This window comes from Pinus tabuliformis, chromosome 2_2, assembly GCF_031772625.1.
Source record: "Pinus tabuliformis cultivar Carrire ecotype Pingquan chromosome 2_2, CPIR1, whole genome shotgun sequence".
Lineage (NCBI taxonomy): Eukaryota > Viridiplantae > Streptophyta > Pinopsida > Pinales > Pinaceae > Pinus > Pinus tabuliformis.
In genome coordinates, this window is record NC_142300.1 from 783,808,047 (window position 1) to 783,952,225 (window position 144,179).

Consider the following 144,179-nt stretch of genomic DNA (forward strand, 5'->3'; position numbering starts at 1 on the left):
CTATTAATAACATCTTTAGATTTTGAAGTTTTGTTATCCCAGCTTGCCGTATTTTAGAAACTGTTAAGAGCATAATTTCCTCTTGCGTGGGCTATAAAAATAGCTATACACTTGCAAAATATAAATCCCGCTTCTGGCTTCAATACACTAACTGGACCTCGTACACAGCTTAAAAACACAAGCACACATAAAAGCTACGCACTTTTCAGTCTCCAGAAAACAATATGCAAGAATAGAATGTACAAAAACCCAAGGTTGAGGCGTCGAAGTCCTTCCTAGTGCACTACATCCTGAACACCCTTCCGCACCAATATGGACCTTTCAAAATCTCATACAACACACATAAGGATAAATGGTCAATTAATGAACTCATGACCATGTGTGTTCAAGAGGAAGAGAGACTGGTGATGGAACTGGGAGAGAGTGCAATGCTGGCAACGCGTGGAAAGGGAAAATCTCAAGCCAATCGGAAAGGGAAAGGTAAAGCACCTCCCCAAGCCGATATCAAAAAGGTTTCCAAGTGTTTTTTCTGTAAGAAGAAGGGACACATAAAGAAGGAATGCGCCAAATATGAGAAATGGCTTGCAGACAAAGGTAATTTAATCTCGTTTGTTTGTTATGAAGCTAATATGATTAACGTTAATATTAACACATGGTGGATTGATTCTGGATCAACAATTCACACTTCGAATTCCTTGCAGGGTTTGCAGAACCTAAGGAAGCCAGTGGGAAGTGAGCAAAGCACCTTATCAGGAAACAAGATGGGCTCGCATGTGGAAGCTATAGGAACATGTTATTTAGCTTTAAGTAGTGGTTTTGTTTTGGAGTTAGAAAAGACTTTTTATGTTCCAAGTTTTTCTAGAAACTTGATTTCAGTTTCAAGGCTTGTACCTTTGGATATTCCTTAAACTTTTCAGAAAAAAATCTTTCAGTCTATTCTATAAATCTGATTATGTTGGGAATGGTATTTTGTCTAATGGTCTTTACTGCATTAATTTACAAAACAATGTCACATATGATTCGCCTATTATTCTGCGTTTTTCTCTTTGAAAAAATGAAACATTAATGCAACTGAAATATTTTAAGCATCAGCAATTTTGTTCAAGAAGATGCAGCGCAGCACTGAATAATTTTAATCAATGAAAAGCGCTGCAATTCTTTAAACACTGAAAAGTTTCTATCAAGAAAATCTGTGTGCTACAATTCCTTTAGCGCTCGATAATATCCATCTTCATCCCTAAGAAGGCTAAGGATCTCATATTGAATGGAGTGCACATCCCGCTGAGGGACCCATATCCACGCCGTAAGGCTAAGGAAATTAGGGACATAAGGCCATCTATGAAAGGAAAAAGGTATTGGATCATCGGTCGGATCAAAGCCTGGGAAAGGTAATAAATTATTGATTGGATCAAAACCGAGCAACGGATCGGCGACAGATCTCCTTACCCTATTGCATTTCCTGGATCTATCTCTTGCAGGATATCCCTATGGATAAGAGGCATATGACCGACGCAAATTTCATTTGCCGATTGGTAAAAGATCTCTTTACGCATTTGGCCAAACATGCATATGCACATAATACACAATGTAGTATTTTTTACAGTAAGCTTTATTTTCCTTGAGTGATCTAATGCATGCATATAAACATAGTCAAATGCGAATGTCAGAACTAAGGTGCTATGGCCAACTAATCACAGCAAGGCAGAGGCAAAAGGGCTCCGATACCAATTGTTAGAAATTCTACAGTTTCAACAACGATTCTTCATGCGGAATAAACTCAAAGAATCATTGAAACTTAATGCCCAGGGATACGAATTACCTCCAGCCATTGGTGATGTTCTGATGGAGGCCACAGTCCACAAGCTTCTTCTTCAGCACTCCAGCTTCAATCCAAGCAAAAAGGAAAAGAACACAAGAATTCTGAAGGCACTTCCAAGCTCTGCTATCTCAGCTAGATGGTGTAGAACTGAAGGGGATTGAGATGCAAGCTTGGGGACCAAACAGATGAATTTATAGCTAAGCTTCCATCAAGCTTCTGATAGCTATGTGTCAGATGTCCCACAGATCAAGGCAGAGAACTCCAGATGGGAGTAATGGACCACTTCAGTTGCTCCTAACAATAAATTTATTAGCTGTAGTTGATTTCCTTAACTTAAGGAAACCACTGCAGTTGGTTTCCATAAGTTAAGGAAAGACTGCAGTTTAAATTCCATAATTTTAAGCAGCAATTTTGCATAAACTAATGGAGCTTAACAATGTGTTGTCTAACGTCTAGGCTAAATGAGGAAGTTAGCCAGGTAGTAATTATAGAAAAGAGTATAGGATCTCTGATCTTGATACTCTAGGATCTCTGATCTTGATACTTTGAGGACCTTCCAGATCTATATATCTGGGTTAGATTCTGATATTATTATCTAGATATTTTTAATGCTGATTTTTTTGACCAAATACAAATATTTTTTTGGATCAATTACAGATGTAAACATTTATTTATGCCTTTTATATCTCATATAATATAATATATAGCTTTTTCGTCCTGAAGAAAAAGAAGAATAGGACAGGCGACACTGTAAGCAGTCGACCGTCGTGGGTGGAATTGGCGAAAAAGAAAGTCCAAAAGAAACAGATCATCGTCGTTTCGCGGAGAATTGGCTGAATCTGCTTGGTCAAATTTAGCAAAAGAACACGTTCCATGTAGTTATTCAAACATAGTTTTTTATTGAATAAACTAAAATTTTTATTTAATAAAAATACAAAAAAAATCCAAAATCTAACGATTCAAAATCTGCTTAGCCCAATTTTACAGAGAAACACCTTAACGTAATTATTCAAAAAACACAATTATTCAAATAAAATTTATTTATTGAATAAATTAAAAATTTTATTTAATAAAATAATAAAAAATTCAAAATTTGACGATACAAAATAACAGTAAATTTTACCAATAAATTAGAAAACAAATTTACCAATAAGAAAGAAAAATTCCAAATCATAAAATAGAACGATTCATAATGATAAAAAATAGCAAATGAAAAACCAACCCATTAAGAATCTTCCCGGCAGCGTCAAACTTGAAGAATATGAGTCAGAACAGCCGACTCTGCAAGCAGCCGACCGCCATGGCCATACTCATAATTCATGATAATAATAAAAAAGGGTCAAATTTGAACAATCTTGACTTCTATCCGCGTTTTTAGTATGTTGGGAAATTATATGATAATTTAGTTTATTAAAGTAGCAGTGGATTTCAAGATTCAAGCCATCAATTTGTTTTTTATTACTAATTAGTTGAGTTTTGATTAATATATTTTCTCATGTTTCATTTTATAAAATATATATTTATTTTTTAATATTATTAAAAAAATTAATCTATAATTTTTGTATTGGTTTATATTTTGAATATCTTATATCTACTTTTATGACCAATGCAATTGATCATAAATGAAATTATTGTTATTTTAGCGGAATTTCTATGCCATAGCCAAAATTTATGCAATTGCGTACAAACACTTCGATAACGTAACTATTTTTAAGTTCTTTTTTTACCAAATCCTGAACATTAATTGCCAGAAACATAACAAAACAATTATTTACTTGTTAATTCACCTGAAACAATAATATAATCATAGTGGATGTTGAGATTTCTTAAAAATATAGAGTTGTTAAGCTCCATTAATTTTGCACAATTGCTGCCTACAATTATGGAACTTAAATTGCAAGTCTTTCTTTAACTTATGGAAACCAACTGCATTAGTTTCCTTAAGTTAAGAAAATCAACTGCAATTACTAAATTTATAATTGGGAGCTACTAAGGTGGTCCATCACTTTGATTCGAGTTCTCTGCCTTGATTTGTGGGACATCTAACACATAGCTATTAGAAGCTTGATGGAAGCTTAGCTATATGTTCATCTGTTTGGTCCCCAAGCTCATATCTCAATTCCCTTCAGTTTTTACACCATCTAGCTGAGATAGCAGAGCTTAGAAGTGCCTTCAGAATTTTTGTATGTTTTTCTTTTGTTTGGATTGGAGCTGGAGTGCTGAAGAAGAAGCAAGTGGACTGTGGCCTGCATCAAAACATCACCAATGGCTGGAAGTAATTCGTATCCCTGGGCATTAAGTTTTAAAACGATTCTTTCAGTTATTCCGCATATAGAATCGCTGTTGAAATTGTAGAATTTCTAACATTGTCGTGCAGAATTCATACGGTCCGAGCGATCAAGCTGTGACATTGATGATGCTATCAAGACACACTATGTTCGATGAAAACCCGAGGCATTACTTTAGTAATTGTTTCACTGAAGGTGTTGCAGATTTCATTTGCGGTGATGGACAATCTGTTTTCGAGGTAAAGTATATTCAAAGAATGCACAAAATTTTGAATAGTGTTTTTTTGTTTTAGGGTTCCTAAAAACTGCCTAGGGTGTTTATTTGGAGAAATATCGGTTACATACATCTCTATTGTTAGTGTTAGTGTTTGCATCTTGCCATCAGTGATCAAAAACCTCTTTTCATATCATTTTAGGGATTCGATTCAGCGATTTTTTATCATTCCACTAGTCATGCAAAAAATTAGTCATTGATGGTAGTCCAAAAACATCACTCTTCCCTAAATGTGATTACTTGCTGGCATAGTTTCATATCTGGTTGACTGTACATCATCCATAAAGTTATTTTCATCATGCCATTTGTATCAGTTATAAGGTCATTATGTCATCTTGAAATTCAATGCTTCAAGGTCTCATTAGGTCTTTAGGGTTTTTCAAGGTTTCATTAGGTCATTAGGGTTGCCAAGGTTCCATTTCATTGCATAAGACCAACGAGTAAACGGTGATCAAATAACATTCCTTCACCATGTGAAGATGATTTGTAAAGAGAAATGCTTATTTCATTATGTAATTTTATGTCTTTCAAATGTAATAATTTCACCATCCCAAGCTGTTAACTCAGTGTTCCAAAGATGCCAGACCATCAAAAGATCAAATTTTTAAAGGAAATAGTCAAGTGAAAGGGTAAAGTTTCAAAGGGTTAAGTGCATGTCAAAGGGAGTTGTTTTTTCCTAAGGGTGTCCAAATCATCATTTTCCACAAGCATTAAACCCTAATTTCCTCACCCATTGAGCTAAGGTTGGCTATGGAATCAGAGACATCTGAATATATGAGGCATAAGGGAGGTCATTTCAGCGAGTATGGGGCCATTCCAATTCATACATATCATGTCTCCATCATTTTTCAATAAGTCATTCCAAGGGACAAATCATTTGCCACACACAGGGTTGGTTTTTCTTCAAACTATGTTCTAGACCAAACAGGGCAGAATTTGAAAAAAGTGAGAGTTTTTGTCCACAATAGGCCAAGAAAGAAAAACCTCCTTCACTTTTGACACAGGTGTCATGCTTTTAGAGAAATGCCAAAAATACAGTTGCCTCAGGAGAGTTGATTTACTTCTGGAGTGACCTTGGGAAAATCAATATTTCTCTTAGATGGAGTGACCAAATGACTTGGTTGATGAGTTAAATGATAACTAGACACAGAGAGATTTCCAATGAGCCATCCTGAACTCAATTTGGAGTTGAGGAAGACCTCCAAAAGTTGACTGAAACAACACTCTGCATTTTGGTAGCCTCATTTTGTACATTTTGACTAGTCTTGGGAAATTGAGCTTTTGACAAGGAAAATGATCTCCAAATTGAAAAATTCAAAATGTTCTGGAAAGTAGACTTGACAAGCTTTCCAATGAGCTATTCCACACCTAATTTGGACATTGAGAAGGCCTCCAAAAATGGCCTGCAAAAAGCGTTGTGCGTTTAGGAGGTGGTGCTGCGCATAGAGGCTGGCGCTGCGCGTTTGGAAAATTTTCACAGTGTATTTTTACACTGGTGCTGCGCGTAGAGCTAGGCGCTGCATGTCCAGGAAAAGGCACTGTGCATTGAGCAACAAGCCTCCAAACCCTCCATAACTTCAAAAAATCATCAAATTATCTTCTCTTTTGCTCTTTCCAAGTAAGTTACCCTCCTCTCCTTCAGTTTTTGCTTGCACGTGAAAGTCATAAGCCCCATTTTTCATGATTTAAATTAAACCCTAGTTTGCTCTATTTATTCTGAAAAACCCTAAACCCCTTTGTTTCTTCCCATCACTTATCATTAGAGCTAGAAACCCCTCTTTATATCATTACTGGTCCCCTCATCTATATTCCTTCATTATATCCCTCATTCTAAACCCCCCCCCCCACTCATTCTCATAATCTACCCTTCATTGTCTAATCTACCCTAATAAATCCCTTCATTCTTAGAAGACTCCAACTCATTCCATTTATCCCTTTCTAGGAGTGTGCCACCAAAAAACCTTGGAAACATGGATAAAGAAGACTATGACTATGAGGAGGAAAACACAGCTAGTGACAGATCAGCAGATAGAGCTAGGCAGCACAAAAAACCTCATAAGGGAGGCAGAATTACAAGAGAAGAGCCATCAAACCTTAGGGAATTGCAAGCTTCTTAGTTGGTTGTTTCATGTTTTAGATATCTTGGATGCTATGAGTTTTGTGAACAAGTGGAGAGAGTCCAATATCACCCAGAGCTCACTAGACTCTTTGCAGCTCATCCTCAAAACAACAAAGTGACTCTTGCTAGGGTAACTTTCACAGTTTCACCATCCATCATTTCACTAACCATCACAATTTCCTAACTACTTGGGATTTGATTTACTCTAGTATAGCTTTTCCAACCATGGTTTTTCATAACAATGAAAACAAATCGAATTATAAGCCAACAACAAACATGTATTTTATTTACATTCAATTCTATATCTCAGCCTTCATGGCTCTAGTCCAAACACATTATTCATGGCATAGAAAATAGTAATTAATGGTTTAAAAGTTACCCGGGCTCGTTACAACCAGTTTCATTAACGTGGAGAGTTGGATCACAAACTTGTAATTTCGCCACTGCAGAAAGCTATTGATATGGTTCAACGGATTGGCTGAAATATTATCCCATAATTCTATTTTTTTAATAACCCCTCGATCATTGCAAAGTGAGAAGATATTTTTATGTTTAGGTGCATCAATTGTTTTAAGCAATCAAATAAATCTATCCATCGACCAACAACTTTGACTAACAAGTTTCTCTGGGTCTGTCATAAGTTTGCTCTATCAAATGCTGGCATGGCACCAAAAATCTATTGGATTTCCTCCTTTTTACAGAAAATTATTTATTTCTGTATTTCCGTGGTGTATATATTCAATCATTGTTACCATTCATAATTTGTATGATATTGAAATATATTCATGTATATATAAAAATTCACTGTGAATAATGTCAAATTTCGAAGGATTCACTTTCATTCTCTTTCTTTGGGATTAGGACCAAATTTTAGAATCTTTGGTTTCTTGGAGATTAGGGCTAGAAGCAAACGGCCTCTCGGGTGGATTCGCAGTCCTGTGGGATCCGGACTGGATCATGGCAAAAACATACAGCTGTCTGGCGAGAATTTTGATATCGGCCCAAATAAGGGGTCATAAATTTCCCATTAATATCTTAAATGTTTATGCTCCTTACAGGAACAGATTGCCATTCTGGGAGAAACTTTTTGTTTCTGGAGTTTTTGACATTGAAAATTTACTGATTGCAAGGGATTTAAATATCACTCTAAATATGGATGAAATATGGGGCATTAACAGGAAAAAGGACCCGTTGGCCGAAAGAATAAAAAATGAGTTGCTGAGAAGGAATTTCGTGGACATCCTTCCAGCTCAGATGCATCCGACGTGGGAAAATGGAAGATCTGAAAAAGCATATGTCGCAAAGAGGCTTGATCGATTTATTCTTCATGCTAGCTTAATTGACAAGATGGGCATGCCTTTTTCATCGATTGAAAAGGTGTTTATTTCTGATCATAGACCGATTTTTTTGGGGTGGAAGGAAAAAGGATTCATAAAGGGATATTCCTTCAAATTCAATAGGACGTACCTCGAAGACCCAGCTTTTAATGAACTTATTAAAAAAGTCTGGTGTGAGTTGTTGCCTTCTAATTCTTGCTCGATCTTTATGACATTCAGAGATAAAATGGATTATTTAAGAAAGGAGGTAAAAGAGTGGCAATTTAAGAAAAGGCAATCCAACAGATTTGACCTTCGAAAAATTCAAAAGGATTTAGATTATGCATCGGAAGCTATGGCATCTAATCGCATGTCTTTTCAAATGAGGTGCTACATTAAGGAGTTACAAAGGAAGAAATCAAAAATTTTAGAACAGGAGGAATTATTCTGGAGGCTGAAGAGTAGGGCTTTGTGGCTAAGGGAAGGGGACAAGAACACAAAGTTCTTCCATAAGTTCACAAGCAAAAGAAGGGAAAAAAACTCAATCTGAAAAATAAGTGATGGAAGAGGGGGCTTTTTATATTCCCAAGAGGAAATCTCAAAAGAGGCAGTGAGATTCTTTGAAAGGCAGTACAAGAGATCGGAAAACAGGTCAATACAGGATATTCTGTGGGGCATTGAAGTGTTTCCTCAGATGTTTGATGAGGATATAAATAATCAAATGTTTCAACCAGTTACTGAGGAGGAATTGCTGAGAACTATAAAAGCTTTTAAAAGGGACAAATGCCCTGGCCCGGATGGGTGGTCAATAGAGTTTTATTGTCACTTTTTTGATATCATCAAAACTGACCTGCTAAAAATGGTGGAAGGGACCAGGATGTCAGGCAACATAAACCAGAAAACATCATCCACCAATATAGCACTCATCCCAAAAAAAGGAAATGCAATCTCTTTCATGGATTTCCGTCCGATCTCTCTGTGTAATATTTCTTACAAAATCATATCAAAAATTATCGCAGAAAGAATCAAAGGAACTTTGTCTACTTTCTTAACAAAGGATCAACATGCCTTTTTACAGGGGAGGAACATTTTGGACGCGGTTGCAACAACTCAAGAAGGTCTTTTTGCCATCCATGCTAAAAAAAGTGATGCAGTCATTCTAAAAATCGACCTCTGCAAAGCTTATGACTGCATGGATTGGGCATTCATCAGATGTTTGCTAGCAAAGGTTGGATTAAGAGCTAACATGATAAACTGGGTCATGGCATGCGTTGAAGAGGTAAACTATGCAGTCATTGTCAATGGGATGCCATCTGCTTTCTTCCTAGCGTCTAGAGGCCTTCGCCAAGGCTGCCCCCTGTCCCCGCTTTTATTTATTTTGGCTATGAATTCCCTCAGTCTTCATATCAACAAGGCTGTAGAAGAAAACAGGTGTCTCCCCATGAAAATATGCAGGAACAATTCAATCTCTCACAATCTTTTCGTCGATGATGTTATATTGTTCGACATTTTATGCAGATTAACATGGCTGTGTTATTATGAAATTCTTCAAAAATTCCAAAAGGCATCTGGTTTGCAGATAAACAGCTCGAAGTCTGTTATTTATCACAGTGATATAAACCAGGAAGAGCTGGCCTGGTTATCTGATCTTTTTGGTATTGAGGCACATTCCATCAGTAATGGAATCAAGTATCTGGGTTTTATGTTAAAAGAAAATAGATACTCAAAGATGGATTGGCAGTGGATACCTGAGAGATACTTCAAGAAGATATCAACTTGGGAGTATAGAAGCCTTTCTTTGGCGGGGAGAGTTGTATTGGCGCAATCGGTTCTAAATCAGTTGGCAGTTTACTGGGCACATCTGTTTTTCCTCCCCGCAAGCATAATTCAATCAATGAACAAGCTCACCGCAAACTTTATCTGGGGTGGTCAGGTGGGAAAAAGGAAATATCACCTCTCGAAGCTATCTTATATTTATTTTCCAAAAAGCATGGGTGGATGGGGTCTGTTAGACCTGAGGACTTTCGGGAAGGCCCTTCTATGCAAGACTTTGTGGAGGGGGATATATGAGAAAGGGATTTGGAGCAACACAATTCAGGAAAAGTATCTGGGCAGAAAAAACATATCCTTTTGGTTCAGAAAAGGAAGGATAGGATCCTCTCATGGATCTTCGATTTGGTTAAGCCTCCGTAAAATCGAAAGACTGTTCCTGAAGAATCTAATATGGTGCTTTCAATCTGGGAAAAAGATTCTTATAGGAAAAGACAATTTTTTGAGTGGCATAGAGGAGATCAGCATTCCTTAATCCTTATTGATTTTTCTTCACAGGAAAGGCATCTTCTTTTTGGACGGTCTGATCACAAGATGGCAAGGCCCAATCCCTATCTGGTGTGATGCCAAAAGTTTACAAATGCCGGCTGAAATCGCTATGATATGGGATCATATCCGGACAAGGCTCTGGAACTCTGGCATATTCCGCTCGTCCGAGCATGACTGTATTATTTGGAGAAACTCAAATGGCATGGGCTCCATCCGGGTAAAAGACATATATCTGAATTTGATTAGTGGTAAACAGTCTTCATGCAATATCTCCTTCCTGTGTATCTTCTGGAAATCAGGGTGTCCATCCAAAATGGTCTTTTTTGCATGGCTGTCCTTCCATAATAAGAATCTTTCATGGGAGAATCTAAATAAGTGTGGATGGCAGGGTCCGGGTATTTGCCCCATTTGCAGATCAGCAGAGGAAGATAACTTACACTTATTTCTAAATTGCAAGGGCTCTCGTCAATTATGGCTGCTCCTGGAGAAATGTTTTGGTATCCAGCACATGTCTCATGCTTCGATAAATGAAGCATTTCTATGGTGCAGCAAACAAAATGTCTCATGGAGATCAATTTTTATCATTAATTTCTGGTGCATTTGGAAGTGGTGGAACAACTATATCTTCAATGACAAAAGGGTCCCTTTTATGGAAATCTTCTTCATCATTAATCCTCACTATGAGGAAATTCCACATTCCTCTCCCAAGCAGAAGGAGCAGGTTGGTAAAAATCTCTCACATGTATCTTCTTCTTTGCCTAGGGCATTTTTCGATGGTGCTGAGCAGCATGGGTTATGTGGCTGTGGCTTTCTTATTTTAGCAAACGAAGACAATCTTTTCTCTAATCATTGGAATGGGAGGAGGGGTACAAATATGCTGGTTGAGGCGATGGCTCTCGCAGGTCTCTTGAGTTTCTGTCTCTTTTTAAATCTTCAAGATGTTTCTATTTTTGGAGACTCAAAAGTCTTGGTGGATTATGTCGCTGGGAAAAATTCCATCTCCAGGCCTCATCTCGTGGGGTGGCTAGATCGGATCAGTTTTTTTTGGAACTCCTTAAAAGGTGGCACAATAAATTACATCTGCAGGGATCAAAATCAAATGGCTGACTCCTTATCAAAAAAGGGTCTCCAAGCAGCTCCGGGGTTTTGGCATCTTCAGGTTTCCTCTGGTGGAAATACCTTTCCCATACAGGAATTTTTCCCTCCTGACTTCTAGTTTTTCTCTTTTGCAGATCGATGGTTTCTCTTGGGTCTTCTCTTCTGTTTCATAGTTCTCCTTGTCTTTTCTACTTTTGCTATATATGATGCTGGTTTCTATGTTTTCGTGTTTTGGCTGAACAGGCTTCATCTCAATCTCTCGGTGCATCTTGGATTGCATAAGTTTCTCATGTGAATGCAGGCTGCGGGCTATTATGTCCAGATCTTGGTTTTGTTTATCGTCTTCTATTGATATGGTCTCATTATGGCGCGGAGTTTTCCTTTTTGCTCTATCACCGTGGTTTTCATTGGCCTAATATCGCTACTTCAAGATATGGCTCTTCTGATTTGCAGTTTCAGATCTTTGGGACATATGCTATGTTCAAATGAATGTACATTTTGACTCTTTTATATTTCTTATATAAATACAATTATGCTTTTTCTGTCTTGAATATATATATATATATATATATATTTTCAAATTTGTCGAATCATTTGTCCTACTTACCAAAATTCAAAACTAATCATTTGGACTGTCCATGAATTTTGTGCGCATGGGAGTAGTTTTTACAGCTAAACAAATTGCATGTGTATATGTTTTTTAATGATATTATGCAGTGATGGTTGAGTATGACTAGAACTCTACAAGCATCAAAATTATTATGGCGAAAGGCTTATTTTAGAGTAGAATAAGATGCCAATGTATAATAGATTCTACATTGAATATAAATTTTCTATATATATAAACTATATAATAAAAAATACCATAATGAATAATATTCATTAGTTTTAATTTATATATATATATATATATATATATATATATATATATATATATATATATATATATATATATATATTTGAGATTAAAAATATTTAAATGTAGAAAGTTTAATTATTGGACTAATGCTATTATTTCTTAATTGAATTGCAAGATTTTGTTTTTAAGGAAAATATAATTGTCAAACTTTGTCATATTAATATAAATACAATTGTGCTTTGTAAAATAATTTCATAGAATAATCAGTTTATGCTCGCGGACATATATGAAAAATATATATTAATCTTCTTCATATTATATTAATATCAATTTAAATATTTCATAATATGCTTTACATGTATCATGCTAACAACTTCTAAATGCAAAATTTGTAGCAACATAATCCTTATTTTCAATGGCAAGGACTATTATGCACTACAACACTTGTTTATTAATGTAGGTTGACTTATCACTTTATTCAAATAAAACTACCCCATCTTGAATGATTTTGTTGGTGATCCATTAGGAATAGGCTTTCACTATTGTTAAATACCTTTGGACCAGAGCCATTAATGTGTTTCATTACATCCAAAAAAAACAAACTCTTAATTGAACAAAAACAATTTAAAGTTATATTCCAAAACCATAACATAAAATATTTAATTTAGTTATTAACATTTTAATTATTCATACTTTTTTAAATGTTAAAATAGAAAAATGATGAACTGATGAAAATTTAATATATAAAATTTTGTATGTTTGATTATTTTTAAATAGCTATTCTTTCTTAAAGTGTTTTTTTTTTTTTTTTAAAACATAAAAACATTGGCATGACATAGCTGGAACTCTTTAGATAATTAGGGAGACCACTGTTAACTTCCAAAGTAACTCGGTGATCCAAATTTTCAACTAAGCCCAATTTACAGAAAGATAAAAACATAATAGCACATCGCAACTGGTCATCCAAGCCTAACAACGAGATGGCCAATACAATATTACAAAACATATTAAAATATCATCCATAGCTAGCAAAGATAACCATGATTAATCAAAGGAAGAAATAGGTGCAAGATCCTTAGAACTTAATCCAGGAGGAGCATCATTGTATGAGTGGCACTGTAAGTGTCCTTCCACATGAGCCAGTCTGGAATCAAGTCCGTCCATAGTGAAGCGTTGGTTTCGTAACATCCTATTGATGTCCTCTAGTAAAACAAATTTAATGTAGCGTTCTACTTGTTTATCCTTCAAAACCAAGCCAAGTTTTCCTTAATTAGCTTAGGAATTTTGAGTTGGAGGTCTTTCTATAGTCATGTATATGTTCTTCCTAAATTTTAGGGGTCCAATATGAGTTTAAATTGAGTTCGAAATTAGATCACTCATTTTACCGAGTTAAGTTTAGTTAAATTAGTTCTAAATTGTTTTTGGAACTAATAGAGGATTAACAGTTAGTTGGTTCACTAATGCATCCACTAGTGCTACTCCAGTTAACTAAAGATTCCCTCATGAGAAAGTCATGCATGTCAGTTTAGAGAAAGACCCAGTTGAGACTAGAGTGCAGGGACAATGTACTATCAGTGGTATTATTTACTGGAGTGTAAATATCATGCATGCATCAGAGATTGATCCTATGTTTGGATTGCAAAATTTTAGAAGCATGAATTCCCTATGAATACGGGCTTTTCATCCTAGAAATTATGCAAGAGATTAGGGGCTTGGAGAGCTGCAGAATTGGCTAATTGTTGGCCAAGAGCTAGCTTGTGGGCTGAGAGAGTTGAGCATACTTGTGCGGAATTGTTCTAGTGAGAACAAGCTTTGTATCTTCACTCATATATTTGATATATGCAATATAGATAGCGATGTTTTGAGCAGTGGCTTTCCCCATATACATCTTGTGTTATGTGCCATTGATTTATCTTCTTCTTGTTCATATTGTTTTCATCGATCTATTGGCTTCCGTTGGTTGAAAGTAGAAGTAGATTCTTGTCTTATGATTTAGTAAATTGCATGAGCTTGTGAATCTACAAGATTTTCTACATGGTATCAGAGCTGAGAATAATATACTAGAGGAGATTTCGAAGTTTTGAATTTTGAGTTATAGGTGAAATTAAAATTTGCAATACATACTTCAAGATCGGTAGATGGTGTTCTACAGTTTTCAACTCGAGTATGCCTTGGAAGGCAGCTTGAATTTTATATCCTAGAGGGACAGAATGGAGGCTGTGCTAGAGGATAATGACTTGAAGGAATTCATTGATAAAGAAATTCCTAATCTAGCAACATCGGATGCACAAAATTTGGTTGAATGGAAGAAGTGTGTGGTGAAGGCGAGGTAGATAATCCTTGAGGGAGTTCGAGACCACATTGTCTCGAGCCTCCATGGCAAAGAAACTCTGTATGCTATGTGGAAAGAATTGACGAACTTGTATCAAAACAACAGTGACCAAAGGAAACTGGAACTGAAGGACAAACTTTGAAAAATCAAAATAGAGAAAGGCGAGATGATTCCAAAATACTTGACCAAGTTCACACAATGTCGTGATGAATGTGGAAGTGTTGGAATCATGGTTTCCGAGGATGATATGGTGAGTCATGCTCTTCTAGGACTCCCAAAGAGTTGGCATAGTTATCAGGACTTTGTTAATGGTCGGGAGAAGCTTCTAGATTGGGAATGATTGTGGTTAGGTTTGATGCAAAAGGAGATTGAGAGGAACACTAGGGATGGCTCTTCATCAAAGACCGATGATGAAGAGAATTGTGCCTTAGCGATTAAGGAAAAGAAGGGAAAAGGGAAAGATTCCCATTCCAAATCATATTCTTATCATGGAGGTAAGAAGAAAGACACGACGAAATTTAAGTGCTTTCACTGTCATGAGCTAGGTCATTTTGCTACAAATTGTCCACTCAAGAATTCCAAGAAGAAGTCCTTAGGAGGAGCTGTGGGTGAGGATTTGGCCTCTCAATTCAAATTGGACTTTTCCCTCATTGAATGCGGGGTGTCATCAATGATGGGAAGTGTATGGTACTTAGACAATGGATATTCATTCCAAATGACTGGTGACAAAGAGTTATTTAGTGACATGGGGGAGAAAGATATCTAGATGCATATTGAGATGGGTGACGACGAGAAGTATAGTGTTACTAGATTGGGCACGATAACTTTTTAGAGGGAGAATGACGATCCACTCACCTTGAAGAATGTTATGTATGTGTCTGGGTTGAAGAAGAACTTGGTATCCATTTCCATGCTTGAGGATAGAGGCTATGATGTGATCTTCTCGAAAGGAAAGGCGTTCCTTCGACACATAGCCATGGGTCAAGTAAAGAAGATAGGGATTCAGGTGAAGAATCTCTATAAGCTAGAGGTAGAGGAGTGTGTTGCTTTGAGCACAAAAGCAGAAAGGGTGTAGAGCTGAGACGTTGGTGAGTTGTGGCATAGGCGATTGGGCCACTTGCATCATGGGGCTTTGAAGATATTGCAACAGATCTCTACCGGTCTTTCCAAAGGTATGCTTGAGCAAGTTGATACATGCAAGGGGTGTACTTTGGGAGAATACACCAAGTCTTCTTTTCATGACAGAGATAGTCAAGTAGAGGCTATTCTAGAGTGAGTCCATTCAAATGTGTGTGGATCATTCTTGACAACATCCATGACCAAACACAAATATTATGTTATATTTGTTGATGACTATTCTCGTAAATGTTGGATATTTTTCATGCTGAAAAAGGATCAAACTTTCACAAAGTGTTGTGAGTTTAAAGCATTGGTGGAGAAAGAGTCGAACAAGAAGGTTAAAGCTCTATAAAGTGATAACATTGGTGAGTATGTCTCAAATGAGTTTAAGAAATTTTGTGCAGCGGAAGGGATTAAACAGGAGTTGACGAAACCCTCAACAGAATGGGCTGGCTGAGAGGAAGAACAGAAACATAGGTAGGGGTAGCGAGGGTGATGTTTCATAATCAGGGCCTACCACTACACTTGTGGGCTGAGGCATGCAACACAACAGTTTATGTTCAGAACCATAGCCCACATCGAATACTTGAGATGAAGACACTAGAGGAGGCTTATTCCGGTAAGAGGCTAGATGTTGGTCACTTTAGGAATTTTGGGTCATCATTATATTTCCATGTGACCAAAGATGCACAGAAGAAGCTTGTGTTGACAACAAAGTTGGGGATATTTGTGGGGTACACTGATACACCCAAGAACTATTGGATGTACTTGCCGACTAGCAGGATGACAGTGGTTCGCAGGAATGTCAGATTCGATGAGGAGAAGGCCATGTGAGTTTCCCTTAGGAGGAAGCTTGAGCTACATGTGGATGCAGAGCTTTTAGATCCTAAGGTTGAGGAGCCTTAGATTGATGTGGAGCAGCCGCATGCAGAGGATCCAGGAGTGGAGACATCCACTTAGGAAGAGTCTTCTAGAGAGGGAAGAAAACACACAAGAGAGGCTGACAGATTGTTGGATGATGCATGGGAGAATGTGGGAGCACCCAATTCTCAATGCTAGCAAAGGAGGTCACCTGAGAGGTACACTTGATACATGGCTGTTATGGACGAATGTGTTGTGATAGAGCCATCTTCCTTTAAGGAAGCAGTGCAACAACCGGTTTGGGTTGATGCCATGGTGGAGGAGTATTAATCCATAGTTCGTAATAGTGTTTGGGATGTGGTCCCGAGACTGAAGGACAAGTCAGTGGTGAGCTCCTGTTGGCTTTACAAGGTAAAGAAAGTTGCAGATGGTAGTGTGGAGAATCATAAGGCTAGATTTGTTTCCCCTGGCTTTTCACAGGTAGAGAGGATGGACTATGATGAGGCCTTTGCTCCTATTGCAAGGTATTCAACAATCAGATCTATATTGGCACTATCAGTACAAATGGGTTGGAAGACATATTAGATGGATATAAAGAAAACCTTCCTTAATTGCATGATTGAGGAAGAGGTGTACATAGATCAGCCTGAAGGTTTTGAAACCTTTGATTGTGATTCGCATGTGTGTCAGCTAAAGAAATCGTTGTATGGGCTGAAGCAAGCACCCCGTGCTTGGTCCACCAGGATAGATAGCGACTTCAGTGGGTTGGGCTTCATGAAGAGTGAAGGAGATGTGAACCTACACCACATGGTGGTGGAAGGTAAACTATTGATCATTTTACTTTATGTTGATGGTCTCATACTGACAGGTGATGATCAATTGATCAAGTCTTGTAAGGAGGACCTTGCAAGAGAGTTTGAGATGAAGGTCATGGGGCTTATGCATTACTTTCTTAGCATGGAGGTATGGCAGGGAGATGGGGAGTTGTTTGTGTCTTAGGGAAAGTATGCCAATGAGATACTTAGGAAATTACGTATAGAGAGAAACAAACCCATGGAGACTCCTTTAGCAAGTAACTGGAGGAAGAAGGATGCTACTTCAGGGGAAGTAGTGGAAGCTACTATTTATAGGCAGCTTGTGGGTTCACTCATGTACTTGATGAACACACGACCATATATGTGCTATGAAGTTAACCAGCTTAGTCAAGCAATGGTTAGGCCTACAAATCTGTATTGGAAGGTGACGAAGCATGTGTTGAGATACCTCAGGGGCATTTATTAGTATGGATTATGGTACAAATGAACAAAGGGAGTGATGCTTCAAGGCTTCACCGATGTAGATTGGGTAAGGAGTCCATCCAACCAGAAAATCACATCAGAAGGGATCTTTTGTATTGGGTCAGTAGCAGTTTCTTGGTACAACAGGAAACAAAGATCAGTTGCACTCAGTTCAGCAATGGCAGAGTACATGGCTGCGAGTCAGGCATCATCTGAGACCATATGTACGATGAAGATCCTGGTTTGTTTGTTTGGTTAGTAGATGTATACAACTATGATTTACTGCGATAATCAGAGTTGTATCAAACTCTCTGAAAATCCAGTTTTTCATGATCGGTCCAAGCATATTGATATCCGATATCATCATCTCAGAGATTGTGTATTAAGGCAGATTATGTTGTTAGAGTACATTCCCACAGAGGAGCAAGATGTTGATATTTTGACAAAGGAATTATCAAGATTTAAATTCGAGTTTCACAGAGACATGATTAGGGTAGTTGATAATCCCTTTCTTGTTGAGAGGGAGTGTTGAGAAATGGAAACAAGAAATTCCAGTTTAATTTGTCCTTGAATTAAACTGAGAATTAAAATCGAATCTTATTCTCATATCAACTTATAAATAGTTAATTAAGTTTAATTAACTTAATTAGCTTAGGAATTTCGAGTTGGAAGTATTTTTGTAGTCATGTATATGTTCTCCCTAAATTTTAGGGGTCTAGTATCAGTTTAAATTGAGTTGGAAATTAGATCACTCATTTTACTAAGTTAAGTTAAGTTAAATTAGTTCTAAGTTGTTTTTGGAACTAATAGAGGACTAATTGTCAGTTGGTGCACTAATGCATCCACTAGTGCTACTCCAGTCAACTGAAGATTCCCTCATGAGAAACTTATGCATGTCAGTTCATAGAAAGACCCAGTTGAGACTAGAGTGCAGGGACAGTGTACTATCAGTGGTATTATTTACTGGAGTGTAAAAATCATGCGTGCATCAGAGATTGATCTTATGTTTGGATTGCATAGTTTTGGAAACATGAATTCCCTATAAATACGGGCTATTCATCCTATGAATTATGCAAGAGATTAGGGGCTTGGAGAGCTACAGAATGGGCTAAGTGTTGTCCAAGAGCTAGCTTGTGAGTTGAGAGAGTTGAGAATACTTGTGTGGAATTTTTCTAGTGAGAAAAATATTTGTATATTCACTCATATATATGATATATGCAATACAAATAGTGGGGTTTTGAGCAGTGGATTTCCCTAGATACATCTTGTGTCATGTGCCATTGATTTATCTTCTTCTTGTTCATATTTTTTTCATTGATCTGTTGGCTTCTGTTGCTTTAAAGTAGAAGTATATACTTCTCCTATGCTTTAGTAAATTGCATGAGCTTGTGAATCTACAAGATTTCTATAGAAACCTCGTCCATGATCTCAGAATTAGATAAAGGTTGTCATTTTGCTTCTACTTGAGTTTCTCTCTATCTTTATAGGAACTACATTGAAATATGTGGCAATAGAGTCCTAAGCAAAGAATCGAGCCCCTTGTTGACTTGTCGGAACGCTATTGCCACCCCCACTTTTGCACCACATACTTTGTCTTGGTGGCATGGAAAATAGGAGTGGATAAAACTGAAAATAAAAAATAAATGACCACAACCAAGGAAGTGGCAATAGAAGAGCCCAGGTTGAACCCAATTAGGAACCAGGACTAGCCTGGCACCCATGTTGTCACTGGACTTATACCTTAAAGTACCAGACTTAGAAGCCTCATGTGCATGCATTCTAAGATTGGAACAACTCCTTGAGAGACCAACAATTTCCAAGGATAAAAGAAATGTAGTAAAACTCAAACCCCACAACATACCCAATAGAAGGTAATTCCACCAACTTGCGTGAGTTCTAGAGGGCGCAGGAATATTTAACTTGCCACAGACTCAATGTACGATTTCCTTTTCCCAAAATTAATATAAAATCAAGGTTCCCTCCCCAGACTAGACCAAACCCTAGACTCAACAAGAGTATATAGACCACAACAAAATTAAAATTGACACAACCTGAACCCACATTACTACACGAAATGAAGAGAATAATATTATGAAGGCGAAAAGACAATACTAGGTCGCTAGTGGTTGAGAGCTTAATTTTAGGCCAACACAGACATCCACAACCAAATTCAGGAGTCACCAACTGAGTCTTTTCTCCACAACTAAAATGCTTCCCTCTTCCCTACTTGCCCATCGGTCACTTCGAATTTATCTCCCACCACTTATCACCAGGATGTCGGGGTTGTAGGGCCCCAACCACACTATAACTCTGCCACCCAACAACCTTCAACACCCAGTTTCCTCTCTTTCCACTTGAAAGATCCACCCTCCACTGCCTCTCCAGTTTTAGGCAAGAACCACTCTTCACCAAGCACGCTCCAAGGATGAGACTATACATGGATTCCACAACACTATTATCATTTGAGGATGAAAGTAGTGGGGATGTCAACACCTTATCCTCACTCTTGTGGTAGCCCTTCAACCTCACCATTAAAACACAAAAAAAACCATATCCTTGCTCCTGTATTTAACTCGAACTAGGAGGCCATATGTGGCATTGTGCCCAGTACATGTCACACCATCCTCATTTACTTGTAGTCAGGAGGGCACATTCCCCCAGGCCCCTCCTTACATCTTGCACTCACTCTCGTCAGGTATATTTATTCTTTCTTAACGTTGTTCAATAAGAAAAAGGGGACTACAAGTTATAAGATTATGATTTTGTCTAGAATTTTATTATAAATTTTTTATTGGAATATTAATTTTCAATATCTTCATTTATAATATTAATATTTACTGTTTGTAATTTTAATTATTAAAAATATATTTTTTATAATAATAATTATTTTTTTCACTTCTTTTATATTTTTGGCTAACACTATTACATCAAATACAATACAACTTTTCATAAATGTCATTAAGGGCCAAATACAACATGTCTCCAGAGACTTGAACCCACAGAGATGAGGAAACCAATTGTTCACCAAATCACTCAAGCTAAAATCCTTTGACATTTATAATTATCAATATGAACTTCTTTTCCTTTTATTTTACATTACTAAAAGAACTAATTAATAAAACATTTAGATTTTCATATTAACTTTTAGATTTTCAATATTAACCTAAATTATGAATAAATGAACAATTATGGATATAAAATTGATATATTTATAACGAGTAGTTTTTAAGTACGACCTTTTGGAAAGTTTTATGGTTTATTTTCCAAACAATTTGTCTTATATCCAACAGGGATTCATTGAAATCAAAAGTTTGACAGATAAACTCTTCACAACAAAGTGCCCTAGGGTTTTTTAAGGGTGCAAAATCTATATATGCAGTCAAAAAACTAGTTTAAACAACACAAATGAAGATTTGACCACAAATGTTTTCACTAGATTCCGACCAAAAATCTACCGAAAACTCCAAAAAGTCACACTTAAAGCCCAATCCTATTTATAAGGTGTCTAGTCTAACTAATAGACAAAATGTTTTTTTTTTTCAAATCCTATCATACAATTTTTAGCGAGATTGTGATTTCTTGTTGCTTAAAATAAACTTTTGAGTGCATAAATGGATTCAACACCCTGAAAACCCTTGAGGCATTTGATTTTTGCAAATTAAATAACTTAAACTTATGGTTTTTAAAAATCTATACTAGATTTTGGACAATATTGGCCAGAAAAAATGTTTGGCCAAGGTGTTTAAACAAACACTCATTATAAAGTAAAGTTTTAGTGGAATGTCCAATTATTTTGATTTGTTTTGATTAATATTTTTAATTTAAATATTAAATAATAACTTTATTTTAAATGGATGAAATTATAAATATCAATGATTAATACTATAAAATTTAATTATAATAAAGATATTTAAGAGTGTTAATTTATTTTTACAATATTTTTTTTTCTTCTATTTCTATAATAAATTTTAATGGTTATAAAGATTAAAAAAATAAAATTATAAATTGTTTAATTTTTTCTAAAATAGATAAATGTTTTAGTATTACCTTTTTTTTACTTATGTATAAGATAAAACTAATGTATAAATTAAATGGCTGGTAAACACTTATAGATATAAAAAACACTTCATAATATATATCTCACATGATTAAACATAAAAAAAATAAAAAATAACTAAGTCATAATTATATTATTATTATTATTATTATTCAAATGTGGTTCACAGTCCTAGAGTGCTTGCTCGCTACATATGCAGGTAATAATAATCCGAGAAGATCCACCCAAAGGGATCTACCTGCCGACTTATTTGGTCGGGCCTAACCCTAAGGGTGTCAAGGAGATTTGACCATGTGACCTCCCAATGGGCAAAGTACTTAGCAAGGGGAACTCGACCAATTGAGCTATCCGTTGGGGCTATAATTATATTATTAATATTATTGATTATACAAAATTATAAAAAGAATTAATATATGAATTAAACACACACACGCACATATATAAAATAAGATTCTTAACCATGGAATTCACCCCCACTTTATAATGGAGATTCTTAACCTACAAATAGGTTATGTTACAATAAGATGGACCAATACAATGACTTCCTAATACCACATACCCAAAAAACCATAACTCATGTTCAAATGCCACTTTTTTAATTAACAAATTTAATTAAAATGACAAAAGGGGAATAACTACTTTCGAGATAAATCTCAACCTTTTATTTTTTACTACCACTAATAATATTCTAGAATATTTGGTGGGCCAAACATTTTAAGGTTGATAAAGTCGTCATTGATGAGTTAAGTGTTTTGAAGATTAATTAAGGGCATTGATTGAAGGCAACCTTGAAGATATTTCCAAGGCTAGTTGCCCAAGATTTTATAAGCCTTGAAGAAATGTTAAATCTATCTTGAAGAACTGAAGAAAATTGTAAGGGTTGGATCCCTAGAGGATTGGAGTCCTCACGAATACCAAGTTGGAGCCTAAGCTAGAGGAGAGGGTTGGAGCCTTTAACTATTATTGTACTTGATTCGTTGTAAAGAGGATTGGAGTCCTCACCAATCTTATTAATATATATATATATATATATATATATATATATATATATATCTTGTTATTGTTCATTTTTGTGTTCTATTTAAGTGATCTTAATTGGTAAAATAAAAATTTTAAAAGGAAATATTGATTCACCCCGTCTCAGTTATTCCAACAACTTTGGTGATAAAAGAACTACATATAAAGTCCTTTCTAGATATTATTGGCTTACCCTATTTTAGGCATGCCAAAAAATATGTCAGAAGATGTAATAGTTGTCAAATAATGGGTCGACTAGTTTAATCAAATGAGATGCCCCTACAACTTCGGGTACTCATAGAGCCATTTGAAAAATGGTCTATAGATTTTGTAGGACCAATAGCTCCATAATCTAAGCACAAAATGTATATTCTTTTTTGTATTGATTATGTTACAAAATGGGTAGAAGCTAAAACTTTAGTTTATGTCATTGAAAATGTCGTTAATTTCTTATTTGAGGACATATTCACTCATTTTGGTGTCCCAAAAGAAATTTTTAGAGATCAAGGTGCTTAGTTTACATCCAAGGTGTAGAAGATTGTGGAGAAACATAAGATCAAATATCGAAAGCCTTATCCATATCATCCACAAGGCAATGGGAAAGTGGAATCAACAAACACAATTATTGAAGCAATTCTAACCAAGACAATACAATTGCATCGCAAAAATTGGGTATAAAAGCTTCCAAACAAACTTTGGGCATAACGAATAACATGGAAGAATGTTACAAGATATACACCTTATGATATTGTATATGGAAAGCAAGTTTTTCTTCCCATAGAATTTCAAATCAAGACCTACTGAACAAAAGCAAGATTGGGATTAGGTCTCTTAGAGGCACAAAAGAAAAGGTTGGATTAACTTAATGAACTAGATAAAAAAAATTAAGATGCAATTCACAGAACTAATGTCATCCAACATCAAAGGAAAAAATGGCATAATAAATTCATCAAATTAAAAAAACTCAAACCAGGTGATTGGGATCTATTATTTGATTCTCAATTTAAAGATTTTAAAAGGAAGCTCCAAACACACTACTAAGGGCCATATGAAATTGATACAATTCATGACAATGGATCAATATGAGTCAAAATGATTCACGGGGAAGGTATCTATTTTCTTATTAAATAACACACATAGATTGAAACTATATCAAAATTATTCAATAAGAAAGGAATTTATTCAAAATTTGCTTCAACATCCAGGGATAGAGTTAGTAAATTATATATATATATATATATTGCAGCAGGATGTTTGTAAATAAAATAAAAATAAATAAAAAAATAATAATTCTATTTGAAACCCAATTTATTGGAAAATAGAAATAATTTTTTCTTTAAGCACGATTCCAAAGTTTTGTAGTTCAATCTTCAACATTTTCAGTATACAAAATTATTTTTAAAAGTAAATAATATTGCAACAGTCACAATAACATTCAATGAGTTCAAGGATCAAAGTTTTAGAGTTTCAAGTACTTTTCATATTAGCTTCAAAAGATTCAAATACCAAGAAGAAAGTTTTAATGGTTTTCAGACTTTTGATAGCTATGGATATTTTACGTAGCTACAAGCCCGAGCCTATTCAAATTAGCTTGGAAAATGGATTTCATGAATTTTATCATGAAGATCCACTGCCTTTTTATCAGAAGATTCATCAAAGACAACTTCAACATGATTTCTAGAAGGTATAAAGGATTAATATTAGTGTTTTCCACTTCATTAGCATTCAGGAGCCCTGCTCCAAGCATCAACAAATAATCAGAATCTAGTTAAAGGTAGCAACTTTTGAATTGTTTTTATTAAAGGAATTATAAAACTTAGAGAATATGGACACAATAGTTGATATATAACCAAAGTCCAAATAGGCATAAAATTCTTAGTAATATGATAACATGTTAGTTTATGATTGCCACAACACATGATCCGCTAATACATTAGAGAAATTTTGAAGTCTAAAATGGGCCTCCTAAGGAATATTATAAAATAATAGTCGAAATAATAAAATAATATTAGATTACCTTATCAAGTTTTGGAGGGAAACATTAGAAAAATTTTGAGGTCTAAAATGGGCCTCTAAAGGAATATTATAAAATAATAGTGGAAATAAAAGAATAAGATTAAATTACCTTTTCAAGTTTTGGAGGAAAAAAAAATTAAAAACCTACTTTTTCAACTCGTATTTTCAACCTATATCCCTATGATTTTACTCAAATATCAAACAGAAGCACTCGTTGGATGAAGAATTTAATTATGCATCCAAGAAATACCCACGTTGCATACTTTTAATGGACCCTACTACACGAAAAATGTGAAATACATGAAAAAGTGCAATTGCAATCATGTTTTTTCATGTATTTCACATTTTTGTGTAGTAGGTACCATCGAAAGGTCGTAGTCTAAACAAACTTTTTTTTTCCTAGAAAATTATAGAAATTCCGATAGGATTTTGGTAAAATCTGGTAGGGATTTTTGTAAATCTAGGTTACAACTGTCAAAATTCAAGGTTTTGTGTGCCCCAGAGGTTTTTGATGGTGCCAAATCCATTTCCACCATTGAAAACATGATTCAAACACGGCTACTACAAGATTGAAGATAAATGTCTTTCGGATTAATCACATTTTTTGGATTGGGTCGATGTTTCGAACCAACTAATGTGGTTCATCCTCGGGGCAAGGTGGAAAAAATCATACAATCTTCATGATGTCATGGAAAATGAGGCCATTGATTTCATAAGTCAGATCACTGACCGAAACATTGCCAAATTGGTTGGCCTCTGCCTCACCTTGACTTTTTTCAGTTTCCAGGGTGAATTCTATGAGCAAACCAGCGGGTTTGCGATGAGTTCACTTCTTTCCCCTATTTTCGCTAACTTATTTATGGAAGATTTTGAGACCAGGGCCGTAGCCTCATCTCAATTTCGCCCAAAGAAATGGAAGAGGTTTGTTGATGACACCTGCGTTGTCGGCCCCATGGCCGTGAGAAATTAGACGTGTTTCTGAACCACCTTAATTTCCAATCTGAATCTATCAAGTTCATGATGGAAGTTGAGGTGGATGGACGCCTTCCTTTCCTTGACATTCTCCTCTCTAAAATGGATGATGGTTTTGTTTCTCACCAAGTTTTTCGCAGAAAAACTCACACAGAACAATATCTTCATGCTAGTTCTCATCATTTTCCTGCTCAGAAATTTGGTGTTCTCAGCACCCTTGCTACCCGTGCTCTAAGAATCTTTGGTGAAAGTCACTTAGAGCAAGTGAATATCATCTCCTTGAAATTTTCAAAAATAATGGGTATAGTAGAACTTAGAGCCTCAAGGCATTTCAAAAACCCTGTAAAGGACCAAGAGTTAAAACTGCCCATTCTGATTCTATCGCTAAGGTTAATCTCTCATTTATTCAAGGGACCACTGATAGGATTACCCATATCCTTCGAAGGAATAATGTTTCTTCTTCGTTCGAACCTCTTAGGACCATTAGAAACTCTCTTGGTTCAGTTAAGGACCCTATAGACCCAAAGGACATGAAAGGTGTTTACCTGGTTCCATGTTCCTGCAGTATTCCATATATTGGAGAAACAGGTCGATCAATTAACCAGAGGATCCATGAGCACGCTGCAGACATAAGGCACAATCGTTCCCGCTCATCGGCCTTAGCTGAGCATGCAGAGAAATCCAAGCACCATGTCTGTATTGAGGATTCCAAAGTCATTGCTAGAGTTGATCATTTCCACCATAGGAAACTTAGGGAGGCTATCGAAATTGAGAGGCATGCCAGAAATCTCAACAAAGATGATGGTTGGAAGCTGAGCAGGAGCTGGATTCCGACCCTCTCCTTATTATCCTTGTCTCTTCCCCCCCTTCTTTTCATTTTTTCCTTCCTCTCCCCTTTTTTTATCTTACTATTGGTTATCTTTTTAATTAATTCTCTTGCTTCTTAATACTTTATATTTTTCTTACTTATATTGTGCTCCTTTTGTTTTCCTTAATATATATATACATATATATAAATGATATTATTTATAATACTCCTAACAAAGTTTTTATAACTTACTCTAAACCCTCTTAATAATTTATAACAAAAATTTATATTATTAAATAATATCAATCTACCTTAACCTCTTTATACCATTTTCGGTTTAATTATATAACTAGGTTATTAATTCTTTTTCCGAAGGTGGTAAAACCTATCAACTCAGGTGTCAAACCAACAGTGAGGACAGCCATTAACTAGGTTATTAATTCTTATAATTTATTATGATTTAATATTATATTCTAACAACTATTTTTATTTAAATCTTATTCTTATTCCCCTTATTAATTTTCCTAACTATAATATTAATATTGGTACTCCTAAAACCAATTTTATAACTATATCTATAATATTTTATAAAATAGAGTTTACAACTATTAAATATTAAATAATTCCTTTTTAGGATTTCTAGCTACCTAATCTCCAACGGCTAGTCCTCAATGGCTAGTTTTCAACGACTAGTTTTAACCCTGGACAATGATGCATCCCTACTATTTATTCATGAAGATTGTATGATTTTTTCCACCTTTTCCTGAGGATGAACCACATTAGTTGGTTCGAAACTTCGACCCAATCCAAAAAATGTGATTAATCCGAAAGACATTTGTCTTCATTATGGATCACAAAAGTCTCAGATCCAATACTACAAGATTATTTGAATTTTTTTTCCCATATTTCAGCGACTTTTGACTGTCTGGGAAATTCCTTCGCCTCAGTATCCTTTTCCATCAAAAGTATGAAACATGGGTATCCTTTGGATGAAAAATTAAATTATTCATCGTGCTTGCATTCAAAATTTGAGTAAAAACGTAGGGAGATAAGTTGAAAATACAAGTTGAAAAAATAGTTTTTTATTTTTATTTTTTATCTTCTTACCTTTTTACTCCAAAAATGGTGAATCATCCCCCATGGTTGTCATCATCATATTGAATCCTATTGGTTCTTATAAAAATAATTTTTTTGCACATTTTTTACCTCAAAATTTATATAATGAAAGAAAAAATTACTTTTTAATTTCGCATTTTCAACATATCTCCCTACGTTTTTACTGAAATTTCAAGTGAGAACACTTGTTAGATGCGGAATTCAATTTTGCATCCAAGGAGTTCCCATATTGCATACTTTCGATGGACCCTACCATATAAAAAGTGTGAAATATATGAAAAACATTATTTCAATCACATTTTTTTGTGTATTAGGGTCGACCAAAAGTATGCAACATGGGTATTCCTCGGATGAAAAATTAATTCCACATCCAACGAGTTCTCCAACTTGAAATTTGAGTAAAATCGTAGGGAGATAAGTTGAAAATATGTGTAAAAAGAGTAGTTTTTTGTTTTTTTTTTTTGTTTTTAACTCCAAAAATGGTGTATCATCCCCCATCGTTGACATCATCATGTTGAACCCTATTGGTTCTTATAAAGTTGATTTTTTTTTCTACATTTTTGTTTTGAGGCCCATTTTTGACCTCAAAATTTCTCGAATGATCCCCAATCCGATCCATCATATCATCATAACAAGAAGTGCCTAGAAATCCACCTTCTCGATCTCATCATCAACTAGCAAGATTGATGATTATATGTCATGGATGTAATTTTCCATCATTATTTCCACCTAAAGCATTGAAGTCCCAAACTCATTTCACTATTACAACACCTTTTCATTTCATTGTCAGTGATTCCTTCTTATCACTCCTCTTCCACATTACCTTGTAATTGGTGACAAAAGAGTATAATTTGAAGGAAAAAATTTCTTCAACGATGAGTGATGGAATCAGTAGTTATACAAGAGCTCATCGCAATTGAATTTATGAAGGATTATCCAAATTGTAGGAGGAGATTTGCAAAATTTGGGTGGTTGAAGTATTTACAGAAGTTTCAAGGATATGATATATAAGTAACTGTTGTAGCGGCTACAACAACCCTCCAAAATTTTGGCTCACATGCAAATTTCAGACCCTACATTGAATCCTGTGATCATTCATCCTTGGTCACTTGTTGGTAAGCTACTGATTTCAAGCTCCCCTCCTTGATCTTAAGAGTTGTTTGTGTTCTCATCTTTATGCAGCATGTGTCATCTTTAAGCATAGTGGTTGTTGTTTTCCATGCAAAAGGAATGTTGTTTTGCTTCAAAGGAAAGCATGCGCGCATGAGTGGTTGTCATTAGATAGACATGTTTCACTCTCACTTCATGCACTCTTGTCACGAAGGTTGTTGCATCAAGAAAAGTATGTATTATGCATTCTAGATGGTCTACTTTCTGTCACTATGTGTCCTTGTGTGATCATAGTCAATTCTTGTCAATGTTTACATATGTTTCACTGATCTCACACTTAGCCATTTTCCTGAGCAACCTAGCCTCGTCCAGCTTCCTGGAATTGTGCGCTTTGCTTTTGCAACCATCAAGCTTCCTCCCTTGCCTGTTGAAACCCCGCAGTGTGCAGAGACACCAATATCCCTTTCCTGATGAAAACCCGGAGCCTGCAGAGACACCAACCTCCCTTATTTGCTGAAACCCCGCAGCCTGCAGAGATCCCAACAAGCACAACTCTCCAAAAATGCACAGAACAGTTAGGCAACCATCACTACTCTCAAGAAATGCGTAGAGTAGTCTAGCTGCAATGCACCCAGAAATTGCACAGAGATGTCCTCCCAGGACCCCCATCCCGCAGCAGTGTCTTGTGCCTTAAAACTGCACAATGTTGTCGAAGCTGCCATGTTTGTCTTGCATGCAAAAACTGCGCAAACAGGCCTCCCAGGGCCTCATTCCAGCAACAATCACTATTTGCTGAAATTGAGCAAATCTATGTCTTAGTGACTACAGGAAAAGGTGACATGTTGAAATCGCTTCCAATGAGTTGAGGAGAAGGACCAAGGAACCAAGTAATGGAAAATATGAGGACCGCATGGAAAATCTGTTGGATGCATGATAATCTTGAGGGTAAATATGGAAAGTAAAGAACACCTTTTGAAGTACACCTTTTAGTTAAGTTTGCAGGACTTCTTGTCATTGTCATATCATCATGTCCTCAGTAACATGCATGTGCGCAAACATGAAAAGTCATTTTATGTGTTTCTTCTACATGTCTTGCTTCCTTTCACTTATTTGACCAACTGTCGTCTTCGGCATGTTTATTGCTATGTCATGCTTGCGACCTCGTTCTGGTGATGTTGAAGGTTGTGTTTGAGTTTTTCTCACTATGTAAACATTTATCACACTCACACACGATGTTGTAAGCATTGTCACGAAAGTGTCATCGTAGTCATTCAACGATCTATCACAAGTGTCGTGCTTTTCGCTTGCACCCGTCGGTCAGTCACACTGAGTGTATGTTGTCTTGATGGTTTGAGGTGTCTTGTTGTTTAGTCATGTTGAGTGTGTGTTCACAAGGTCATGCATGTACGAACTCACTCGCTCACACACTTAGTCATTTTGTTGAAGCTATGTCGGCCAGACCAACCCCAAGAACTGAATCTCCACCGAGCTGCACTGTGCAGTTTCAGCTCTCAGTGGACATGTATTTTTGCCCAAAATTGTGCAGAGCTTGAGGCTTTCTCCCAGGAAATCTGTGTTGTGGAATCTTGAGTAGATTCGAATGACTGTCACCTAGAACAACGCAAAAGTTTCTCAGAAATCCATCTAATATGTGTTACCTGCAAGCAAAACCACCAAGCCTCTAATTGGTCAACCAGAGAGTTTGACCAGGCAGTGACCCTGGGCTTCAATCCTCCAAAAAATTGCGCAGAAGCTACCAAGCAAGCCCACTTACGTTGACTAAATAAATTGTGCAGACATGTCGGAAAGACACCTATTGCCTATCACTGCACTGCCCTAAAAAACTACGCAGTTTTCTCAGACAGTCGCCCTACTGCTCCTCCTAAAAACTGTGCAGTTTTCATGAGCAATCTCCAAGCTGCCTAGCATCCCACTCAACCTAGAAACTGTGCAGGGATGTCCTACATGCCAAGCTCCCATCTCTGTGCAGTTTTTTCTAGCGACCTCCTGTAGCCCACTGCCAGCCTCCCCGGAGAAATTGTGCAGTTTTCACTGCCAGTCTCCCCCTGCTGCTTGCACTGTCTCCTTGAAAACATTGTGCAGATATGCCCTCCATCCGAGCCACATCCCGTAGAGTGTCACTGCTGATTCAGATTTCCCATCTCATCCTCCCAGTGACCTCCATGCAATTTTCATTGATAGTGCCCGGGGTCCGCATCTCGGCTTGAAATGTGCCTTGCTAGTTTCAGAGCCTTGTCCTTTCTCCTGGTCACCTGCATCTGAAAGAGGAAAATAATGCATCATGGTAGACTAGGATATTTCTAGATTTGATTTCATCCTGTTAAGAGTGATTATAGATATAGGTACATGGATGAGACATGGCCGGACGACAAATGGGATGAACAAGGAGTGCATGCAAGGAGACTTGTTCGTGAATAGACGAACACATGGAGCATGCCAAGTACAAGCGAAGGAGAGACGTGAATGTGCAACATCAAGCGAACACCAAGACCATCAAAGACTCCGCACACCTTTCCACGCGGAGGTGAACTATGATACACCAAGATCACATCCATCAATCAACATCACTACATTGTGACATGCACACCACCAACAGCATGAACATACCAGCTTTGTCATATCAAGTCATGTTAAGAGTCATCTTGGCCACATCACTATTACGGGCCACACTGTTGTAATCAATGTAATGTAACGTGGAAGTTCAAGAGTTTGACATGTAAATCTGAAGAGTCATGTAAAGTTGAAGAGTCATGTAAGTCAAATAGTCACAAGGGCCAGTTTTACCCTTGGCTATAAATACCCCTCATTTGTACATGCAAAGGACTTTTCACCTTGGCTCCTCCCACATAGCCTTGAGAGCCTGTAATATTTTCTTTGAGGAGCGAACAGTGGCTCCAATGCCCTGCTATCGAGGTTAGTGATGTAATGGTGTACAAACGTGTCTTGGAACTTTTTCTTAATTCAGAAGCCTGTCAATAGGCTAGCACATTTTCACACATGTATTGTATTCATTTTTAGGACTATTCTTTGGATGCTTGTAATGCATGTTTCTTTAACCTGTATTAATAAAAATGAACTATTTCAGTTGTTTTAGAACATATGCTATTGGAAATGTGTTGTATCAGTTGCTAATGCTGTCTCGCCCATGTGGGCTATCTCACTGGACACTCGACATATTCATTCTTGTAAATATGTTATAACGCCCATCGCACTTGTGTGGACTATTCCGTTGGGTGTTGTACGTTTTATCTGTTCACCTCGTGTTTGTGACTGTTGCATCTATGTGGACTACTCTGCCAGAAGTTGTGCATGTCCTGTTGTGTTGTGTGTCTCTAGAAGATTTGGGACTATTCCCTTTCAACCCTGAAACTCACTTCCACCCTCTACCTCTGTAGCGGAAGAACTTTGACACAAGCAGCACTGAGCACTCACCAGGCACATGAACCTCGTTGTTCGAAGAAAAAGAAAACCAATCTCAGGTGCTCACAAGAAATAGCTAAGACATATCTCTAAGATAATGCCAATCGGGCCATCGTACCGAATGGGAATCCTACACCAAACATTGCTATGAGGTCTAGTTGGGAATTCATATCGGGGAGATCCCCTAAATGTTGGCAGGTCCAACAATGTTGACATTTATGGTGCTATAAGGAGGGCCAGATGACAAGCTAAGTCCTCACAATCTGTTTTTAATCTCCGCATACTTATCATGACTAAACACAAAATTTATCTTCCGAAGTGTATGTCTTATGGAAACGACTTTGAGATCTTGGAAGAGCTCTGGAATAACTTGTCACGTAAAACATACGATGGTGGAGGCCAAGTAGGCTTGGTTAGACACACATTTGGCGTTGTAGGCTCCTGTGAAAGGCATGAAACATTTGAAGATTAAATGAGCTGTGCGTTGTTCACATACGCGCTTCAAGGGAATCCACTACATTGGTATGCCACATTGCTGAAAAATCTCTTCACTCTTTCCATCATTTTATCACATAGACAGATTGTGCTTTCACTCATTTTGACCATAAAGCGCTCAATAAAGAAATTATGAATTTATGGAAAGCATTTGATGAATCCAGTTAAAAATTTTACATGCGCTTTCATAATCTTACATATTGATTTCTTGAAGATGAAATTGATTGGGAATTCCTCAATGGAAGATTTGAGTATCTTCTTTACTTATCTGAAAATCCGCAACTCTTAGAATCATTGAAACCCCTTCCAACATACTTCGGTGATGGAGTTGCACAATCACAAGTGAACACAGTTTTTGTCACAAGTGACTGTCCACCTTCCCCTCATCAAACAACTCCAACCCCACAGAGTGATGTGGGAGAGCATGCACACACATCTATTGAATTGTCACATCCTCCTACCCCCCCTGCTCTTGATATTTCCATAGATTTGTCTTGAAATCCTGTTGTTTGTCATGTGGACTTGTTACCTCAACCTCCATGCCCATGTTCTATTGATCCTTCAGATTGTACTCTCTTGTGTTCTTCCGTTCAGGACTCCACACTTATTGTGAATGAGGATCAAGTTGTCGACGGAGTCGGTGTTGTGCGACCAACCTACGTTATCATTCACGATGAGTGTGTGCAAGAATCTAAAGAAGAACCCACGGTGAAGGATGACTCCCTTCCATTGGTGCCTCATCCGCTCTATCCTAACATCCCTTTTGATTCTTCCACTATTGATTTCCTTGGTGAAAACTCATTTCTAGATGTTTCTACTTCCGATCGTTCATAGGACACATCGAATGTCAATCTGTCATTACATTGCGGAGAGGACACATCTTCCTCTGAAAATCCATCCCATCTATCATCTATCATTTTTGAAAACACATACGGTGAACATCTTTTCTTCTCATCTACCCCTCTGCATGATTCATCAAACTATGAGAATGCCGATGAACATTCCGAATTTTCTGATCGTGGCTGTCGTGATCTCTATACTTCTTCATTTGGTCGCGATGTTGATTCACTCACTGTTAATTGGTCTAGGCCACTAGTCTTCGATGTTCTACCTATTGACGGAGTGGAAACCCCACAGGCTGTCGAGGCACTTCAGCCTAGGCTGATGGTTATGTCAGGCCCTCGTTGTCTTGAGGTTAGTTCCACTTCTGATTAGAAATTTTTTGAAACACCCAAGGCTCCTCATCACTCTCTGCTTCGCATTGAAGATCAACCAAACACCCATATTTCGCTTCCTCCACTCAAATCACATGATCCCATTGCTCAATACTTGGAGGAATCTTACACAATGAGCATGCTTGCAAAGCATAATTTGTTGGTATTTCTCATGTTTGCTTTTATGTCATAGTCCAAAGAGTGTGTATGTTTACCGTCTGCATGTAGTGCATCGCAACACCATGGTACGTCTGCAGAATGTTTGCTTTATGCGTTCCCTCTTTTCTATTATGTGGATGTTTTAGAGCTCAAAGCATGTTGGTCTTCGCTGATATCTCTTTCTTGTTCGCTAGTTTACATGCATATATTTCTTATTAACCATGCCTTCACCAACATGGGCCAACCAATGTGCTGGTGGATGGATTGGAAATATCACTTCATGTGAGTAGGCCCATGCACTATTTAGCATAGGAGTAGGAGTAGTATTTGCTTCTCGCTTTGCTTTGATTTATGGTTTGCGTGTTTTTTTTCTTTCTTACTTGGTTTGGTTTGCTCGCTTGATTGTACCTGTAGGTTAGCCTCTCATGAAACCATGTTTGGCTCTCGAGACAAGTTGGGGAAATCTAAGAGGACTTGTATAACTATAAACACTTGGTTATATGTTGTCCTCTCTCTTTATGAAGAACTTGTTGTCTTCATTCGATGATGTCTTGATGGAAAATACGTTATGTTTAGAGTGAGTCTTTGTGAAAACACAATGCTTGCACTGTTAACTGGCACCGCTTACTCTAATCGTTTCTTTTGGGTTAACCCTTATCTACTCAGTCAAGTAGAGTAGGGTGAGGGGGAAAACCTTAACAAGTATGTCATAGGTATACATAACATACTTCTTTGGAGGAAAAAACTCTTTTTCTCTCAATAATTTGGGATCCCTCTTCCACCTCTGAAATAAATAAGTTCCTACACAGTTTTTTGAAAGAAAAATAATAATAATGAAAAATGAATAAGGCGAAAGAAGAGAAAGGATTCCTGCACAGATAGGTGACGCAAGTAACTCCGCTAGGGTACTAACCAGGCTCACTGGTAGTGGAGCGATGCTTGTGTTCCTGCATGACTCTGTCGGGGTACTATCCAGCCTTGCTGGCAGTAGAGCAACACCAGAGATGAAACTTAAACTTTGACAGTTATATTACTTGTGCATCAATATACCTCTCATCCCCAATCGAAATAAATAAGTTGACTTGGCTTGGAATGTGTGCTGACCAATCAAGAGAATGGTAGGGAATACATCTTTCAACCCAGCTAGTGTGGAAACCATGATGATGAAAGACTCGAACAATACTGCCAGAAGGCTTAGAATTGATTTTCATGAAACAAGGTCCATACATAGAGTTGGAGTTCTACTAGTGCGTCACCAAGTGTTGTAGCGGCTACAACCACCCTCCAAAATTTTGGCTTGCATGCAAATTTCGGAGCCTAACTTGAATCCTGCGATCATTCGTCCTTGGTCACTTGCTGGTAACATGATGATTTCAAGCTCCCCTCCTTGATCTTAAGAGTTGTCCATGTTCTCATCTTTATGCAGCATGTGTCATCTTTGGGCATAGGGGTTTTTGTTTTCCATGCAAAGGGAATGTTGTTTTGCTTCAAGGGAAAGCATGTGCACATGAGTGGTTGTCATCACATAGACATGTTTCACTCTCACTTCATGCACTCTTATCACAAAGGTTGTTGTGTCAAGAAAAGCATGTATTATGGATTATGGATGGTCTACATTGTGCCACTAAGTGTCTTTGTGTGATCACAATCAAGTCCTATCAATGTTTACATATGTTTCATGGATCTAACACTTAGCCATTTTCCCAAGAAACCTAGCCTCGTCCAACTTCCCGGAACTGTGCGCTTTACTTTTGTAACCATCAAGCTTCCTCCCTTGCCTGTTGAAACTTCATAGTGTGTAGAGACACCAACCTCCCTTGCCTGTTGAGACCCCACAATGCGCAGATACACCAACCTCCTTTGCCTGCTGAAACCCTGTAGGCTAGAGAGACCCCAGCCAACACTGCTCTCAAAAAATGCGCAAAGCAGTCAGGCAACCATCACTGCTCTCCAGAAATGCGTAGAGTTGTCCAACTGCATGTCTAGTCAATTTAACGTCTTAAATTTCTCTACATAAATTATCAATCCGGGTATCGTAAATTGATGAAGTGTGGTACACCATATGTGCTTAGTTAACGTTTTTCTTACTTCGTTGTTTTATAGTTTTTGTTTTGTTTTGGGGTTTTGTTCTTGTTGATCTCCTAAAGTATCTAATGCAAATGGAAATCCTATTCTAAGGTCTTAAGAATACTTTTAAAGGTCAAGTATGGATGTAGATTTCAAGACAAGGTCTATGTCCCTAATGGTAACTTCCAAAACTTAGCACTTCAAAAGATCTTAAAACATGTTATTGATGGAATTAGTACTTAAACAAAAGTGTAAGTATGCAGCTACTTTAATCAAGCAAAAGATGAAATACTGATCATGAAATCACTGTCTCTGCTGCTTGTCTAAATACGGAAATAAAAGTTAAGCTATTGCACTCAAACAAATCAAAAACTGCAAACCAATAAAAAGTAAAATCAAATCACATCATTCATAGTCTGATTCCTCGCCAGGTAGTCTAAGCTATGGCTTTCGGAGATAATCATCAATAACATGAGCAATCTGATATCTAATTGCAGAAAAGTAAAACTAAAATCAAATCACATCAATTCATAGTCTGATCCCTCGCCAGGTAGTCTCGCTATGGCTTTCGGAGGTAATCATCAACAACTTGAGCAATCTGATATCTAATTGTAGAAAAGTAAACTTAAAATCAAATCACATCAATTCATAGTTTGACCCCTCGCCAGTTAGTCTCGCTATGGATTTCGAAGGTAATCATCAATAACTTGAGCAATCTGATATCTAAACTAACTAACAAAGCAAATGAATAAGACTGAAATCAAAGCATAACTGAAATTGAAAAGCTAAAAAAAACAAAGTCAGTAGAGAGGTAAATATCATGTCACTATTTGCTGCAAAAACATGTAAAGAAAAACTAATCTACAATCAACCGGTTGAACACACTTACATGAATTAAAATTGCATGAATGGAAAATCTAATCTATCAAACTTGAAAGCAATCAAATGACATAATGAAATCAAAGCAAAATTACAAAATGAAATCTACTCTACCTTACATTCTAATATGCTCCATGACATCTACTTCACATCTCCTTCCATGTTGAGAACATCAAAGCTTTATTAAAATTCTTCAAAATTATAAAGTACAACAAAGCTCTCCAAAGCTTTCCAAATCCATCTCACAAGCTAACAAGCTTAAGAACTAACAAGCTAAGACTCACAAATGAAGGAGAGAGATCTCCTATTTATACAAAAATATGAGAAGCCATCTCATTAATGAGAGTCCATGAATCTCTCCCTCTACCTCTAGAGTCCTAATCAAAATAGGAACTGATAAGACACAATGTCTTCTTAGAGTTACAATATAATTAGGAGATGTGACACATATCCTCATGATCCCATGATTCTTTCCACTCAAATTCGAATTTGGCCTTAGAGTGCCACATAAGGGTCTTCTAGAAGCCTCCTTTCAACCTACACATGTCAACAATCTCAACCCATTTGTTAGGTATAAGCATATGCACATTATTTTCTAAGTCTTAACCACAAATTCACTTAAAAGGCTTAGAATTAATAAAGATTGGAAAAACATAAATGTGGCCCAATGATAATGAGAGTGGGATGAATGTGGTGACATAGTAGTGAAATGGAGGTGATATAATGGACATAATAGTGAAAGTGTAATGGAAGTGAATGACATTTTCAAGACTCAACACTACACTGCACCCAGAAATTGCGTAGAGGTGTGCTCCCTGGACCCCCATCCTGCAGCAGTGTCCTGTGCCTCAAAACTGTGCAATGTTGTCCAGGCTGCCCTGTCCGTCATGCATGCAGAAATTGTGCAGACAGCCCTCCCAGGGCCTCATTCTAACAACAGTAACTGTTCACTGAAATTTCACATATCTACCTCTTAGTGACTACAGGAAAAGGTGACATGTTGAAATCGCTTCCAAGGAGTTGAGGAGAAGGACCAAGGAACCAAGTATTGGAAAATATCAGGATCGCATGCAAACTTCATTGGATGCATGATCATCTTGAGGGTAAGTATGGTAAGTAAAGAACACCTTTCGAAGTACACCTCTTAGTTGAGTTTGCAGGACTACTTTTCATTGTCATATCATCCTTTCCTTAGTAACATGCATGTGCGCAAACATGAAAAGTCATTTTATGTGTTTCTTTTGCATGTCTTTCTTCCTTTTCACTTGTTTGGCCAACTGTCATCTTCAGCATGTTGATTGCTATGTCATGCTTGTGACCTAATTCTGGTGATGTTTAAGGTTGTGTTTGAGTTGTGTTCATTATGTAAACATCTATTGCACTCACACACGATGTTGTAAGCATTGTCGCGCAAGTGTCGTCGCAATCGTTCAACGATCTATCACAAGTATCACGCTTGTTGCTCACACTCGTCGGTCAGTCACATTGAGTGTATGTTGTCTTGATGGTTCGAGGTGTCTTGTCCTCAAGTCATGTTGAGTGTGTGTTCTCAAGGTCATGCATGCACAAAGTCACTCGCTCACACAATCATTTTTCTGAAGCTATGTCTGTCAGACCAACCCTAACAGCTGAACCTTCATTGAGCTGCACTACATAGTTTCAACCCTCAGTGAACATGTACCGATGCCCAAAATTGCGCAGATCTTGAGGCTGCCTCCCAGGTAGTCTGCATTGTGTAATCTTGAGTCGACCTGACTGACTGTCACCCAAAACAACGAAGAAGTTTCTTAGCAAGCCATCTCAATCTGTGCTGTTTGCAAGCAAAACCAACATGCCTCCAGCTGGTCAACTGGAGAGTTTGACTGGGCAGTGACCCCGAGCCTCACTCCTCCAAAACATTGCGTAGAAGCTACTAAGCATGCCCGCTTCCACTGACTGAAGAAATTGTGCAGACATGTTGGATAGACACTCGCTGCCTGTCACTGCACTGCCCTAAAAATTAACCAGTTTTCTCAACTAGTCACCCTGTCAGCCGACTTGTTTCTCCTTCTGAAAACTGCGTAATTTTCATGAGTAGTCTCTTAGCTGCCCAACATCCCACTCAGCCTAGAAACTATTTAGGGATGTCCTAAAGGCCAACCTCCTAGCTCTGAGCAATTTTTGCCAGCAGCCTCTTGCAGCCCGCTGCTAGCCCATAGAAATTGTGTAGTTTTCACTGCGAGTCTTCCCCTACTGCCTGCACTGTCTCCCTAGAAAAATTGTGCAGATCTGCCCTCCAGTTGAGCCAGATCCCACAGACAGTCACTGCCAATCCGGACCATCTCAGCCTCCCAGTGACCTCCGTGTGATTTTCATGGACAGTGCCTGGAGCCCGCATCCTGCCTTGAAATGTGCCTTGTGCAATTTTAGAGCCTTATCCTCTCTCCTGGTCACCTGCATCCAAAAGCGAAAAACAATGCATCATGGTAGACTAGGAGATTTCTTGATTTGATGTCTTCTCATCATGAGTGATTGCAGATACAAGTACATGGATGAGACATGGCGTGACGACGAACGAGATAGATAAGAAGTGCATGCAAGGAGACTTGTTAGCAAATAGACGAACACATGGAGAATGCCAAGTACAAGCGAAGGAGAGACGTGCACCTACAAAATCAAGTGAAAAATAGGACCATCGAAGACTCCGCACACCTTGCCATGCGAAGTTGAAGCTCTGATACACCAAGAGAACATCCATCACTCAACAACACTGCAGCTCGACATGCACACCACTAGCAGCATGAACATACCATCTCTGTCGTGTCGAGTCATATCATGAGTCATCTCGGCCACATCACTATTGTAATCAATGTAATGTAACATGAAAGTCCAAGAGACCCACATGTAAATATGAAGAGTCATGTAAAGTTGAAGAGTCCTATAAGTCAAATAGTCATGAGGGAAGTCGAACAATCACAAGGGCCAGTTTCACCCTTGGCTATAAATACCCCTCATTTGCACATGCAAAGGACTTTTCACCTTGGCTCCTCCCACATAGCCTTGTTAGTCTATAATATTTTCTTTGAAGAGTCAGCAGTGGCTCGACGCCCCACTATCGGGGCTAGTGATGTAATGGTGTGAGGATGTGTCTTGGAACTTTCGCTTAATTCAGAAGACTGTTGACATGCCAACATGTTTTCACACATACATTGTATTTGTTTATAAGGCTATTCTTTAGACGCTTATAATGCATGTTGCTTTAACTTGTGTTAAGATAGTTGAACAATTTTAGTTTTTTTAGTACATATTCTATTGGAAATGTGTTGTATTAGTTGCTAACATTGTCTCGCCCATGTGGGCTATCCCACTAGACACTCAGCAGATTCATTCATGTAAATCTGTTATAACACACATCGCACTCGTGTGGACTATTCCACTTGGTGTTGTACGTGCTATCTGTTCACCTCGTGTTTGTGATTGCCACATCTGTGTGGACTACTCCGCTGAAAGATGAGCATGTCCTATTGTGTTGTGTGTCTCTAGCAGAGCTGGGACTATTCCCTTTCAACCCGAGACTCACTTCCATCCTCTCCCTCTGTAGTGGAAGAACTTTGACACAAGCGACACTAAGCACTCACCAGGCATGTGAACTGCGTTTTTCAAAGACAAAGAAAACCACTCTCAGGTGCTCACAAGCAAGAGCTAAGGCATATCTTTAAAATAATGGAAACCGGGCCATCGTACCAGATGGGACTCCTACACCAAACAGTGTGAGGTCTAGTTGGGAATTCATATCGGGGAGATCCCTTGAATGTTGGCGGGTCCAACACCGTCAAAATTAATCAAATAATTATGTTGTCATTCAGTATTTTTGAGGTTGCGGGAGTAAACACATATGACAACATCAAAACCACTTTGGAAGCTGGGATCTAACCCTGCCAACTTTAGAGAGGGATCTCTCTGTTTAATTTAGCTTTATTTCTATATGAATTTTAGGCTAGTTATGACTATACTTGTTTGTTTTGATTGATTTTTTTGGTTTATTTGAGTGTTATAATTCCATTGGGCAATGGAGTCTATAAACTAAACTGGAATTTAGCATCAATTTTTAGAGGAGTTATCACAGGGCAAGATAGGTTGCACTAACTGGATATTTTCAGAAATTAAATGAATTGTGGAATAATAGAAGTGTAAGGTTCAATAGAGACCAAGGAGAAATGAAGAATTCCTTGAACTGACTTCTGTGGAAAACATTAAAATTATCAACAACAAAAATAGGGTGCTCTAATTAACAAATCATATTTATCACAATTTCTGTAGAAATTTAGAATAATGGATAAATGAGGAACATTTTTTAAACAAATAAATAAAAGAGACACATCACCATTTAGTACACCACATGAATCCTATGAAAGGTCATTATATTATTGATGCTCGAGTGCTTCAAAAATTACAATATGTAGAAGGAAATTACATCTAGAAATCAACCCTTAATACTTCAAACAATGAAGTATTTATACAAATAATTACAAAAGATCCTGAGATCTTCTGCTAAACTAATATCAAATCCCAAAAAATAATTGATTTACAAAATATTCTCTAATAATCTTTGGAAAAATCTAAATAAAAATTATTACAAACAATATCTACCAAAAACATGTAGATATTTCCCAAAAGACAACTAAGTAATAGAAAGTCTATATTATTTCCGATCTTATGTTCAACCTTTAACGTGAATGGTTGCTGACTATGGCTATTTCTCGGGAAATTTCTGGGCATTCTGGTGGTGACTATGCCTTTGAATGAACAATGTTGTTTGGCTTGTTGGCAGATGTTTGAGTTGTCCCTCTTTCTATTGCATTCTATTGTGAAATGTTGGGTTGAATATGCTCTATTGTCCCTGTTTATCTTGTTGTTGTCATGTGCATTATCTTATCCATCATCTTTTAAGCACTTTGTTTTGTCACAAAATATTTGGATTTAAATAATACATTTAAATTAATATTTCCAAATATTTAAATGAAATTCATAATTCATAATTCAAAGTATTTATTAGAATTATTTCTGAATTCATATACTGTTTCAAAAATCCTTGAGTTGTTTTCCAAATCCATGTATTGTTTCTCTTCCCATGGGTTTTGAAACCCATGTGTTGTTTTCAAAAACCACAAATTGTTTCTCCTTTTACCTTCCCCTGTAAATTTCCTTTTACTCCTGTAAATCATTGGATGGATTTGCAAAACCACATGTTGTTTTTTGTAAATCCATGGCTGATAAAACATTTGTTTGACATATCTTGCTTTTTGTAAAAACTCATTTTTACTTTTCCTCTTATGTATAAAACTTGTTTACATGAAGCTCCCTATTTTTCTCACCTGTGCATTACTTTCATGAACATATGATTGCAAAATTTCCCTCTCATTTTCTCTCATGTATTTATTTTCATGCACCCATGAATTTCTTTTGCTGCACCTGTAAAATTATTTTACTTTTGTCATTTCATTTTACCCACTTAGCCTTCCATCCCTAAGCTGTCTGAGCTGATCTATTTAACTTAGCCTCCCATCCACAAAGCATTTATTTCATAATCGCATTGAATTCCATTTAGCCTCCCACCCATAGCCGTAGTCTAACTAGCCGGAGGAATTGCGCGGAAAGTTATGGAAATTCCGGTCATATTTAGAGAAAATCCGGCAAGATTTTTGTAAATCTAAGTTATAGTTGTTAAACTTCAAAATTTTAGGTGTCCTAGATGTTTTTGATGGTGCTGAATCCATTTCCACCATCAAAAACATGATTCAAACATTGCCTCTACAATATTTTTTGAAATTTTTATGCTTGGATTACACTGCCTCTACAAGATTTTTTGAAATTTTTTTGCCTGGATTCCAGCCACTTTTGGCTGTCTGGGAAATTCCTCCACCTCGGTAGACCACTCCTCCCATCCATATAGTATTTGTTTCATAATTGCACTAAACCCATTCCCATCATATTTATAAAATTCAAACCAAAAAGTAAGAGTTTTAGGGGGAGGGGTCCCAAATCATGTGAGGGTGACATCTGTAAAAAATAGTAATAGTGAAAACCACTTTTCAAACCCCCCCTTTGGTTAAATGTCGAAGGGGAAGGGGGATCCGAAACATATGCACAACCATAGATTATAATATGCACACATCTCCATGCTTTTAACTTTGGGGGAAATAATGCATGACTGTGGGGCTGCGGGGTGGATCCGAAACATATGCACAACCATAGATTATAATATGCACACATATCCATGCCTTTAACTTTGGGGAAATAATGCATGAGTGCGGGGTGGGCCATAGGCCTTGACCTTTGGATTTATAATGAATAAAGTAATTTTCATGCTCTTTAGAGTTTATATTTATTCATTTATTTTTTGAATTAATTTTAATACTTAAAAAATAAATGATTTCTCACTTATTCCTTCTTCTTTGTTTTGTGGTGCAGACTTCAAATTGCTCTTTCTTTTGATTCACGAATTGGATTTGAGTGTATGATATATCGGTGGAAAGTTGTTTTGAGTGTATGATATATCGGTGGAAAGTTGTTTCTGAGCTCTTTCTGATGAAAATACCTGTAGTGTGATTGACCCAAACATTTACATGCAAAAATCTCCTTAAATCTTGGTACTTGGTGTCTCTTTGGAAATAATTTGTAGGAGGAAATATTATTTACAACATCTCAAAGATAATAATGATTAATTATAATCAAGAAATCCTGTAAAAATTATAGGACCCTAAGAGTGGCTTGAGCTAGGGATGACACTTCCCGGTGAAGTGTCAAGAACATCGTAGACTAGTAGCCTGATCTGAACACCATAGACTAGTAGCCTGACCCATTGGGCTGATCCTGAATCTGCAACTTGCTCTGTCATATAAAACCTCTGCAACTGAAAACCTTGGTCATTTGTTCTAAACTTTAAGCAGAAATCTGATCTGTGTACTAAAATCTGAACTGAAACTACAAACTAAATTCTCTACTGCAAACTAACAACTGAAATCACTGTTGCACACTGAAAATATGAATGCTGAAAAGATATTTACCAAGTAATCTTATTTATGTATATACAATCCTATTCTAACACCAAATGCTTGACTTTACCCAATGTAAAATATCCAATATAGCCAATCAAAAATCCGATCCAATAATTTGGCTCCTTCACTGTCTTCAAGAAGAATCAAAACTAGAGCTTGTAAGGGCACTAGAAACTGATTATCACCTTGATTTTCACCACAAAGAGCTCTGGAATCATGGAAAACAGGGGATGCACTAGAAATTGTTTGGGACTCTGCAATGAAAACATATCCATATAGATAGCTATGGGATCATGAAAGACATGACCTATTACTTGATGCTCAAAGTAATTTTCAAATTTATGGTCATGATTGGGTATTCCACATATGCTTTCTACATCATTATACAATTTCTGATATGAGTCATCTCATTTACTCTCAAAGCAATGCTCAATTTCAACATCAACATGTAGCACTACTATTTCTCGTTTGAGAGGAGGGAGACTTTCCAAGAATTGTTTAGGATCTTGGAAGTTATATGATTGGATTTGAACATCTAAAAGATCAATCTCCTTTACAAACATTTCAACAACTAATTCGAAAAACCAGGTAGAAGACTTGAGATATCTTAAACAATGAAGCATGACCGTTGAAAATACTTCACCTGTTTGAAAAGCTAACTGATCCCCGATTTCTTTTATAGCTTCACAAGATATAGGGTTTACCACATACCATTTCATCTTGTTTTTAGGAAACAACCTGATCAGTAAGCAGTGGAGTCACCATGAATGCCCTGATTTCTGGATTCCTCTGCTAGTGGAGTCTTCCGATTGAGCTGAAATTGTGTGGAGTCGCTAGGTGGACAATTCAACCTTATTGTCTCTAATCATTGTCCACCAACAATAATCAGATCTAAAAGTTGATATACTTTTCATAGGAACCTGAAACTTTTAGAGTCCCCAGTATGGTTGCCACTATGTTGTCGTTTCGTATTTTTGAGGTTGAGGGAGTAACCACATAGGACAACATCAAAAACACTTTGGAAGTTGGGATCTAGGCCTTCCAGCTTCAGAGAGGGATCTCTCTATTTAATTTAGCTTTGTTTTTATATGAATTTTAGGCTAGTTATGACTGTACTTGTTTGTTTTGATTGATTGGTTTGGTTGATTTGAATGTTATAATTCCATTGGGCTATGGAGTCTATAAACTAAACTAGAATTTTGCATCAATTTTTAGAGGACTTCTCACAGGTAAACCTAGGTTGCACTAACTCGATCTTTTCAGAAATTAAATGAATTGTGGAATAGCATAAGTGTAAGGTTTAGTAGAGACCAAGGAGCAATTACGAATTACTTGATTTGACTTTAGTGGAAAACATTAAAATTATCAACAACCAAAATAGGGTGCTCTAATTAACAAATCCTATTTATCACAATTTTTGTTGATTAATTCAGAAATTTAGAATAACAAAGAAAGGAGGAAATTTTTTTTAACAAATAAACAGAAGAGACACATCACCATTTAGTACACCACATGAATCCTGTGAAAGGTCCTTGTATTATTGATACTCCAGTGCTTTGAAAATTACAATATGCAGAAGGAAATTACATTCCGAAATCAACCCTTAATACTTCAAACAGTGAAGTATTTATACAAATAATTACAAAATAGCCGAGATCTTCTCCTAAACTAATATCAAATCCCAGAAAAGAATTGATTTACAAAATATTATCTAATAATCTTTGGAAAAATCTAAATAAAAATGATTACAAACAATATCTACCAAAAACATGTAGATATTTCCCAAAATACAACTAAGTAATAGGAAGTCTATACTGTTTTTGAACCTATGTTCAGCCTTTAAAGTGAATTGTTGTTGACTTTGGCTATTTGGAGACATTTGCTTGAAATATGTTGTTTCTTGGCATTCTGGTGGTGGCTGGGCCTTTGAATGAGCAATGTTGTTTGTTTTGATGGCAGATGTTTGAGCTGTCCCTCTTTCTATTGCACTATTGTCCCGGTTTATATTGTTGTTGTCATGTGCATTATCTTATCCATGATCTTTTAAACACTTTGTTTTGTCACAAGATATTTGAGTTTAAATTAAATTAATATTTCCAAATATTTAAATGAAATTCAGAATTCAAAGTATTTATTAGAATGATTTGAGAATTCAAAATTCATAGTATTTATTAGAATGATTTCTGAATTCATATATTGTTTAAAAAATCCTTGAGTTGTTTTCTAAATCTATGTATTGTTTCTCTTCGCATGGGTTTTGAAACCCATGTGTTGTTTTCAAAAACCATGTCTTGCTTCTCCTTTTACCTTCCCCTGTAAATTTCATTTTACTCTTTTAAATTTTTGGATGGATTTGCAAAACCACGTGTTGTTTTTTTGTAAATCCATGGCTGGTGAAACATTTGTTTTGACTTTTATCCCTGTAAAAACAAAAATATATTGCTTCTCTATAAAAATTCATTTTTACTTGTCCTCTTATGTGTAAAACTCGTTTACATGAAGCTCCCTATTTTTCTCACTTGTGCATTACTTTCATGAACATATGATTGCAAAATTTCCCTCTTATTTTCTCTCATGTATTTATTTTCCTGCACCCATGAATTTCTTTTGCTACACCTATAAAATTATTTCACTCTCGTCATTTTATTTTACCACTTAGCGTTCCATCCCTGAACCTGTCTCACATGATCTCTTTAAGTTAGCCTCCCATCCACAAAGCATTTATTTCATAATCGCATTGACTTCCATTCAACGTCCCATCCACATAGTATATGTTTCATAATCGCACGAAATCCATTCCTACCATATTTATAAAATTCAAACCAAAACAGTTAATGGATTCCGGAGGGGGGTGGCCCTAAGAGGTTTAGGGGGAGGGGGGTCCGAAATCACGTGAGGGTGACATCTGTAAAAGATAGTAAGAGTGAAAACCACTTTTTTGACCCCCTTTGGTTAAATGTAAGGGGCTGGGGGATCTCAAACATATGAAAAATGCACAAGCATAGATTATAATATGCACACATCTCGATGCTGGAAATAATGCATGAGTGCGGGGTGGGCCATAGGCCTTGACCTTTGGATTTAGGAGTTGTCTTTAGTGCAACTTTTTGGAGTTTCTGGTGCCGGAATCTGGAAAACATTGTAGTGAAATCTTGATTTGTGTTATTTAGACTAGTTTTTTTGACTGTATATATGGATTTAGCACCCTAAAAATACCCTAGGGCACTTCTATTATGCAAGGTTACCAATCTAGCAGAAAACATTGTGGTGAAATTTGATTTGTGTTATTTAAACTAGTTTTTTTATTGTATATATGGATTTAGCAGCACCCTGAAAAAACCCTAGGGCACTTCTATTTTGCAGGGGTTACCCAACAAAGTTGTGATTTCAATGAATTCCTGCCAGATTTTAGAGAAATTAAGCCAGGAAAATCCACCGGAAAAGCTTCCAAAAAGTCGCACTAAAGACAACTCATTGGATTTATAATGAATAAAGGAACTTTCATGCTTTTCAGAGTTTATATTTATTCATTTATTTTTTGAATTAGTTTTAATACTTCAAAAATAAATGATTTCTCACTTATGCCTTTCTTCTTTGGATTTATAATGAATAAATGAATTTTCATGCTTTTTAGAGTTTATATTTATTCATTTATTTTTTGAATTATTTTTAATACTTCAAAAATAAATGATTTCTCACTTATGCCTTCTTCTTTGGATTTATAATGAATAAATGGATTTTCATGCTTTTTAAAGATTATATTTATTCATTTATTTTTTGAATTAATTTTAATACTTCAAAAATAAATGATTTCTCACTTATGCCTTCTTCTTTGTTTTGTGGTGCAAAATTCAACTTGCTCTTGCTTTTGATGCAGGAATTGGATTTAAGTGTATGATATATCGTTGGAACGTGCTTATGAGCTCTCTTTGATGAAAATACCTGCAGTCTGATATGACCAAGACATTTACCTGCAAAAATATCCTTAAATCTTGTTACTTGGTGTTTCTTTGGAAATAATTTGTAGGAAGAAATATTATTTACAACATCTCAAACATAATAATGGTCAGTTATAATCAAGCAATCCTATAAAAATTATAGGACCCTAACACATTCAATGGAGTCAAAGAAGAGATTGGAGATGTGTGGCTTAGGGTGACAGAGTATTTTCTGGCAAAATTGATAAAATTATCTAAAACTAGTGAAAATGGGTTCAAGAATTAGAAGATCAAGGGGGACACATGGAAGAAACTTCTAATAAACCTTGAGATAGCTGTGAACTAGTGTAAGGGTATACTTGCATCTGCATTTAAGCAAAAATGGAGAGACATTCTATTTATGATAAATATGTCACCTATAAGACTAGGTATGGATTGGTACTCATTTATTATGTTTGTCTCTTAATGCATTTTAAGAAAGCCATGAAATACATATACTGTATTATCTTCTCAACGGTTTGAAAAATATGGCTTCTAACATCTAGTGTAACTTAAGGAACATATATAGAAGTTTGTATTATTTTGGTTTGATAAGAATTTTGATTGAGGTTCAATTACATCAGTGAAGGGATAATTGGGACACATTTCTTTTCATAAAATTCTCTAAACAAGTCTCTAAGATGCATAGGTTTGAAGCACAAAGACGAAATGAACTAAGTCTAGGGTTTCATAGTTGGAAATTCCAAACGTTAGCCCTGTAGATCCCAATTCTTTAGTTTATGAGCATATATTTCCCGATTCTTTGATATATAAGAAGAAGAAAGGAAATAAAAATGATTTAAGCTCAAAAAGATAGGAAGCTAAGGCACAATAAAAATATATAAGAAGAAAGTAGGGAAATTGGAGAAGAAAAGTGTAAAAGGGGAAAATAAAAACAAAACCCTTGGAGAGAAACTATAGAACAACGAGATTATAAAGACCACAAAGAGGAAACTATAGTAAATAAGATTCCATAAATTTTCAATGAACCTCGAAGAACCACCCGCAATATGGCTAATATATTGAAGGAACGAGATATCATTGAAGTTATTGAAGTTGGTGAGTCATATGGAGAGAGTGACAAGCCACCAAGAAATGACTCTTCAAAAGGAAACATGAAGAGACCAAAAGTATTTGAATCAGTGTTATCCACAACCCCAGAGCCAAGACATAATATTCCATAAATTGATGAAGAACACCAAAATGTTTATGATTATGTTGATGCTCTTGAGAAAAACACATATATTTTAATTAGGTACCATCTCATTTCTATAGTCCATTTCCATCTTTGACTTATAGGCATCATTTGATTTCCATGAGGAAAAATATACAATAGATAAGTTAAAAGAAGAAATCAAAGAGTTATGGAATGACACATTAAAAGTGAAAATAAAGTTATGGAAATCCATAACGAGAAAATGTTGAAAAGAATGCAATTATGGTATGATAAGAATCTGAAGTTGAAAAAAGTCAACAAAAAGCTTCAAGCAAAAAATCTAGTATTTAAATTCCAGGATTTTTTTGAGGAAGCCAAAATGGTCTATTGCAATGAGAAAGTAAAAATCTTAAAGGAGTAACTTGGCTATCCTAATCCAAGCAATAGAAACCATAAACTGGCAGGAGAAGAGTTTCAAAAGTTTTGCAATGTTGTAAATGCATGAGGACATGGAAAATTATCAGCATGGGGGAATGTTGAAGCCTAAAAATGGACTCTTTTTGTCACTCTATTATTATTAGTTTTGATTGTTTTATTCCTAGAAACCTACCATATCCATCATTCCATATTACAATGTTATTCTTTTGCTATAGAATCATCTATGATCTACAAAGGTTACAAATTGAATAAATTCAAGGCAAACATGTCCATTTTTTTATATTTCTTTGTAAAAATAGTTTAAAATGTTACAACTATAGAAACTAATACATTCTACAGCTGGTCCTTAATTTTGTAATCGAATCACAAGTTCATGTGGTTGCAAACATGGTTCAACAAAAGTTTATGTTGGAGGACATGGAAAAATGAAATCTCAAGCTCTTCCACCTATTGAAGTTACCCCAAAACCTACCAAATTAGCACAAGAGAAAGGTCAACACTATAGTCAAAGGGGTGGCTAAATGGTCAAAGTGGTGGTAGAGTAATCAAGTAGTGGTAGAGCATATGAGTTGGAATGGAACTGTTAGCACCAGTTATGGATAAAATCCACGAAGATATCAAGATTTAATGAGAGAAATTCATTAGTACAACTATGAATTTCTCACACATATTTGATAGGTCCATCTCATATTGTTACTTTTTCCTAAAAGCATGCATTAAAGTCTCAATAAACTCTTTCGTAAGCATGTATAAATATCTATAGTTCCAACAATGGAAACACAAATGTATTGTTGTAAAATTTTTGATATTAATATAAACTCTACTAGAAGGTTTATCAATTCTTGTGTGGCACATTATTACTCTGCAAATGATTTTATAATCATGGTTGTAGCAGTTGAAGTTTATTGGTTTACTCTAGCACATGCAACCAAGCTAAGAAGGGCCCCTTGTGTTAGGGAAGCACATTGCCTCTTTCTCCTTTATTTAATTAGTCATAGAGATATTCTTATTTTAAATTTTAGTGAAGTATTTTGAATTACTTTTAATTTGAATTGTTTATAGTGTTAGCTACCTATACCAATAGGTTTCATATTTCATGATTGGCTATGAAAAGGACCAAATATGCTCTGCTTTGATGATTCAAAGATCACATATTTCCGAGAGAATCCAATCTGTGCTGATAGCTTGGTATGGACTCAAATTTTGATGGATGGTCCAACAGTCTAATCTGGACCATGTCATGTTTTAAATTTTCAGTTGTAGAATAGAGAAAGGAGTCTGTCCAAACTGTTTAATCTTGGCAGACAAGTAGTTTAGGTAGAGAAAAAAGGCTCCCAACAGCTTAATCTGGGACCTTGGAAGAAATAAGGGTAGAAGTAGATAGAAAAACAAAAGAAAAGCCAAAGAAAAGAAAAGGCAAGTAAGGGTCTGCAAGTCCAAGTGCACCCTCCAAGAAGAAATAAAAAATGCTAGGCAAATAGATGGGTAGGCAGTTGGGGTTGCAGAAGGGCCATTTCTTATCAGTTGCATGTGTGCTAACTTTGTTTACCAAAGCAAAATCAATGAATTGAGAAGGTGTCATTCTTCATCAAGTTGCAGCAAGCAGGAAGCATGTCTAACCTCCCTTCCTCCCCTCTCCATTTCATTACTAACACTCCCTCATCGGCTGAGATTCATGGAAGAGATTATGGTTTCATGGTGGTTCTTAATCTTTTTAGAAGCCACATTTCTTGTCTAAACTCTTTTCATTTTGATCTACTCCCTAAACTAAGTAAGTTTCAAATAAACTTAGTGATTTTTCCCCCTCATTCACATCTTCCCCCCATATTAACTCTAACTTTACTATGTAAATCCCCTATATTACCTTTCCCCTACTAGTATTAACACCATGGTGTATAAACCCCAAATTTTGTATAAATATCCCTCCCCTTGGCATTATAGCCATATGTTTTCTAAAAAGGAATCAAAATGACATCTGGTCACTTTGATGAACCTATACCTCATCTCTCTCCCTTGTTTCAAGTCATTCCACTCATTAAACCTTCATTTGCAAAGAAAAACCCTATAAAAACCCCTCCTACCCATAACCCCTTTGAAATTATGAAAAAACCCAAAAAACCCACTTTTGCCGCTTAACCAAAGTTGGCGCATATATTTGATTTTTCGAAATATATTGAAAAACATTGAAAAATACCATATCTAAACCTTTCCCGCTGAGCACGTGTCCCAAAAGAAATATTTGTTTATTCCTCCGCCCGCGTCCGTATCCACCGATCACATCGCCCTCCCGTCCACCGTCGGATCGGACCCGTGGGATCCGACGGCCCTCATTGATATCGGAGCGGCCCCCACGACAGACGATTAGCGCCCGAGAAAATGACGAAGGGATACGTCATTGCGCGGCCACGCGTCACCCTCTCGGGTCTCTCGGAGCGGCCTCTGACAAAACCAGGGCCGTATCGTAAGCGCTCCGAGAAACCGTAACCGCTATGGCACTTAACCGTAACCGCTATGGCACTTACCGCCCGGTTTGCTGGTCCCACGTCAGACCCACGTCATCGCCACCCTGCCATCGCATCAGTACTCTTGTCCGCCCCTGTGCCAACGTGTCTGCCACCGCATCATCCCCATGGACCAATAGTAGCTCGCCACCTCACCCGATGACGTCATGCTGACGTCATCTGAGCTTGACCCCACCCTATGACGTCATGCTGACGTCATCCGAGAAAAAGCGCCAAATTGCCAAAAGGTCCATATTTTGGCCAAAAATCACGTTTTACATACTTTTTCGCTCATTCGCTATTGTTTTCGTTGCATGGTTTGTTACATCCAAAACTGCGCCACCCCGCTGGAATCGACCTGGAGACCTCCTGAGCACCAATCCTGCCCACATTTACGACCACTGCTCGCTGTTTACCAGGTATTTCTCATCATTTATCCTCCATACGCCTGAATTGTCTGTAAATTACTCAGAAGGCTCAAAGGACACTAAAACTCATCATTTTACCGGCAAATTCCCTCTGCAAAGCCTCTATTTCCAACTGCAAGCTCGAAAATCACCAGCTGAGCCTTGATTTCCCGAGTTCTTATCAAAAACTGTAAACTGCTCGCGCAATCGTGAGACAGTTGGTCAATCCATTAAAATCCTGCCACAGAAGACAAAGTGAGACCAGACATTGGTCTTATTCGTAATTCAAACAGTATTTCAAGTGCTGTGTACCCACTTCACCCTCTGGTCCCTGAAATTCACACTTTCATTGCAAGTAATCACCGCTGTGTTGTTCTGCCTACTTCAACCAGTTCACCTACAAGTCAGAAGCTTAATAGACCATGGAAACTCCAATTGCACTGAACATCAAGCCTCTCAATGCCCCTCACAGGGAGTTAGAATGGAAAGCTCTGGGAGATATGGATTATCAAATGTTAGACTGGTTTCCATTAGGCTCAAAATATAATATTCAGATGCTAAATGAGTTGAAAGCCCAGCACCTTAGTGGAGCTGATATCCTAGGGATTTGGGACTCAAACTTGCCCATCTACAACCTCCCCCAGGCAAATCCTATGCCTGAATTGATCCACAGATGCCAGGAGTGCTATGATCCATGCCAAAGAGCTGTCCTCAGCCCTACAGGCTCAATTCTGTTCCATATCACCCCAGAGAGCATAAATGAGATGCTGCATTTCCACACTGCAAAACCATTGACCCCCCTCTACATGCAGAACTTGATAAAGAAGGGGAATAAGTTGTCAAATGACCAGATCATCAAAATCAACCAGCTGTTTGTACAATCAGGCTCTGAAACCATCAGAACTCCTCCTATTGGATATGCTTACTTAAATGAATTGGGCAGAATGCTAGTGGATTTGATCAGCTATGTCCTAGGGTTCAAGGGAATGGAGGATGTGGATGAAATTATAATGGCAATGCTGTCTATATTCTCTCCTGGAAAGCCTCCAGCTGTACATTATGACTATGCCACATATATTGCAGATAGGATCCATGACCAGCTGATGAATCTGCAAAGGGAAAGACTGTTCAGATATACTTCCTACATTTATCATCTATTCTTGTTTAATCAACCAGGCAGCTTCCTCATTCCCCTGAAACAAGTTAATGCCCAGGGGAATCCAAGGTCAGTTGTGTTTTGGACCTCTGTTTTTCATTGCACCTCTGTGTCACCATACACATACTGTGAGTTCATAGACTTATTCATACATCCAGCTATGACATTATTGTATGGTGTTCCTCCTCCAAGGTTAACTGATGACATGAGGAGAATTCTCCATCTAAACAAAACCTACAGCATTGGTAATTGGTACCTTTACCAAGACCACACAGTCATCAGAGTATATGGCTGTGAGTTGAAGCCTTTTAGGCTGCCAAGGTATGTCCCCATGAGGCTTTTTGCCCTAGAATACTTCAGGCAATTTGGGAATGCCGACTACCTCCACTTCCAAAGTAAGAACAAGAAGGCACAGTTGAAGGTAAGGAGCCAGCTGGGCCCCTTCCTATATAACAAAAAAGAAGAGGGATGGAAAGAGGCAAATAGTATCCTAGAGGCTCTCAAACTGCAAACTAGTTTTGAGTGGATACCCTATGACCCTAATCATTTTGTTTCCCTCAGGAGGATAAGATACAAATTGGGTACCTATTCACATGTGAGGCAGCCTGAGATTGAGCAGTATGCCAATGCATTGAGCTGGGAAGAGGGCACCCTAGAAGAGGAAATCACTAGTGAAGAGCTGCTAGAAAGAGAGGCCAGAAATATTCAAAAGGAAACTGACTTAGAAACTTGTGGACAGGTCCCCCTCTCATATAAAAGACAACTTGGAGCAGCTGCCTCATCCTCAACAACACATCAGCAAGCTGCCGTGAATACTCCACAGACAGCCAACAAAGGCAAAGAAAAGCAGGTGGAACAGCCACCTCCTATGACTGAAGAGCAAATGGAAACCCTAGTGCAGCAACAAGAAGAAATGGAGCAGCAGGGAGAAGGGCAGCAGCAAGATGAACAGCAACAACAGGAAGAACAAAGGCAGGAACAGCCTGTCCAGCAAGAGCAAACAGTGGAAGCCCCTAAATCCACTGAACAAACTGTGCCTCCAAGGCAAGAAACTTCAGCTGAGGCATCAATCCTCCAAACTCCACAAAAGGAGGATACAAGCAGGAAAAGGGACAGAGAGACTCCCCTTACAACGTCAGCAAGTCATGGGGAGAAAAGACAGAGAATCAATCCCTTCTCAGAGGAAGAAATGCCAATAGGACAGTCTTTTGGTATGGTCCCACCCAGCAGGGAAGCATCAGCAAGTTCCTTTCAACAGGAACATGATAGAGCAATGGGAGGAGAAGTAAGTTCCTCAAATCAGCAAAGAGAAGGTGGACCCAGCATTAAACAGCAGTTCATCGACATTAAGAGGAGAAATGAACCCATCAAGATACAACTGTATAACCATCTGTTAAACATGGCTCCCACCAATCAACAAAGACTCATGTCTGCATATGATGTGCAGGAAGGCAAAATGATCATGAGTCATTTTATGCCAACAGCAGTGCAGCCCCAATCTGCCTCTGACTACTTGAGGACTAACCTGGAAGTCCTTGCCAAGGATATCCACCCTATGGATAAGATAGAACTGCATAAGCAAACGGGTGAGATGGTCTATGCTTCCTTGGCAGACCAAACATTGGATAACTACAGGCTACAAAATAGCCTTAACAATACAGCCTCTCAGCTAGAGTTGGAGAGAGCATCATCCCAGGCAAAGGACAACAGAATAAGGTCCTTAGAGGACATCATCATAGAGATGGGGCATGATCCCAAAGATATCAAGGGCATACAAGAGATATTAAAATTGAGGGATGCAGACATGGCAACCTTGAGGAGAAAGATCAAACTCCCAGCCACAATTCACCCTCAAACAGATGATGTTGCCCAGCAAAGACATGATCAACAGGCCACAACCTTGTTGATATCTCTGTATAAGCAGCTAATCCAAACTCAGGAAAAGCTGGGAGAATCGGAGGCTGCAAAAACAGCACTACAGGCAGCCTTAAAACAAAGAGAAGAAGGGCAGACCTCTCAGCTTCCTCCTCAAATCATAAACCTTGAGGAAGCTGCCCCAACTACTGTTCCTCCCCCCCAACAGACTGATCAAGCTGCACCACCTACTTCAGCACCTCCACCAACAGAGCAGGCCCCTAGCTTGGACATGCAAAAGCTAAAAAATGAGAGTCAAGCCCTGGAAGCTCAAATGGCAGAGCTGAATGAGACCAGGGATAAATTGGCCAAGGTGAATGACAGATATGATAAATCCAAGCAAGCGGTGGCAAAGAAGGGCAGGGAGGTGAAAGCCCTCAAAGACAGGATAAAAGAGCTAGAAAATGAGCTCAAATTAGATAAAGTTATAGTTGGGCTTAAGGCAATGCTATGGGCCAACATTGGCCAGTCTATTACTGACCAATGGCAGTATATAGAGACAATCCATGAGCAGCTAGAGCTCATCCCAAAAGCACAAGCTGAAATTCACAAGTCAAGGGCTGCTCTAGGCAACATGCCTGAAGTTGCCACCAGGATGATCAATGTGCTGAATAATAGAACAAGTACTCAGCTGGAAAACATGGGAATTCCCAATAGAATTGAGACCATTCAGTTGATCAAAAGGGTTCTCACATTGAGAAATTTGGCGCAGACATTGGAGAGAAGAACCCAGGACATGCAGACCGAGGTGAAAAGGTTCATGGATAAATTCCTGGTGCTGCAAAACAGAGGACTCCCTAGCTTACTGAACAGCGCAGGGAGACTGCTCATTCATGAGCAGTATGCCAAAAGAGTGAATGCATTTGCCACAAACGAAATCAATGAGAAGCCCAGCAACTCAGAAGAAACAGGGCCAGCTACAGGACAGACTATCTACAACAAGGTAGAAAGTCTATTTTTTATAATGAATGAGATCAATCACCTGTTTGAGGTGGCTCCCAATTTTTACAAGTATATAGAGGCAGAGGAGACTATGGATGCAATTCTCAGGCATCAACTCCCTACACAAGACTGGTGGACAAATACAATACAGAAAATTTTATAGACAGTGAGTCATTCACCAAATTTTGTTTTTAAAATATGAATTGTTATGTAAAGCACAGTTTAACAAAATCAGCATGCATTAAAGATTAGAGCTGAGCCAACTCAGCAGAAATTTCAGCCAACGAAGCAAAAGTAGGAAACCACAGGTGGCAGAGCCGAGAAAATACAGTGCAGCAAACTTAAAGGCACATTTTCCAGCATTAAAGCAAAGTGGTTCGACCGACTCACTGACCTCCAAGGGTCAAAATATCCTCTGGCAGACTTAAAGAGCAGTTATGCTGCATTCAAAGCTGTAATAACTTCTTTTCTACTTTATGTACGAAGTAATGAAGATATTTCTCTCTCAGATGACTCAATGCCTGAGATATTTTGTATAAGCATTCCTATAAATTCCCCTTCGCATGAGTTTGCAAGGGTTGTTGTTGATTTCTCCTGAAGAAGTTCTTATGCTGTAATCCTTTCAGAAGTTTAATAAAGAAAGTGATGGAATTTTTCGGATTTCTGAAGTGTTGAATGCGTTCTGGTGTCTGTTGAAAACTGCTGGATTCCTGTGTATTACACAATACAATAAGTCTCTGTAACTCTCTCTGTTATGTATTTTTGATTTGTTAAAATCCATATATGTTTCTAATTTTTGAATATTTAGCAACAAGGAAAAAGAATAACTTTCAGGATTTATTCAAGAAATACCCTGAGTTCAATCTGTGTTGTTAATGAATGTTTTTCTTCAGCTGTAATCTTGATAAGTGTAATTCTTAATTGCTGCACTTTCAGAATACATCTTTCACAGTGACCTTTGTCTCAGGAATTCAAGTTTGCTCCTGTGCAAGGTGTTTCACTTTCACCTCACCAGCTTAATAGAGAATTCTTAATTGCTTTCTGTTGGCTGACATGACTCACCATTCAAGTTAAATTTGTTTGTCTGAGATACACAATCGGCCCTGCAGTTTGAACACCACCAATCCTGCATTTCAAAGCATTTCACAACTCCAGACTCCATTGCCCAATGATATATTACTCTCTAAACACTACATCTTAAGCCCTGAAAGAAATCCTTCAACCAAAACATAAACCAAAACCTGAGCATAATACCTAGCCTAAAACACCATCATAACAGAGACAAATCATAAAGAGAGAGCCCTCTCTGATTACAGTTTGGCTAGAAACTGTGATCCAAAGATTGGTTAGTGGTTACCCCGGCCGTATTCCCTTGGGAGTCATAGGGAACAACCTGGGTGTTAACATATAGTCCTTTAGTTTTCTTTCAATTTTGGTTTTCTCACTGTTTTCTTATGGTTAAAATGTCAACACGGTGCGGGATATTCATATGAACTATCTGATTGAATAGATATCTATTCATGTTCTACAGTAGAACACTAAACTTTGTAATTGGTTTATGACAAATATTTACATGGTTATGATGGTTTAAAAATGTCTAGAACCTTGAATATGTTGAATTAGTTAAAATTGTAATTGTTTTTTATATATCATTTTTTTCTTTGATGTTTAATCACAATAGATAGAATTAGAGACCAAACCCTACATATATTGTGCATTACACTTCACAAGTTTACCGAATCGGAATGATGGTTTAAATGTAACATATTTTTATTGCAATTGAGTTAACGACAAACATATCTTAATTATCAATTAATATCCATTGATTTTTTAAGTTAATACATGTATAATCCATCAAAAAAGATTGTGTCATATTAATGTCGTGATCAATTCAAGGGTGTGAAGTGGTGATGAGCTTTTTATTTTCTTTGAGTGTGGTTGTAACACCCTCCTCCCACATCCACCTAGGTAACCATACAAATCGAGCTAAACATGATATGAGAGGCTACTATGATCATATTCGACCTCCTATGTGACCTTAAGGAAGTGGAATCGATGAAACATCACACACAGTCACCCAACATCATCAACAGAACCCTCAGGAGACAAGTCAACCACTCAGACAACTTGTCCCTAGGTCCCACTTCTGTTCTGGATCTCTTCAGCCATAGTTACTCTTATGCTATGGGCAAGTGAGTGACCAAGAACCTAAAGTAACTCTCACTAGATTTCCTGCCAGTGACCAAGGATCAAAATTTCCAATTCTATGCCAGCAACCCTAGGATTTAAGCCAATTTTTCAGGCCTAGAGCCCAGGCCACTGCCCATAATGGAGTGATAGCTTGAAATCATTAAAAATTCAAGGAAACAATGATGCAAAAGCAATAAACTGGACAAGACCATAACCAAAACCCAACTATCATTATCAGCCATATCGTCAAACATATCATCAACATGTAACCTATAGGTGTAAACAACAAAATTAAGTGTAGGGATCTCATACTTATCTGCGAATTGCTATTAACCATTGTTCCCTCATGTTATTTGCTGCATTATCATCTATTAGGCCATAGAAACACTATCCATTCATTTACAAGTAAAAACATGCTGAGATCCATACATAGCTGTTGTTATAAAATATACATATAACTAGCATAATAGGAACATAAATACCATAAACATGTCAACCATCAAAATCCACATATACATCAATACATTTGCACTTGAAAATCAAGGGAATGGATTTCTCATTAATGAATGCAATGAACCAAACAAATATGCGACTACCACGTTCCACTTGACCATATAATGGTTGAGCCAAATCTCTCTTCAGCCATTCACCCCCGTGCCATATTCAAAGCATGAATGTGAGACTCAAACCAAAAGAACCAACCAAGGCATACTGAGGCTAAACCACCTCACCCTGATCAATAGAAACCAAGCTTTACCATAATTCATCCCCGATGACTTGGCCAACACAATGAACACATCATAATAGGCTTTACCGTGATCTCTAGCCGATCACTAAGCCAAACAAGCATGGATGCCACCAGATCTCTCCACCTACACCATCAGAAATTTTCCTGTCTCCTAGTCTCTCAGGCTTTACCGTAATCCAAATCCAAATCATTCTGAGACCCACTCTCTAGGCTTTACTGCATATCCCAAAGCCGGGATTACTAGGCCCAATGGAGAGCAAACCACCTCTTGGATTTACCGTATATCCTGTTGATCCAAATTGGATCATTATATTATTTTTCATCCATCTTGATGCATTTGGAGTGGAAAAAGTGGAGGAATCATCTCACGGGACCGTTTTTACTGGCAGGACCCAGTTTGGCAAAATAGGGTCCGAAACCTTCTGGGAGCGTTTTTAGGCACCAAACGACGTTTTTTTGGGGGTAAAACTTTGCTTCTTAAGCATCACATCTTTACAAGCTATTTTACACACAGAGAGATTTCCATGACGCAAGAATCACGTTAATCAGAGTTTGTATGCAAAAGTTATGCCACTCAAAAGTCGACCTTCTTATTTTCACACCTATAGTTCGGGAGGATGTCATGTCAGCCCCCATTATTCATGGAAAAGGGGATATCCATGTGTTTATGATGTAAAATAATCTAGAAGATTCTATTTTGTAACTCTAGTTAAGAGTTGATGTAGTCAAACTTAATTGCTAGTAGGCTACCAGGTTGTGTAATAACCGGGCCACTAGGAGGAAGAGACATTCCATTCTTTCGAGAAAATTTTGTTCCATAGTTGAGGAAAGATAGACAGGAGAGATAGGAGGCAGAGAACACAAAGAGGATCTTTGCCTTGTATCAGCCCATGGGCCAAAGACATTACTTCTTTGTATCTGCATCCATATTTCCAGATAGAGAAAGAGAGTGAAGCGACCTCACCTTCCAACTGGGTTTTCTCCCGAAAGGGTTTCCAAGAGAGAATATATTGTGTATTATGTGTGTGTGAGCTTATTTTTTGGTTATCTACTTTTATACTTGATTTACGTTTACATGCATGCACTAATTACAATTAATTTTACAGATCTAGAAATTAAATAAAACTGTAATTGTGTAGAATCTCATAATTTTAACATAATATTATCAGATCTATTGTGATGAACTATCCAGTGGAATATCCACAACAGTTTATAGATCATTTGGTATCAGAGTGGGTTTCTTTTGGTATTTTTTGGAGATTGCAGGGATCTAGATCAGCAAGGCCAAAAATCGTAAAACCCTAATCATAGGCAAAGAATCTGTAAACGAACCTCGTGATCCTATAGAGGTGAAGTTTTCATGGGTTGAAGAAAAAGTCGCAGATATAAACCATAATTTAAATCTCCTCATGGTAGCCCTAAGCAATAATTTGGGGATATTTTGAGAAGAAAGAGGTTGGAATGCATAGGAAAAATCAGAGGGGGGATTGGGAGATCAGGAGGAGAAGATAACCAACTGAAGAAAGAACCCGAAAAAAATCAACCCACTTCGAGTGTCGTTAACCAGTCCCTATTTAAAGTGGAAGAAAAATTCGATATCAAGCCATACCACGATGCAATCGATGCTTTGAAGCTAAACCATTGGTTGTAGTAACTGGAAGTTTATTTAAGTGTCCATCAGAATGAGGAAGGGTAGAAGATATCATTCACAGTTGAAATTGGAGGGCCATGCACTGACTTGGTGGGAGAGCCACAAGGAAACCCTGAGGTTGGAAGGAGAACCTCCAGTGACTAAATGGGAGGATTTTGAAACCCTCATTAAGTCACAGTTTTATCCCATTGGGTACTTGGAAGACCAGTGGATCTGGTAGCATTAATTCAGGCAAACATCAGAACAAAGCATCCGGGAGTAAACCCCAAAATTCAGAAAGATAGCTATAATGTTGGGTATCTCTCCAAGTAACCCATATGTACTCCTCAAGTATTGTGGGGGGGCTGCAATTCCACCCGCTTGAGCAAGTGATGTTGTTCAAGCCCAAAACGGTGCATGAGGCTTGTGTACAGGCACAGTTCCTGGAGAACATAGGCCTGAAAAGAGCGCAATCAAGTTCAAAGCAAAAGGAGCAACAAGATGCTTCTAAGGATGGGAAGAAGAAACAAAAAGGGGGAAAAGATAAAAATATGGCAGCCACAACACACCGATGAAAAGATCCTAACAACCACAACAACATTGATGGCCATACAGAGGAGAAGTGCTGGAAGTTGCATCTAGAGATAAACCCAAAGAACAATAAGAAAGATAATAAGAAGAAGAATCTCATGGCCACTGATTCAAGCAACCAAGCTGAAAGAAACTCAGATGTGGATGAGAAGATCACATGTAAATTAATGCAGAAGGAGGTGAATCTGAGTAGCCTTCGGCAAGAGGAAGAGAAAGAAATGACCAAACTCTTCCATGTAAAGATACAAATCAAGAAGACGAAGATTGATGCTCTGTTTAACTCAGGATCATAGGAAAATATCATTGCATTAGATCTAGTCAATAAGTTGGGGCTAGAAGTTCATGATCATCCAAACCCATATCCATTGGGATGGGTACATAAGGATGAAGAACTGAAGGTAACAAAACAATGTAAAATTAGATTTTCTATCGGTGCTGATTTTATTGATGAAGTAGATCTGAATGTGGTTCCCCTTGATGTATGTGGAGTCATCTTTGGGAGTCCAGACATGTACATGCGTGATGCAATATTCACAAGGAGAGCTAACCAATATCGACTCATCAAGGATGGAAAATCATTCATCATAAACGCGCACAAAGGCAAGTCAAAAATTTCACTGATAAGTTCCAACCAAGCCAAGAAATTGATCAGTTCCAGCAAGAAGTATGTTTTATTGTTTTTAAGAGAAAATAAGTCTTTAGAGGAGTCAATAAGAGGCAAGGAATCCCTAGAGGGGTGTACTAAGAAACAAAAACATCAATTGGAGGTTTTCTTAAAGGAATACAAGGACATGTTCTGAGGGCCTAAAGGGCTACCCCCTAAGAGAGAAGTGGAGCATGAGATCCAACTATTTCCAGATTCCCCATTGCCAAATATTGGGATGTACAGGTAGTCTGTTATAGAAGAAAGTGAGGTGAAGAAATAGTAACAGCAACTACTGGAATAGGGTGTCATTTGAGAAAGTACATCACCATGTGGGTCACCCATCATCATTTTGCCAAAGAAGGATGGGACTTGGCGGATGGGTATAGATTACATGGCATTGAATAAAATCACACACAAGAACAGATACCCCCTGCCCAAGATAGACGATCTTCTAGATCAGCTGCAACAAGCAAAGTATTTCACCAAGCTGGACTTGAAGTTTGGATATTACCAGGTTCGAGTCAAAGAAGAAGATACATGGAAGACCAGCCTCAAAACCGGGCAAGGTTTGTATGAGTGGTTAGTTATGCCATTTGGCCTATGTAATGCACCATCTACATTTATGAGATTAATGAATGATGTATTGTGCCCTTTTATAGATTCATTTGTTATTGTCTATTTGGATGATATACTAGTATATAGTGCTACCTAGGAGGATCATATTTCACATTTGATGCAAGTTCTAGAAACATTGAAGAAGCACCCACTGCTAGCAAATCCCAAGAAGTGCACGTTTGCGCAATAGTCCTTGGTGTATGTGAGATATGTGATTGGTGGAGGAGAATTGAAGATAGATCCTTCCAAGATGGATCCATCATGAAATGGTCGGTGCCTACTAATGTTATTGAGGTTAGGAGTTTCATTGGAGTAGCACAATACTTGAGGTAATTCATAGCCTTGTTTTCAGTGGTAGCAGCACTGCTCCATGCCATAACAAGTGGAAATAGTTTCTAGTGGGGAAAAGTGCAGCATAAGGCTTTCGATGAGTTAAAGAAGAAGATCAATGAAGCACTAATTCTGGCATTAAAAACTTGCAAAGACCTTTTGAAGTGGAGATCGATGCGAGTGGGTATGCTATGGGAGCTCTCTTGATGGAAGGAGGAAGGCCCGTTTTGTACCATTCTAAAGTATTTCATGGGGCAGTTTTCAACTACCCTACCTACGATAAGGAGCACTATTCCATGGTGAAAGCTGTGGAGAAGTGGAAGCATTATCTGATGGGAAAGGAGATAATAATATAAATGGATCACTAACCGTTACAGTACCTGCAGGCCTAGAATAAGATACAACAGACCAGGCATTACAAGTGGATGGGGTTTTTACAGTAGTTTCATTTGGCGGTCAAGTATAAGAAGGAAAGCACAAACAGGTTGGCCTATATGATTTCAAGGCCACCCACATCAAATATTACAACTTTGGGGACTCTTATGCACATGGAGCTACTCAATCATGATGCATGAGAGGCATATTCAGAAGATGAGGACTTCAAGGAGGTGTATCAACAGTTGCAGAGTCAGAGGCATGTGCACGATGGTGAAAACATCATTTAATACCAACTCAAGGATGGGTTAATCTACAAGTTGGATAAGATATGTGTTCCTAAAGGTGAGCGTTTGTAGCTGATTAGAGAGGTTGACACCTCTAAGGTTGTAGGGAACTTTGGTGTAGGGAAGACTGTGGCTAACGTGTAGAGCTATGCATATTGGCCCAAGATGGGAGAACAAGTAGCTAGGTTCATAACAAGATACATGCTTTGTTGTACCAACAAGCCTAGCAACAGGAAAGAGGGTCAGTATCATCCCTTACTTGTACCTACTCGTCCTTGGAAAGCATTTCCATGGACTTTTTGGGAGGTTTATTGACAACCAGGAAGGGATAGTACTACCTATTCATGGTAGTTGATACGTTCAGCAAGATGTGTGTTCTGATGCCATGTAAAAAGACCATTAACGGACAAGAAGCAACAAATGTGTTCTTTGGATAGGTTTGGGTACATTTTGGGATACCAAGAAGCATCATTTTAGACAGGGATACAATATTTCTCAGTGCATTCTGGACTATTTTGTGGGAGAAGATGGACACAAAGTTGAAGAGCTATACAACATTCCATCCATAGATAGATGGGCAGACAGAAGTAGTCAACACAACTTTGGTGTAGCTTCTGAGGGGCTACAACCAAAAGCATATGAATACCTAGGGTGAAAATCTGGTATATATACAACATTCTTATAACATAGCAGTCCACTCTTCTATAGGAAAGTCCCCTTTTAAAACTTGTTTTGGATATTTTCCACCTTCACCTTTGGATATTGCATATGGGCAGCAAGGAGGAGTGAAGGAAGGCATTATAGGAGATGCTTTAAGGATTGAAAAATTTATAGAGAAGATAAGGCAGATCCAGGTTCAAGTATAGGAAACACTACAAAGTGGCTAGTGAAGTATAAGACCATGCATGATCAACAAAGAACAGATAAATCATTCAAGGTGGAAGACAGAGTATCACTACAGTTGAACAAGGAAAGGTTGTAGGGGCCTGGTAAGAAAATCAAGGCTCTAAGGCATGATCCCTTTGAGATACTAGAAAAGGTGCATGATAATGCCTATTGACTTAGTTTACCACCATATATGCACATTTAATCAGATGTAATTGTAGAGAATTTGAAACTTTATGAGCCTTCCATGCTAGATCATGAAGAGTAATGGGTCCTACCTTCTGTGGAGGATTTGGCACCAGACGGTCAGGCAGAGTTGACCGAAGATACAGTTTTACAAAAGAGGTCCAGAACTACAAGACAAGGGCAACAAGACCTTTGGGAGATTTGGTTGAAGGGACAACTTCCAAGCAAAGCTAAATGGTACACCAAAGAGAAGGTGGAGGAAAAATTTTCTCACCTCATTCAGTAAAAGATTTTGGGGACAAAATTCCTTCCAAACTGTGGAGGTGTTATCTGAATTGGATCATTATATTATGTTTCATCCATCTCAATTCATTTGGAGTGGCGAAAGTGGAGGAATCATCTCACGGAATCGTTTTATCAGTGGGACCCAGTTTTGTGAAATGGGTTGTGAAATCTTCCGAGAGCATTTTGAGGCATTAAATGACGTTTTTTGTGGTATAAATTTGTCACTTACGTGCATCACATTTTTGTGCTATTCTACACACAAAGAGATTTCCAACGGTGCAAGAATCACGTCAATCTGAGTTTGTACGCAAAAGTTATGCCACTCAAAAGTTGACCTTCCTGTTTTCAAACCTATAGTTCGGGAGGATTCCAAGTCATCCCCTATTATTCATGGAAAAGGGGATAGCCACATGTTTTTGATGTAAAAGACACTAGAAGAGTTTATTTTGTAACTCTAGTTAAGAGTTGATGTAGTCAAACTTAACCACTAGTAGGCTATCAGGCTGTGTTATAATCGGGCCACTAGGAGGAAGAGACATTCCATTCTTTCGAGAGAATTTTGTTCCATAGTTGAGAAAAGATAGCCATGAGAGATAGGAGGTAGAGAACACTGAGACGATATATTCACTATAGCAGCCCATGGGCCATGGACATTACTTCTTTGTATCTGCACCCATATTTCGAGACAGAGAAAGAGAGCGAAGCGACCACACCATCTAGCTGGTTTTTCTCCCGAAAGGGTTTCCCATAGAGCATATATTGTGTATTATGTGTGTGTGAGCTTATTTTGTCATTCTCTGCATTTTTTCTTGATTTAATTTTACATGCATGCACTAATTACATTTAATTTTACAGATCTAGAAATGAAATAAAATTGTAATAGTGTAGAATCTCAGATTTTTTATATAATATCATCAGATCTGTTGTGACGAACTGTCTAGTGGAATATCCATGACAGTTTACAGATCATTTAGTATCATAGTGGGTTTCTTTGTGTATTATGTGGAGATTGCAGGGATCTAGATCGGTGAGCTCAAAAATCGTAAAACCCTAATCATGGGCGATGAACTTGCAAATGAACCTTGTGATCCTATAGAGGTGAGGTTTTCGTGGCTCGGAGAAGAAGTCGCAGATATAAACAACAATGCCAACCTCCTCATGGTGGCCCTAAGAAATGAGCTGGGGATATTTGGAGAAGAAGGGGGTTTGAATGCAAAGGAAAAATCAGAAGGGGGATCGGGAGATCGGGAAGACGTAGATAATCAGCTGAAGAAAGAACCTAGATAAGATCAACCCAGTTTGAGTGTTGTGAACAAATCCTTGTTTAAAGTGGAAGCAAAAGTTGACATCAAGACATAGCACGATGAGATTAACACTTTGAAGCTAAACCACTTGTTGCAGCAACTAGAAGTTTATTTCAGTGTCCATCAAATCGAGGAAGGGCAGAAGATCTCATTCGTGCAGTTAAAATTGGAGGGTGATGTAGTGACTTGGTGGAAGAGTCACATGGAAACCAAGAGGTTGTAGGGAGAACCTCCAGTGACTAAGTTGGAGGATTTCAAAACCCTAATTAAGTCACAATTTTATCCTATTGGGTACGTGGAAGACCAGTGGATCCAGTGGCATTACTTCAGGCAAAAGCCGGGCCAAAGAGTGTAGGAGTACACCATAAAATTTAGAAGGATGAATATAATGTTGGGTATCTCCTCAAAGAACCCATATCTACTCCTCAAGTATTTGGGGGGTCTATATGCCATCTGCGTGAGTAAGTAATGTTGTTCAAGCCTAAAATGGTGGACGAGGCATGTATGCACAGTACCTGGAGAACATAGGCCTACAAATAGCGCAATCAAGTGGATCAAATAAAAAGAAGCAAAAAGGAGCTTCTAAGGATGGGAAGAAGAAGAAAAAAGGGGTAAAAGATAAAAAGACGACAACCACAACACACAAGTGAAAATATCTTAGAAACCATTGCAACATTGATGGCCATATAGAGGAGAAGTGCTCGAAGTTGCATCCAGAGCTAAACCCGAAGAACAAGAAGAAAGATAATAAGAAGAAGAATCTCATGGATGAGAAGATCGCATGTCGCATGTACATCAATGAAAAATGAGGCGAATCTAAGTAGCCTTCAGCAAGAGGAAGAGAAATAAATGACCAAACTCTTCCATTTAAAGATATAGGTCAATAAGACGAATATTGATGGTATGTCTGACGCAGGATCGCAGGAAAATCTCATTACAGCAGATCTAGTCAAGAAGTTGGGGTTTAAATTTCGTTATCATCCAAACCCATATCCACGGGGATGGGTACATAAGGATGCAGATCTGAAGGTATAAAAGAAATGTAAAATTGTATTTGCTATCAGAGTTTATTTTATTAATGAAGTAGATCTGAATTTGGTTCCCCTTGATGTATGTGGGGTCGTGTTTGGGAGTCCATAAATGTACATGCATGATGAAATATTCATGAGGAGAACTAGCTAGTACTGGCTCATCAAGGATGGAAAATATTTCATCATCAACACACACAAATGCAAGTCAAAAATTTCACTAGCAAGTTCCAACCAAGCCAAGAAATTGATCAGTTCCAACAAGAAGTATGTTTTATTGTTTTTAAGAGAAAATCAGTCTTTAGAGGAGTCAAAAAGAGGAAATGCATCTCTAGAGGGGTGTACTAAGAAACAAAAACAACAATTGGATTCATTGTTACAGGCATACAAGGATGTGTTCCGAGAGCCTAAAGGGATACCGCCTAAGAGAGAAGTGGAGCACGAGATCCATCTATTGCCAAACTCGCCATTGCCAAATATTGGGTTGTACAGGCAATCTATTATAGAAGCAAGTGAGGTGAAGAATAGTTGCAGCAACTGCTGGAACAGGGTGTCATTCGATCAAGTACATCACCATGTGGGTCACCCATCATCATTGTGCCAAAGAAGGATGGGACTTGGCAGATGTATATAGATTAAAGGGAGTTGAATAAAATTATACTCAATAACATATACCCCCTACCTAGGATAGATGATCTACTAGATTAGTTGCAGAAAGCAAAGTATTTAACCAAGCTAGACTCGAAGTCTAGATATCACTAGGTTCAAGTGAAAGAAGAAGATACATGGAAGACCACCGTCAAAACCAAGCAAGGTTTGTATGAGTCGTTAGTTATTCCATTTGGCCTATGTAATGCACCAAATATATTTATGAGATTAATAAATGATGTATTTCACCTAGGAGGAGAATATTTCACATTTGGCGCAGGTGATGGAACATTGAAGAAGCACCAACTTCTAGCAAATCTCAAGAAGTCTGAGTTTGAGCAGCAGTCCTTGGTGTATTTGGGATATGTGATAAATGCAAGAGAATTGAAGATAGATCCTTCCAAGATGGAGGCCATCATGAAATGGCCGATTCCTACTAGTTTTACCGAGGTTAGGAGTTTCATTGGAGTAGCACAGTACCCGAGGGAATTCATAGCCTCCTTTTCAATGGTAGTAACACTGTTGCACACCATAATAAGAAGTGGAAAGAGTTTCTAGTGGGGAAAAGGGCAACAAAAGGATTTCAATGAGTTAAAGAAGAAGACTAATGAAGCATCGGTTCTGGCATTACCAAACTTGCAACGACCCTTTGAAGTGGAGACTGATGCGAGTGGGTATGCTATGGGAGTTGTCTTGATACAAGGAGGAAGGCCCATTTGCAACCATTTTGAAATATTTCATGGGGCAATTCTTAACTACCCTGCCTATGATAAGGAGCTCTATGCCATGGTGCAGGCTATGAAGAATTGGAAGCACTATCTGATGGGAAATGAGACATTAATCCACATGAATCACCAGCCATTATAGTACCTTCGGGCCTAGAATAAGCTACAACAGACCAGGCATTACAAGTGGATGGGGTTTTTATAGCAGTTTCATTTGGTGATCAAGTATATGAAGGGAAACACAAACAAGTTGGCCAAAATGCTGTCAAGGCCACCCACATCAAATATTATAACTTTGGGGACTCTTATGCACATGGAGCCATTCACCCATGATGCATATAGAGAGGCATATTCAAAAGATGAGGACTTCAAGGAGGTGTACCATCAGTTGCAGAGTTAGAGTCATGTGCATGATGGCGACAACAATGTTGAATACCATCTCCAAGATGGGTTACTCTATAGGTTGGATAAGCTATGTGTTTTTAAAGGTGAGCATTTACAGCTAATTAGAGAGGCTCACACCTCCAAGGTTGCAGGGAACTTTGGTGTAGGGAAGACCATGGCTGACTTGCAGAGGTATGCGTATTGGCCCAAAATGCAAGAACAAGTAGCCACGTTCATAAGTGGATTTACGCTTTGTTGTACCAGCAAGCCTAACAATAGGAAATAGGGTATGTATAATCCCTTACCTGTATCTACTTGTCATTGGGAAAGAATTTCCATGGACTTTATGGGAGGTTTACTGAAAACCAGGAAGGGACATGACTACCTGTTCATGGTAGTTGACAGATTGAGAAAGATGTGTGTTTAGATGCTTTGTAAAAAGACCATTAGTGGACAAGAAGTAGCAAGCTTGTTCTTTGGACAAGTCAGGGTACACTTTGGAATATCAAGGAGTAGCACAAACAAGTTTCATTTGGTGACCAAGTATAAGAAGGGAAACACAAACAAGTTAGCCGATATTCTTTCAAGTCCGCCCACATAAAATATTACAACCTTAGGGACTCTTATGCACATGGAGCCATTCACCCATGATGCATACAGAGAGGAATATTCAAAAGATGAGGACTTCAAGGAGGTGTTTCAATAGTTGCATAGTCAGAGTCATGTGGATGTTGGCGACAACACCATTGAATACCATCTCCAAGATGGGTTACTCTAGAGTCTGGATAAGCTATGTGTTCCTAAAGGTGAGCGTTTGCAGCTGATTAGAGAGGCTCACACCTCCAAGGTTGTAGGGCAATTTGGTGTAGGGAAGACCGTGGTTAACTTGTAGAGGTATGTTTATTGGCCCAAGATGCAAGAACAGATAGCTAGGTTCATAAGAGGATGCATGCTTTTTTGTACCAGCAAGCCTAACAACAGGAAATAGGGTCTCTATCATCCCTTTCCTGTACCTAATCATCCTTGGGAAAGCATTTCCATGGACTTTGTGGGAGGTTTACCGACAACCAAGAAGGGCCATGACTACCTGTTCATGGTAGTTGACAGGTTCAACAAGATGTGTTTTCTGATGCCATATAAAAATACCATCAGTGGACAAGAAGCAACAAACTTGTTTTTTGGACAGGTTTGGGTACAGTTTGGGATACTGAGGAGCATCATTTCAGACAGGGATACAAGATTTCTCAATGCATTATGCACTACATTGTGGGAGAAGATGGACACGAAGTTGAAGATATCTACATCATTCCATCCACAAACAGATGCCGAGACAGAAATAGTCAACATGAATTTGGTGCGACTTCTGAGGGGTTACAACAAGAAGCATCTGAAGACTTGGGATGAAAATATGGCATATATACAACATTCTTATAACAGAGTGGTCCATGCTTCTACAGGAAATTCCCCATTTGAAACTTGTTTTGGATATTTTCCACCTTCACCTTTTGATATTGCATATGGGAAACAAGGAGGAGCGAAGGAAGACAATACAGGAGATGCTTTGAGGGATGAAAATTTTATAGAGAAGATCAAGAAGATCCATCTACAGGTATAGGAAACATTACAAAAGTTGCTGGTGAAGTATAAGGCCAGACATGATCAACATAGAACAAAGAAATCATTCAAGGTGGGAGACAAAGTATGGCTACATTTGAACAAGGAAAGGCTGCAGGGGCCTGGTAAGAAAATCAAGGCTCTAAGGTATGGTCCCTTTGAGATACTGGAAAAGGTGGGTGATAATTCCCATCGAATTAGTTTACCACCACATATGTGCATTTACTCAGTGATAAATGTAGAGAATTTGAAACTCTATTAGCCTTCCATGCTAGATTAGGACGAGGAACAGGTTCTACCTTCTGTGGAGGATTTGGCACCAAACGCTCAGGCAGAGTTGACCAAAGATATTTTTTTTTAGAAGAGGTCTAGAACTATAAGACAAGTTCAACAAGACCTTTGGTAGATTGGGTTGAAGGGACAATGTCTAGGCAAAGCTAAATGGTACACCAGAGAGAGGGTGGAGGAAACATTTCCTCACCTCATTTAGTAAAATATTTTGGGGACCAAAAGCCTCCCAAATTGGCGAGGTGTGATCCGAATTGGATAATTATATTATTTTTCATCCATCTCAATGCATTTGGAGTGGAAAAAGTGGAGGAATCATCTCATGGGACCGTGTTTACCGGCAGGACCGAGTTTGGCAAAACTAGGTCCGAAACCTTCTAGGAGAATTTTGAGGCATCAAATGATGTTTTTTGGAGGTAAAAATCTAACTCTTAAACCAAGCACCTTTTCATCCTATTCTACACACAGAGAGCTTTCCAACAGTGCAAGTATCACGTCAGTCGGAGTTTGTATGCAAAAGTTATGCCACTTAGAAGTTGACCTTCCTATTTTCACACCTATAGTTTGGGAGGATGTCGCGTTAGCGCCCATTATTCATGGAAAAGTGGCTAGCCACATGTTTGTGATGTAAAATTATCTAGAAGATTCTATTTTGAAACTCTAGTTAAGAGTTGATGTAGTCAAACTTAGCCACTAGTAGGCTATTGAGCAGTGTTATAATTGGGCAACTAGGAGGAAGGCACATTCCATTCTTTTGAGAGCATTTTGTTCCAGAGTTGAGTAAAGATAGCTAGGAGAGATAGGAGGTAGAGCACATAGAGATGATATGTGCAATGTAGCAGCCCATAGGCCATAAACATATTTGTATCTGCAGCCATATTTCCAGATAGAGAGAGAGAGAGAAGCGACCTCAACTTCTAGCTCGATTTTCTCCCGAAAGGGTTTCCCATAAAGCATATCTTTTGTATTATGTCTATGTGAGATCATTTTTCATTCTCTACTTTTCTGCTTGATTTACTTTTACATGCATGCACTAATTACAGTTAATTTTACAGATCTAGAAATTAATAAAACTGTAATACTGTAGAATCTCAGATTTTTTATATAACATTATCAGATTTGTTGTGACGAACTGTCCATTGGGATATCCACGGCAGCTTACAGATCATTTGGTATCAAAGCAGTTTCTTTTGCTATTTTTTTGAGATTGTAGGGATCTAGATCGGTGAGGCTGAAAATAAAAAAACCCTAATCATGGGCAATGAATCTATAATTGAACCTCGTGATCCTGTAGAGGTGAGGTTTTCACGACTCAAAGTACAAGTCACAGATATAAACCAAAATGGCAACCTCCTCATGACAGCCCTAAAGAATAAGCTAGGGATATTTGGAGAAGGAGGGGGTTAGAATGTAGAGGACAAATCATAAGGGGGATCGGGAGATCGGGAAGATGTAGATAACCAACTGAAGTAAGAACTCGAAAAAGATCAACCTAGTTCAAGTGTCACGAATCAATCCTTTTTTAAATTAGAAGAAAAAGTTGATATCAAGACATACCATAGCGATATCAATGTTCTGAAGCTGAACCACATGTTGTAGCAACTAGTATTTTATTTCAGTGTACATCAGATCGAGGAAGGGAAGAAGATCCCATTCGCGCGGTTGAAATTGGAGGGCCATACACTGACTTGTTGGGAGAGCCACACGGAAACCCCGAGGTTGGAGGGAGAACCTCCAATGACAAGTGGGAGGATTTCAAAACCATCATTAAGTCACAGTTTTATCCCATTGGGTATGTGGAAGACTAGTGGATCCGGCAGCATTACTTCAGGAAAAAGCCGGACCAAAGCATGCAGGAGTACACCATAGAATTCATAAAGATGGATATAATGTTGGGTATCTCTCAAAAGAAACCAGATGTACTCCTCAAGTATTTGGGGGGTCTGCACCACCATCTTCTTGAGCAAGTGATGTGTTCAAGCTGAAAATGGTGGACGAGGCTTATGTACAAGCACAATACCTAGAGAACATAGGCCTAAAAAGAGAGGAATCAAGTGGATTGAAGCAAAAGGAGAAACAAGACAGTTCTAAGGATAGGAAGAAGAAGCAAAAAGGGGGGAAAGATAAAAATACGGTAGCCACGACACACCAGTGCAAAGATCCTAGCTACCACTACAACCATTTCAACATTCATGGCCATACAGAGGAGAAGTGTTGGAAGTTACATCCAAAGCTAAGCTAGAAGAACAAGAAGAAAGATAATAAGAAGAAAAATATCATGGCCACTGATTTGAGCAACCAAGTTGAAAGAAACTCAGACATGGATGATAAGATCATAAGTACATCAGTGTATAAGGAGGTGAATCTGAGTAACCTTCATCAACAAGAAGAGAAAGAAATGACCAAACTCTTCCAAGTAAAGATACAGGTCAAGAAGATGAAGATTGATGGTCTGTTTAACTTAGGATCGCAGGAAAATCTCATTGCAGCAGATCTAGTCAGGAGTTGGGGTTGGAAGTTCGTGATCATCCAAACCCATATCCACTGAGATGGGTACATAAGGATGTAAAGCTGAAGGTAACAAAACAATGTAAAATTATATTTTCTATCAGTGTTGATTTTATTGATGAAGTAGATCTGGATGTGGTTCCCCTTAATGTATGTGGATTTGTGTTTGGGATTCCATACATGTACATGCATGATGCAAATGATTCATGAGGATATCTAACCAGTATCAGCTCATCAAGGATGGAAAATCATTCATCATCAACACGCACAAAGGCAAGTCAAAAATTTCACTAGTAAGTTCCAACCAAGCCAATAAATTGAGCAGTTCCAGGAAGAAGTATGTTTTATTGTTTTTACGAGAAAATCAGTCTTTAGAGGAGTCAATAAGAGGCAAGGCTAAATATTGGCCATTAAAGGTAGTCTTTTGTAGAAGCAAGTGAGGTGAAGAAACAATTGTAGCAGCTACTGGAACAGGGTTTCATTCGACCGAGTACATCACAATGTTGGTCACCCATCATTATTGTGCCAAAGAAGGATGGGACTTGATGGATGTGTATAGATTACATGGTGTTGAATAAAATCAAACTCAGGAACAAATACCCCTTGCCCAGGATAGATGATCTACCAGATCAATTGCAGCAAGCAAAGTATTTTACCAAGCTCAACTTTAAGTAATCCACCATCTACATTTATGAGATTAATGAATGATGTACTATGCCATTTTATAGATTCATTTGTTATTATCTATTTGGATGATATAATGGTATATAGTGCTACCTAGGAGGAGCATATTTCACATTCGACGTAGGTGATTGAAACATTGAAGAAGCACAAAATGCTAGCAAATCTCAATAAGTGTGAATTTGCGCAACAGTCCTTGGTGTATTTTGGATATGTGATTGGTGGAGGAGAATTGAAGATAGATCCTTCCAAGATGGAGGCCATCATGAAAAGGTTGGTGCTTACTAATGTTACTGATGTTATGAGTTTCATTGGAGCAACAAAATACCTGAGGAAATTCATAGCCTCGTTTTTAGCTGTAGTAGCACGACTCCACGTAGTAACAACAAGTGGCAAGAGTTTTTAGTGGGGAAAATGGAAACAAAAGGCTTTCGATGACTTAAAGAAGAAGATTAGTGAAGCACCAGTTCTGGCATTACCAAACTTGCAATGACCCTTTGAAGTGGAGACTGATGCAAGTGTGTATGTTATAGGAGTTTTCTTGATGCAAGGAGGAAGTCCCATTTGCTACCATTCTGAAGTATTTCATAGGGTAGTTATTAACTACCCTACCTATGATAAGGAGCTCTGTGCCATGGTGCAAGCTGTGAAGAAGTGGAAGCACTATTTGATGGTAAATGAGACAATAATCCACATGAATCACTAGCCATTACATTACCTGTAGGCCTATAATAATCTACAACAGACCAGGCATTACAAGTGGATGGGGTTTTTATAGCAATTTCATTTGGTGATCAAGTATAAGAAGGGAAGTGAAAACAAGCTGGCTGATATGCTTTCAAGGCCACCCACATCAAACATTACAACTTTGGGGACTCTTATTCACATGGAGCCATTCACCCATGATGCATACAGAGAGGCATATTCAGAAGATGAGGACTTCAAGGAGGTGTATCAGTAGTTGCAGAGTCAGAGTCATGTGGACGATGGTGACAACACCGTTGTCTACCATATCCAGGATTGGTTACTCTACAATCTTGATAAGCTATGTGTTCCTAAAGGTGAGCATTTGCAATTGATTAAAGAGGCTCACACCTCCATGGTTGCAGGGAACTTTGGTGTAGGGAAGACCATGGCTAACTTGCAGAGGTATGTGTATTGGCCCAAGATGAAAGAACAAGTAGCTAGATTCATAAGAGGATGCATGCTTTGTTGTACTAGCAAGCCTAACAACAGGAAACAGGGTCTGTATCATCCCTTACCTATACCTACTTATCCTTGGGAAAGCATTTTCATGGAATTTGTGGGAGGTTTACTGACAACCAGGAAGGGGCGTGACTACCTGTTCCTAGTAGTTGACAAGTTTAGCAAGATGTGTGTTCTGATGCCATGTAAAAAGATCATCAGCGAACAAGAAGCAACAAACTTGTTCTTTGTACAGGTCTGGGTACACTTTGGGATTCCAAGGAGCATCATTTCAGACAGGGATACAAGATTTCTCAATGCATTCTAGACTACATTGTGGGAGAATATGGACACGAAGTTGAAGAGATATACAAAATTCCATCCACAGATAGATGGGAAGACAGAAGTAGTCAAAAGGAATTTGGTGCAACTTCTGAGGGTTTACAAACAGAAGAATCTGAAGGCCTGGGATGAAAATCTGGTATATACACAACATTCTTATAACAGATTGGTCCACACTTCTACAAGAAAGTCCCCGTTTGAAACTTGTTTTGGATATTTACCACCTTCACCTTTGGATATTACATATGGGCATTGAATGAGTGGGACTGAAAGCGTACGTGAGTCCAGGCCTCTAGTGAAGGGACTCGGTTTGGTGAGAGTTAATGTATGTCGGTAGATAATTGTTTGGTGAATCAATCTGGAGAGGATTGAACCATCGAAATACTTCCTTCCATCCAGGTTCCGCCCGAGTTGATGTTTCCCACTTGTTTGCAACCTTGTTTACCAAATTTCATGTGTATTTGCCCGTTGAGACAATTTGAGGAGTGCTTACCGGAATCGAGAAGACTGTTGCCCTTATTCAAATAAAAGAGTAGAAGTCAGGATTCGATGCCCACTATCCCTTGAGTTGAATCGAGCTATCCAAACTGAACGAATCCTACTTGACTGGAAGGAGTGGGAAGGAAAGATTGGTAATGCATTCAACTTCTGCAAGAACCTTTCCTCAAGACGAGTTGGTCCAGCAAGGAGGACTGAAGGAAGGCATTACAAGAGATGCTTTGAGGGCTAAAAAATTTATAGAGAAGATTAGGCAGATCCATCTACAGGTACAAGAAACACTGCAGAGGTCATTGGTGAAGTATAAGGCAAGGCATGATGAGCACATAACAGAGAAATCATTCAAGGTGGGAGACAGAGTATGGCTACAGTTGAACAAGGAAAGGGTGCAGGAGCCTGGTAAGAAAATCAAGGCTCTAATGTATGGTTCCTTTGAGATATTGGAAAAGGTGGGTGATAATTCCTATCGACTCAGTTTACCACCATAATTCCCATTTACTCAATTGTAAATGTAGATATTTGAAACTCTATGAGCCTTCCATGCTATATTAGGAAGAGGAACAGGTCCTACCTTCTATGGAGGATTTGGCACCAGATGCTCAAGCAGAGTTGATCGAAGATACAGTTTTACAGAAGAGGTCCAGAACTACAATACAAGGGCAGAAAGATCTTTGGAAGATTGGGTTGAAGGGACATCTTCCAGGCAAAGCTAAATGGTACACCAGAGAGAAGGTGGAGGAACACGTTCCTCACCTCATTGGGAGGTGTGATCCAAATTGGGAGGCACTGATTCAAGCAACCAAGTTGAAAGTAGCTCAGATGTGGATGATAAAATCGTATTTACATCAGTGTAAAAGGAGGTGAATCTAAGTAGCCTCTAGCAACATGAAGAGAAAGAAATAACCAAACTCTTCCATGTAAAGATACAGGTTAAGAAGATGAAGATTGATGCTCTGTTTGAATCAGGATCATAGGAAAATCTCATTGCAGTAGATCTAGTCAAGAATTTGGGGTTGGAATTTCATGATCATCCAAAGCCATATCCACTAGGATGGGTACATAAGGATGCAGAGTTGAAGGTACCAAAACAATGTAAAATTAGATTTTCTATCACTGTTAATTTTTTTGATGAAGTAGATCTGGATATGGTTCTCCTTGATGTATGTGGGGTCATGTTTGGGAGTCCATACATGTACATGCGTGATGCAATATTGATGAGGAGAGCTAACCAATACAAGCTCATCAAGGATGGAAAATCAATCATCATAAATGTGCACAAAGGCAAGTAAAAAATTCACTAGTTAGTTCCAACCGAGCCAAGAAATTGATCAGTTCCAGCAAGAAGTATGTTTTATTGTTTTTAAGAGAAAATCAATCTTTAGAGGAGTCAATAAGAGGCAAGGAATCCCTAGATGGGTGTACTAAGAAAAAAAAATTGGAGGAGTTATTACAAGCATATAAGGACGTGTTCTAAGAGCCTAAAGGAATACCCCCTAAGAGAGAAGTGGAGCACGAGATCCAGCTATTGCAAGACTCCCCATTGCCAAATATTGGGCTATAGAGGTAATCTGTTATAGAAGCAAGTGAGGTGAAGAAATAGTTGCAACAACTGCTAGAATAGGATGTCATTTGACCGAGTACATCACCATGTGGGTCACCCATCATCATTGTGCCAAAGAAGGGTGGGACTTTTCGGATGTGTATAGATTACAGTACGTTGAATAAAATCACGCTCAAGAACAGATATCCCCTGCCAAGCATAGACGATCTACTAGATCAGTTGCAACAAGCAAAGTATTTCACCAATATGGACTTGAAGTCTGTATATCACCAGGTTTGAGTTAAAGAAAAAGAATCAAGGAAGTCCACCTTTAAAACCAGGCAAGGTTTGTATCAGTGGTTAGCTATTCCATTTGGCCTATTAATGCACCAGCTACATTTATGAGATTAATGAATGATGTACTGCACCCTTTTATAGATTCATTTTTATTGTCTATTTGGATGATATAATAGTATATATTGCTACCTAGGAGGAGTATATTTCACATTTGACACAAGTGCTGGAAACATTGAAGAAGAACCAATTGCTAGAAAATCTGAAGAAGTTTGATTCTGCATAGCAGTCCTTGGTGTATTTGGGATATGTGATTGGTGGAGGAGAATTGAAGATAGATCCTTTGAATTTGGAGGCCATCATGAAATGGCTAGTGCCTACTAATGTTATTGAGTTTAGGAGTTTCATTGGAGTAGCACAATACCTGAGGATATTCATAGCCTCATTTTCAATGGTAGCAACACTGATCCATGCTATAACAACAAGTGGCAAGAGTTTCCAGCGGGGAAAAGGGCAGCATAAGGCTTTCGATGAGTTAAAGAAGAAGATCAGTGAAGCACCAGTTTTGGCATTAAAAACTTGCAATGACCCTTTGAAGTGGAGAAAGATGCGAGTGGGTATGCTATGGGAGTTGTCTAGATGCAAGGAGGAAGGCCCGTTTACTAATATTCTGAAGTATTTCATGGGGTAGTTCTTAACTACCCTACCTATGATAAGGAGCACTATGCCATTGATCCAGATTTATACAGGATCACAACAAATTACAGAGATAACCATAAATACAAAGATGCAATAGAAATAACACTTCATTTCATTAATATCAAATCCTGAAATATTCTACAAACATAATGGAAATAAGACTAGCTCGGGCGATGGTAGCTTATTTTTGAGAAGAGATGTGGTGGCTACATGCCTCTGAACTGAGTTACAATGAGGCTCAAGGGCCTCTTTATTATTGAATAATAAGAGCAAACCCTAAACAACCAAAACCCTAACTCGAGGAGATGTAACACCAAGAGTTTATGGGCCCCATTGGGGTGAGTTGGACAGCTAACTTCCCGGGGTCGCGACTTGGTCATATTATCTCCGTTTCATGCGCACGATAACCCGTTGGAAAGATCTCTCCGAGGACTATGACAAAAAAAATGATTTTGGATAGAAAATTGCTGGCAGTAGATTGCCAAAAAAATGTCGTTTAGGGCCTCAAAATGGCTCCGGAAGTTTAGGACCCGAAAAACTACTAAAAATAGTAAACTGTGCTACAATTAAGGAAACTGAAAAATTGAAAGAAACAATGGTGGGGGTCCAAGTGGAATTGGTGTGTGGCCACTAATATCCACTTGGATCAGCCATGGTGCAAGTTGTGAAGAAGTCGAAGAACTATTTGATGGGAAAGGAGATAATAATCCACATGGATCACTAGCCATTACAGTACCTGCATGCTTAGAATAAGCTACAATAGACCAAGCGTTACAAGTGGATGAGGTTTTTACAACAATTTCATTTGGTGATCAAGTATAAGAATGGAAACACAGAGAAGTTGGTCGATATGCTTTCAAGGCCACCCAGGTCAAAGATTACAACCTTGGGGACTCTTATGCAAATGGAGCCATTCACCCATGATGCATACAGAGAGGAATATTCAGAAGATGAGGACTTCAAGGAGTTGTATCAGTAGTTGTAGAGTCAAAGTCATGTGGACGATGGCGACAACACCGTTGAATACCATCCCCAGTATGGGTTACTCTAGAGCCTGGATAAGCTATGTGTTCCTAAAGGTGAGAATTTGCAGCTGATTAGAGAGGCTCACATCTCCAAGGTTTCAGGGCACTTTGGTGTAGGGAAGACTGTGGCTAACTTGCAGAGGTATGTGTATTGACCCAAGATCCAAGAACAAGTAGATAATTTCATAAGAGGATGCATGATTTTTTGTATCAGCAAGCCTAGCAACAGGAAATAGGGTCTGTATCATCCCTTACTTGTACCTAGTTGTCCTTGGGAAAGCATTTCCATGGAATTTATGTTAGGTTTACCGACAAAAAAGAAGGGACATGACTACCTGTTCGTGGTAGTTAACAAGTTCAATAAGATCTATGTTCTGATGCCATGTAAAAAGAACATTAGTGAACAAGAAGCAACAAACTTGGTTTTTGGACACATGTGAGTACACTTTGGGATACCAAGGATCATCATTTCAGACATGGATACAGTATTTCTCAATGCATTCTGGACTACATTGTGGGAGAAGATGGACACGAACTTGAAAATATCTACAACATTCCATCCATAGACAGATGGCCAGACAGAAGTAGTCAACAGGACTTTGGTGCAACTTTTGAGGAGTTACCACCAGAAGCATTTGAAGATATGGGATGAAAATATGGTATATATACAACATTCTTATAATAGAGCAGTCCACACTTCTACAGGAAAGTCCCCATTTGAAACTTGTTTTGGATATTTTCCACATTCACCTTTTGATATTGCATATGGAAAACAATGAGGAGCGAAGGAAGACATTACAGGAGATGCTTTGAGGGCTAAAATTTTTATAGAGAATATCAGGAATATCCATCTACAGGTATACGAAACGCTACAAAAGTCGCTAGTGAAGTATAAGGCCACGCATGATCAACACAGAACAAATAAATCATTCAAGGCGGGAGACAGAGTATGGCTACATTTGAACAAGGAAAGACTGTAGGAGCCTAGTAATAAAATCAAGGCTCTAAGGTATGGTCCCTTTGAGATACTGGAAAAGGTGGGTGATAATTCCTATCGACCTATTTTTACCACCATATATGCCCATTTACTCAATTTTAAATGTATATAATTTGAAACTCTATGAGCCTTCCATGCTATATCAGGAAGAGGAACATGTCCTAACTTTTGTGGAGGATTTGGCACCAGACGCTTAGGTAGAGTTGACCAAAGATATATTTTTATAGAAGAGGTCCAGAACTACAAGATAAGGGCAACAAGACCTTTGGCAGATTGGGTTGAAGGAACATCTTCCAGGCAAAGCTAAATGGTACACCAGATAGAAGGTGGAGGAACACATTCCTCACCTCATTTAGTAAAGATTTTGGGGAACAAAATCCTCCCAAAATGTGGAGGTGTGATCCAAATTGGATCATAATATTATTTTTCATCCATCTCAATGCGTTTGGAGTGGAAAAAGTGGAGGAATCACCTCATGGGACCATTTTTACTGGAGGGGCCTAGTTTGGCAAAACGGGGTTTCGAACCTTCCGGGAGCATTTTGAGGCATCAAATGATTTTTTTTTGGGGTAAAACTATGTCACTTAAACACAACACATTTGTGTGTTATTCTACACATAGAGATCTTTACAACTATGCAAGAAGCACATCAATCAGAGTCCGTATGCAAAAGTTATGCCACTCAAAAGTTGACCTTCCTGTTTTCACACCTATAGTTCGGGAGGATGTCGCTTTAGCCCCCATTATTCATGGAAAAGGGGCTACCCACGTCTTGATGATGTAAAAGTATCTAGAAGAGTTTATTTTTTAACTCTAGTTAAGAGTTGATGTAGTCAAACTTAACCACTAGTAGGCTATCAGGTTATGTTATAACTGGGCCACTAGGAGGAAGAGGAATTCCATTCTTTCAAGAGAATTTTGTTCCATAGTTGAGCAAAGATAGCTAGGAGATATAGGAGGTAGAGGACACAGAGAGGATTTGTGCACTATAGCAGCCCATGGGCCACAAACATTACTTCTTTGTATCTGCAACCATATTTCCAGATAGGGAAAGAGAGTGAAGTGGCCTCACCTTCTAGTTGGGTTTTCTCCCGGAAGGTTTTCCCATAGAGAATATCTTGTGTATTATGTGTGTGTGAGCTTATTTTTGCATTCTCTACTTTTCTTCTTGATTTAATTTTACATGCATGCACTAATTACAGTTAATTTTACAGATCTAGAAATTAAGTAAAATTGTAATAGTGTAAAATCTCATATTTTTAATATAATATTATCATATCTGTTGTGACGAACTATTTAGTGGAATATTGACGACAGTTTAGGAATCACCAGACATTCACCGACAAGGATTCCTAGGCCATCTGAGGCAACAAAATTTTGTCTTTACCGCAACCCACTGTCTGGCCAGGGGTTACTCAGCGTTGAATCCATCTGGCAATCCAGCTCAACCAAAACATGAGAACCCCATCACACCATGGCCATCCGGAAATGGCAAGGCTAGGCCGAAAACATTGTCACACTTGGAAAAACCCATGCCATGATAAAAAGGAACCACATGCAATACCATGCAAGCCAAATCTAGCAAGGAAAATACACATGCAAGTCAATACCTGCATTGAAGCTTGTTGTAGCTGCTTGATCCTGCCTTTCCCTGCTTGATATTTTTTTTTCTTTCCTTCGTTGCCTTTCCTTCTCCAATGCCAGAATTGCTCCAAAAAACTCTAAGTGTCCAAGAGTATGAGAGAGAGAGAATAATGGGAGAGCTCCAAAACTCAACCGATGAAAGGTTACCAAATGATCCTCTGAAGCATTTTTATGAATGAGGCCTCTATTTTCTTCATTTTCCATTATTTTCCTTCATTTTCCTCGTCACATGCATCTTGTGACCTTTCACCTCCTATTTCTTCTATTTTCCATTATTTTCATAAATAAATGTGCCAAAAAATGCCATTTTTCCTTTCCAAAGACTTAGCCATTTCCTTTGCCAATTTCCTTAGCCATAAACACCCAAATGAACACCCCCTAGGATGTCTTTCCCAACATTCAACTTGGAATAAGTGTCCCATCAGCCGTGGTTATTTTTTTTTAACTTTTATTACATGGAATTTTCACCAGGGCTGTTACAGAACCCTCCCCCGTGGGGGACACCGTCCTCGGTGTTCAATCACAGATATACCTCAACAATCCGCTGAAAGAGGACATACTACTCATGGAGCTTTATAACATAGCTCATGGCGGAATTTACATCCATATACATATGTACATATAGAAACATCACCAAAAATATATACCACATCATATATATATCAAAACATATACCAAAAACCATATCTAAGAATATACCAAAACACTAAATCAAAGCATATACCAAAACACCATATCAAAGCATATACCAAACCACCATATCAAAGCTGCTTTACCTCAACCGGAAAACAAGGAAGGATACATAGCGTGCATCTGATCCACCATCTCACATGTAGCTTCATCGGGCCCGAAGTGCTTCCATTTCACTTTAACTTGCTCGATTACTTTGTTCTGGAGCATGAGCACGTTTTTCTGCAATATACACTGAGGCTTCGGCTGGAATTCTCCATTTGGTTCCACCTGTTATATAGACTAGTCAATCACATGATCAACATCCTTAACATACTTCTTAAGAAAAGATACATGGAAAACATCATGGACTTTCGTAGGCGGAGGTAGTGAAAGTCGATAGGATATTGGCCCAATCGTCTCAATGATATTGAAGGGTCCACAAAACCATGGCGCTAGCTTGGCACATGATCCAATCTGTAAGGAGGTCTTCTTCGGTTTGATGCACAAGTACACCTATTCCCCAACCTGGAACTCCTTGAACAACCTGTTCCTATCTGAATAACTCTTCTACCTATCATGTGTTTCCTTTAGATTCTTCTTGATTACTTGCATTTCCTGTTCCATCTCTGCCAACATTTTTGGTCCAATCAGTACCCTACTAACTAGATCACTCCAGCTGATGGGAGTGTTACAACTCTACCCATACAATGCCTCAAAAGGACTCATCCTCAATGACTCATGATAATCATTGTTGTATCTGAAATCTACGAATGGGGGATACTCTTCCCACTTCCTCTCTTCATACATCCCATACATCCTCAACATGTCCTCTAATATCTTGTTGACCCTCTCTGTATTTCCAGCTATCTGTGGATGATAAGTTGTGTTGAAGGAAAACTCTGTGCTCAAACTTGCAAATAACTCCTTCCAAAACTTGGAAGTGAACTTCACAGCCATGTCTTACACAATATTCTTTGGAACATTGTTTAGTCTAACTACATCTTTGATGAATACCTGTGCTACATCGCTAACTGAGAATGTATTCTTCACTCGAATGAAGAGTGCAACCTTTGTTAATCTGTCCATAATGACCATAATGGAATCATGTTGCTTCACTATCTCAGGAAACCCTGTGATGAAATCCATGGAAATAACCTCCCATTTCCATTTTGGATTCACAATTGGTTGTAGGAGTCCACCTGGATGTTTACACTCTACTTTCACTCACTGATAGTAGAAACACCTTGCCATAAACTCCACTACATCCTTCTTCAAATTTGGCCAATAGTAGAATCTCTTCACCACTGTTAGTGTCTTTTGATAACCTCGGTGACCAGAATAAGGTTTCACATGAAACTCCCTCAAGATCACCTTCTTGAGCTCACTTTTGTCTAGTACATATATCGTGTCTCGAAACCTGACCAATCCATCTACTGTAAGACAATAATCCATACCCTGTGCACTTGCACCTGTGCTTATACCTGTACCCTGCTGCAACCTGTGCACAATCTCCATATACCTGACATCCTGCTGTCCTGCTTGTAGGATCCTACCTTATAAGTCTATCCCATAGGAGCTCATAGATGCTAAGTGATTTAATTGTACCCATCTGCTGAGAGAATCTACCACCCTGTTCTCTTTACCTTTGATGTACCTTATCTCGAAATCAAACTCGCTGATCCTGGCCAACCATCTAACCTGCTTGACATTTAGATTTGGCTGGTCAAACAAATACCTCAACCCAATATGATCACTGATAAGTACAAACCTCCTGGCAAGAAGATAGTGTCTCCATATATTCAATACATGTATGATCGCTGCTAAATCAAGATCATGCATCAGGTAGTTCTTCTCGTGCTCCTTTAGTTTCTGAGACTCATAACATACCACATGTCCATCCTGCGTAAGGACTCCACCAAGTCCTCTCTTGCAAGCATACATGCATACTACAAACTCTTTGTTCAGTATGCAATCTGTAGCACTGGTGCATGTGTCGAAAACAACTTAAGCTGCTCAAAGCTAGCCTCGTACTCCTCTGTCCATTCGAACTTATTACCTTTCCTTTGCAATGATGTGATAGGATAAGAAATCTGCGAGAAGTTCCTGATGAGCCTCCTATAATATCCCGCGATACCCATGAAAGATCTTACCTCATCCACACTCTTAGGAGCTACCTACTCCATGATGTCCCTTATCATCTCTAGATCTATTGCAATGCCTTCCTTGTAGACAACATGTCCCAAGTAGTGTACCTCAGTCTGAAAGAGCATATAACTTATGCTCCCTCAACAACCTCAACATTGCTACCAAAAGCTCGGCATGCTCTTCTTCATTTTTAGAATATACCAATATATCATCAATGAACACAATAATAAAATTATCCAAATATGGAGCAATGCACTATTCATTAAGCACATGAATGTAGCTAGAGCATTAGTTAAGCCAAATGGAACAACAAAAAACTCATAATACCCATACCTGGTCTTGAATGTAGTCTTGTAAATGTCCTCCTCTTTGATGCATACATGATGGTATCTGGATCTGAAATCAATCTTCAAGAACACTATTGCTCCCTTTAGATGATCGAACAAGTCATCAATCCTCGGAAAAGTGTGCCTGTTCTTGATAGTCACTTTGTTCAATTGCCTGTAGTCAATGCATAATATAAGAGTACCATCTTTCTTCTTCACAAAAAAGACTAGTGCACCTCAAGGTGATACAGTTGGCCTAATGTATCCCTTGTCCAAAATTTCCTTTAACTCAATTAAATCAGGTGTGCTCATCCTGTAAGGTGCTTTTGATGTTGGAGTTTCCCTTGGCACTTACTCAATAGAAAAGTCTACCTCCCTTTGAGGTGGAAACTCTGTAATGTCTTCAAGAAGTACATCCTGAACTGCTGCAAAAGTGGGTATCTTCTCAACACATCTACATCCTCAACCTCCTTACCCTTATCACTAGAAATGTGTATTGCAAATAACTTGCATCCTTTCCTGTGACTACACTTTTCTTGCATAGTTGTCACCATCCTAACTAATGTGGATTTCTTCTTACCCTGTAAGACTCTTGGTTCTCGATTTATCAACACACTCAATATCTTTGTCATAACAGTCTACCTTGGCTCTATGAATATATAACCAATCCATACCCAACAACATACTTTATGAACCCAATGGTAATGCATTCAAATGTGATGTGGTAGGCATACCATTCAAGTCAAATGCACAATATCTTACCCAATGATGAACTCGTTTCTTCGTACCTATAGCCAATAGTACTAACCAAGGATCTACATGAAATTCCTTACTCAAACCACACTTATCCACCATGTCAGGACTAACATAGCTATAATTAGATCCAGGGTCAATAAAAATAGAAACAACTTGATCACAAAGCTTATTGTCCATCTCAATGATAGATTCATGGTGTTCTGCCTCCCTGTTGTCCACTACCACATAGATACGTGGAATGTTTTGACCAACATCCCCAACAGTATGCACCTCCTATTTACTATATATTTGAGGCCTTCCACCCTGATTCTGTGGACAATCTCTCTTAAGATGCTCCTTACTACATGTCCAACACTCCAATTGACCAGTGCCCTCACCTCTATGTTGTTGCTATTGATGTGACCCATGTCCCTGTCTAGATGCATTAAATCTCTTTTTTGATGCCACATTCTCTTTCTCATCTACATGCGAAGGCCTTGCCTTCTTAGGCTTCCATTTACCTTTACCTTTATCCCTTCCTTTCCATCCATGTCGAGATTCATTCTTACGCTTTGATTGTTCATAGAAATGCTTTATTTTCCCAATAACTTCCTCAAGTGACTGAGGCTCATCATACTCAATCCGATCTCTATAGTCTAATGGAAAACCACTGACATATCTTTGAACTTTAGCCTTCTCATCACTAAGATATAGTGCATACCTCAATAGCTCCAGAATCTTGGTTGTGTACTCTTTATTTGTCACTGATCCCATCTTTAGCTCATAGAATTCTTTAGCCTTAATGTCGTAGAACCTTTCTGACAAGTACTTCTTCCTGAAAATCCACTTGAACTCTCGCCAACTCAAATCATCTCTCTTGATGTATCTAACCCGCTTAACATTTTCCCACTAGATGTTTTCTTTACCTTTCAAGCCGAAGATCACTACTCTGGCCTTCATGTTATCTTTGTAATCATGCAACTCAAATAATTTTTTCATCCCAAGTATCCAAGCCTCTGTATCTTTTGGATTATTCATATCTACATCAAAACTAGGAGTTTTTTCTTTATTCAATTCATCCGGCAAGTATCCCCTATCATTCTTCCTATAAGGATGATAGCGATGACAATCATGATGTCTATCAGAACCAGAACTAGAATAGTACCTGTACTCATTGCCCCTTCTATCCGGAGTGTGCAACAACCTTCCATCTCTCACTGTGTCATATCTATCCAACTTGTGTCTACCAGACGACCTACTGCCATATGCCCCATTAGTTCTATCCTCATGTCCATGGCTGATCCAAAGAGGCCCTTGTCATTGCAAGTTTGACAAACTATGAAGAAGTATTTCATTAACCTCTTCTTGCTTCTCTTGTGCCTGTATGATCCGATCATTATCTGCCTTACAACTCCTTATCTCTTCCTTGAAGCTTCTCAATGTAACTGCCAAATTGGAAGGATTTCCAACACCATACTTTTCTTCATACTCATAAGCAGAGTCTTTTTAGTCAACCATTTTGCTAGCCATTTGATCTCTTTCCTGCAATTCATATATGTCAGATAAACCAAATCATAATAAATCGACGTACCTTAGTATAGCTCAGAGAGGATACCTTGTCTACAAGATCACCAAACCAGTGTGATACATGTATAGCATATTCATAACATTATATATACATACGCAAAGAAATGTATCAACACATAAACATGAATATAACTAGAGTCTAGTTATCGATGCAAGGCCATATCAACAATGCATGTTATGACCTCATGCATGACAACAACCATTACCCCATTGTACACATTTCCACATGCAACCAACAACATGCATAAGCAATGTCTAATCAAATACACATACGCATAAATGCATGCAGTGGAACATAAGCGGTCAATTCTTGTAATCAGCCTACAAGACTAATACATGTAATCAAAATATTCAAGAATATAACCTAACATACAAGGTTGTAAGTAGGTGACATATAATCCATACGCAACCAATCACATGCTCATGAAAAATACATTTCACGAAATCAACATCTAATTCTCCATAAAAACCATATTACAACCATAATCAGTCATCAAGCCAATACAACAAGCACATGAAATGCAAGTGTAAGAGACACACATGCAACTGACATGCATGCATGGCCAACACACACTGCCCATCCAATCCGAGGGGTGAACCATGCTGTGACCCAAAGAGAGTGCAGCCCGCTCTGATACCACTCTGTAACACCCTCCTCCCACATCCACCCAAGTAACCATGCCAACCGGGGTAAACACGAGATGAGAGGCTACTATGATCAGATTTGACCTCCTATGTGACCTTAAGGAAATGGAATTAACAAAACATAAGACAAAGTCATCCAACATAATAAAAAAAAAACCCTCAAGGGACAAGTCATCCACTTAGACAACCTGTCCCTGGGTCCCACTATTGTTCTGGATCTCTTAGGCCATGGTTGCAACCTAAATTTTCTCTCACAGGCTTGCTTGCCTGCGACCAAGGACCAAAATTTCTAGTTAAATGCGAGCGACCTTGGTATTTAAGCCACTTTTTTAGGCCCAAAGCCCAGGCCATTGCCTAGAATAGAGTGATAGCTTGAAATCATTAAAAATACAAGGAAACAATGATGCAAAATAAATAAACTGAACAAGACCATAACCAGATCCCTACTAGCCATGCCAAAACTTTCGTCAAACATATAATCAACATGTAACCTACAGGTGTAAACAACAAAATTAAGTGTAGGGATCTCATACCTATGTGAGAATCACTATGAACCATTGTTCCCTCATGTCATTTGCTAAATTATCATCTATTAGGCCATAGATACACTATCCATTCATTTACAAGTAAAAACATGCTAAGATCCATACATAGCTACTGTCATAAAATATACATATAACCAGCATAATAGGAACATAAATACCATAAACATGTTAACCATCAAAAGCCACATATACATCAATACATTTGCACATGAAAATCAAGGGAATGAATTTTTCATTAGTGAATGCAATGAACCAACTAGAGATGGGACTACCACGTTCCACCCGACCATAGAATGGATGAGCCAAATCTCTCTTTAGACATTCAGCCCCATGAAATATTCCAAGCATGAATGTGGGACTCAAACCCAAAGAACCAACCAGGGCATACCAAGGCTAAACCACCTCACCCTCATCAATAGAAACCAGGATTTACTGTAATCCATCCCGGATCACTAGGCCAATACAATGAACACATCATAATAGGCTTTATCGTGATCTCCACCCGATCACTAGGCCAAAAAAGCATGGATGCCACCAAATCTCTCCACCTACACCGTGAGGAATTTTCCTGTCTCCTAGTATCTTAGGCTTTATCGCAATCCAAACCCAGATCACTAGGCCCTAAACAGAGACCCACTCTCCAGGATTTACTGCATATCCCAAACCTAGGATTACTAGGCCCAACAGAGAGAAAACAACCTCTAGGCTTTATCGTATATCCTGCCATCCACCGTTAAGTATTCCTAGGCCATCCGAGGAAACACAATCTTGGATTTACTGCAACCCACAGTCTGGCTCAAGGGTTACTATGCCATGTGTTCTATTATTTCAGAGATCCACCTCGCTCATCTTCGAATCCATCCAACAATCCAGCTCAACCAAAACATGAGAACCCCATGGCTATCTGGAAATGGCAAAGCTAGGCTAAAAACACTGTCACACCTGGTAAAACCCATGCCATGATAGAAAAGAACCACATGTAATACCATGCATTCCAAAGCTAGCAAGAAAAATACACATGCAATTCACTACCTACATTGAAGCCTATTCTAGCTGCTTGATCATGTCTTTCCCTACTTTTTTTCTTCTTCTTGCCTTCTTTTCCTTTCTTTCTCCCATTCCAAAATTTCTCCAAGAAACTCTAAGTGTCCAAGAGTATGAGAGAGAGAGAGAGAATAATGAGAGAGCTCCAAAACTCAACTGACAAAAGGTTACCAATTGATCCTCTAAAGCCTTTTTATGAATGAGGCCTCTATTTTCTTCATTTTCCATTATTTTCCTTCATTTTCCTCCTCACATGCAACCTGTGACCTTTCACCTCCTTTTTATCCTAATTTCCATTTTTTTCATAAATAAACGTGCCAAAAATGCCATTTTGCCTTTCCAAAGCCTTAGCCATTGCCTTTTCCAATTTCCTTAGCTATAAACAACCAAATGAACACACCCTAGGATGTCTTGCCCAACATTCAGCTTGGAATAAGTGTCCCATCAACCGTGGTTATTGTTTTTAACTTTTATTACATGGAATTTTCACTAGGGCTATTATAGTGGTGTCCAAGACCAAATAATTCCCAGGAAAAAAAGTAAATAATAGGTGTGGGATGGCCAAGATGATTTGGTAAGATAGTACTATTAAACTTGTAGCAAGAAAAGGCTCCATTTGATTTTTGCCTTGCCAAATGGAGAAATTCGATTTTCAACATCAACAGGATGATTTGGATTGCAGTTAGCTAGAGTGACATGGATTTGTCTCCTATTTAAATTAGTAAATTCAAGTTATAATTTAGAAGTAGAGTTTTGCATGGGTTGATTGTTAAAAGTCTAGCAATTTACTTGATCCGGATTTAAACAGGAACGCAACAAATTACAGAGATAACCATAAACACAGAGATGCGGTGGAAATAATACTTCATTTCATTAATGTAGAATACTAAAATAAGCTTATAAACAGAAATGGAAATAAACCAGCTAGGGCAATGGTAGCTTATCTCTGAGAAGAGATGTGGTGGGTACATGCCTCTGAACTGTGTTACAATGAGGCTCAAAGGCTTATTTATTGTTGAGAAACAATGGAAAACGCTAAACACCCAAAAACCTAACCCTAAAAGATAAAACGCCAAACTGTGGGCCCCGTTTGGGTAAATTGGTACACCAACTTCCCAGGGTCGTAACCTTGGCATACGATCTCTGTTTGATGCGCACAGTATCTTGTTAGAAAGATCTATCCGAGAAATACGAATTTGGGAAGAGAAGCATCGGTCCGTGGACCCATGTTGCTCCTATTTTTCCCAAAAAATGTCGTTTAGGGCCTCAAAACGACTCTGGAAGTTCAGGACCCGAAAAACTACTAAAAATAGTAAACTGTGCTATAATTAAGGAAACTGAAAAGTCGAAAGAAACAATGGTGGGGGTCCAAGTGGATTTGGCGGGTGGCCACCAATATCCACCTGGATCATTCCTCCCCCGTTAGGAAGTAATGGTTCCCATTGCGTTGAGTTCCTCCATGAGATGAGGAAACTTCTGCTGAACTTGGTCCCTAGTGAGCCACTTGCCCTGGTGAAGGAGTTGGCCTGCTTTGACAAATCGATACAGTTGGATATTCTGCTGGCGAGTGTGCTTGATTTGTGTGTCCATGATCTGATCAGTTGCAGCTTGTTCCATACAATCTGGATTTAACTCTGTGGGTGTGAGATGTTCTGTAATGTCAGATGTGTCTAGTAATGGTGGAAAGTATGGCCGAAGTTAGTCCACATTGAACACTAGGTGAAGGCCAAGGAATGGGGGAATGCTAAGCTCAAATGCATTGTCTCCCACAGCCTTGGTAATTGTATAAGGACCATATCAGAGTGGTCTGAGTTTCTGATAGGCTTCGGTAAGGCGTTCCTTTTGCAAATGAAACCAGACTTTGTTGCGCACCTGAAACTTGTGTGGCACCCAATGTTGATCATGTCGCTGCTTGTACTTGGCATTTGATTTCTCTAGAATGTCATGGACCTACTAGCGAATATGTTGGATGTGCTCAATGAAGTTGTTTTCCTTATCTGTTTCGGACTGGACATGAGCCGAATCTGCATGAGTAGCTACAAATGGCATGGCCACATCAATGGGACATAGTGGTTGGAATCCCAAGCCCACCTGAAAAGGGTTGTGGCCAGTCGAGCTGTGGAGAGCCCAGTTGTAGCTGTGCTGAACATAGGGGAGGCTCTCGTCCCATGTGCGTGGATGCTTTGAGTTGTACATGCGCAAAATGTGTATGATCATCTACTTGACAACCTCTGTTTGGCCATCAACTTGAGGATGGAAGGCTGTGGACTTAGTGAGTTTAGTGTCCAGCATCGACCAGAGACTGGACCAAAATGTATTGAGGAACCTGCTGTCCCGATCTAAGATGATAGATTGTGGGATCCCAAAGTGTACCCACACTCTTTCAAAGAAGAGTTTAGCAATGGCTTCTGTTGTGATATTCTTCTTGCAGGCCTCCATGATGGCCATCTTCGAGAACTTGTTGATGACCACACAAAAACAGTCGTTTCCATGATTAGTGGAAGGAAGGCCTGACATGTAAGCCATGGAGATGGATTCCCAAGGTCGACTAGGGGTAGGCAGTGGTGTATAGAGGCCTTGCTTCTTGATGGTCGGTTTGGCAATGGTGCAGGCAGTGCATGATCTGATGTACTTCCCGACATCTTGCTGAAGATTTGGCCAGTAGAAATACTTCTATAGTACTACCACCATTTTCTCAACCCTGAAATGCCCAGCAGCCCGACTGTAGTGTGCTTCCCAAATCATCTTGGAATGCTCGCTTGAAGGAACACAAAGGTGACCCAGGTGGCATAACAGGGCATCCTGGAGGTGAAAATTTGGAACATACTCACCCTCCAAGAGTGTCTAGTATGTGTGGTCGAATTCTGGGTCGCTTTTGTAGAGAAGTGGCCATTCTAAAGTCTCTTGCCCACAAGAGTTGAGTACGGTGGTTAACGCCATGATTGGTGGTTGACTGAGGCAATCTGCAACATTATTGGTGCTACCCTTCTTATACTTGATAATCAAATGGAACTGTTGCAAGTATGTGGATCACTTCTGAAGGCGATCATTATTCAATTTCCCTTGGGTCTGTATGAACTACAAGGGTCGGTGGTCTGTGTGGATGACCGTTTCCTTCCCCAAAATGTAATGCTTCCATTTTCAACAGGCCTGCACAATGAAATACATCTCTTTGTCATAAGTGGGATACTTTCAGACTATGTCTGAAAGTGTCTCACTGTGATATGCCACAAGATGCCTGTGTTGAGTGAGGATTGCCCCAGTAGCATAGTCATAGGCATCTATCTCAATCTCAAATGGTTGTTGCAAGTCTAGTAATGTGAGCATTGGTGTTGAGCAGAGGCGATCTTTCAACTCTGTGAATGACTACTGTTGAGATTCAGACCAAAAGAATTTTGCTTTCACTCCTCCCTTGGTGACTTGACTCAAGGGCCAAGTGATATGAGAAAATCCCAACACAAACTTCTGGTAGAAGTTGGCAAGACCTAGAAAGCTTTGGAGCTTTGTCAGAGTGGTTGGAGATGGCCAATCCTGAATGACTTCGATCTTGGCTGGATCCACATGCACCCCCTGTTCATCAATAATGTATCCCAGATACTGAACCTAGGTCATGCCAAAAGTGAATTTCTCCAAATTGGCACATAACTTGTGTTGTTGCAGTGTTTGGAGAACCTGTTGGATGTGGTGGAGGTGCTCTTCCTAATTCTGGTTGAAGATTAGGATGTCATCCAAGTATATCACTACAAATGAGTTCGTGAATGGCCACAAGATGTCATCCATTAGCCTCATGAAGGTTGCAGGAGAATTCGTCAATCTGAAACGCATAACCAACCATTCGAAAAGGCCCTCCTTGGCTTTGAAGGCAGTCTTCCACACATCAGAGGGTTCGATTGGTACCTCGTGATATCCTAACTTCAAATCAACCTTGCTAAAATATTTTCCCCGCTTTAGTTGGTCCATGAGGTCATCAATTCGTGGGATCGGGTACCTATTACGGACAATGATCTTTTTCAGCGCCCGATAGTCAATACAGAGTCTCCAAGTCCCATCCTTCTTTTGTACCAACAAAATCGGGCTCCCACAGGGTGATGACTTCAGATAGATGTGACCTTTTTGTAGCAGCTCCTAAATCTACCTCTTGATTTCATCATTTTCCAGAACGGAGTGCTGATAGATTGGTCCATTGGGCAGTGGCACACCTGGGGTCAGATCGATGGAGTGCTTGACTTGACAGTGCAGAGGAACCCCTACGGGGGAGGTGAAGATGTCCTTGTACTCCTCAACAACCTTGTCCATCTGTATTTTTCGTGTGGAGGGGCCCTGTCTGGAGGTCGTGGCCACCATATTCTTCTTTCCTTGAGGGCGTATCATCAGCATAACAAATTTGCCGGTTTTTGAAATGACCTTACTGCATTGTTTTGCAGTAACCAAAGAGATGGTGGTAGGCGGTTCTACCTCCGGTATCCTATACAACTTATTTCCAAAAGTAACAATAACAGCATGGGGCCTTGATTCATACACAACATGTCACTTCCACAAGTATGGCTGTCCTAACAATACATCACAAACTTCAAGGGGAGAAATGTCACACAATACCTCATCCGTGAAGGGCTTGATGTTGTATGGAAGGCAACACTGTTAGCTCACACGAAGATGTCTTCCTTGGTGAAGCCACTCGATGGTGTACGGTTGTGGATGTGTTGTGGTCGGTAAGCCCAGTTGCTTCACGACCTCTGCCGAAATGAGGTTCTTTTGGCTCTCGCTATCGACAATGAACTGTAGTAGGGAGCCCTTTACCCACATCTGGGAGTGGAAGAGACGCTCCTCTTCCTCTAGATATTTGGGTTCCTCGTTTGGAATCTTCGTGGTGGCAACGGTGGCGTTGGGATCCGCATCGATAATCTGCTTCCCTTTGTCATTCCCCTTGTCGGGTTCTGACTCAGAGTCAGAACATGCATCTGATTCTGAAACCTTTAGCTTGGCCACCAGTGACTGCTTGGCCCGACACTCACTTGTGTTGTGAGTGGAGCTCTTATGGAACTCACACCACTTTCCCGTGTCCTTTTTCGGCTTCGTGACACTGTTCTTTGCTTGCAACTTTGGCGGGTTGTCTTGGGCCACCCCGCCTTGGCTTTGTCCTTTGTTCTGCGGTTTGGGGGCACCTTTCCCTTGCTTTGGATTTACAGATCCAAAGTCTCGCTTCTTCTGTTTAAACTTTTGCTCGACCTTGACGGCATATCGGTATGCCATGCCAAGCAAGGAGATGTTCAGGAATTCTATTTCTTCCTGGATGTACTTGTGTAAGTAGCCGCGGTGTTTGAGTACCAAATGCTGCTTCGAATACTTGATATCCAACTTTGTGCGAAGGGTATGGAAAATATTGGTAAACTCTGGCACTTCTTGGTCCCTTCCCTGCCGCAGCATGGTCCACTTTTTGTATTGATCCTCATAGCTTTTGACAGGGTAGTACTGCTCCTTGATGGCATCCCGAAACTAATTCCAAGAGGGTGCGGCTGAAAATAGTGAGCCTGTACTTTCATTCTTCTACTCGCAGTAGGTTTCTTACCAATCCTTGATGTGGGGGGCTGCTTTGAGAAGAGCGAAAATAATCTTTTCCTGACTGGAAAAATCATGAACAGAAAAATAACCCTCTAGCAGATTTAGCCATTTATCGATGGCATCTGCGTGTATTTGACCCTCGAATATGGGGATTTCAAAATTAACTTGTACCTTAAACGGTGTGGCGTTTCCAGAGTAGCTGTTGGAAGCCGATGCGTCGCCCTTGGGTAGCCACTAAAGAATTTGGGCAAAGATGTCCATCCTCGTGTTGCTTTGTCACTCAAGGGCTTCTTCGAGCAAGATTTTGATAGGATCTCCTACCCCCTCGTCTTTCTTTTCATCCGCCATGGGAGGCCATCAGGATTTGTGAGGCTGGTCTTGTAAAGGTTTGACCAGTTCAAGCCCTAACTCCCTATATCCCGACCTCGTTGGGGACATGAAAAGAAAAACAAAGAAAAAGAAGACCACTCTGATACCACTGATCCGGATTTAAACAAGAACACAAAAAATTACACAGAGAACCATAAACACAGAGATGCAGTGGAAATAATACTTCATTTCATTAATGTAAAATACTGAAATATGCTAACAAACAGAAATGGAAATAAACGAGCTAGGGCGATGGTAGCTTATCTCTGAGAAGAGATGTGGTAGCTACATGCCTCTGAACTATGTTACACTGAGGCTCAAAGGCCTATTTATTGTTGAGAAACAATGGAAGACCCTAAACATCCAAAAACCTAATCCTAGAAGATGAAACACCAAACTGTGGGCCCTGTTTGGGTAAATTGGTACATCAACTTCCCGGGGTCGTAAATTTGGCATACGATCTCCGTTTGACGTGCACAGTATCTCGTTAGAAAGGTCTATCCGAGAACTACAACTTTGGGAAGAGAAACATTGATCCATGGACCGATGTTTCTCTGAATTTTCCCAAAAAAATGTCGTTTAGGGCCTCAAAACGACTCCTGAAGTTCAGGAACCAAAAAACTACTAAAAATAGTAAACTGTGCTACAATTAAGGAAACTGAAAAGCTGAAAGAAACAATGGTGGGGGTCCAAGTGGACTTGGCGGGTGGCCACCAATATCCACCTAGATCACTACTAGAGTTATTGTTAGTTAAACTCAGTTAACTGAGCTCTAGTCTTTATTGGAGTCAGTGGGAGTTTAGTTGAGAAGTTATAATAATTGTTAACTCATTGATCTCTTAGTTAACTGATCAATTTACTAAGAATAGTCCCAATCATGTAGCAAATTCAAATTGCCTAGCTAGAGTGGAGGAAAAGGCACATTGTAATTACCAATTGTGTACTAGTTGAGTGTACAAGGTTTTTACATTAAGTAGGTGTTCTATTTCTTCAGGATTTATGAAAGGAAATAGGGAATTCTCCTACTTTTTAGGAGGCAATTTCCCAAGGATTGTGCAAGGAAATAGGAGGACAATAGAGGCATATTTTGGGTAAGTGTTGGTTAGAGAAGGTTAGTGAGTCAGAGATTAGAATTACAGTGCAGGGTGTGCTTCAGGGTTGAAGCAAGACATTGTAATTGATCCATATTCTCATTTGAATTAATGAAAAATAACAGAGGGGGTATTCCCAATTGGGTTCCCATGTAAAATAATTGTGTTCCTTGTGTTTTTAATAGTTGCATGTTATTTAATGTGTTTCTATCATGTGTTTTTCTTTCCACAAAATAGTTGAAGAAATTTGTGTCTCTTGATTTCAGTTAGATTTCATTAGCAGTAGAAAAATTCTTTCAATTTCTTCATGCTATCTGAACTACGAAATACTGCATAGATACCTTGTTCTAGATATTCTCTCAGAGAAATTTCAATTTGCAGATTTTTTGGTGCAGATTCGTTTAAGTGCAAGAAAAATATATTTCAATGAATAGAGGCTTGAGTATGCATTGGAGGGCACCTTGATTGTTTTTTCTTGGAAAGATAGGATGGAAGTTGTAACAACCTCGGGTTAAACATCCATGTAATAAAGTTGATAAAGGCTAAATAAGATCAAGGTCATGGGACACATATTTGAAGATGAATGGTGGGAAAAACATCCTAACAGGTGTTCATTTGGTTTATTACAGCTAAAGGAAATTGGTAAAGGAAATGACAAAGGCTTTGAAAATGCAAGAGGTAATAGTTGGCATTTTATTTATGAAATAATGGAAAATATGAGAAACGGAAGGTTGATCTAGGTGGATATTGGTGGCCACCCACCTATTCCACCTAGACCTACATTTAGTTTCATCTATTTCCTTGTTTATTGCAACATTTACTATTTTTATCATTTTTTCGGGTCCTAAATTTCTGGAGCAATTTTGACCCCCTAAACGACGTTTTCTTGAGGTCTACTACAAGCCCATAGCCATAGGAAAGGGCCTATCACAAATCCTGTAGTACTCAAAGAGATCTTTACAAAAAGGTATCGTACGTGCCAAATGGAGATCATATTACCAAGTTACGACCCCGGGAAGTTGGCTACCCAACTAACCCCAACGGGGCTCACAAATTCTTGGTGTTCCATCTCTTGGGGTTAGGGTTTTGGTTGTTTAGGGTTTTCCCTTGTTGTTCAATAATAAATAGGCCATTGATCCTCATTGTAACACAGTTCAAAGGCATGTAGCTACCATATATCTTCTAAGAGATAAGCTACCATCGCTCGAGCTAGTTTTATTTCCATTTTGTTTGTAAGCATACTTCAGTATTTGATATTAATGAAATGAAGCATTATTTCTACTGCAACTCTATAATATTTGTGGTTATATTTGTAATTTTTTGTGTTCCTATTTCAATTCAGATCAGTGGTATCAGAGTGGTTTGCTCTTTCTCTGTTTTTCTTTGCATGTCCCCAACAAGGTTAGGATATAAGGAGTTAGGGCTCGAACTGTTCGAACCTTTGCAAGACCAGCCTCACAAATCCCGACGTCCTCCCATGGTGGAAGAGAAGAAAGACAAGGGGGCAGGAGATCCTTTCAAAATCTTGCTCGAAGATGCCTTCGAGCAATAGAGGAACATGATGATGGACAACTTTTCCCATATCCTTCATGGACTACCCAAGTGTGATGCATCTCCTTCCAGCAGCTACTCTAGAAGCACCACACCCTTTAAGGTACAAGTTAACTTTGACATCCCCATATTTGAAGGACAGATAGATTTGGAAACCATAGATAAATGGTTAAATCTACTAGAAGGATGTTTTTTCTGTTCAAGATTTTTCTAGCAAGGAAAATATTACTTTTGCACTTCTCAAAGCCACCCCCACGTCAAGGATTGGTGCGAAACCTACTGTGAGAAGAAATGCGAAAGTACACCCTTACTATTTTCAGCCCCACCCACTTGGAATTCGTTTTGAGATGCCATCAAGGAGAAGTAGTACCTTCTAGAAAGATATGAGAATAAATCCATAAAGTGGACCATGCAGCGGCAGGGAAGGGACCAAGATGTGCCAGAGTTTACCAATGTTTTTCATATCCTTTGCACGAAGTTGGGTATCAAGGATTATGAGCGCCATTTGGTATTCAAGTATCGCGACTGCCTACACAAGGACATCCAGGAGGAGATGGAGTTCCTAGACATCTCCTCACTCGACATGACATACTGATACGTTGTCAATATTGAGCAGAAGTTTAAAAAAAAGAAGCGAGACTTTGGATCTGTGAATACAAAACAAGGGAAAGGTTCCCCCAAACTACAGATCAAAGGAAAAAGCCAAGGCCAGGCACCCAAGACAACCCACCAAGGCCACAAGCAAAGAAAAACACCATGAAGACAAAGAAGGACACAGGAAAATGGTGTGAGTTCCATAAGAGCTCCACTCACAACACAAGTGAGTGTCGGGCCAAGCAGTCACTGGTGGCTAAGCTGAAGGCTTCTGAATCAGATGCATGTTCTAAATCTGAGTCAGAACCTGACAAGAGGAATGACAAAGGGAATCAAATCATTGATGTGGAGCTTAGTGCCACTGTGGCCACCACCAAGATTCAGAAGAATGAGCCTAAAGATCCTGAGGAGGGGGAATGCCTCTTCCACTTGCAGATGTGGGTGAAGGGTTCTTCGCTGCAGTTCATTGTCGACATCGAGAGCTAAAAGAACCTCATTTCAATAGAGGTCATGAAGCAGCTGTACCTACTGAATGCAACACATTCACAGTCGTACACTGTCGGGTGGCTTCACTAAGGATGAGATCTTCACATCAACTAGTAGTGCTACCTTCCCTACAACATCAAGCCCTTCACAGATGAGGTATTGTGTGATGCTTCCCCTCTTGAAGTTTGTGATGTATTATTAGGATAACCATGCTCGTAGAAGTGACATGTTGGATATGATTCTAGACCTCGCTCTATGATTATTACTTTGGGTAGAAGTTGTATAGGGTACCAGAGGTAGCCCCACATACCTCCATCTCTTTGATCACTGCAAAGAAATGCAGTAAGGTCATTTCACATACCAGGAAATTTATTTTCCTTATGATTCGCCCTTAGGGAAAGAAGAAGATTGTGGCCATGGATTCTAGATAAGGCTCCTCCACACAACAACAACAGATGGAAAAGTTCGTGGAGGAGTACAAGGACAATTTCTCCTCACCTGTGGGGGTGCCTCTGCACTATCAGGTCAAGCACTCCATTGATCTAACTTTGGGCATGCCACTACCCAATGGACCGATCTATCGATGCTATTCTCTAGAGAATGATGAGATCAAGAGGAATATTCAGGAGTTGTTGAAGAATGGGCACATCATGCCAAGCTCATCACCCTGTGGGAGCCTGATTGTATTGGTAGAAAAGAAGGATAGGACTTGGAGACTATGTATTGACTATCAGGCATTGAAAAAGATCACTGTATGGTATAGGTACCTAATCTCATGGATTGATGACCTTCTAGACTAGCTCAAGGGGGCCAAATATTTCAGGAAGATTGATTTTAAGTTCGTTTATCGCCAAGTTCTTATCGAACCCTCTGAGGTGTGGAAGAATGCCTTCAAATCCAAGGAGGGAATTTTCAAATGGTTGGTCATGCCTTTCGGTTTAATGAATGCCCCCACAAACTTCATGAGATTGATGGATGACATCTTGCGACCCTTCACTAATGCCTTCGTGGTGGTGTATTTAGATGAAATATTGATCTTTAAACAGAGTTGAGAAGAGCACCTCCACCATATTCGACATGTCCTTCAAACCTCGCAACAACACAATCTGTGTGCCAATTTGGAGAAATTCACTTTTGGCATGACCCAAGTTCAATATCTAGGGTACATAATTCATTAGTAGGGTGTGCATATGGACCCAGCCAAGATACAAGTCATTCGGGATTGGCCAGCCCCAACCACTCTAACATAGCTCGGTAACTTTTTGGGTCTTTCCAATTTCTACCATAGGTTCGTGTTGGGGTTCTCTCATATCCCTTGGCCTTTAAGTCAAGTCACCAAGGGTAGAGAGAAAGAATAGTTCTTTTGGTCTGAAACCCAACAGAAGTTGTTTGTCAAGTTGAAGCATCGCCTCTACTCTACACCGATGCACGTTACCAGTCGTGCAACAACCATTTGAGATTGAGACAGATGCCTCTGACTATGTTATTGGTGAAGTTATTACGTAGAAGGTGCATCTAGTGGCTTACCATAGTGAGACACTTTCAAACGCAGTTTGAAAATATCCCACCTATGATAAAGAAATGTATTCCATTGTGCAGGTCTACCGTCAATGGAAGCATTACATTATGGGGAAGGAAACAATCATCCACACATACTATTGACCCCTGCAGTTCATACATGAACAAGGGAAGTTGCAGAACAATCACCATAAAAAATGGTCCACATACCTACAATAGTTACATTTGAAAATTAAGTACAAGAAGGGTAATACCAATACTATTGCAGACTGCCTCAACCGACCACCAGTCATGGCGCTCATCACTATGCTCGAATCCTATGGGCATGATACTTTGGGGTGACCGCATGTTTACAAGAGTGATTGAAAATTCGATAGCATATACCAGACACTCCTGGAAGGTAAGAAAGTTCCAAATTTTCACCTCTAGGATGCACTGCTATGCCACTTGGGACACATTTGTGTTCCTTCAAGCGAGTGTGCCGAGATGATTTGGGAGGCGCACTATAGTCAGGTTTCTAGACATTTCAGAGCAGAGAAAACACTGGTCGTACTGCAGAAGTATTTTTATTGGTTGAACCTTCATTAAGATGTTTGGGAGTACATTCGATCCTACACTGCCTGCACCATTTCCAAACTAACCATCAAGAAGCAAGGCCTATGTACTCCTTTGGCTCCTCCTAGTCGACCTTGGGAATTGATCTCCACAGTTTAGATGTCGAACCTTCCTTCTACTAAACACAACAAAGACTGCGTTTTCTTGGTCGTCAGAAAATTCTCCAAGATGGCCATTATGGCAACCTACAAGAAGAGTATCACAACAAAGGCCACTGCTAAGATATTATTTGAGTGAGTGTGGGTACACTTTGGGATCCCACAATCTATTGTAGCATATCAAGACAACATATTCCTAAGTACATTTTGGTCAAGTATCTAGTTGATGTTGGATACCAAACTTACTAATTCCACAACTTTCCACCCCCAAATTGATGGCCAAATAGAGGTTGTCAACATCATGATCGTACACATTATGCACATGTAAAACTCGAAGCATCCACTCACATGGGATGAAAGCCTCCCCTATGTCCAACACAGCTACAACAAAGCTCTCCATAGCTCAACAGGCCACAGTCCCTTTCAAGTAGGGTTGGGATTTTAGCCATTATGTCCCATTGATGTGGCCATTCCATTTGCAGCCACTCAGGCAGATTTGGCTCACGTATAGTTTGAAGCCGACAAACAACTTCATTGAGTGAATTCAACACATCCACCAGTAGGTCCATGATATATTGGACAGAGCCAATGTTAAGTACAAGCAACACCATGATCAACATTGGGTGCCGCAAAAGTTCCAGGTGGGTGACAAAGTTTGGCCATATTTGCAGAACGAGCACCTCACTGGACCCCATCGCAAGCTTTGCCCAATCTGATAAGGGCCATACACCATCACCAAGGCTATAGGGGAAAATTTCTTTGAGCTCAGCATTCCACCTTTCCATGGTCTACACCCAGTGTTCAATGTAGGCAACCTTCGGTTATACTTTCCACCATTTCTCGACACATCACACATTGCAGAAAAACTCATGCCAATAGAGCTATACCCATACTTCATGGAACAAGCCACAATTTATCAGATCATGGACACATAGATCAAGAACACTTGCCAACAGAGGATCCAACTACGTTGAGCTGTTAAAGAAGACTAACTCCTTCACCATGGCAAGTGGTTCACCAAGGACCAGGTTCAACAGAAGTTTCCTCACCTCATGGAGGCTCTGCACACAATGGGGACCATTGCTTCCTAAGGAGGGAGGACTACCACTGACCCGAACTTAAACATGAATGCAACAAATTAAAGATATGACCATAAATACATAGATGTAGAAAAAATAACACTTCATTTCATTAGGATCAAATACTGAAATATGTTTACAAACAAAATGGAAATAAAACTAGCTCGGGCTGTTATAGCTTATTTTTATCACCAAAAAATGACCACCTAGCCATTTCTAACTAGGTGGATCAAAATACACCATGTAGATTTAATTTTACCATAGTAAAATCACTTTCACTATGGAAAATAATTTAGTAAACCACTTTTATTAAATTATTTTCTGATTTAAATAAAAAAACCCATGAGAATAATTAGATAAATCATTATTTATTTAATTTTCTTTAGGAATAATTATTAAATCATTATTTAAATAATTATTCCTTGTCACATTTGACTAAATCCCTTAGGAATAATTAAATAAATCACTATTTATTTAATTTTCCTGATTCCTACTATTGGAACAATTATTAAATCACTATTTAATAATTATTTCAATTTCACACCATTCTTAATCCTCGCGAAATAATTAATAAGTCATTTTATTTGTTAATTATTTATAAATAAAGATATTTAACTATTTTAAATATCTTTTCCCTCTCCAATAAATATAATAAAGTGTTCCTCACGGTTAGATCTTGATTTGGTTAATATTATCTTATTATTCTCCATTTTGTATATTAACTCAATACTTTGTTATAAATATGAGGGTTTTTCATTCATTCTTCACCATGATCATAATCATCATCACCATTGTCGTCTTTTTTCTTTTGAGCTCCCATTGAAGTTCTCCACATTTGTCTGGGTTTTTCACATATTGAGAGAAGATCATTTTCTGAAGCATCAAGGACATCAAAGGACCCATCCTACGAAGGGGGACTTACATACCCTTTTGTAGATCTCCTTGACCATGTGTTTTTAATAAATAATTTATTCAGTTAAAGTCTTTCCATTTGGGTTATTGCACTGGATATTTTTACTGTTGCTTTCTATTCTGTATTGTCTATACTTTTTGTTATAGGTTTTCCATTTTTATTGCATATCTGTATTGCAAGCAGCCATCAACTTATTGTTAGGTTCACTTGTCACCTAGTGACTTAAGTGAAGAGTTTTTGGTACACCTTCCAAGAAATTTCACACTAACAACTGATCAGATCATGGAAATGTAGATCAAGAACACTGGCAAACAGAGGATCCACGCATATCGAGTTGTCAAAGAAGGCCAACTCCTTCACCAGGGCAAGTGGTTCACCAGGGACCAGGTTCAACATAAATTTCCTCACCTCATGGAGGTTCTGCATACAATGGGGACCATTGCTTCCTAAAGAGGGAGAACTACCACTAACCTGAACTTAAACAGAAACACAAAAAATTACAAATATAACCGTAAATATAGAGATGCAACAAAAATAACACTTCATTTCATTAATATCAAATCCTGAAATATGCTTACAAAAATAATGGAAATAAAACTACCTCGGGCGATGGTAGCTTATCTCTGACAAGAGATGTGGTGGCTACATGCCTTTGAACTATGTTAAAATGAGGCTCAAGGGCCTATTTATTATTGAACAATAAGGGAAAACCATAAAAAACCAAAACCCTAACCCTAGGAGATGGAACACCAAGAGTTTGTGGGCACCATTGGGGTTAGTTGGGCAGCCAACTTCTTGGGGTCGTAACTTGGTCATATTATCTTTGTATGGCGTGTATGATACCTTGTCGGAAATATCTCTCCGAGTACTACAAGATTTGTTGTAGGCCCTTCCCCAAGAATATAGGCCTGCTGCAAACCTCAAAAAAATGTCTTTTATGGGGTCAAAATTGCTCTGGAAGTTCAGGACCCTAAAAACTACTAAAAATAGTAAATGCTGCAATAAACAAGGAAACAGAGGAAACCGACTGAAGGTCTAGGTGGAATAGGAAGGTGACCACCAATATCCACATGGATCTAGGTGGAATAGGAAGGTTACCACCAATATCCACGTGGATCAAAGGTGAAAGGTCACAGTTTCCATGTAAGGAGGAAAATAAAGGAAAAATAGAGGAAAATGAAGAAATATAGGCCTCATTGATAAAAAGGATTATGAGGATCAGTTCATGGACTTTTGACAGTTTTTGGGTGGATTTTGTTCTCCACTCTCTCTCTCTCTCACAATTAGATATTTCTTGGAGCACTTTGGCATTAAGGAAATAAAGGCAAAGGAAGGATAAGAAAGCAAAGTGAAGCAAATATCAAGCAAGTAAGAGTTGGATTAAGCGGCTCTAGTGAGATTACTTGTAGGTATCGAGTTGCATGTATGATTCCCTTACTATTCTTGGCATGCATGGTACATGCATGTGTGTATTTGGTTCTCTTGTTGTCATTGGCATGGGTTTTTCTAGGCGTGACATTGATTTTCAGCCTTGCCTTTCCATTTTTGGATAGTCATGGTATTATGGGGTTCTTTTACTTGGTTAAGCTGGATTGCTGGATGGTTTTGAAGTTGAGTGGGATGGTCTCAGGAAAAATCACAAGGCATAGGAATCCTAGACCAGAATAGGAAGGTGACCACCAATATCCACCTGGATCAAAGGTGGAAGGTCACAATTTGCATGTAAGGAGGAAAATGAAGGAAAAATAGAGGAAAATGAAGGAATAGGAAGGTGACCACCAATATCCACCTGGATCTATGTGGAATAGGAAGGTGACCACCAATCTCCACCTCGGTCAAAGGTGAAAGGTCACAGTTTGCATGTAAGGAGGAAAATGAAGGAAAAATAGAGGAAAATGAAGAAATATAGGCCTCATTGATAGTCATGGTGTTATGGGGTGGAGTTTGTTCTCCATTATCTCTCTCACGCACTTAGAGATTTCTTGGAGAACTCTGGCATTAAGGAAGTAAAGGCAAAGGAAGGACAAGAAAGCAAAGCGAAGCAAATATCAAGCAAGTAAGAGTTGGATTAAGCGGATCTAGCAGGATTACTTGTAGGTATCGAGTTGCATGTATGATTCCCTTGCTAGTCTTGGCATGCATGGTACATGAATGTGTGTATTTGGTTCTCTTGTTGTCATTGGCATGGGCTTTTCCAGGCATGGCATTGGTTTTCAGCCTTGCCTTTCCATTTTTGGATAGTCATGGTGTTATGGGGTTCTTTTACTTGGTTGAGCTGGATTGCGGGATGGTTTTGAAACTGAATGGGGTGGTCTTAGGAAAAATCACAAGGCATAGGAATCCTAGACTGGAATAGGAAGGTGACCACTAATATCCACCTGGATCAAAGGTGAAAGGTCATAGTTTGCATGTAAGGAGGAAAATGAAGGAAAAATAGAGGAAAATGAAGGAAAAATAGAGGAAAATGAAGATATAGGAAGGTGACCACCAATATCCACCTGGATCTAGGTGGAATAGGAAGGTGACCACCAATATCCACCTGGATCAAAGGTGAAAGGTCACAGTTTGCATGTAAGGAGGAAAATGAAGGAAAAATAGACGAAAATGAAGAAATATAGGCCTATTTGATAAAAGGGTTTATGTGGATCAATTCATGGACTTTTGATAGTTTTTGGGTGGAGTTTGTTCTCCATTCTCTCTCTCACACACTTAGATATTTCTTCGAGCACTCTGGCATTAAGGAAATAAAGGCAAAGGAAGGACAAGAAAGCAAAGTGAAGCAAATATCAAGCGAGTAAGAGTTGGATTAAGCGGCTCTAGCGGGGTTACTTGTAGGTATCGAGTTGCATGTATGATTCCCTTGCTAGTCTTGGCATGCATGGTACATGCATGTGTGTATTTGGTTCTCTTGTTGTCATTGGCATGGGTTTTTCCAGGCATGACATTGGTTTTCAAGCTTGCCTTTCCATTTTTGGATAGTCATGGTGTCATGGGGTTCTTTTACTTGGTTGAGCCGGATTGCCAAATGGTTTTGAAACTAAGTGGGGTGGTCTCAGGAAAAATCACAAGGCATAGGAATCCTAGACCAGTAAAGGTGGTATTTCAGTAAAGCTTGGTTGTGTGTACCTTCGTTGGGCCTAGGAATCCTTGATTGGTAATGGAGGGATACATGGTACAGCCTAGATGTGTGTACCCTCGTTGAGACTAGGAATCCTCGACTGGTGAATGGTAGGATATACAGTAAAGCCTAGAGGGTGGAGACAGACAAATTTCTCATGTTTAGGTGGGGAGATCCGGAGGCATCCATGCTTGTATACGCCTAATGATCCCTGGACCGATATGTGGTGGGATTTTGGTAAAGCTTGGCAGTGTATGTTTCTTGTTTCGGCCTAGGAATCCCTTAGAAAGATTGTGGTAAAGCCTGGTTGTATAGATGAGGGCTTAGGGCTGGGAATCCCTTGGTGGATTGCCTTAAAGCCTTAGGAAGCCTTGGTTGTTTTTTTGTAAGTCCTACATTCATGCTTGGAATATGGCATAGGGGTGATTGGCTGAAAGAAAGATTTGGTTCAGCCTAATCTATGGTCGGGTGGTATGTAGAATTTCCTAGCTTGGTTGGATTTTGCATATGCTAATAAGATTTATTTTCCTCTTGTGTATTATGTGTAAATGTGTTTGTTATTATGTGGTTATAATGGTTGTTCTGTCATTTTTATTTGTTGGTTATAAGCATGGTTTATGATAGACTTGAGTTATGGATCTCATCTTGTTTTGTTTCGTAAATGAAATGTTAATGATTGTATGATTGAATAGATGATGTTGAAACTATTATGAGAGGGTATCAATCCTTCTTAGTGAATCTCAAATAAATATGAGGTCCCTATGTTCAAATCCATTTTTATGACCTGTAGATTACATGTTCAGGATGTGTTTGACGAAATGCCTGTCATGGCTGGTAGGGGTCAGGTCAATTCCTTATTCAAATTTTTGTATTAGTAGCCTTGTCTCAATGTTATTTATCATTTTGAGAGGTTTCATGAAATTTTGGGTAGAGCCCTGAGCCCTAGCTTGAAAAAGTGGTTCATAATTTAGGGTCATTGGCACAAAAATGTCTGGAAACAACCACAGTCACATGGAATCCTTGCAGTGGGAGGGACTAAAGGGTCTCAGTCACATGGAGAGCTTGTCATGGGAGCAATTGGGGGTCTAGTTCAGTGAAGAAGCAATTTATCTCAGGGGTTGGACACGTGGAGGAGTTGATTGGCTCCTGAAGGTCCTGTAGCTCCCGAGGGAGGTCTTTAAAGTGTTGGTCCGTCAATTAAACTTCCTTAAGGTGATCTAGGAGGTCGAATCATATCATAGTAACTCTTCATCACATGTTTACCATGGTGTACCAATTAGCTTGGGTAAATGTGGGAGGAGGGTGTTACAAAAGTTGTCCTGGATGACAATGGAGTATGGGAATATACACAAACTAATATTCCAAGAGAAACAACATCAAATGCATAAGAACTTTCTCAATGTAATAAATACATAGAAAAAGCCAGGAGGATTATTCTGGATGGTGTCATAGATCATGTGGCTTCAAACTTGCATGTAAAGGAGACTCCTTTTTCAATGTGGAAATCTCCCATAGATCTATTCCAAAGCAACAGTGACACCGATAAATATGCATTGAGAGATAGACTTAGGAGAATTTGAATGCAAAAAAATGAAACCATTCCTTAGTACCTATCCAAATTCACTCAGGTTTGATATGAACTTGGAGGAGTAGGAGAAAATGCACCATCATTTGAACTTGTGAGCTTAGTACTCCTTGGCCTTCCAAAATCCTAGCACAACTATCAGGATTCAGTTAATGGAAGAGACAAGCTACAAGATTGGGGAGAGAATTTGGGCTAATTTGGTGCAGGAGGAGATCAAAAGAAACACTAGAGATGGTGTCAAATCCAAATCTGAGGAGGAAGAAAATTTTTCTCTCGCAAGTAGAGGAAAGAAGGCCAAGGGCAAGAAGGTCCAAGGCAAGGCAGAATCCAACCAGAACCATGGAAAGAAGAAAGGCCCTAGCAAAATTAAATGTTTTCACTGGCATGAATATGGAAACTATGCAACCAAGTGTCCTCACAAGAAATATAGGAAGAACCTTGCAGGAGGATCAAGAGGTGATGCTCTTACATCACAATTCAAATTGGATTTCACCCTTATTGCATGCATAGAAAGTGTTGTACGAAGTAATGTATCGAACTTGGAATTTGGAGCCTCATTTCATATGAAAATATCTAAAGAGTTCTTCAACAACCTAGATGAGAAGGACCTACAATTACACATAAAACTTGGAGATGATGGGAGGTATAGTACCAAATGGATTGGTATTGTCACCTTTAAGAGGGAGTCAGGCTCCCATCTCCACCTAAAAAATATAATGTATGTTCCTGGGCTGAAGAAAAAATTGATTTTTGTAGTTGTATCGGAGGAAAAAGGTCATGATGTAGTGTTTAGTAAAGGGAAATCGTTTCTTAAGCATGTTGCTATTGGACAAGTAAAACAAATTGGTGTTAGAGTGAAAAATCTCTACAAGCTAGAGGTGGATGCATGCACTGCATTGAGCAAAAAAGAATAGCATGTTCATAGTTGAGATCTTGGAGAACTATGGCATGGTGCATGGTTCACCTACACGATGGAGCTTTGAAAATCATGCAACATCGCCAAAGGACTTCCAAAATGCACCCTTAACCAACATGATGTTTGAAAGGGATGCACCCTTGAAAAATATGTGAAATATTCCTTCCATGGACGAGATATAAGAGATGGAGCCATCTTGGAGCGAGTCTACTGAGATGTGTGTGAACCATTTTATACAATCTTAGTTACAAAGCATAGGTAATATGTAATTTTCATAGATGAATTTTCTCATAAGTGCTAGATCAATTTTATGAAGAAGAAAGATGAAGTATTTGTAAAATTTGTTACATTCAAAGCATTAGTTGAATATAAGACTGGACATAAAATTAAATCCCTGAGAAGTGATAATGGAGGAGTTTTTGTCTAATGCCTTCAGATATTTTTGTGCTAAGGAAGGTATTAGAAGAGAACTGATTACACCCCATAACCCACAACAAAATGGGGTGGAAGAGAGAAAAAATAAAAGCATTGTAGGAGTTGCAAGAGAAATGTGACATGACCAAGAATTACCGTTATTCGTGTGGGTAGAAGCTTGTAATAAAATAATTTAGTTATAGAACTGGAGCCCTCACAAAATAATTGGCATGATCACACTCGAAGAATATTTCAAAGGGAAGAAGCTATATGTATCCCATTTTTTAATTGTTGGAGCTACAGTCTATTTTCATGTCTCCTATGACAACAGGAAAAAGTTGGAGCCTACAACTAAGATGGGGATCTTTGTAAGATACAAAGATACACCTCATAACTATTGGGTGTATTTTCCCTCACCCAGGATGAAAATTATGAGGATAGATGTCAGATTTGGTGAGGAGAAGGATATGAGAAGCTCTCTAGAATGATAGATGAGTATTCCACTAGTGGAGGAGCTTCTAGCTCCAAAGGAGGAGCCTTAATTAGAGCTTCAAGATGTTGTAGAGAAGCCACATGTGGAGGATTAGAGAGCAGACCAAGTGGAGGCACCCACTCAAAATGAATCTTCGAGAGAGGGGAGGAAAAGAAAGAGAGAGGTTGATAGGTTGGTGCAAGAAGCACAAGAGCATGTGGGAGCTCCTACATCCTTGTGTAGGCCGAGGATATCACCAAAAAAATATAATTTTTATATGGCACTCATGAAAGAACTCATTAATTCCGAGCCTTCTTCATTTGAGGAGGAATTTTTCCAACCAATGTGGGTATATGCCATGGTGGAGTGTTGGCCCTCAATTTTGGTCATCTCTGCCTATTCTAAATCCATTTATTTACTACTATATTCCATCATATTTCACCTATGTATGCCTCATTTTGGTCCTATTTTTCATATTCAGGTAACTAAATTAAGTTTTTCAATTTTTGGATTTTTTGTAAAAAATGGGTTTTAAGAGTAAATTTGGACTACATTAAAAATTCCCGTAATAGCTTCATGGAAGACATATGTGCATGACACTTGGGCGAGATCTGAGCACATATTTGGAGCCACTGATGAAGAAACACCTATTGGTGTAGTCAAACTGAGCAAAAACAGGCTCGGTCAACGCTGGTGAAACTTGACCTGTCATTCAGGAATTCCTAGTAAAAAGGAGTAGATTTATTATTGTGGGGTTTTTCGTGATTTTTTGAACCAGATTTGATGAATTCGACCTGTATGGATGGATTAGGATTGATAAGGCTATTAGAGCCATTATAGAAATATTTGTTTATTTAAATAGAGTTTATGGACCATACAAAGAAGTGTAATTTTGTATTAAGATTATTGGAGATTTTTTAGATAATTTGAAGAATCATTTCTATTGTTCTATTTTTTGTTCATGTTCTAGATTCTTTATTAAGTTAGCTGTAGCTGAAGAGTTCTTCAGGTGTACAAGGCAAGGTTGGAGGCCCCCCATACCATGCTAAGTACACTTTGGTTAAATTTTGTATAAATTGGCATAATTTTGATTAAGTATTTGTTGTTTCAGTTTTATGATTCAGTTACTTAGATGTGTTATGATTTTTGTATGATTTTTGGATGATTTTGGTTTAAAATATAATTTGCATACAAAAGGACAACCAAGGATTTAAGTTAAATTATCTTTCTATCAAATTATGAATCACAACTAAAAATAATCTTTTTGCATTTCTTGAATTCCAGTTTATGATTTGATGCAATGGTAATCTTGTTGGAGTAGAACTGTGAGGAAGGAAAACCAGGACTTCCTAAGTTAGGAGTCTCTTCTCTTTATTTCTACACATAACAAAATGGTGCTCTTTAGTTTCTCTTCTTGAGGACAGTACTGTGGGGAAGGACAACCAAGACCTCCTAAATTAGAAGCCTCTTCCTTCGCTTACTGCATCTTGAATCAAAGATTTTTTTTAGTTTCTTTAAACTTAAAACTTATTTGTAATAGGCATTTCCCTTAACATTTGAGCCTTGCCTTCCGAAATTGAATTTACCTAAAATCCATATACTTTGGATGTGCTTCCAATTCTACAAACTTTGATTGACAAGTAAAACACCTGCGTTAGTTTACTTAGTAAATTGACCTGACATTTTTGGCATCGTTTCTGGGGAGGCACATTCAGATTTAATCAAAATAGGAAGCTTTAAACAAAAACAAAAACAAAAATTTGTAGTTAGGATTTTTCCATTATGATTCTATATGACTAGAAAAAGAGACGAAAAGGGTAGATACATAAAACAAGACCCCCAACTACTAAACCATTGGTAGAAGTAGGACTACCTACATTCGAATTAACTACACCAATTGCTAGAAAGCCAACTTTGGAAGAGTTAGAGGAAAAACAATGTTCAGGACAAAGTTCAACACTTGTTGATAGACAAACTTTGTTCTCTTATGAAGTAAAGATATAAAAAAACAAACAGGAACATATTCCATAGAAAAACAAAGAGAAATAAGAACACCAATTGATCAGCCTATCTTTGAAACTATTTATGAACAAACAAAACAAGTTGAAAATACACAATCTCAATTTGTTACTGAAACATTTGAAACTGCTAAAAAAGATATGGCAGAAGAAGGGAAAGGATCTAACATCCCAATACTCACTCCAGAACAAAGGGTACAATATGAAAAGCAACAAAAAGAATGGAAAAGAAAAAGGGAGGAAGAGACAAGAAGAGAAGCAGAAAGGAAAAGAGAGGAAGATGCCAAAAGAGAATATGATCATAAGAGAAGACAAGATGCAGAAATAGAAAATGATGAAGAAGCTACTTTTGGATTCCCAATTTTAGATACTAGAGCAATTCTTGGAGAGGAGGTAAAAATGAAGAATATTCCACCTTTGGTTTTACCAAATTTCTATGGAATGTTTTATGAAGATCCTAATTCATTCATGTTTGAATTTGATATCTTATGTCGTACTTATGGTTATACTAATGATACACATAAGCTTCATCTTTTTCCTGCTACTCTTAAAGCAGTTGCATTAAAATGGTTTATGGGATTAGGAGAACACACTATAACTTCTTGGGAAGACATGAGGAAAATTTTTCTTAAGAAGTATCAAGCCTATTGTAGGCCTAGAGATTCAAAAGAAGATATTTTTAGGATGTCTCAACAAGAAGATGAGAGTTTGGAAGAATACTTAGAATGATTTCTTTACAACTTACAAAAATCCAAACAACATTCTCTAAATCTTGATACCATTAGAACAATTTTTCTCAAAGGAATACGAGATGAGTATCTTGATATTCTTAATGTGATGGGAAAAGGAGACATCTCATATTTTCCATTTGATGAAATTGCATAATTGTGTCAAAAGTATTCTAGAGGTAGAGAAAAAAGTGGAAAAAGAGATGTAAATTCAAAAGTTACTAAATCAACAACAGGAAGCATAACAAGAGTTGAATTAGGGAATTTGTTTGAGAATTTTAAAACTGATATTTTGAGCACATTGGGAACACAAGTTGATGTACTTAAGGCTAAGAAGAAACAAGATGAACAAGATCTAGCACTATCAATTTTTTTTCCTAAATGTAGTGTTACACTAAAATTTGTCACCATGACTATTTGCAGTCAGTATGGCTCCATCAACTGTCATACTGTCCTCCTTGGCAAGTCTTATACCTCTGCTCCTCATGTCAAACTCCAAGAAAGAGAGAAAGTCCTTAAAAATCAATATAACTCTGGTTACGCAGTTTCTCATACCCTTACCTGCGTGTACGCACCTCAAGTTCATAATACCTGCGTACTTGTACGCTCTGTCTGTAAAGGGGTGGGTGCGTACTCCTGTAAAGGTCAAAAGGCGCAAGTTTTACTCCAAAAAAGTTACTTGTGGTCGAATCTAGAGCATTCTAGAAGATGGTTTGACGTGGATTGAGCGCCTCCAGATGGTTCATGCATCCCAAAGAAAGAGGAACTTATCCCATCAAGAGGGGAGCTATCCCATTGAAAGAGGGGCTTATCCCATTGATGGTGGACCTGATTAACTTCGTCCAAAGCATTATAAATACAGGCATTGGGCCAGAGGGAGAGGAGGTTGAAAGCTGAACATTCCTAAGGGTAGATGCTGCTGAAATTAGGACTCTCGTTTAGAGCTTGAGAGGAGAGATTCCCATCCTTTCTTAGCTTCATTTGGAAGTGGGTGAGCTGATCAAAGTAAAGGAGAACTCTTGCTGGACCCTGGGAGGGACCTGCACAACACCAAGGCACTGGTTGTAATGGTTTCTTTTGTTTCCTATTAATACAATTAAGTTCATTTTTCTCAACAAGTTGTTATATATAATTTGTTTCATAAACTCCTTGGTCTTTATGATGAATATGTTTTATTATATGAGTTATTCAGGTGCTATGTAATCGTTTGCTTGTTAGTGAATGCAGGCTTCAAGTAGAAGGAGGAGCTCATCTGGATCGGAGAGGCTTGGCTGCTACAAACAACGTTGGACTAAAGGTAAGACTTGAACACCTGGTTGCTTTTATTTTAAATGCATATTTAGGGAAAGATAGTGCTTGATTGTCTTGTTTGTCACTAGAAAGCCTTAGCTTCTAGGGAGGTCGGTTTTGTCCACAAAATTGACTCTTTCCGCATGACAAAATGGCGACTCCGCTGAGGAATCCATGGATTTGATTGATTTCTGTTTTGATTGATACTTTGACCAGAGAAACTGTATTTTCTGTTTTTGTTTTTGACTTGATGATTGTGGGATTGGGTGAATTTAGTTAATTTTGAGTTAGTTTTTATTTTTCATAGTTTTGGGAGAGGTACGCACCCTCTGAGTTAAGCATAGTGCGTACCTGTACGCACTTTTGCTTTGTGCACAGAGCGTGGATGCACCTGTGTAAACAGGTTGCCTGCGTACCCTGTCAAAAATTTGAAAATTTTAAATTTTTCTCTTTTTTATCAGTTTAGAATTTGTTTATAGGTTTTAGCCATTGCCCAGACCTGCTTATTCCCTGTCAAAAAACTTTCCTTTGTTAATTCCATTGGCATTCCTGCTTTAAGCTTTTGTCAATTGGGTGTTTTGAGTCTCTTTTTTGAGAAATTATAAATTTGATTTCCTTTGGTCATTACTTGGAGGTTTGTCTCAGTCTCTTCACAATTTTGCATCTTTTTGCTTTTGTTTTTGCAAAAAAATTTCCCCCTCATTCGTCGGGGGGGGGGGGCTAAATTGTGTATGAGTGTTAATCGCCTTTGAGTGTTTTTATTTTTTGATCTTTGGAACTCTCACCCAATTTTCTCGATTTGCACTTGATTGGTTCTTAGATTACATTAGAATCATCTTGTGTTTGAGAATTCTCTTGCATAGATTACATTTGCATAATTAGAATTCTCATTTTCAGAATATTATTGAAAAATGTGCATAGATTACATTTGCATAATTTTCAAGTGAATTGTGCATAGATTACAATTGCATAGTTTACATTCTGAAAAATCAATCGTAGATTTAGATCAGTTTTCTTTGATTTGAATTTACACAAAAATAAAAATAAAAAAAACTGTTTGGGAATTGATTTGCATTAGTTTTTCTTGATGAAATTAGTGCATTAGCGAATTTGTTATATTTTCTCTTAGTGATCAATTTCTTGCATTGTTGGAAGTGAATGGAAACTCTCTCCTTACTTTAGTTAGGATTCATCGAATTGAAAAGATACATTATCATATTCGATTGCATTCAGTTGAGTCGGGTCATAACACCATTGGTTTCATATCCATTTACCCCTTTTGAGTAATAACAGCCTAAATAACACAGCGCTTAATTAAAATTCATCTAGTAATTTTTACATTTCTAGGGCTCTGATACACCAACATAGCTTAGGCTAGTGTCTTGGAGTAGGAGAGTAATTAACTCTCCAAGACAGTAAAACCAAACAAGTAGCTTATCTTGCGGTAGGATAAATCCAACTGTTACATTTATACTCTGGGAAAGCTCCTCTTAAAGGAGAAGCACGAGATCGTGTCCGAACCAGTGAGGGAATCAATCCTCCTTCATTGGGAACGATGCCAGATATGCACGTACTACAAATGGTAAGCCTCGGATTAACCATTGTCGAGGAGCCTGGGGTCACTTGTCGGTAAACCTTGGATTATTGTCAAGGAGCCGACAAGGGGATTGAGCTTGTTACTCTGCCCTTGCGTGCTATCGGATCGTAGACTGTTCCCCCAGGTATATTTGTTGCTGTTGGTGACCTTAGTGACTATTATCTTTAGGGTTCTACCCAAGGTGACGGTGGAGGGAAGATCCCACTGTACCTGGAGCAGACGTTGGCTAGACTCACTTGGATTTTCTGGGGGGTTTCACTTCACTCGAGATGGTTAAAGTGGAGGAACTTGGTCCAGTCTATTCATTAAGCAGGTTGCCGGGGTAACTGTTCCACCCGCCATTTCTGTACTGAATTCTGCGATGTTGGATTTCATCACCAACTAGTGTTTTCGGTCCGGAAAGTTATTGTTTGTGTGTGGTTTGACTCCTAGATTTGATAGCGTGTGTTAATTTGTTTGTTTTTACTTTTAGAGACCATAGGTGTGAATTATGAATTTTAATCGTTAGGTGTCAATTGTGAATTGTTAATTTTAGTTTTAAATTGTTAATAAAATTCACTGAAGTTGAATATAATGGCAAATGTTCCGGAATTTACCAACCTAGGAACCCCTCCTAACGAGAATCCTAGTACTTTTCCTTACTTTGGAAATGTTGGTCCTCCTTATATGGCTACTTTGTCATTACCTGGATTTACAATAGGTTTACCGATATGGTTATTTTCAACTTCGTTGGCCCCAAATACTCCAATTGTTCCACCTCAACCGAATGCTTCACCTCAACAGAGTTCACCATCTCAACATCACCAACCTTCTATTGGCCCTTTACCTTCTTCGCCTAATTTTTCTTCCTCCATTTTTTCCTCTTCGCTTGGTAAAAGCCTTGATGCTAGTAACCAGGTGTCTAAGAAGAAGAAGAAAGGGAAGAAGAAGAAGAAGAAGAAGAAGCAAAATAAGAAAGAAGTCAACCAACCAACCGTGGCTGTAAGTGTTAGTTGTGTTGAGGAAACCTCCAACACGCATCGTAAACCCAAATACCCTTGCAGGCTTTGTAAGGGTGACCACTTCCTTGTCAATTGTCCTGGTATTCCAAAGGTCTTGGAAGTATGGTCAGAAAAATCTCATCAACTTTCCATTGATCCATCAACCAGTGATAGTCAAGTTCCTGGGAAAAAGGGTAAAGTTAGGTTTCCTTGTAAGTTATGCAAAGGGAGTCATCAAACTCACATTTTCCCTCACATGGATGAAGCCTCCACATTGTTGGAAAACCTTACTATTCCACAGCAAGAATTTCCAACTGGTTACCGTAAACTTTCTGCCAACCTACCGTCAACTGACGGAGTGATTGATCTAATTTCAAGTGCAGTTGATCACACTCTTCCATTGGAGAGTGAATCTCATGTCACTCCGGTTGATGATCCCCTAGTTGATCAAGTGGTCGATTCAATTTCACATTCGGTCGATCCCATTTTCCCTTTGGAGAGTGAAATTCATACCACTCAGATTCTTTTTGTTACATCAGATTCCTCTACGCCGGGGGGCATTTCACCTGTTTCTACAGAACCCCCTCCAAGTATTGAGGTCTTTTCCTTTGATTGGAATAGACTGACAGAACCTCGTCTTCCTTCCTCCATCCCTTTCCAAATCATTGTCAAGGCTGGTAGTAGGGACATACATCGTACTCAGGTAGATGAAGGTGCTTCTATTAGTATTTTATCCTCAACTGTTTGGAAATCTTTGGGTTCCCCTCAGCTTGCGCCTATTACGCAGAATCTGAAAGCTTTTAACAGAACCATTAGTGAACCTTTAGGGATCCTTCCTAATTTTTCCATTACCTTGGAAGGTAAAACTGTCTGTATTGATCTTATGGTAGTTCGAGGTCCCTTGGATTTCAATTTACTCCTTGGGCGAGACTATGTTTATGCAATGAAAGCTGTCGTATCGAAACTCTTTCGCATGATGTCTTTCCCTCACAATGGCAGTATTGTGACTGTAGACTAGCTTTAGTTCCCTAGTCTTGTTTCAACTACCAATAATATGACACCCCTAAATGTTCCTAATTCTAAAGTGGTATCTACCCTGCCACGGGTTAATTATGTGGCAATTGGTCCCATGTTTTCAGTTACCGATGTAAGTGGGCCTCTTACTGTTTGCTCATCTTCCTTTGATTTAGATCCAGTAATTGACATGGAAAACTCTATGGGATTACTTGAACACGATGTTCTTATCCCTTTTGAGTCCCTTGACATGTGTTCCTTCCAGAGAAGTATTCTTCCTTCTGATGAAGACCTCTTGGAAGCCATGATCAAGGTGTGTCCATTGACATGTCTTTCTTCCAGTTGGAAGCCATGATCAATGTTACGAGGAAAGTTCCTTTTACTGTGTCGACCTCGTTAAAAAATGAATCAGTGAGTATGAGGACAGTTCTTTTCCTGTGTCAACCTCGTTAAAAAATGAATCAGGATTTCGAGGAAAGTTCCTTTTACTGTGTCAACCTCGTTAAAAAATGAATCAGTTGGTCAGAGGATAGTTCTTTTTACTGAGTCAACCTCCTTAAAAAATGAATCAGGTAGATTTTTAGGTTATACAGGTAGATTGTAGAAAGTAGGATTTTGAGGATAGTTCCTTTCCTGTGTCAACCTCACTAAAAAATGAAACAGCTCCCACGAGTCTTTCCAAAATTTCGAGAGTAAACCTTCATTTCATCCACCTGATTGAATGAAATGAAGCTTGGGGGGCATGTACCTTGATTTGCGTCATTATGCTGGGGGTATGCGAACTTATAACAAGCATAGTTTTTCGTTTCAAGCTTGCGTAAACATGAAACCGGATCCGAGCATAGTTCTTTTCCTGTGTCAATCTCGTTAAAAAATGAAACAAATCCTCCTCTAATTGAGTCGAGAGTTTGGCTAGATCTCATAAATGTTAAGTTGTCTATTTAGGTTAGTTATTTTGGTTTTTTGCATAATTTTCTTATAGTTTTAGGTCGAGTCTTTCAAATGATCTCATAACTCAATCTTCATTTCATCCAACTGGTTGAATGAAATGAAGCTAGGGGGCATGCGCTCTAGCAGTTACGCTTAGGGGGCATCAAGCACAGTTTTCTCTCTGTTTCAAGCTTGTGTAAAAATGAAACTACTTTGAAGCATAGTTTTTCTCTATTTCAAGCTTTTGTAAAAATGAAACCTATCTCGAGTCAATTTCGGTTATTTTGAAGACTCGTTAAACTCATGAAAATACCAAGATTATTTTGCTATTTTTCATTCTCGTACAACAAATGAAAATGCCGAGTTCTTTCCGTCTTTTCCTGCTCGTAAATTAAATTGGAAGTCGGCCATATGAGTACATTTTTATCATTTTTTCGAACTCGTTAAAACTTACGAAAAAGTGAAAACCATGAGTACATTTTTATCATTATGCTGGGGGCATGCGAACTTATAACAAGCATAGTTTTTCGTTTCAAGCTTGCATAAACATGAAACTGAATCCGAGCATAGTTCTTTTCCTGTGTCAAGCTAGTTAAAAAATGAAACAAATCCTCCTCTACTTGAGTCGAGAGTTTGACTAGATCTCATAAATGTTAAGTTGTATATTTAGGTTAGTTATTTCAGTTTTTTGCATAATTTTCTTACAGTTTTAGGTCGAGTCTTTCAAATGATCTCGTAACTGAACCTTCACTCCATCCAGCTAAGTACCAGCAGTGTACTTAGTTGAATGAAATGAAGCTGGGGGGGCATGCGCTCTAGCAGTTATTCTTAGGGGGCATCAAGCACAATTTTCTCTTTGTTTCAAGCTTGTGTAAAAATGAAACTACTTTGAAGCATAGTTTTTCTCTGTTTCAAGCTTTTGTAAAAATGAAACCTATCTCGAGTCAATTTCAGTTATTTTCAAGACTCGTTAAACTCATGAAAATACCGAGATTATTTTGCTATTTTTCATTCTCGTAAAACAAATGAAAATGTCGAGTTCTTTTCGTCTTTTCCTGCTCGTAAATTAAATTGGAAGTCGGCCATATGAGTACATTTTTATCATTTTTTCAAACTCGTTAAAACTTACGAAAAAGTGAAAACCATGAGTACATTTTCATCATTTTTTTCGAACTCGTTAAAACTTACGAAAACGTGGCACCTTGGAGTTCTCTTTTAAGCCCTTTTCAGACTCTCAAACTATGAAAAGATTGCCGAGAGTTTCTTTTACACTCGTTAAAACGGAATTAAAAGACGGTCCACTTACAGCTCTTTTCCGACCGTAAAAACATGAAAAGATTGCCGGATTTTTTTCGTTTCGAATTCGATATTGGTTATAAAACGACGTGCCGTTGATCGCTTTTTTACTTTTTCGGATCAGTGACACTAATAACGAAAAGTAATCCTTGGTCGTAAAAGATCAAGCGGTTCTCTCAAGTATTATTTTATACTTTTTCGGGCTTGGGGGACACAAATTTACGAAAAAGGTCAACCCTGGAGTCTTCTTAAGTTTTTTCAGACTCTCTAAAATTGAAAAACGTCGAGTTTCTCCTATATTGGACTCGTTAAAATTTCACAGTAAAGGACCTGTTCGATTACAAACAGGAACGGACCACTCCTTCTTAGGGTTCGAATCTAAACTAAGTTGGACTCATTCGAAGGATGAGCTTATAATCAAGCAAATGTTATCCTCCTCAAGCTTGTAAAAAAATAAAGAGGTACTTGCCAGAAATGGTGGGGGAAAAGAGAGAAAAATGAGCCTATTTGTTATCCTTTGTCTCAGAAAAACCTTATCACCACTCTTGAACACGACACTTTTTATTCACCTGGGTTGGGAAATCCTTTGCCTAATAGTTGATCAAACCACATTGAAAATCTTCAGCTGGTTTCCGGGTATTAACTTTGGGTCAATTGTCACCAAGCCATCTGTTGTGTCGTTATGTGTTCAAGAGGTCACTGCAAATAAACCATTCATCTGCAAAATACCTATCATCCATCTTGACCATCCCTGAATCAGTCCTTACAACTACATTTCTTCAACTTGATCTATGATTTCGTGTTGTGGGCTTGCCTGCAACGGGTCACTTTCTATCGACATCAGCACATTATCTAGAAAGATGATCTAGAAATCGTCAGTACCTTGAAATCTGCATGCCTCAATGGCAGGTTTCTCGCCTTTGACGACAGTTTACATCATTGACTTTTGATCGAAGGATTCCGTGACATGTTTGACATCAACACATTCATTCACATCTCATGGATTGTACTGGGTACTTTGAGAACCATTGACATCACTGGTGGTCTCTCTCACACTTGTTAAGAGTTTACATCATTGACTGGTAATCAAGTGGTTTCTACCATGTTCGACATCAACTCATTTATTCGCATGGATAGAATCGTACTATTTCGGGAAGTAGAAATGAAGACCCTGGATCTAGTTTCCGCCATCCAGGTTGCGAGGAGTTTTGTATTCATTATATAGTAGACTAATTATAAACAGATGGTTGCGTCCATACTGTGTCTACATGAGTCTATGATTATGATGTACTGCGAAATCATTCCTATATCAGAGCAGTAGTTAGTTTGTTAGTTAAAGTTTTCAATCTGAGTATGGGAATGCCTACCTCAGCGATGATATGATCTTATATATGTATTTTTTGTTGAATATTTGCAGGTTCCGACTGGGCTCTCCATAATATTATCCTTGAAATGATAAAGTCCTTCACCCTTCCTAGATGATATGAAACCCTAATCTACTACAGGCTTCGCACTTTAGCGGGCAATCTGTTACACTAAAATTTGTCACCATGACTATTTGCAGTCAGTATGGCTCCATCAACTGTCATACTGTCCTCCTTGGCAAGTCTTATACCTCTGCTCCTCATGTCAAACTCCAAGAAAGAGAGAAAGTCCTTAAAAATCAATATAACTCTGGTTACACAATTTCTCTTACCCTTACTTGCGTGTACGCACCTCAAGTTCATAATACCTGCGTACTTGTACGCTCTGTCTGTAAAGGGGTGGGTGCGTACTCCTGTAAAGGTCAAAAGGCGCAAGTTTTACTCCAAAAAAGTTACTTGTGGTCGAATCTAGAGCATTCTAGAAGATGGTTTGACGTGGATTGAGCGCCTCCAGATGGTTCATGCATCCCAAAGAAAGAGGAACTTATCCCATCAAGAGGGGAGCTATCCCATTGAAAGAGGGGCTTATCCCATTGATGGTGGACCTGATTAAATTCCTCCAAAGCATTATAAATACAGGCATTGGGCCAGAGGGAGAGGAGGTTGAAAGTTGAACATTCCTAAGGGTAGATGCTGCTGAAATTAGGACTCCCTTTTAGAGCTTGAAAGGAGAGATTCCCATCCTTTCTTAGCTTCATTTGGAAGTGGGTGAGCTGATCAAAGTAAAGGAGAACTCTTGCTGGACCCTGGGAGGGACCTGCACAACACCAAGGCACTGGTTGTAATGGTTTCTTTTGTTTCCTATTAATACAATTAAGTTCATTTTTCTCAACAAGTTGTTATATATAATTTGTTTCATAAACTCCTTGGTCTTTATGATGAATATGTTTTATTATATGAGTTATTCAGGTGCTATGTAATCGTTTGCTTGTTAGTGAATGCAGGCTTCAAGGAGAAGGAGGAGCTCATCTGGATCAGAGAGGCTTGGCTGCTACAAACAGCGTTGGACTAAAGGTAAGACTTGAAAACCTGGTTGCTTTTATTTTAAATGCATATTTAGGGAAAGATAGTGCTTGATTGTCTTGTTTGTCACTAGAAAGCCATAGCTTCTAGGGAGGTCGGTTTTGTCCACAAAATTGACTCTTTCCGCATGACATGTAGGAAGAAACATCCACTAAGGGAATGTCCTTTAGATGGTATTCAAATTTGTGGACTTTGTACTGAAAATCATCTAACTGATAATTGTCCAAAGCTAAAGGAATTACAAGCAAATTCAATAGATGAAAGTCAAGGAATTGACTCTCTCTATTATTTGGCACCAAGAAGACCTTGGCAACCACGGTTTACAAGTATGCCTCAAAATTTACCTCAACAATTTACTCAACAAATTCCTCAATATCCTGCCCAAACTTCATGGAATGCTCCTATGCCATGGCAGGCTTGGCCTCCTCAGCAAAACCAAAACCAACTTTCACAAAGTTGGCGAGGATATGCTTATGGAGCCCAACCTCCCCAACAATTTTATCCTCAACAACCATATCAACAACAATATCAATCTTATCCTCAATAGTCATGTCGACAACCATATCGTCAACAAGCACTTCCACATCAGTAATTCCAACATTCCCCTCAATCAAATCCATTCATACAACAATTAATGCTTGCACTAACTCAACCTCAGTAGCTTCAACTTCCTTCTAACCAAACACCACCCAGACCAACTCAACTACCAGCCCAATCGGTAGAAAATCCAAGCAACAAAGTGGAGAGGCCAATCTACAATATTGAGGAAGGAACATCATATTCAATTCTTCCTATTCAAAACATCCACTTGAGGTCTGGAAAAATATTACAAAAAGACTCTCCTATGATTATAGAAGAACAAATTGAAGAAGGAGAACAATATGAAAAATCTAATCCAAAGAATCAAATTCAGAAAAGTAAAACTATTATGACTCAAACACCACCTTTCCCAGAAAGGTTAGTAGAGTAGAAAACTTCAATTTCTCTTCCTGAATTTGATATCTTAGATGAATTAAAGAATTCTTATGTCAAAATTCCTTTGTTGCAAGCTATCAAAGATATTCATGTTTATACAAAGGAAATTAAGGAATTGTGCACAAAGAAAACTGCAAAAAGAAAACAGGATCCACCTACAATTCATGTCATTGGGAAATTGGCTAGTCTTATGTCAACAAAAACCACAATTGAAAAATATGTTGATCCTGGAATACCTATGGTAACCATTTCAATCAACAATTTTTCAGTTTCTAAAACTCTAATTGACTTAGGAGCTGCTATCAATGTTATGACAACATAAACCATGAAACATTTGAACTTGCCAAATATCTGACCAACCACTACAATTCTGGAACTAGCTGACAGATCCAAAGTAGTGCCAGAAGGAGTACTCGAAGACATCATTGTTTCTTTGGATTCTTGGGAATATCCTGTAGACTTCCTAGTCCTACAACCAAAATCAAATTTAGGAGGCCATCCTTTAATTCTTGGCAGACCATGGTTAGCCACAGTTGATGCCTTTATTGGATGTAGATCAGGAAGTATGATCATATCACATGGAAATGAAAGGAAGCACATAACACTCTATTCTCCTGCCCAATCTCCTTCTCTATTATCTTGGCCTAATGAACAAAAAGAAGAAATTCAACCAATTCTAAGTATTAATCAAGCTTTCGATCTTAGAGAAGAGGATAATCAGGACTTAATGGATCTTTTCATTTCAGAACCTGACATTTCAGAGCAGCTAAGAACAAATCAATATGAAGTTGTAGATCAATTGCTAAATCAATGTTTTCAGGAAACTTGCACTATTAATTCACTACAAACATTATTTGAAGAAATTTTTCCTGTTAACACAATAAAAAATTCTCAAAGTAAACTGATTCAAATCAGCCCCGAAAGAAATCTTAACATTGGTATCAATCTACAATCATCACAGGAAGAACAAGTAATTGTACTATTAAAGAAATATTCAAAAGATTTTGCTTGGGATTATACAGATATGCAGGGAATCCATCCAAAAACATGTATCCATCACATTTACACAGATGAAACTATCAAACCGGTAAGACAACCACAAAGAAGAATGAATCCAATGATGAAGGAGATAGTGAAAGAGGAATTGCAGAAACTATTACAGGTAGGATTTATCTACCCCATCTCTGATAGTCAATGGGTTTCTCCCTTAGTTGTGGTTCCTAAGAAAAATGGAAAATGGAGAATTTGTGTAGACTATAGGGAACTGAATAAGGCAACACTTAAGGATCATTTCCCACTACCATTCATTGATCAAGTACTAGACTCATTGGCAGGGAAAAAGTTATTTTCCTTTCTTGATGGATTTAGTGGTTATAATCAAATCAAGATAGCATTAGAGGATCAGGATAAAATGACATTTACTTGTCCATGGGGTACATATGCTTACAATGTGTTACCTTTTGGACTATGTAATGCACCTGCTACTTTCCAAAGAGAAGTCCTAGCCATTTTTGTTGATCTTATACATGAATGTGTAGAAGTATACATGGATGATTTTACTGTTTATGGGAACACATTTGATGATTGTTTAAACAATTTGGAAAAGGTTTTACAAAGATGCATTGACACAAATCTATCTCTTAGCAATGAAAAGTGTTTTATGATGCTAACTGAAGGGATAGTGTTGGGACACCATATTTCATCATCTGGAATAAAAGTGGATCCAACAAAGATAGAAGTCATTGTAAACTTAATGCCACCAACAACATAGAAAGAAGTAAGAAGTTTCTTGGGATATGCAGGCTATTACAGAAGATTCATTGAAAACTTCAACAAAATAGCTTTACCCTTGTTCAAATTACTTGCAAAAGACATTGAGTTTCAATGGACTACAGATTGTCAAAATGCATTTGAAAAACTGAAAGAAAAATTGTCTATAGCACCCATTCTCAGAGGAATAAATTGGTCATTTCCATTCCACATATCTATTTATGCATCAGATACAACTATAGGAGCATCTCTAGGACAAAAATAAAATCAGTTTAACTATGCCATTTATTTCATTAGCAAAAATTTAACTCCGACATAATTAAACTATATAGTAACTGAAAAAGAAATGCTAGTTGTTGTGCATGCAGTCAATAAATTTAGGCATTATATAACAGGCTATCAAGTGTTTATTCATACAGATCATTTAGCCATTAAATATTTAATGAACAAAACAATTACCAATGGCAGAATTACTAGATGGTTGTTACTAATGCAAGAATTCAATCTCACTATTCTAGATCAACCAGGAAAACATAATCAAGTGGTAGCTTTCCTGTCAAGATTTCATTCTCTTGGTGATCTTATTCCTGTTTCAAACAAATTTCCTGATGAAAATTTATTTTCTATAACAGCTAAAACCCCATGGTTTGCAAATGTAGCTAATTATTTATCATCTGGAATATTACCATCTCCTTTCACTAGCGAGCAGAAAAGAAAAATAATCAGAGAGAGTGCTAGATATAGTTGGGTCAATGTGGCCTCTTATATACTGGTCCTAATATTTTGATAAGAAAATGTCTAAGAGAAGATGAAATTCTTTATATTCTAAAAGCATGTCATGATGAACCATGTGGTGGCCATTTTGCAGATAAACAAACAACATACAAGGTGCTCAAGCTTGGCTACTACTGGCCAGCAATTTTCAAGGACTCAAAGGCCTATGTCAAAAGATGTGATAGCTGTCAAAGAACTAGAAGACATGTAGTATTAGATGATATGCCATTGAAACCACAAGTACTTATAGAACCATTTGAATAATGGGCTCTTGACTTTGTGGGACCTATTAACCCACCTTCAAATGGAAAGAAGTACATCTTAGTGTGTACAGACTATGTTACAAAATGGGTAGAAGCAAAAGAAGTGGCATGAGCAACGGAAGAAACAGTGGTTTCATTCCTCTTTGAAGAAATATTTGAAGTTCCAAGATAGATTTTTATAGACCAAGGATCACAGTTCACTTCTAAACTTTTCCGAGATCTTAAAGAAAAATACAAAATCAAGTATAGAAGGTCTACTCCGTATCATCCTCAAGAAGATGGACAAGTGGAATCTACTAATAAGGTTCCGGAAATCATCATGACAAAGACAGTACAAATGAACAGAAAATATTGGTTAGACAAATTAAAAGATGCATTATGGGCATACATAATTACAAGGAGAAATACTGTTGGATTCAGCCCATATCAAATGGTATATGGTAAAAAAGTTCTGTTACCAATCGAATTTCAAATTCATACATTTAAACTTGCAGCATAATTGGGATTGGACCTGTCAAAAGCCCAATAGGAGAGAATTATGCAGCTGAATGAACTAGGCGAAATTAAACAACAAGCAGTTGAGCAAACATCACTAGTACAACAACAAAGAATCAAATGACATGACAGATTTATTAAAAACAAAAATGTTCATAAGGAAGACTAGGCACTTCTTTTCGACTCTGAGTACAAAGATTTAAAAGCTAAGTTTACTATTCATTGGCTTGGGCCATATGAGATAGAAGAAATCTTTGACAATGGAGCAGTCAAGATCAAGACAATTGATGAATCCTCCATTTCATTTCTAGTTAATGGTCATAGACTCAAAATTTATAATAAGCCTATCAATAAAGAAGACTTTTTGAAGACAGTCTTAGCAGAAAACAATATGGAAGTACTAGAACAACATAGTGATATGCCTTCCCTACTTCCAGAATAAACAAATAAAAAAAGTTAAAAAATAATAAAGGAGTTTGGTTGTGAAAATCCAGGATACTGGCACAATACAAACTCGAATTCATATCGGAAAACCAACTTGTTTGGCCAATATGAATTCTCTTTTATGTTTTTCAATTTTATTTTGCAGAATCATCCTCCAAAATTCAAAGACTTGAGGACAAGTCTTAAGATTAGCAAGGGGGAAGATTCATAATAGACCAATAAACTATCCAACTGGTTTAATGTCAAGCAGTTGTATTGTAGAAGGGACCTGAGACATCATAATAAATATTTATTAGTAAGGGACTTGAACAATATCAATGTCATATGTTATTGCAGAAGGGACATGATTATTCATCTTAAAATCAACATCAAAGGGACCTGAGAAGCAGCTACAAGCATCTACAATCCAGCGAAATCATTCAGCAGAATTCATTTTGAGGTCAAAGTATCATCATCATTAGCAAAAGGTCAAATGTTGACAAAGAGATAAGGTCAACATTAATAGAAGAAAAGCATTGACAATGAGCTATCAAGCGAAAGGAAAGTACTGTAAGTTTAAAGTATTCTTAATGCCTTCGATTTTGAATTTTTTTCTAAGATTGATAAACTAGTTTAAACTTGAATATGCAGTACCCCTATCCATGTATATATCATCCTACATTACCCTATACCCTACATCTACATTAAATACATTTACCTCTTACATTATTCATTCACCTGATGACATTCATTAACCTTATTATAACCTTACATTTATCATTCACTCAACCACATTCATTTGCATTTTTTACCAAACTTTTTGGCCACATCTCCTTTTTGGGCCAATTTTTTTTTGCCTCATGGAAAATTGCCTACAAAACAAGAAGGATTAGTCTCATATGCCTACAAAACAAGAACAAAGAGAGTTAGTATCATTACAAATATACTTAACATATTATTTCAAAAAGAATTTGATTTGAAATGACCCAAGATTATGGTCATTTCAAAACAAATCAATACATAAGTATATGTAAATGATGACACACAAAAAAGGGCAAGTATGTAATGATAAAGGCATAATAATGGATATGAAACATGCAATGCAAGTATAATGGATCTAAAAATGCAAAATGAACAAGCATAATGCATAATCAAGAAATCATGCAATGCAAAAGTCATAGACTAGTTCTAATAGTGATGAGTATTGAAAGTTCTAAACTACAAGCAGCTACGAACTATGATGCAGCATTAACCCTGTGTAGTATAGATAGCACAAGGAATTGTGTGGAGAAATATGGAGGAGCATTATGTTTAAAAGGAGGAGAGATAGGAGAGCGCAAAACTGATATTTCCTTTGCGCTGAGCAGACATATTCTCCATCAAATCCCATAAATTGCACAGTGATCAGTTAAGAGTAGATCTCAGGGTCTTCTGAACAATTAAAAATATTTCTAAGATTGTGTTATTCTCTCTAAAAGGGTTCAACTTAAGTCGTTGTTTAAATGTTTCATACTATGAGAGAAACACGACTTCATTCCTAGATTAGCAATGCTCTATCACCCTAAAAAGGCTCTGCCATTTGTAGACCAATGATTTTTCGAATTGTTGGAGACAGAGAGTTTAACTAGGACTATATGTTTACATAGGAGAGAAAAAAACTTAACAAGATACTCTCTACAAAGTTTCGACAGTCATTTGCAGCTCAGGTATCATTCCAAAAAAAATTTCCTCATACATTTTTAAAAACAGTTTGCCAAATTTTGCACATAAAAAAACAAAATGAGCATGCTTTTGTATACACAGTGAGCAGTTTTGTATGAAATTTTGCAAACAGAGAAGGTTTTTCATCGATTTTTATGGGAAATTTTTCAAACAAAGAGGATTTTTAAACACAATTTTGCAAACAATGAGAGATTTTTGCAGTGGAAATGTTTTTACATGGTTTTTCACACAGTGAGAGTTTTTTTTACCTAGTTTTACAAATAGAGGATTTTTTTTTTAATACCATTTGTAGTAGGAGATAGAGAAATTGAAGACCTAAAGGCAGAAGAAGTAATATCATTCTTTTTTTTCAAAGCTACAGAGTTTTGGTACGTACAATCACCATGATTTTTATCCAAAAATTGCATGAATGAAAAGGTCAAATATATATATTTTGCTTGTTATATTCATGATGAGGTTATTTACTAGACAAGGCCATATTAATTGGTACATAGATCAGATGAAAATGGCAACCAAAACTAAACCTAAAGACTTCAAGATAGAAAACTAGAGTAAGGATACAATAGAGAAACTATACTAGGCAGGGCTACTGGAGTTTCTTAAAAATTTCAATGGTCACAATGATAAAATCACACAAGAGTTCATAGAGCATTTTGAACATGGACAAACCAGAGTTGGTGAACTTTCTATACCATTGAACCCAACCTTTCTTTCTCAAGCATTGGACCTTCCTTTGATAGGAGAAGAGTATCACAAGGGTCTGCATTTTAAGGAGAAGGGATGGACCTTTTTCCTGGAGAAACAAAGGAAGGGGTCCTTTGATAGGACAAGAGGGATTCCAAGAGATTGGCTCAGAGAGCCATGGTCAGAGTTGGTTTTGATTATCCAGAAGTACTTCACTTGTGATAATTGGTACAGTGTGGTATACCTCTATCATATCAAATTGCTTCAACATATGAAGGGAGATTGTAAAATCAACTTACCCTACTTCTTTTCAAAAAGCCTAACCAAAATGATAGAGAATGTCAAGAAAAAAACAGAATCCAAGGAAGCCAATATCTATCATCATGGGCTAATCAAGATACTTGTTGAGTATCAGGTAAGGAATAAGGGGTTTCTTTGGAAGGAGTTTTTGGCTAAACATCATTTTGAAGAACAAACAATAGGAAAGTAGTAGAATTTTAAGCAGTTGCATGTAACAAAAAGTATCATGCATTCTCCTTTGTATCCTAAGACAAGATTGAAGAAGAAGCAATATGATATTATGATTAAAAAAGAGAAATCCTTTCTGTCCATTCCTAGGAGGCCTAGAATAAAATCACAAGAGGAACCAAGCAACAAAGGAAAAGATCCAAAAATTGAAATTATTGGAACTAAGCCTCCACAAACATCAAAGAAGATTGATGAGATTATACAGAGATTGGAGGAGGAAGTCCAAGAAGAACCCATAGAGAAAGACTCATATTTTGTGGATGCTTGGGTAGGAGCCACCTCATCCCACTCATATTCCAAAGAGACTAAGGAAGAATCTAAAGAATTGCACAATGAAGTATATCTTGAAAAAATAGTAGAGCTAATAAGTGAGCTGGAAGATAGCAAGATCATGGAGAGACATTTGAAAAAGGAGAACAAAATGTATAAAGAAAATAAAAACAACATAATCAAGGAGAACAAGAAATTGAGCAAGCAGATTAAAAATCTTGAGACTCAGAATATCCTCATCTCCAAACAAGCCTACAGATGGCTAAAGGAGAAAAAGTTATGGTAGTACAAATATGAGAAACAAAAAGTGAATATTTCCATCTACAAAGAAGAGAAACATGAGGGTATTGAAATTATCCTTCAGGCTACACGAAGCTACAAGATCAGGAACATTAGGGGCATTATCACTCAGGAGATCCAAACGGAGGATGCAATTATGAGGACATGCTTGAACATCAACAAGGGGGAGATGTTGGCCCTTTATTTTGGTGATCTTTTCCTATCCTAAATCCATTTATTTACCACCATATTCCATCCTATTTCACTAGTATATATGCCTCATTTTATTCCTACTTTTCATATTTAGGTAACTAAATGAAGTTGTTCAATTTTTGGATTTTTTGTAAAAATTGGGTTTTAAGAGTAAATTTGGACTGCAATAAAAATTCCCGTAATAGCTTCATGTATGTCATATGTGCAGGACACCTGGGTGAGATCTGAGCACATATTTGAAAATATTGGGAACCATGGATGAAGAAACACCTATTGGTTCAGTCAAACTGAGCAAAAACAAATCTGGTCAACGCTAGTCAAACTTGACCTGTCATTCAGGAATTCCTAGTAAAAATGAGCAAATTTATTATTTTGTGGTATTTTCCCTGATTTTGTGAACCAATGTTGATAATTTTGACCTATATGGATGTATTAGGATTGATAAGATTGTTAGAGCCATTATAGCAAAGTTTTTTTATGATTTGTTTATTTAAACAGAGTTTATGGACCATTTAAAGAAGTGTAATTTTGTACTAAGATTATTGGAGCCTTTTGAGATAATTCGAATAATATTTTCTACTGTTCTATTTTTTGTTAATGTTGTAGATGCTTTATTAAGTTAGCTGTAGCTGAAGAGATCTTCAGGTGTACAAGGAAAGGTTGGAATACCAAGCTAAGTTTTGTTTTGTACTAATTTCTTGATTTCAGTTTTATGATTCAGTTACTTAGATGTAATTCGAATATGTATGATTTTTGGATGATTTTGATTTAAAATATAATTACAAAAGGTTAAGGATGTAATTCTTTATTAAATTAGAATGTAGCTGAAGAGATCTTCAGGTTTACAAGGAAAGGTTGGATGGCCCCCATACCAAGCTAAGTACACTTCGGTTAAATTTTGTATAAATTAGCATAGTTTCAGTATTTCTTGTTTCTTTTATGATTCATTACTTAACTATTGCTTTTTAGTTTTTGGATGTTTGAGGACAGTATAATTTGCAAGGAAAACCAGGACCTCCTAAGTTAGGAGCCTCTTCCTTCGCTTACTACATATTGAATCAGAGACTTTTTTTAGTTTCTTTAAACTTAGAACTTATTTGTAATATGTATTTCCATTAACCTTTGAGCCTTGCCTTCTGAAATTGACTTTACCTGAAATCCATATACTTTGGACGTACTTCCATGTCTACAAGCCCATATTGACAAGTAAAACAACTGCGTTAGTTTACTTAGTAAATTGACTTGATAAGGAGTATGACTCCATCATGAAGAACAATGTATGAGAGTTGGTGCCAAGATTAGAGAACAAGTTAGTGATTGGTTTCAAATGGATATACAAAGTGAAACATGTAGTTGATGGAAATATTGAGAAGTACTAGGCCATATTTTTGGCCAAGGGTTTCTAACATGTAGAGGGAACTGATTACGAGTAGAAATTTGTCTCAGTGGAAAAATACTCCTCCAGCAAAGCCATTCTAACATTAGTTTCACAGTTGGGGTGGAAGATCCACCAAATGGATGTGAAGATTTCCTGCCTTAATGGAGTGGTTGAGGAAGAGATTTGCATAGAGAAACTTGAGGGGTTTGAGACATTTGACAGGGACACATATGTGTGTAGACTTAGGAGAGACCTTTATGGTCTCAAGAAAGCACCCTGTGCTTGGTACACTCACATAGACTCCTATCTCAGTGGACTTGGCTTCACTAAAATTGAAGCAGATGCCAATCTCTACTACATTGTGGTATATGGAAAATTTATTATCTTAGTCTTGTATGTAGATGAATTTATACTAACATGGGATGAGAATTTGATGCATTCTTGCAAGGATGACCTTGCAAGAGAGTCCGAGATGAAGGACATGGTCTTGATGCACTACTTCCTTGGTTTTGAGGTGTGGTAGGGAGATGGAGAGTTGTTTGTGGGTCAGGGAAAGTATACCTCTGAAATACTTCAGATATTCCATATGAAGGACTGCAAGCCTATGGACCACTCATTTAGCTACCAACTAGAGGAAGGAGGATGTTTCTACAGGAGAGGCAGTAGATGTCACCATCTATAGACAGCTAGTGGGGTCCTTGATGTGTCTGGTGAACACAAGGCCTAAAATATATTATGCAATTAAGCAACTGAGTCAATTTATGGTGAAGCCTACCAAGCTTCAATGAAAGCAACAAAACATGTGTTTAGATACCTCATAGGCACAAAAATTTTTGTGTTATGGTACAAGAGGACTGATGGTGTGAAGCTCCAAGGATTCACTGATGCATATTGGGCAAGAAGTCTGTCAGCAAGGAAGAGCACTTCAGGAGCTATCTTCAATGTTGGGTTAACAACTATTTCCTGGTATAATAGGAAACATAAATATGTAGCACTCAACTTAGCAAAGGTCAAGTATATGGCTACTAGTAAAGCACCTTGTGAGGCCATTTGGATGAGGAAAATTATTGTTGGTATTTTCAGCTAGAAAATGGGTTATACTGTGATTTACTATGATAAACAGAGTTGTATCAAACTCTCTGAAAATCCACTATTTCATGACAGGTCCAAGCACATTCATATCAGGTACCATCACTTGAGAGATTGTGTGTAGAGGAGAATTTTGTAGTACATTCCCACAGAGGAGCAGGATGCAAATATTTTGACAAAGGCATTGTCAAGGGGAAATTTGATATCCACAGGAGCAAGATAGTGGTGATGCATAAAAATTTTCTTTCTAAGAGGGAGTGCTAAAATTGTAGCAAGAAAAGGTTCCCATTGACTTGTGCCTTATTCAAATGGATAAATTTGATTTTCCACATCAACAGGATGACTTGGATTGCAATTAGCTAGAGTGACATGGATTTGTCTCCTAGTTAAATAAGTAAATTCGAGTTATAGGCTAGAAGCATAGTTGTGCATGGGTTGATTGCTAAAAATATATAGACCTAGTGGAGTTATTGTTAGTTAAACTTAGTTAACTGAGCTCTAGTCTTTAGTGGAGTGAGTATGAGTTTAATTGAGTAGTTATAACAATTGTTAACTCACTGATCTCTTAGTTAACTGATCAATTTACTAAAACTATTCCGATTCATGCATGTAAAACGAATTTCCCAGTTGGAGTGGAGAAAAGGGCGCATTGTAATTATCAATTGTATACTAGTTGAGTGTATAGGGCTTTTGCATTGAGTAGGTGATTGATTCCTTCAAGATTTGTGCAAGGAAATAAGGAACTATCCTATTTTTTAGGAGATAATTTCCTCAAGGATTGCACAAGGAAATATGAGGATAACAAAGGCCTATTTTGGGTAAGTGGTTGTCAAAGAAAGTGAGTGAGTAGGAGATCAAAATTGTAGTGCAGGGTGTGCTTTAGGATTGAAGCAAGACATTGTAATTGATCCATATTCTCATTTGAATTAATGAAAAGTCGTGGAGGGTTTTTTCCCAGTTGGGTTCACCTATAAAATAATTGTGTTCCTTTTCTTTTAATGGTTGCATGTTATTTCATGTGTTTTCCTTTCTGCAGAATAGTAGAAGAAATTTGTGTCTCTTGATTTTAGTTCGATTTCATTAGCAATAGCAATTTTCTTGCAATTTCTACAAGAACAAAGTGTCTAATGTTTTGATAAAAAGAAATTGACTATGTATGGATATAACACAAGGTGAGGAAATTATAGTAGAGGAGTGGGATGTAAGAATTTAAACAATGTTAAGAGATACCGCATGTCCTGACAATAAGAAATCAACTAAATATGGAGATGGAACAAGGTGAGGAGATTATGAGGTAAGATAGAACAAGGCATACTACACCTTGATGTCAATAAGAAATAAAATAAGTGTGGAGATGGAGCCTTTTTTTAAGAAAAATGACCATGCAAATGTTGTTTAAAAAAATAATAATCTTCCAAGTAGATGAATATTTGAGGGAAAATGTTTTGTATTCTTTAATTTTTGAAAAAATAAGAACAACATAGGTCTAAAAATGGAACAATGATCAAGGAATATTTATAAAAAAAACTTCTTCTTTCCTAAAGAGAACATTATGAACCTCCTTCGCCTTGGGTTTGTCCACTTAAAGCCTACCAGGAAGAGTTACCCCAAAATTAATAGAGATGAAATAAAAACAATATAGAAGCTCAAAAATACCACACATAGGTTGAAGTGTGAGCCCCTTTCTTGTGTTAAAGTGTGTCTAAAGGAAAACAAAGTTGCACATGACAACTAGGGCACCATTAGAGTAGAGAACTGACATAATCCAATAATCCATAAGATACCTGGTTAAAATGATTCCAATATCTTGCATTAGGGGCCTATCTAAATACCAACACCATCAAGTAAGCCTAGAAGGAGGCTTCAAAGCTTAAGATCTGCAAACTCAAGAAACCTTTACACCTATAGAAGATGCACATTTTAAAATTGACCCTATAAATGCCTATAGTGTTCATTCTATCGAAAAAATCATTCATTCTAGGGGGATCTATAACCCAAGATATCTTGTAGGACCCCTAGGTCATGACAATAAATACTCACATGCAAGACAAGCTAAACTGAGTGAAGGAATGGAGAAGCCATGTTGCACTATTTGAACTTAAGAGAATCCAATAGATTTCTTAGATTGTGTTCCCAATGATGAAAACATGGGAGAAGAAGTTACAATCCATTTCCATTAGGGGATCAAATAATTCGAATACCATCATTTTTACTCAAAACCACAGGCTCTAGAGTGGAGGCCACCTTATGCAAGCGATCATCCTTGCCATTCAAATATTACTTTATATGGAAACATAAGGCTTGATCAAAGTAAATGGTTAAATTATTGATACTTTTAATGATATATTTGAGCTTGGTTTCTCCTGTAGATGCTTTTAAAACCATAGATTTCATAACTAGCATCAAGTACCCCAATGTTATTAAAGGTTTTAAGATTTTTTTTTCTTTCTTTTTTCGTAGAAATATTTTAACATAATGGAGAAGATTTCATACGATTATTAGAGACATTATCTAACCCTAAAGTATAATGGAAATTTCTTTCCACCCAAAGCATGAATATTCTCACCCCCTCCTATTATCAGTATAAGCATAGTAATGTTGGAAGAATTAATTGATATTGATGTCAAAGGGATATTCAGGTGAAGAGGATATTAGCAATGAGCATAAGCTTAAATACCTCTTCAATCGCTTTCCAATGAGTATGTACATACCTCCCAAATCCTCTCCCTTGAGGAGAAATTGACTTTTCAAGTGAAGAAACTAGATTTTCCTCCCTTATCATGTCTACCTACTTAAGAACAAGTTGACTCTACATCCCAACATACATGTCGGTTCAGTAAGTGATTGCATTAGTATAAATAAAGACCATACTCCTCAATTCTTCTAGATCACCTCGGTGAAGAGAAGATAAGAATAATCTTGGGTTTGAAAGAGAAGAGCAATGGTTCATATCTCATGAACCCCAAGGAAAATTAAAGAGGCAATTTTTTGTTCTGGTTGCTCTAGCTTTGGGTTATGGACATTGGAAATTTCTTGAGAAATTATTGGAGAAAAACATGTCTACTTTTGGTGTAGCCTTCGACCTCACTTATAACTTGATCTCTTCCTAATTTTGAGGACTAGACTCGACCTTATTAAGCCAGACCCCATGCCTGAGAAAGGTACATACCTCATACCTATATAAGCTAAGTTTGAACCCGTGGAAAGCATTGTAATTTGACCTGTGGAAGGCTTGAAATTCAACCTATAATAAGCCCTATGAATTTTTGCCCCGAGGCCATAATTTCAACCCTCCTTTTTGGCTTGTGGTATCTTGGCATGAGGCAAGAGATTGAGTACCCTAAGGAAAAGGCAAGAATTTTCATACTTGTGTTTTGGACATTACTAGAGCATACTTTGATGAATTTCTGAGCAAATCTTGATCCCTTTTGAGGAATACCTTGGATCACTTTTAAAAGTAGAATTTTCTCAGTCTTCTGATCATACTTTGAACAAACTTGAAAAGTATTGAAGCGAGGTTTCTTAAGTAGACTTGAATATATTCCTTAATTAGACATAAAGTATATCGTTGGAATACCTATTGAAGCATTCTTGATGTCACCTTTATAACAAACTTGAATAACTTCTTGTAGTATACTTGAAGACACTCTATGAGCTAACTTAAAGATATTTCTATAGCATCCTTGACGACACCTAGAAGTAGTTTTGAAGGGATCCTAGAGCAAGTTTTTGAATGCACTATGGAGTAGACTTAAAGACATCTTGAAGCAAGTTTTTGGATCATATCTTGAAGACCAATTGGATCAACATTATATTAACTTTAAAGCACTTTTGGGAGAACATATTGGAGCTACATTGAAGCAGTGTTTTGATAAAGTTTTTGAGTTCTTTGAAGAAATTAAAGGTTGGAGCCTTGTTGAATAATTGTACAGGTTGGAGCCTGATTTTTGTAATAGAGGATTGGAGTCTTCATTCAAGGGTGGAGTATTGTGAGAAACAAGGTTGGAGCCTAGATTTATGTTTGAGGATTAGAGTCCTCATTCAAGGTTGGAGCCTTGAAGAAGTTAGAGATTTTGTTGTATAAGTTGGAGCCTAAATTTTTGTAAAATAGGATTGGAGTCCTCACTATATGCATTATTAATGTTATTTATTGTTATACTTTTTGTGTTCTAGTTTAACTTGTGATAAAATATTAACTAACATAGTATAACAATTGAAAGAAATATTGATTCAACCCCCCTCTTAGTATTTCCAACACTTGGTATCAGAACCAAATTCTTTAAGATCAACCTAACAATTGGAAGAAGGATTTTTGAATCAGAAAGTCAATTAAATATACTAAAGTGCCCCATTTTGATCAAACAAAATTTTCCTTTTGGAAGGTTAGAATTAAGTACTACTTAATGACTCTTGGATTTGAGAATTGGAAATCTACCATAGATGGATAAAAAATTACATATCCTCTACCAATAGACCCGGACAAGAAGAAAGTATATGTGGAAAATGCCAAGTTTTGAATTATATAGCAAGTGGTTTGTCAAATTTAGAATTCACCAAGGTTATGGGTATTGAAATAGCTAAAGATATGTGGGAAAAGCTCATCAATATTTATGAAGGAGATGAAAATGTCAAAAAGGAAAAGATTCAAACCTTTAGAAGGCAATTTGAAAGTCCCAAGATGAATAATGAAGAAGATATTACTACTTACTTTCTTCGAGTATATGAGGTAGTCAACTCTCTCAGAGGACTAGGTGAAAAACTTAAAGAAACTATGATTGTCCAAAATGTATTAAGATCCCTTCCAGGTCATTTTGATGCCAAGGTTTATGGCATAGAAGAAATAAAATATTTGGACTATCTATCAGTGGTTGAGCTTCATGGAATACTCACAACATATGAGATGAGGCCAAGAAATTCAAATCACAAGGAAGATGCATTTAGATATCAAAGTCATCAAGAAGGGGAAGAATTGAGATTGCAACAGTGATCATTTCTAATACTGAAATGACATAAATTTTTAGGAAGCTGAATAAAGGATCCAAACTCAAAGGTAAGTTACCTCTCATTTGTTTTAGATGTGGTAAAATAGGACATTATCAATTTAAAGAAGACAATGATGATGAAGATGAACCTACGAAAATAACTTTCAAGAAGAGAGGCTAAAAAAAGAATTTCTTCTCCAAGCATAATAATGATGATTCTGGTGAAGAAGAAGAATATGTTGGAAGAAGAGAAGTAATGTTCATATCCTTCACAAATGAAACAAATAATTCAAAAGAAGAAGATGGAAGTCCAAAAGAAGCAGAAGGAAATACAGTTGAACTATTGATTAGTGACATAGAATAAAATCAAAGACTCAAGAAAAAGAATGTAGGTTATCTCAAGAAATCATCTCTCTCAAAACTGAGAAAGAAGAAGCTAAAACGATAAAAGTAACCTGGAACAATAAAATAAAGTAAAATGAAGAAATTCATGAAAAATTGAAAGTTGAAGTAGTATTTTTAAAATGGGAGTTGGACAAAGCCAACAAGAATTTGAGGAGTTCTCAAACCTTAGATATTATTCTCAGATCCAAAAGAACTCCACATGATAGATCTGGAATTAGCTATGTAGGAAAATTTTCAGATTCAAAGGAAGAATATTTTTGATGTTCTTAAAGGGTACCATCATAATAATGCAGTAGGAAACAAGGTTCAACCAAGGAACAAGAAGAAGTCCCTCCCTAAAAGGAATACCTCATTAAGGCAAACTTATACTAACATGTATCAAACTATTTTTTTTGGAAATTGTTTCTATTGTAAAAATTTTGGTCATCAAGCAAAACATTGTAAGGCATATAGGGCAAATCACCAAGACAAGATTGTTGACATAAAGAGGCAAGACCAAATTAGAACTTATAATTCCTTTTATCCACTTTCAAAGTATAGTATAGAATGTTACAAATGCAATAATTTAGGTCATGAAGCATAAAATTTTCCACTAGATCCAGGAGAGAAAGCTTGGAGAAGGAAGACTAGAGAATCTAACATTGAGAAATGTAGTTTGGCTTTGTGTGCTTAGAAAAAGGAAAATCAATGGCTTCTAGATAGTGGATGTTCTAGGAAAAATTTCATCTCACTAAGAAAAGAAAAGTATGGAAATGTGTCCTTTGGAGACAATGGATTTGCTAAAATTGTATGAAAAGGCACAATGAGTCTCATCAGTGCCAAGGGAAAAGCACAAAATGCACTATACGTTGAAGAGCTAAAGAATAATCTTTTGAGTGTTAGCCAAATTTGTGATCAAGGACATGATCTTATTTTGTGTGCCAAAGATTGTGAGATATGGAGGTCATCCATAGGAAAAATAGTAGGAACATGAGTAAGAACAACATATAATGTATACATTCTTAGTGAAATGCAAGAAGAGAGATGTTACATGAGTGAAGAAAATTAAAGTTGGTTGTGGCACAAGAATTTAGGACACCTAAGATTTGATAACTTGGTTAATATTAGCAAAAAATCAAGCCGTAAGAGATATCCCCATAATCTCAAAGCCAACAAATGCTATTTTTGCACCATGTCAACATGGAAAAAAAACCAGGACCAACATCAAATCAAAGGAATGTTCAACATCAAAGCCTCTGGAAACCATTCATGCATATTTGTGTGGTCCAACCATAACTCCAACAGTCCAACTATACAATGAGAAAGTTACTTTATTTTATTTATAGATGATTAAACTAGAATGATGTGGGTATTTTTCATAAGATATAAGTCAAAAGAACTAGATTGTTTTAAAACTTTCAAAGCAATGATTGAAAATTAAAGTGAGTTGAATATCAAATTCTTAAGAACAGATAGAGGTGGAGAATTTACCTTGGGAGAATTCAATGAATTCTGTGAAAAATATGGAATCAATAGGGAAATTTATGTTGTTAGGACTCCACAACAAAAAAGAATAGTAGAAAGAAAGAATAGATTTGTACAAGAGACTATAAGAACAATTTTGTTGAAATTTTACTTACAAGGATAAATTCTTAAGGTAGGTAGATGGGGCAGCGGTATATATCATGAATAAATTTCAACTCAGAGTAAACAGTGATAAAAATCCATATGAACTGTGGAAAGGAAGGTTTTCCTTTGTGAAACACTTCAGAATATTTGGAAGAAAATGCTTTATGAATAATAATGATTCACCAGGAAAATTTGATCCACGTGTTGATGAAATAATTTTCCTTGGATACTCACTAAGAAGTAAGGCCTACAAATTATACAACAATTGTTTGTGGAATATAGTTGAAAGCATTGATGTAAGGATAGATGAGGCTCTTCCTAAAAAATAAGTTGTTCAAAATATTGGAGAATTAAGTGGGGAAACTATTTAAACAATTATCCTTATCCTTGATAAAATCTTGTGAACTTATGTTATCTTCTTTTGTTCTTTATTAAATTCTTTTCATTAAATAGTTATCAAGAGCATAAATCATAAAAGACAGTGGACACAAAGTAAATGCTCCAAGCCAGGAAAAAATCTCTTCAATGAGAAAACCTAGAAAGGATCTCTGCTCTTCTTATAGAATCAGATCAAATGAGAATTCCAATACCCAAAAACTTTGACCAAGACTCCCTCCGAGCATCAATTCAACCCTCCTTCAAAGCCCTTCCAAGAAATCAAAGTAAACTCTAGTCAACAAGAGTCAAACCTTATTCAAGCTTGCCCCAAACTCATATTTTGGTCCCCAATTTCAAAACTTTAGACCTACAATGACTTCAAAAACTTCGTCCTACAGCTCTTAGCCCCATGCAACAAAAAATAAACCCTAATCCTCACACATGTGAGTAGAAAAGTTAATATTTCAACCTATTTCCTTCACTCGGGTTTTTCTTCTTGTGTTCGCTCTTGTTTTCCTTCTTGTTCTACTGCAAATCGAAATTGTGAGAAAGCATCTCCAAGTGAGTCGAAGTCTCCTTATATATATGCTTGTCATGAGGTCAAATTAGGCCTTTCTGGTTTGAATTTGAGGGGGGGGGTGAATCAATATTTCTTTTTCACCTATTATTTTACCAGTTAAAACAAGATGAAAAACAAGAATAAATGCTTTTATTAATATAATCTTTGCAATAAAATAGATTCAATATATATATATATATATATATATATATATATATATATATATATAAAAATTCAAATCTGTTTCCAAGCACCAACCTTGGACTTAGGAGCACCAACTCCCAGGACACCAATACTTCCAGTTTTGAGGCACCAACCTCAAGGACACCAATCCTTCCAGTTTCTGAGGCACCAATCCCAAGGACACCAATCCTTCCAGTTTCTGAGGCACCAACCCCAAGGACACCAATCCTTCCAACTTCTGAGGCACCAGACCCAAGGGCTCCGACCCAATCTTGTCAAGGCATGTTTGATAGTAATGTTCTGCTCTCAGAACTATTCTTTATTGATTTCTGTCTGTTTATAGCTTCACTGTAGTCTCCATGCTACAACATGAATGACAATTAGTCTTCTTATGAAGGAGTCTTTACAACTCTTCATATTGTCCACACAAAGTCTGCAATAGCCATCATGATCTCTGATAACGTATCCACACAACTTTAGTGAGTTGACTATTAGCTTCACTAAGCTCTGGACAAGAACCAACTTTCTGTTCAATCATCTGTTCGAATTGTCATAGTAAATACTTCAACATGACTGCTTCTCTACTAGCTACTTCTCCCTTCAAACAATGTCAGATAAAACTTTATTTATTACATCACAGAATTGTTCTTCAGACTGCATTGTGTACCTGATTAATTCATAATAGGTCTGAGTCTTTCACAGGGTAACACGATCAACGGAGATGCTCATCCTTCGAATGCCTCCTGTCCTATTGGACCTTCAGCCCTTTTATGTTCTACTGGACCTACGGTTGCCTCCGTTTCTTCCATTTTTTCAACCAACCTTAAACTTTCCTTGTTCTCTGTTTTTATATTCCTGATGCGCCTGACTTTTTGGCTTCCTCCTTGCTCGCTTGAGCTTCCGCTTCCTCAACACTTGTTCGACCTTTTGGCTTCCCTCCTCGTTCACTATAGTTTCCTCTATGCTCGCTTGCTTCTTCGGCTTCCCGATCCTTTGGTCACTTTAGCTTCCTATGCCTATTCGAATTAACCAATGCTACACAAGACACATTCAAGAGGAAGAGGAGCCGAATTACAATAGAAATGATGCTTATTAAAAAATATCAGAGAGGTCCCTTTTTTCTTTAATAATGTTCATACATTAGACTTCATTATTTATGGAGAGACTGTCCCAACAGGGAGGCCCCACATGCCACATCACAATCGCAATCGCAATCGCAATCGTTCAGGCCCACTAAACTATTGGAAGCATTTATTTATGCATTTGGCCTTAAGAACCCCGGGCAATACATTTATTGGAATACATAGGAATACATGGAAAAACTCGATCGAACACTTAAGGCCAGACTTCAAATGCATTATGCTCGCATTTATAACTTCATCGGGTCTGCTCCTCCACAATGTTATTGCAATCGGTAGTTTTGCACACAACATGGCCAATTCCCCTTATACCGACGGGACGGATGTGACATTCAATGAATTGTTTTTAATGAATCCATCAGGTCCATATATATGTCGCAATCACTGGTTCGGGGGTGACAGCCCTTTATATATTGCGATTACCACAAATGCGATATATCAATAGGGGATTTTATAATGTTGCAGCGGGTCCGCATACGCATGCAATTATATATATCTATATATATATATATATATATATATATATATATATATACATATATATACACATATATATATACATATATATATATATATATATATATATATATATATATATATATATACATATATATACACATATATATATACATATATATACATATACATATATATATATATATATATATATACACATATATATATATGTGTGTGTGTGTGTGTGTGTGTGTGTGTCTACACACACACACACACACACACACACACACATATATATATATTGCAATCACATATTTTAATGTGGCAAGGCTTAGAGCTGGAATACAAGGATACATATGAAATGCATTGAAAACCCCGCTTCGAAACACTTAGCCGGACTTCAATTGTTTATACACCCGGACATATATATCGTCGAGTCCGCACATGTATATCACAGTCGGGGGTTTCGGGTAGTGGAACATAATAGAACCTGCCAA